Genomic DNA, 144179 nt, shown 5'->3' on the forward strand with positions numbered 1-144179 from the left:
TTTATAGTTATTATAAATTATATTTTGCTTCTAAGCATTTTCTTTGTTTCAGATGTGTTGATATGTATTACAATTAACTTTGGTTTACACTAGTTATTCATCATATTTAATATATAATGTTTCAAGATTGATTGTCAGTTTGTAATAAAATAATTTATTTTCCATTATTTTCTATATGCCACTATTCTTTTAACAAATCTTGAATGGAAATAGATATTATTAAAGATAAGAAAATAAGTGTTAAGAGTAAGCCCTTAAGGAATTTTTAATTGGAATATGGGCCAACCTAGCAGCTGTTAAAAATTGTGATTAAAATAAAACAAAGCAAATTAGCAAGTCTTTAAAATAAAAACTCCTATCTGAAAACATAAAATCACACTTTGGAATATCCTGTCGTTTGTTAAATCTACAATTCAATGACACAATACAATGAATTACCATCAGCTATGGAGGGATTACATTACACTAATCACATTATGTAAAAGAGTGAGAGCAGCTATAGACACTAGTGTGATGTCACAAAGACAATGTATTACCTAAAATATATTGTCTGTAATAACTTTGATCATAAACTTTATTTATTTGAAACCTTTGATAATTGAAGAGCAACAACTGTTATGTATTTAATGGTTTATCAAGAGGGATTTTTAATAACCTTAATTGTTAAAAAAAAGTAGAAGACAAGTTAATAAAGAAAGTTTTTTTATTGATCAACTGAAAACAGGAATTTTAATCTTCAAAATATTGTTCGGAAACCATGTCCCTTGTTGCCATACCACGCCTATTAGCTTGTTCTACACATATTTCTTCTGTTAAATCATCAGCATCTATGGTATTTTCATCTTCTAATGGACAGCCTCTTTTTATTGCTATATTGTGCAGTATGCAGCAAACCAATATAATTTTTGCAACTTTCTCAGGTGCATACTGCATAGCACCACCAGAACGATCAAGACATCAAAACCGCATTTTCAAAAGACTGAAAGTCCTCTCAATTATCCCCCTGGTAGATCGGTGAGCTTCATTGAAACGTACTTGACTTCTGGTCTGTGGGTTGTTATAGGGAGTCAACAGCCATTCTGTACATGAGTAGCCTCCATCTCCTAATAGAAGATATAATAAATATAAATATTAATATAAAAATAATTATAAAGATTGACAACTATACAATACAAATTTAAAATATACAGATTACTCTTTAATTATAGTCGACAAATTGGGCGCAATTTATGTACATGGAAATGAGAGACAAATTAAACGCCAGTTATGCTTACCTAGAAGCCCTCCTTCAGGCATATTTCCATCCTCGAACTTCCGGTATAAGCCAGTCTGCCTTAAGATGTAAGAATCATGACATGAGCCTAGAAAGTTTGAACGGACACTGATAATCCTCATGTTGGGGTCACAGACCATCTGGACATTCAAGGAATGGAAATGCTTTCTATTCCTATAGATCTCCTCACGAGCTTGAAGTGGTCTTACAGCAACATGGGTACAGTCTATGGCACCTAGGACATTGGGCATCCCAGCCATCCTATTGAAATTGGACTTTATAGATTGCCATTCTTCAGGGGTAGATGGCAAACAAACATATTGATGAAAAATAACCATCATAGCCCCTATGACTTTGGATAAGTGGCGTGAAAAAGCAGATTGACTCATTCCAATAATGACACTAGAAACTGCCTGAAAGGAGCCTGTTGCCATAAAATGCAATGCAGCTAATACTTTCAGAAGTCCTGGAATAGCTTGTGAACGAGCCGTCATCGGCTCCAAATGATCTTCAATCTCTCGATACAGGTGTAATATGGATTCACGATCAAGCCTGAATCTCCTTATGATCTCTCGGTCAGAAAGGCCGTGCAAACCAACCCGTGGAAGGAATACACGGGGGACACAAACTCTTCTCCTTCGAACCAATTGATTTGCGACATTTCCAGTATTCTGTCTTCTAGACCGCATTTGCATCACACGGAGAATAAACAAATACAGAAGTGTCTCCATAGCTGCCGAAATGAACAATGTAAGTACAATGCTGATATTACTGCCTTTTATATATGTCTAGACTGGCGTCTAGAGTGACTTTCCTATTGTTTTGTACCTTGCCCGCCACCTAAAAGGTGGTGAGGCAAAAATAACGAGGTGGGAGCGGAAATTGTTGCGAGCAGACAAATAGATTTTTTAGTACATTCATTTTTGGCGAGTTGGTGGTCAAATGTGTCTAATTACAGTGAAAAATGGAGAGGTAGCGAGGTTTGGGGGATAAGTACGCTCGCAATTTTAAAGATGCGAGTTTGAACATAGTTGACGACTTTGTACATATCAGTTTGCGAGTTTTGACATGAGATTTGTTGCGGGTAGCTCACTGACTGCTTAGTACATGGAGCCCAAAAAGGCTGGAGTGCAGATTGTTAAATTTGCTGTAATCTTACTGTCTCTGCAACACAATACATAGTCAATTCTTAGGAGCCAGAGAAGGATTAAAATTAAAAATGGACCAAGGCAAGTGCTAAATTGGGTCCCCAAACATTTTCTTAAGTATTAGCTTTTCCTCCAAACACCTAGTTTCAATCAAATATTAGGAACATTAGCATACAAGGCATCCCTCTTGTGATAAAGTGGAAGGCTACACGCCTGTGTATTTTTGTTATGCACATGCTCTTTGTGCCTTTGGTGTCATTCAACATTTTGGGAGTGGCAAAGTTATGCACAATGTTCCCCACTCTATAGGAAGATGCTTGTATTCAAATGAAATGTTAGCAATAATACATTTTTGCAAATCTATTTATATACTACCAATCCAATCATATTTGAAATGCCCAGATGTGAAGTGAACATTCACGTTATGTCCCTTTAAGATGTAGCTAACTCACATTTAGTTTACAGTTACCTAGTTGCTTCCTCTTTCTGGATTTTTTCCTATATATAGCCACTGCACCCTCTAGTTCAGGTTATATTAAATATTAAAAATGATTTCCAGTTATCCTATTGTGTGTGTTTGCTACTTTGGTATTAAAAAATTAGACATTCCAGATGGCCAGCTCAGCTGATGGACATGTGATCTTTTCAATATCAGGTCTGCAGCTGTCTTTTTTTAAAATGTATAATTAGTCCAATAAAAAAGTTTCATTGCTTAATGTAATACTCCTGTTATTTTTCTAGCTAAATCAATGGACTTACAGAGCTACTCCAATCAACTTATATATATATTCTATAAATGTTATTTACTGTACATTGTACTTTCTTTATTAATATAATTTAAGTGGAAATTGGTAAGCATAATATACTTTTATTCTACAGCTTACTGTAAGTTAATGACACATATTACGTTAAAGAAAATCTATAAATTGCATAGATAGAGCATTTACATTTTATTAAGAAATGTTAAAAATTCAACTAGAGGAACACTTTTATTGTAACATGAAATGATCTAAGTATTGACTACCCTGCCCTTGAATCTATTGAATTATCATGATAGTTGTTTTACATTTATTGAATTAAGATGAAAGTGTTTGATTTCCATAAATGGTTCAATTATGACAAGAAAGGCCTATAAAGCAGTCACACAGCTGCAGGGGAGTGAAATGAAAAAATATTACCAATTATACTGACAGTATTATCTAGGTGCATACTCATGAAACATTAACATGAAATCACTGCAGGCAAAAGCAGTAATAGATTAATTTGGAAATTATGCAATCAAACTAAAGAACAATATTATGGTCACCAAACAAATCTGTTTGACAGAAACATGAAAGCCTGCGGTTATAGTGAATTTGCATCAGAGGAGACACATAATAAATCTTGGCCTAAAAGCATGTTTCTTTTGCTTTTTTCACTTTAAACACAATACTATACCCTTTGAAGGTAGAATATTTTTGTTTTGCTTTTCCACAACTCATAAAAATGTCAGCACATTGCACAATAGCAAAGTATCAGCCTTATTGAGATGATTTGTTTAAGTTTGCAATAAAAAAGTTCTCACCTCTTTATTAAAATTTTAAGGGACCATAAAGAAACATTACTCAGTTTCTCTTATAAATCCAAAGTATATATTAACATTTAAAGCTTAACTACGACTACATAGCATGGCTTTATTAGAAAAATAAATTATTTATTGAATATTCTGGAATTGTAATATAAATATTTAATTTTGTGTAGTTAAAAAGGTTGCAATAAATATACTATCATTATTTATTTTCTCCCCTTTCCCTGTAATTTAACTCTAAAAATTGTTGATTTTCTAAATTCTATAAACTAATATGTGCACAATCTTTCAGTTTAACGGGACAGTTAACACCTTGAAGTTTTTATATAAATTGTTTAGTTATGCATAATGAAACAAATTTGTAAAGTATTTTCATGATTTATTTTTCCCCCTTTCCATTTCATTTAGCTTCTCAGAACTTTAAAGGCACCTTGCTGACTTCTCTGCTACATATTTTTCTCTAATTGGCCTCATCAGCTAACAATTGCAAAACAATTTATTTACACTAACTTTATGACAGTTGTCTGCAGATTAAAAAATAATTGTAGTAAAATGGATGTTAATTTGTTTTTAAAACATTTAAACTTGACTGATTTGTTATTCTATAGCAACAGAACAAAATGTCTTGTAATTACAAGGTGCTTACTGTCTCTTTAAGCTATCTATTCTTCCTGCTTAGGATGATTAGGTAAAACAGGCAATAAAATAGACTGACTAAGCAATGAGTATTGAAAAGGTTACCCACACAGACTTTTTTTAAACATAGATAAATAGAAAACTAGATCAAACAAGGCAGCATTCATTACTTTATAGAAACTAGAGTTTACACTTTATATATTCATTATTTTAACAGCTAATATAATTGTAAAAATACATTATTCTATTATTAATTCAACTAATCTAATTGAAACAATATTTTTTTGTAATTGTAGTGGGGGCACCGTGGTCATCGTGGGAACCTGGGAATTTGCTACAGGCTCTCTACCGCACTATAGTAGTTAAGTAGCATACCTTTTCCTTTTGGGTGTAAAATATTTAACAACAATAATTGATAATTATAATTTCTCAGTGGCTGGCTATATTGCACACAGTGCACGTCTGTTGCCTATACTGTTACTAGTATACTATTAGTATTACATATATCGTAGTACGGTGTACCCTTCGTCTAATTGAAACCATATTTGTTATCACAGTGGCGGGACACTGGGTACCTGGAAGTTTGCTACAGGCTCTCTACAGCACCATAGTTACATAGCATACATTTTCCTTTGAGTGTAAAATATATAACAACAACAATAATTAATAATATAATAATTTCTAGGTGGCCGACTATATTGCACACAATGCACATCTGTTGCCCATGGTGCTTCTAGTATACTATAAGTATACTAAAGTAGTACCATAGTAGTTATGGGGTATATCTTTTCCTTTTGGGTGTAAAATATGTAACAAAATATTTTATAATAATAATTTCTCAGTGTCTGGCTTGTATTGCACACAGTATACGTCTTTTGCCTATACTGTTACTAGTATACTTACTATAAGTATGAGTGCCACATCTCAAAACACAGACAAGTAGATCTCAATAGCAGTAGAAGTGCAGGCAGTGGCAGCAACTACTTTGTGTCGCTCTAAGGTGTGTGACCACTTTGTTAGCATTGGAGATGGCCGCTTTGTTAAGTGCAAATTGTGTGACAAAAAAGTCAGCTGTGTGATAGTGTTGGGTCATCACACAAGCACACTGGTGGAAGCCCAGGGTGTGTGGTGAAGATGAGGGTAGTGATACTGCTAGTGGTGGTATAGTGGCAGGTAGCTCCAGGCAAGGCAGCAGTGGATCTGTAGATCAGAAGGGGTAAAGATCATTCCTCCTTCATGATGACATGTTGGATGAGCAGCATAAAGCTGAAAATGTATTGCAGACTCTTAGGAGAATTGTGGTGCAGTGAGTAGGATAGTGGGCAGGCATATTTAGCTTTGTAGTCACTGATGGATCAGCCAATATGGTGAAGGCTCTCTGCAAGGGTAACTTTATTGGTGTGTTTCGTTTGGCTCACATCCTCCACCTGGTGGTATAGGCTGCTATCCCTGAAGACAACTCTAGGTTAGCAACTTTACTTCAATGGTGCAAAAGGATTGCAGGTCACATCCACCACTGTATTAAAGCCAGTCAGCTCCTTAGTCAGGATCTGGAGAAGGCAGGGCTTCCTCAGCACTATCTAAAGAAAGACATAACTACTAGGTGGAACTTGAATTTGGATATGCTGCAATTTATCATGGAGCAGCAGAGGACTATCCATGGTATCACTTCTGACTAATTGGCATTGGCATCGGGGGTCAATTCGGTAGAGATACATGGACCATTATTGGTCAGTTAGTGGGAGTCCTAAAGCATTTTAGGGATGTTACTGAGAACTTGAGCTAAATCACTGCCAGTCTGGGTCAAGTCGTACCATGTTCATTCATCTTTTGAGCAAAATGAATGCCTTCCTAGAAAACTGTGAAGTGGTTTCTGGTGGCGTACTAGGCAATGAGATAGCAGCACTTGTCAGGAGGCTTTAGGACCATGCGGGACCACCAGGAAAAATGTTCTTAACTGATGCTGGCCACCTAGTGTGATCCCAGAATTAAGGGGAAAATGGCTCTCCAAATTGGTAACCTGCAAACTTGGATGGAAAAAATAATTTGCAGGGTGTGTGGTGAGGGAGAAAATGGGGCATGCTTTGTGAGGGATAAGTGTAGCAGCAGGAGGCAGATGTTATGTTTTCATCAAGTATCAGTAGCTGCAGCTACAGCATAACACACTAACTAACCAAATCGTCTGAAAAGTCTGAACCAAATCTTTCGATGAACCAAACGTTTTGCTGTGCACATGTTTTAGTTTTACACACTTAAAAAATAAAGAAAAATGAGTTTTTTTTATTTAGCTAGTTCATGTGTGTATACGCATGTCACTGGGTTAAAAAAACAAAAACAAACAATTTTTAGAATTTCACCAGTTCTTTGTAGTGTAAAACTACTAAGCATTATTTAATAACTCTTTCTCCTTCTTCTTTTTACTTTCTCTCTCCTTCTTACATTAACAATTAATTGTTGAAAAATTATTCTAAATTCAATACATTTTTATTTAAAATAAATAAAAAAAAAAATATTAAGAAAACCAAAATGATCAAATAAGTGATAAATTTGAAGTTACTGATACATATTTAAGTGGATCGAAGAAAACATCCTGTTCAGCTAAAATACTGTCCTAATATTTTATACTATCCTGTTTTACATAGAAACACACAGAATACACTGTCTCTTGTGCGTCACAGCTTAAACCTTGACTGTATAAATGAGCTAATATTGCTTAGCAACTCACATGAGGCTACTTTTACACTCTAGTGAACTGGTTTTCAAACCTGTCCTCAGGCCTCCCCGACAGGCCAGGTTTTCAGTATTACCTTGGATCGGAACAGGTAAAATAACAAGGTTTACTAACCAGCTGATTATTTCACCTGTGCTCTAGTTCAGATATCCTCAGTAGCTCTCATCCTATTGGCTGTTTTGAACAACCAATAGGATTTCAGAAGCATTCATCCTATTGGCTAATTGGAATTTGAAGAATCAAATCAGCCAATAGGAATGCAAGGCACGCCATTTTGAAATGTCTACCTTGCATTCAACTTCAGTGTACGGCGGTGACCATATGAAGAGGACGCTCCACGTAGGATTGGATTGGCTTCCAGGATAGATAGAAGACGTCCCCAAGATGGATGAAGGTGTCACCGCCTGAATGAAGACATCTCTGTGTAAAAGAGCTGAAATGGGGGTTGTTTGGGTGGTGGGTTTTACTGTTAGGGGGACTTTGTATTTTTTTACAGGTAAAAGAGCTGTTTAACTTAGGGTGATGCCCTACAAAAGGCCCTTTTAAAGGCTATTGGTAGTTTATTGTAGGTTATGGTGTGTTTTTTTTGGGGGGGGTTATAGGGCTATTAGATTAGGTGTAATTGTTTTTATTTTTGATAATTTTGTTTATTATTTTTTGTAAGCTTAGTGTTTTTTATTTTTAATAATTTAGTGTTTATTATTTTTTGTAATTTTAGATTTTTATTTTTTTTAGTATTTGATTTTATTACTGTCGGTGATGTCGGGAGTGGCAGCTTAGGGGTTAATAACTTTATTTAGGCGTCGTTGATGTCGGGGACGGCATATTAGGGGTGTTTAGACTTGGGGTTTATGTTAGGGTGTTAAGTTTAAATGCTACTTTTTTCCCCAGAGACATAATTGGTGTTGCGTTACAGAGATTTTTCATTCCGCACTTCAGGTTTTAGTTTTTTTTGTAACACTCTCTCCCCATTAATGTCTATGGGGGAAAGCATACACGAGCACATCATATCAGCCCTCGGCTTTTGTGCAGTGTGGAGCTTAACGCACCATAACGCACAGCACAAGGAGGCTTTTCAGTAACTTGTAATGGCAGCACTATGGAGAGTGAAATAAAGCAAATTTTTTGGTGTTAGTTTTGCACCCTGTTTAGCACAAAACTCGTAATCTGTGCAATAATTAATTATGTAGTTTAGACATTACATACATACACATACATACATGTTTGTTTGTGTGTCTGTATATTATGTGGTAACCTTATTTGACAGCCAATGTGTTAGTAATTATTGTAGCTCTAGCAATAATAAGTTACTATGGACCTAAATCCTAGGAGTGTTGCTACTGTTAGATGGCTGTTATATTTATTATAGTGAAAAGAAGAAAGAAAGTTCCTGTGTCTGTTGTTTTAAATAACCATTTCCAAAAATTTTTTTTAGTCTCCGAGGATTTCAAAGAGATTTTAGAGCAAGGGAATGATTATGCAAGATGTACATTAGATATTTGCATCTCAAACTTTCTTTAGGATCCTAATGCGGAAGGCAGATACTCTTGGCATTCAACTCTTTTTGGAGCTGGATTTATTCTTCTGAACGGGCAACACACTAAGAGCAGAATGCCATAAGTGGCCGCCTCCTTCCACATTTGGATCCTAACTTGGATCCATTTATCATTCAGTCATTTATAGTTGATGTAGAACAATAATAATATATATAGTGATGGTTGCTAATACCAATTGCAATTCCACAAACGCCATAAGGTTCATTCTAAAGAAAGACCCACAATTGAAAGAACCTTTGGACTTAAAAAAATAATATTGTGTTAAAGTTAGAAACATTTTATGTCAACATGTTTGTATGCTGTTTATTATATAACATAGCTTTAAATAACAACATTATTATTGTTAGCATTATTATTATTATTATGAGTTATTTGTAGAGCGCCAACAGATTCTGCAGCACTATAAACATGGGTCTAGTATACAAGGTAACAATTATGGGAGACAAATGGATAGAGGATTCTGCCAAGAGTTGCACTGTTGACAATCAGCTCTCATGAAGATGCTCTACAAAAAAGCCGGTCTAGTAGGGTTACATGAAAAGGAGGTTTAAGGGGGTAACAAAAGGAGGAGAGGAACTAAGATAGGAAAATGGTAGTGTATATTGTATGCATTCCAGAACCGTAACGTCTTTAAGAAGCACTTGACATTTTGAAAACTAGGGGAGAGTTTTGTGGAGCAAGGCAGAGAGTTTCACAAGATAGGGGCCAATATGATGAAGTCCTGTAGATAGAAATGTGAAGAGGTAACAAAAGAGGAGGAGAGAAAAATGTCATGAGCAGAGCAAATGGAATGTGAGGGAAAATATTTGGAGACGAGATCGGAGATATAGGGGGAGGAGTGTTATTGAGAGTCTTGATTGTCACAGTCAGAGTTTTATGTTTTTTAAGGTGGAAGCAACAGGAACTGACCAAAGACTGGATGTGGGAAGTTAAAGAGAGATCAGATTCAAATGTGACCCCAAGACATCGGGCATGAGGGGTTTGGGTAATGATGTTATTATCACAAGTTATAGAAAGTTGAGGGGGGTTGAGATTTTTGAAGGGGGCAAATAAGGAGCTTAGTTTTGGACAGATTTAGTATGAGTTAGTGAGAGGACATTCAGGCCTGGTGCAGAAAGTTAGATTTGGGTATCATCAGCATTCAAATTATATTGAAACCCATGAAAATTTATTAAGGAACCTAAGGATGATGTATAAATTGATAAAAGAAGAGAAGAGGAACAATGACAGAGCCTTGTGGTACCCCAACAAAAGTGGTAAAGGGTCAGAGGATGTGCCAGAGAAGGCTACACTAAAGGTCCGGTTACAAAGGTAGGAGGATAATCATAAGAGGACTGTGCCACTGATGCTGAAATATTAGATGGTTTGGAGCAAGAGAGGGTGGTCAACAGAGTCAAAGGCTTCAGGCAGATTGAGAAGGATTAACAGAAAAAAGTTGCCTATGATTCTGCTGTAATTAGGTAATTAATAAACTTAGTGATTGCTGTTTCTGTGAAGTCTTGGGGTGAAATCCAGAATGCAATGGTTTAATGAGTTTAATGTGAGGAAATGTGATAAATTTGTATATAGCCTTTCCACAAGTTTTAAGGCAAGGTGGAGTAGGGAAATAGGGCAGTCATTGGATGGGGATGATGGATCAAAAGAAGATTTTTTGAGTATAGATGTGATTAGTGTATGTTTAAGGGATGAGATTAAAAATATGTGTGAGCATTGAAGTAAGTAGGAAAAAAGGGAAGGCAGTGGTTATGAGAGGATGGAATCGAAGGGACAGGTAGTGAGTTGAGAGGAGGATATAAGGGCAGAAGCTTCTGCCTTAGTAGCCATTTGAGACTAAACAACAAGAGAAAGGTAAAGGCAATAGTTACCATTGTTGCAGAAAATAATTTTAATCTAAATTATTTCTAATTTATAGGTTTTAGGCTAAATGATATATTATTGTTTTATTAAAATAATATTCAAATGTATTTCTGTATTTCTTTACAAAATAATAATGAGAAAAAATATATTTATTAGATGAACTTCATTTCATATCAGATGAAGTTCATCTAATAAATATTAATTAATAAATGGTAAGGACTATTTTTTAATCTATAATGCAAATTCATGGTACATAGTAATGGTAACATGTAATACATGTATCTCATAATACATTTGAGAACCTTGCATTTCTCTTTAGAGTTGAGTTTGGTGCACACATGATCCTATATAACTTTACAAAGACTTGCCGGCCATTTGATAATTATGCCTAAACATTTGAAACTTTAATGTATAATCCCAAATATGTCCCAGCCTGTGGAAAATGTGCTTCTATGTCCATTAAAAAACAGTTTTCTGGGCTCACTGTCTTACAGTAAACCCTCATAAAAATCTTAATATCTGACAAACCTGTATCATACCCATAGGTGTGCACACAGCATATGCCAGGTGTGCCCAGGCACACCCTAATGCAGCCAACACTAGAATAAGATGAATGACTCAACTGTGTAATTTTCCCAGTGCACTTTCATCACCTAGGGCAAATTGTAACTTTTAATACTTACAAAGTCCTCTCTATTCAATCTCCCAGAAGGAAGAGGAAGAGTACATATAGGGTAACTGGAATCAGGGCCCCGGGCAGCCCCTGCCAGCCTGCTAGAATAGGGCTCAAGTAAATCACTCCCATTGCTGTAGCTGCCATTGTGCTTTAATTTGAGCATGGCATGATGGTAGTCTCCATGCACAGTTTTCAGCATGATAATAACAGCTTCAGCAGCACAAGGAGGCAATATTTTAGTGCCCCTCACACCTGAACTGCATCAGGCAACCTGTGTGTGGGGCTGGGAGCCACAGCTTCCGGTCCGCATGTAGAGGGTTTGAGTTCTCTGGTTAAAATGTAAACTAATTTTGTGTGCCTTGTTATCACTATTAAAAAATATTGGTATTTTGTGTCATATTTGTTCAGCATGTATGTTTAAGTTCTTCCATTAAAACTTTGTTTTGTTTGGTTTTATTTTCATTATTATGGATTTAAATGAATGTCCTTTATTTATTTATTTTGTCACCTAAAAATAATCTCTGGGTGCACACCCTAATAAAATCTGCTGCACCCTCCTATGATCATACATTTTGTGTCTTGCAGCATCTGTTTCACTTGTCTATAGCTATAAATGCATCAGACAAAATAACTGTACAGTAAAAAGGCCAGAATACCAAATAATAAAAGCATCTAAAACTCATTTTGTTATCAAATATGCATTGTTTTGCAGTCCTAGGACACAACTTTTGAAAAGCTAAAAGTTGTTTATCTTATCTCTTTTGCTATTGATATTTATGGACAGATATAAGATGAGTTGAGCTCCCACACATCTTAAAAAGCCATTGAATATAGGAGAATTGCACAATTAGCAAGTGCATTATAAAAAGACAATGCATTAGCATTTTAAGATCTTAAGATCTGGGTGATAATATCATATAATCCGCCGATTGTTGGTGTTAACTAACAGCAATCAAGATAAAAACTATTGGTATTGTGTACATTCATGGTACCTACTACAGATGATAATTATTTTGCTGTTTTGATGAACCCGGTGATGGAAATGGACAATTGAGGCCTGTGGCGGCGGCCATTACACAGGCAGCGTTCCCCACCCTGGATCCTTAGGGTGTTTTGTCAGAATAGGCTGCTGATAACAACCAAGTAATGTAGACACTTGAATACCCTTACAACACGGAAGCCTCCGAGCACACAGCCATGTGGACCAATACCCAACTGGGCCTGGCAGACCTTAGCTTTGCAAAACTAGAAGCTATGATACAGGGCATAATGGATAAGCTTCCCTCAGAGCAGGATATACACCGCTTAATGAACAGAATTCAACCGCGAACAAGCAAGGACTTACCCCTGCAGCATACCTCTACTCTTTACCTCAAATCAGCATTGTGGCCAGGGGACAGGGACCAAACTGATATGCAGACGGAGAGAGAATATACTTAAAACAAAACAGAACTACATTGCTGCCACCGACAGTGAGCAACGGGGAAGATCACATAAAGAGGCACAACATCTACCAAACTGACTTCCAGGTACCTGATCTTCTTTTGGGCTCTCACACTCTGGAACGGAGGCATCGCTACACCCATCACAAGATGGCGGCTTCGATAACACAAGGGAAGATGGGACAGACATCTGCACCCTTTCATCTAAAAAACACGGCGCTAAAAGGGCTTCTAAGGGCGGGACAGGTTAAACCGATATCAGCACCTTCACAGGAGCCAGGGGGGTACTCCCAGATAACTACAAAAGTTGGTGCGACCGGTCCCGGACCCAGCTTCACTGCCGCAGGCAAGCCAAAAGGTAACTCTATACACTTGATTTCATACCCCAACTTTGAGGATTTGCCTTCCCTCGAGGTGCTGGGGGACTGTACACCTTTAGAGAACTTGACCCCTTTAAGTTTGCTTCATATCTTATACGGGACACTCTCCATGTGGGCTTTATTGATGTTCTTTTTACCCAGGCAAGCTTGGGGAGTACAACCGTTCAGCATCCCTCCTACGATTGACATGCCTCCTTGAAAAGATAATGGGCTCACTGTTCAATTAGAACTTGAATAACATGAACATTTATAGCATTTTCTTATTTCGCAAGTGTTTTAGTTATATTTTTGTGTGCATATATATTTCTGTCTCATTTAACGTGAGGGATTTGTTTATAAAATGGCGGCGGGTCTCCCAGCCGTATAGACCTGAATACTTTTATCATTAGGTCTTGATAAGTTTTACATATATTTCTTCCGTAGAATGTACATAATTTTTGCATGAAGATAACTTTTTTCACATCCACCAAAAGAGGTTTTATGTCTCATTGAGATTAACCATGCTCTACTCTCAGAACATTTATTGATGCAATGCCCTGTAAAACCTGGTGTCTCTGTTGGGGTTTGGAGGGGGGCCCCTGGAGAGTTCACCGCTAAAATACAAATATTTGCAGGATAGGAGATATCAGGGTCACTGATACACCAACCTTAGATTTGGAGCTAGATCATTGATGCTGTCCTGACCTAGCGGTCCACGGCCGGGGCTGCTGGGAGGTCAAAAATTACTTTAAGATATGTCAGACACATCAAAACGCCATATTGCAAGGGCAGAAGGACGTATATAGGTGCAAATACTCTACTGCCACCACTGTATTTCTACATGTTTTATAAATAAGGAAATCATATATGTATACTTGGATAGTACTCATAGGTTGGCTTATATAATTGTGAAGCTACATATCATATATATAGACATCAGGTCCTTTTTTTTTTTTTTGAGCTGGGAGACTTGTTGCTATTATTCTCATTTTTATTTGTTGAAGTGTCGAATGTTTTGGGCGCGCCTAGTTCTGGCATCAGCGTCTAACAATCTATTTGATCAGTATATGTTAATATTGCTCTTTAGATGGACGCAGTTCTCTTTTATTAATTTTCTTTTTTCATCAATTTTTCATTGTTGCTCTATAACAACCCCGGGACTCTAATCAACCTACCATGATTGGTCCAAGAGTGACCTACTGTTTTGAAATAGGGGGAAGAAAACCCGAGGACTTTATTATACAGTACATAATCCTTCTTAGATATGACGTGAATATCTTCTATAATGCCTATTTCATGTAATCTTCTTTAGATATGATGTTTACGTCTTTACTATTGCTTACTTCATGTATGTTATTATTACTGTGTTATTTTATTTTCATGTCCTCAAAAAATAATAATTTTTTTTTTTTTTTTTTAAAAGTAATTGGGTATTCTCAGACTTATATATGTATATACTGTTAACTCGTGCACATGCTGAATATGAGCACGAATAAGTTAATTAGCAGTTAAGCATTATTATTATTTTTTTTATTGCTTAATGTCCCTCCCACATTACCTAGTACATATATTTATGTAGTATCTATCTATCTATCTATCTATCTATCATCTATCTATCTATCAATCCTTCTAGGAATGTCTACCTAATTAAAGTAGGAAATTAATTTACAGGTATGCATTATGCATTAATAAACAGAACTGATATCAATCAATTTTTATACTGTCTAAGAACATCAGGAAATGTCTTGTTATTGTTAGTTTTAATAAGAAAAACAATTATTCCTAAAATGCAAGCAGCATTCCTGTTTAATGAAGTTTTAACTACATCTAGAACCAATTGATTAAATTGGAACATAAGAATATTAAGTATGTACATATATAGTGACAATTATGTGATATCAGTCCCTTTCAACAAAATATTTATATGCAAATGGAAAAGTTTAATATATTAATTTATATTTTAATGCAATTTGACAGTAATAAAACTTACCATAAATGTTTATTTATTGCAGCTGACATTATTTGCTTGTATTAATTAGCCAGAAAAAAGGTTAAACTCACATGTTACGTTCATCTAAACATTTTAGTCATTTTTTCAGTATAATGTCACTTTATATAAAATATTCAAGTTGAATACAGTTTTAATGTTATAGCAGTGAAGGGAAAACCTTGAGCTTAATTTAAGATGATGTTCAAATTCAAATGTAAGTAAATTACAATAGATACTAAATAATATAATCACATTCTTAGATAGAGTAAAATGTGCTACAAACACTGAATGCAATACAAAACAGATGTTTATATTTTTTTTAAATAACATACCTAATGGATAGAACATTTTTAAGGTAACATTCTCAAACATTTCATATTATACTCAACTTTTAAATTAAATTATTTTTTTTTGCCAAACTTAGTTTCCTTGTACTGTCTGTGATTGCTAAAAAAAAAGAAAAGGGTAAGCTTGAACCCCTGGATAAGAAAAAAAAAATTAAATAGAGAAAAGACCAATCTCCTGTTGCTCCGTACTATAAAAAAGTAAACTTTAAATCAACCCTGTATTTTCCAAACTAAGGAAACCTTGTGGGGACAAAGTAAGCAGTACAGCGTTGAATTAAAGCTATTAAACTCAGGAGTGTTTTCAATGTGGAGTGATAGGAGTTTGCTCTTTTCTGTTCAGAGCAAAGGAACTGAACAGCATCAAGAAGCATAACAACCAAGGTGATAACTTATTTGTTAGTACTCTGAAGTAGTCTCTCCTTCTTACTTTGGATTGTCTGTTATTACTCTGTTTCACTTCAGTTTGGTTGTATTTAGTATCATCCAATACAAGATTTTTATTTTTCACTATGGGACAATGTCTGTACTTGTATCTGTTTTTTTAACATTTCATACTCTACTACCTATTAAACCACATAATTAGTTATAGCAATTCAGTGTGTTTATATTTGGTTTAAATTCTTCTTTAAATTTTAGCTAATTATTTTCAACATATTATGGTTTTATTATTGTGTATTAAATATTTTTTGACTAATATATTTTATTTTATTTACATTTTTTATTTTGGCTACTAATTTTACTATTATTGCTGTCTCTATACTTTTGAGGTTTAAACTGGTTAGAGCTGTAAAACATAAATGTGAGGCTCACATTGTTATATCTATATATTAGAAGGGCAAGAAAAAAATATTGTTTCAATCTAAAGAACAGAAATGAGAACTCCAAAACAAGAATATTTATTAAAACATATGGCAAGCGCTTAAAATATTGCACTTATTAAATCACAATAATAAAATGCATGTAACATGCTGTATACAGTGGGGCAAAAAAGTATTTAGTCAGCCACCAATTGTGCAAGTTCTCCCACTTAAGAAGATGAGAGAGGCCTGTAATTTTCATCATAGGTATACCTCAACCATGAGAGACAAAATGTGGAAACAAATCCAGACAATCACATTGTCTGATTTGGAAAGAATTTATTTGCAAATTATGGTGGAAAATAAGTATTTGGTCAATATCTAAAGTTCATCTCAATGCTTTGTTATATATCCTTTGTTGGCAATAACAGAAATCAAATGTTTTCTGTAAGTCTTCAAAACACAAGGTTGTCACACACTGTTGCTGGTATGTTGGCCCATTCCTGCATGCAGATCTCCTCTAGAGCAGTGATGTTTTGGGGCTGTCGCTGGGCAACACGGACTTTCAACTCCCTCCAAAGGTTTTCTATGGCGTTGAGATCTGGAGACTGGCTAGGCCACTCCAGGATCTTGAAATGCTTCTTTCGAAGCCACTCCTTGCCCAGTTGCCCAGGCGGTGTGTTTGGGATCATTGTCATGCTGAAAGACCCAGCCACGTTTCATCTTCAATGCCCTTGCTGATGGAAGGAGGTGTGCACTCAAAATCTCATGATACATGGCCCCATTCATTCTTTCATGTACACGGATCTGTCGTTCTGTTCCCTTTGCAGAGAAACAGCCCCAAAGCATGATGTTGCCACCCCCATGCTTCACAGTAGGTATGGTGTTCTTTGGTTGCAACTCAGCATTCTCTCTCCTCCAAACATGATGAGTTGTGTTTCTACCAAACAGTTCTACTTTGGTTTCATCTGACCATATGACATTTTCCCAGTCCGCTTCTGGATCATCCAAATGCTCTCTAGCATGCTTCAGATGGGCCCGGACATGTACTGGCTTAAGCAGGGGGACACGTCTGGCACGGCAGGATCTGAGTCCCTGGCGGCGTAGTGTGTTACTGATGGTAGCCTTTGTTACCTTGGTCCCAGCTCTCTGCAGGTCATTCACTAGGTCCCCCGTGTGGTTCTGGGATGTTTGCTCACTGTTCTTGTGATCATTTTGACCCCATGGGGTGAGATCTTGCGTGGAGCCCCAGATCGAGGGAGATTATCAGTGGTCTTGTATGTCTTCCATTTTCTAATTATTGCTCCCACAGTTGATTTCTTCACACCAAACTGCTTGCCTGTTGCAGATTCAGTCTTCCCAGCTTGGTGCAGGTCTACAATTTTGTTTCTGGTGTCCTTTGATAGCTCTTTGGTCTTCACCATAGTGGAGTTTGTGACTGTTTGAGGTTGTGGACAGGTGTATTTTATACTGATAACAAGTTCAAACAGGTGCCATTAATACAGGTATTGAGTGGAGGACAGAGGAGCCTCTTAAAGAAGAAGATACAGGTCTGTGAGAGCCAGAAATCTTGCTTGTTTGTAGGTGACCAAATACTTATTTTCCACCATAATATGCAAATAATTTCTTTCCAAATCAGACAATGTAATTGTCTGGATTTGTTTCCACATTTTGTCTCTCATAGTTGAGGTATACCTATGATGAAAATGACAGGCCTCTCTTGTCTTCTTAAGTGGGAGAACTTGCACAATTGGTGGCTGACTAAATACTTTTTTGCCCCACTGTAGTCCTCACATGCAGCAGTGCTGAACAACCCCTCCCTCTGCTAGCGTTATCAGCTTTGTCTACTTACTGTTAACCCTGGACCACCACAGGCTCTTGCTCCAGGCTGTGAGGCATAGGAATCTTTATGACATGCACTGTAGAATATGGAGGCTCGTGAAGGACAATAGACCTCTACACCTTTCGTCCTCTGAAAACACAGACTTTTTCAAGAGGAATTGTCAGATAGCTACTTTTTAGTGGAACCTCCTATAAATATCAATAAAAAAAACTTCTAATGACCGATTCTTCCTCACAAACACACCTTTTATTCTTCACTGTTGTGTGTTGCACGGATGCGGCCATGAATTCTATTTCCAGTAGAATCTTTTATAAGGTGGTTTCTTACTAGTTAAAACTAATTTAAAAACAATGTAGCTGCTTAAAAAAGTAAATTAGAAACACGTTACAAAAAGACATATTTACTGACAATACAAAGTAATATTATACGAGTAAAAACTATAGCTAAAACCAATTAGTTTTTCATTACACCACATTTCTACTACTGATTTGTGATCTTGCTGATTATATACTGGCAATACTAGATGATATCAACTAATTAATTTACATAAATGCTGGATTTAGAAATTAAAATGCCTACACCCAGAAGGCTTAAATGTAGATGTAGACATAGCAGCATTTCCAGTTCAACAAACTGCATAAGGATGTTATCAAATACACAATTAGGGACTAGATTACGCGTGGAACATTACTGTGCTCCCACTCAGACGTTATCTTTGCTTTTTGTGTATGTCATGTTGTGCTTGTATTACAAGTTGAAAGTAAAAAGTTTGCATGCTAGTGAAACCGGGTGATCAAAAAAAGATAGACTTCACAAAGTTGCGATTGTGTTACCATATTGCCCCATAGACTACAATAGAGAACGCAAACTGGAAAAAAAAAAAAACAATACTCACATGCTATCCCAATCTCGTTTATTCAAGTGCGCTAAACCCAACCTTAATTTTTTATATTTCTCAAACCAATGTTCTTCACATACAGAACAACATACTTTTTATGGTAAATACATATTTCTATACATATCTATATATACCTATTACTGTATATCTATTCCTTTAGATATATAGGAACAGATATGAAATTTACATTATCATTGTCAGGCATATATAGAAATATATGTTTAATAAAAATGTAATTATAAAAATTACATTATTTTCTATGTGAAGACAATAGGAATGTAACGCGTATAAGGGTTCGCAATTTAGGACTAAAATGGTCTGATTAGCGCATATGAAGAATTGCTATTTTCAATGCGCGTTACTAAAATATTAAATATAAACTATTAAAAAATATTGATAAAAAATATTAAAAAATATTATACATACATATATATACTGTATATACTGTATATTTATAGTCTATGGATTATTTGTAATACTTTAAAGTATGTAGGATTACAAATCATTTTTATAAATATTTTTGTATTAGTTAATATTTAATATTTCAATAAAACTCATTAAAGATAGCAATTCTTCATCCACGCTTACCCGTTAACAAATACCAACAATTTCACAATATCCCCTTTTCTGAAAATATGCCTGCTTATAGTGCTTCAGATGTTAAGAAGCAATCTTTTGCTCTTGCCGCTAGTCAAATGAAGTCTAGCAGGTAAGCATCTGTGAGATAGCTTGTAGGGAGAAAATAGTATAGTCATCAACCACTGAATTCTTACTTTGTATATCAACAAATAGCTCTTTATGATGAATCTATCAATGTCATTTTTCATAGTGTGATTTGAGCATTTAGATGTATTATTCCAAGATGTTTAGTTTTGTAATCAAATATGCAAACTGGTTATGTAAACTTAATAACAGTATACATTGTATGTAAATTTTATGCAATTTTAGAGTAATCTAAATTCCAAATATTATAGCTATAATATAAATATTATGTAAATGACATGAGGTAAACATGCAATCAATAAACAGAAGCAATATTTATATAAATAAATGAGTATTCATAATTTTATATATATATATATATATATATATATATATATATTGATATGGTTCTCTTACAATGCAGTACCATTGAAGAAACCAACTATGGCTTAATCTTAAAGGAACACTCAATTAAAATTAAACTTTCATTATTCAGATAGAGCATGCCATTTTAAACAACTTTCCAATTTACTTCCATTAACAAAATGTGCACAGTCTTTTTATATTTAAACTTTTTGAGTCACCAGCTTCTACTGAGCATGTGCAAAAATAAGTGTGTATGCATTTGTGAATGGCTGATGGCTGTCACATGGTACGTGTATGCATTTGTGATTGGCTGATGGCTGTCACATGGTACAGGGGGAGTGGAAAAAGACATAACTTTTAAAATTGTCAGAAAAAAATCTACTACTCATTTGAAGTTCAGACTAAGTGCTATTGCATTGTCTTGTTATCTTGCATTTGTTGATTATGCAAATCTACTGTGTTGACTGGTCCTTTAAACCTGGCTACCACATTCTGTGTGGATTTTCTGGTTCTTACTCATAATCAAAGTAAAATGGATTCTCAGATGAATTTTATGGCCTTTGATTATGGTTGAATGGCCAAAACCTGTCAGGCTTTGTAACACCTTTTAATAGGCTGTATATGTTTCCCTCCAATTGTTTAAATATATGATTTGGCTTTTACTCTATAATTATGGCTTTTAGCTGAAATAAGTATGACAATGTTTGATTTTTTGTTTTTACATATTCCATTTTAAAGATATTCAATGAAAAAACAACATTATGTTAGAACTTGCCGGTTTGGTTTTATTTGTGTTTATTTAGTCCACCTAGATCTTTATGTGTTTGTTAATTGGATTCTTTTGTGATGGGTGACCATTTAAGTGGTGGGGAGCGTAACTGTTTGAGACAGACCAAACGTAGCCGAAAAATATATATATATACATCTTTACGCTGACCCACAAAAAAATGAGTAGCTTTTCACATACTAATAAGAACGGAAACATTGTTCGATTATAATGAAATATTTAAAATATATTTGAATATATTTGAATTGTTACTTACTTTATGGGTCTGTCGTTTGGGTTTTTGGTCTATTGATAATTTTCTTAAAAAAATAATATATATATATATATTAATATGGTTTTCTTACAATGCAGTACCACTGAAGAAACCAACTGTGGCTTAATCTTAAACCTGGCTACCACAATTTTACTTTTGTTGGCTTATGCTGGAAATGTTGTGGTTTTGGTATTATGGAGTACATTGACTCAATTTCCCAGAGCTGTGTTAGATTGTAGTAGATTCATCATTACAGATTCTCTTTTATTACCAAGACTTTCATACATATTGTCGCATCTAAAAATATTTATTTCATACACCAGCAGATTGGATATTGAGTTAGTGTGAGTGTTATGTTCTATATTTCTGACTTTATTTCGAGCTCCATTATTTAAAGAGCCATACTAGTGATAATATTAAATCCTCTAACTCATTAGAGCATGTATATTTTTCAATAGAGACACTGAAGTTCCAAAGCACTAATTTAACTATGTGTTTTACCTCTATTTGAGTGTTAAACACATTGAGATGCAGCATTGCTAGACATAAAATGACATGCACTTGAAATAGAACATATCATTTTAGCAGTATAATGGCACTTTGAAGGGACACTAAAGTCAAAATTGAAGTGATAGTAAACAACAAAAATGTTATTGTTTAAAAAAAATAGATAATCCATTTATTTACCATTCCCCAGTTTTGCATAACCAACACTGTTATAGAAATATACTTTTTACCTCTGTAATTATCTTGTATCTAAGCTTCTGCTGACTGCCTCCTTATCTCAGATCTTTTGACAGACTTGCATTTCAGATGATTAGTGCTGACTTTTAAATAACTTTACATGTGTGAGCACAGTGTTATCTATATGAAACACATGAACTATTTCCCTCTAGCAGTGAAAAACTGTCAAATGCATTCAGATGAGAGGCGGCCTTCAAGGGCTTAGAGATTAGCATATGAGCTTACCTAGGTCTAGCTTTCAACTAAGAATAACAATAGAACAAAGAAAACGTGATGCTATAAGTAAATTTGAAGTTGTTTAAAATTACATGCATCTTTTCGCCCTTAAATTTCGCCCTTAAATTAGTAAACGATTTAGGTTGGGAGTTGTCCTTAGGTATACTTGAAAACTGGCTTTCATTAGCCAATACTGGCCTCACATCGATTTCTTACATATATCAGAGACTGATCTCTGTTAAAGGCCCAGAAATGTTGGAAAAACTGCAGGCTAAGTGGACAGCTATACTACCGGAAGAATTAGGAGCGACTCCCATAACAACTTTATCAATTCAAGCAATCGCGCGTGCCACTCTCTCCACTACATGGAGGGAGATGCATGTTAAATTACTACATATGACATACTTTACTCCAGAAAAGGGAACTAAATGTCGAAGTATCACTTTTAATAAATGTCCAAAATGCTCATATCCCTCAGCTAATTTTATCCATATGTTTTGGTATTGCCCTAAAATTAGAAACTGCTGGTTAAAAATACAATACTGGCTTATTAACTCAGTGGGAATTTCTTCATTGACACTTTCTTCTTTAAATATAGTTTCTCCTCTGGAAGACTTAGGCCTCCCTAGGGATAAACTTAAAATAGTTATCTTAGTAATTCTTGCTGTTAGATACCTAATACTGAAGAAATGGAAATCAAGAGCAACTCCGAGTATATTAGGGGTAAAAAATTTCTTGAAGAAACAGTGTATAATAGAACAACTAGACACTAATCTACAGAATGATCAAGAGGTGAGGAGTTTCTTCTCCAAGTGGTCGGACTTTATTAAATCTTTGCCCTCAAGTGAAATTGAACATCTGATTTATCCCTTCAGAAACTCAGAATTGGTTCTCTTGGGAATCTGGTAGCCCTCCCTCCGCAGCCAATAAATAAACTGATAAAGTTTTTGTCTTCCCCTTTTATTTAATCTTGTTTTTTCCCCCTTTTTGCCCCCTTTTCTCCCCCCTTTTTTTGTTTGTTTGTTTATTTATTTATTTGTTTGTTTGTTTTGTCTTGTTTTGCTCCTAGTTTTTATGGTTTAGGTTGAATAACAGATATAAAATGAAAAAAGGGGCATCAGGTAGACAGGTTAAAAGTGTTAAGTTGTTTATTCACTGAATATTAAAACTAGGAACTCACTGTATACTTTAGACCAGGCTTTGTCATTATAAGAGTTGATTTTGTTGTTTAGTTTTTCTTCTTCATATGAATTTATGTTGCAACAAAACTCCTGATGCTTGTCAATAAAAAAAAATTGAAAAAAAAAAATTACATGCATCTGAATCATGAAAGTTGAATTTGGACTTTACTATCCCTTTAAGTTTTCATGATTCAGACAGAAAATGCAATTTTAAACAGCTTTCCAGTTTACTTCTATTAACCAATTGGCTTTGATCATTGTTATCTTTTTTTTAAAGCATACCTAGGTAGATAGACCCAGGAGCAGCAATGTATTACTGAAAACTAGCTGTTGGTTGATTGTTACACATTTGTAGAGCATTGCCACTCCTACAACAAACAATACCAAGAGAACAAATCATATTTGCTAACAGAAGTAAATTAGAAAGTTTTTCAAAAATTGTATGATCTATCTGAAACATGAGGAAAAAAAAAGACATTTTGGATTTAATGTCCCTTTAAAGGGACAGTATACACCAATTTTCATTTAACTGCATGTACTATACACTACTATAAAGAATAATATACACATATACTGATCTAAAAATCCAGTATAAAACAGTTTAAAAACTTACTTAGAAGCTCCCAGTTTAACTCTGTTAAAAAGATTAGCTGAGACACCCACTGTAAGCTGAAAATAGCAGACCCCCCTTCCCCTTCCTCTACATATGAAAAGACTCTTTAGACAAACAGGAGCAAGCTGGAGTAGGTATACATCAGTATTCTCCTAAAACTTTGGGGCTTGGCTAGGAGTAAAAAAATGAGTCACTGGAAAAGAAGACAGAACAGACGCAGCCCGACTCAAGTGAAATACAATTTAATGTGGCGTAAGTGCGCAAGTTACAAATGGCTACTTACAAGATGTAAAAAAAAAAGTAAGCATAAAAAGGGTTAGAACCCAAAGCAGTATAAAATCGGCATCTGTTCCATTTCGAAAAGGCTGAATCCTACGTGTCAGATCTACCTTAGCCATAGTTAGAACCAAGTGTTGAAAGGGGTGCAGGAGATTCCTTCTGAGTATTTGCAGTAAATTGTTGAATGTTAAAAGTCTCGATAAAATAAATGTAATGCCTGCTAAAATGAATTCTAAATGGGATTGGGATAGAAGATCTTTACTGAGTGATTCTTCTGTTGCTTGGATTCCTGAATCATGTGGAATACATGTGTATAAAGATGATATATCACATGTAATCCACATGTAATCATCTTCCCAGTCCATGCCTTCAAAGATATTAATGGTGTGTATAGTGTCTCTAAGGTATGCTTTGGTGGACTGTACCACAGGCTGTAAATAATAATCTATATAGATGGAAAGATTGTTGGTTAGGGAACCTATACCCGAAATGATGGGCCTGCCGGGTGGTGAAATAAGAGTTTTATGCACCTTTGGTAGGTGATAAAAAGTTGGAATAGTAGGATGGTTCTCAGTTAAAAAATGAAACTCATCATTATTGAGAATGTTATTGTTTTTGGACTCCTTTAGAATTATGTTAAGTTCTTTTTTGTACTTGAGGGTAGGGTCAAAATTTAATTTTTTATATGTGTTGTGATTATTCAAGATGTTTAAAGCCTCTTTTAGATAGCCATTTCTATTTTGTATAACAAACCCACCCCCCTTATCAGCTGCCCTAATGATAATGTTTTGATTATTTTGTAAAGTTTCAAGTTTTCTCCTTTCCTCTAAGGAGAGATTGTCATTGTATTTGTGGATCCAGCCTCTATTTCTCTTCTCCCAGAGTTTAGTCAAATCTCCACAAACAAGTTTGTTGAACGTGGTGATAAATTCTCTCTGGGCTGAATAGGGATAGAAGCTGGACTTGCGTTTGAAATTATTATGCCTATTGGATTCCTCATAATCATGAGTACTTAAGTTTAACAAATCTTCCATCCTTTGTTGATCAGATGTGAGTGTAGCTGAACTGTCCAAATGATTATCTAGATCATTGAGTACTCCCAATGTCTGATAATCTGAATGATCTAGTTTGGTGGGGGACGGTGGATTCACCTTAGGTGCACTTTTAATAAAATATCTCTTCAGAGTAAGATTTCTTATGTATTGTTGTATGTATATATATGACTGAAATTTATCCTGGGCTTTTTTAGGTGCAAAATTTAAGCCCTTAGCTAAGAGATTTATTTTGTTGTTGCCTAATATGGTATCCGAAAGGTTAAAAATCTTTTGCTTTGTTATTTTCTATCTCATTCTTTTTATTTTTTGAGTTGCTGTATTTTTCTCCACCCTCTACATCCCCACTTGCCCTTCTTTGTTTGCCCGGTGTGACTCCTAGGTTCCATATGTTTGGTTCCTCTACTTCTATCGAATTTCAAAATCTCCCTGTTGTTAAAAAATGTAGTTGATGATTGGGCTCATTTGATATGTTTCTTTGTGAATCTTTTTCGGGTGTTGTGAAGTTTTAGGTTTTGCCCCTTGTGTGTACCAATTTGGGTGTTGATAAGTGGCTGGTTCATGGTCCACTAATGCATCAAATCTATTACTAGTATGAACAGATGGAGAATTCTGTATATGATTGTTGCTAGATCTATCATTTTTCATAAAAGGTGGAGTAAAACAATTAGGTTTATTGTTTCTCCATGTGTTTTGCCCAGGTGAATGGTAACCTCCATCCACAAGTGGTATTCTATTTGTTTTATGGTGAATTGGATCAAGTTCTTTACCATGTCCTGTGTTATTGTATCCTTAGTTATTATAATCATTGCCCCCTCTGGAGGGCTTATTAGCTCCTCGTTTATATTGTGTTGTTGTGATTTGTTCCATGAGATATGTGGTTCTGATGATTTCTCTTATAACTATCATTATATTGATTACTTAATTGGTAATACATGTGACTATTAAAATTATGATTGTTGTAAGGTGTCTTATTATCATAGGTGTGTGTTGCTCTCGAATCATGAGAGATGGTATTAAATTGAACTTTTTTAGAATCTTTAGTGGTTACTAAGCTATCCTTTACATTATCAATTTGGTAATTGTTGTCACTGCTATTTAGATTGGTAATAGCACCATCTTTAGTTTTATATGTATATACCCTATCATTTATATAATCTTCTTTGTCCCTACATAGTTTTTTGTATTTAGCTTTCATTAGATCAGAGCCAAATATCTTATTTCTATCTTGTATGCTGTCAGTAAGTTTTCTCCAATGTTCGTCTGTCTGAAAATTCTGAATTTTTGGTAATAGACTGTCAAGGGAGCCTTTGATTTTTTCTAATTTATGCTGTCTGTATTTAATGGGGATTTTGATAAGTGTTAGAGAACACTCATGAAAAGCTTTATCCCATTCAGTGCTGTATTCTATTTCCTCTAATTCAAAGGCTGATTTTTTTATATAATCTCAATCCTCTGGGGATTATGTCGTGCAACACATAATTATCTAGGAGTATGAGATCTTGCCACTCCCTAGTATCATTATTGAGTAATTTCTCTAATTCTCTAAAAAGTTAATTTGGATCTGTGCTCTCTGGACTATAAAGTGCAATGTTTGTTTGTGCTAATAAATCAAAGGCTCTTTCTTTCATGTAATTGGCAAGAGTCCATGAGCTAGTGACGTATGGGATATACAATCCTACCAGGAGGGGCAAAGTTTCCCAAACCTCAAAATGCCTATAAATACACCCCTCACCACACTCACAATTCAGTTTTACAAACTTTGCCTCCTATGGAGGTGGTGAAGTAAGTTTGTGCTAAGATTTCTACGTTGATATGACGTATGGGATAGCAATACCAAAAACATAATTATATTAAACCCATTAAATACATAAAAAATGTGAAACAGAAAAATAAACAAAAACAACCAATTAAATTGCAATAAAAACAAAGTCCACCAAATCACAATAAAAAAAGAATCAAGTGTTCAAAAATAAGAACGAGATATGGAAATGAGTATCAGAAGTTATTCCAGAAGGGTGAAAGCTGCCAAAAAATACAACAAAAAATATATTGTGGATAGAACAGACAAATGGTACTGGTATTTGGTGCTGGCAATCCTGAAAACAATGTTGCTTCAAAACAAAAGGGATGAAAAGACGGTTACTCCTTTGAGGTAGGAGTGGGAGTGTAGATGCTGGTTGTGTGAATCACGCAGATCGCCCCTCCGTATGGTCGTTAGATTGTTTGCAGCCCATGATGTTGATGGATATTTTCCAATCACATCAGAAAAGGATACACTGGAAAAGAAGACAGAACAGGCGCAGCCTGACTCAAGTGAAATAAAATTTAATGTGGCGTAAGTGTGTAAGTTACAAATGGCTACTTACAAGACGTAAAAACAAAGTACGCATAAAAAGGGTTAGAACCCAAAGCAGTATAAAATCGGCATCTGTTCCAATTCGAGAAGGCTGAATCCTACGTGTCAGATCTACCTCAGCCGTAGTTAGAACCAAGTGTAGAAAGGGGTGGAGGGGATTCCTTCCGAGTATTTGCAGTAAATTGCCGAATGTTAAAAGTCTCAATAAAATTAATTTAATGCCTGCTAAAATGAATTCTAAATGGGATTGGGATAGAATATCTTTACTGAGTGATTCTTCTGTTGCTTGGATTCCTGACTCATGTGGAATACATGTGTATAAAGATGATACATCACATGTAATCCACATGTAATCATCTTCCCAGTCCATGCCTTCAAAGATATTAATGGTGTGTATAGTGTATCTAAGGTATGCGTTGAGTTGCTGTATTCCCCCCCCCTCTACATCCCCGCTTGCCCCTAATGATGAGTTTCATTTTTTTAACTGAGAACCATCCTACTATTCCAACTTTTTATCACCTACCAAAGGTGCATAAAACTCTTATTTCACCACCCGGCAGGCCCATCATTTCGGGTATAGGTTCCCTAACCAACAATCTTTCCATCTATATAGATTATTATTTACAGCCTGTGGTACAGTTCACCAAGGCATACCTTAGAGACTCTATACACACCATTAATATCTTTGAAGGCATGGACTGGGAAGATGATTACATGTGGATTACATGTGATGTATCATCTTTATACACATGTATTCCACATGAGTTAGGAATCCAAGCAACAGAAGAATCACTCAGTAAAGATCTTCTATCCCAATCCCATTTAGAATTCATTTTAGCAGGCATTAAATTCATTTTATTGAGACTTTTAAAATTCGGCAATTTACTGCAAATACTCAGAAGGAATCTCCTGCACCCCTTTCTACACTTGGTTCTAACTACGGCTGAGGTAGATCTGACACATAGGATTCAGCCTTCTCGACTTGGAACAGATGCCGATTTTATACTGCTTTGGGTTCTAACCCTTTTTATGCGTACTTTGTTTTTACATCTTGTAAGTAGTCATTTGTAACTTGCGCACTTACGCCACATTAAATTTTATTTCACTTGAGTCGGGCTTCACCTGTTCTGTCTTCTGTTCCAGTGTATCCTTTCTCTGATGTGATTGGAGAATATCCATCAATGTCACGGCTGCAAACGATTTAACAACCATACGGAGGGGAGATCTGCGTGACTCACACAACCAGCATCTACACTCGTACTCCCACCTCAAAGGAATAACCAGCTTTTCATCCCTTTTGCTTTCAAGCAACATTGTTTTCAGGATTGTCAGCGCCAAATACTGGTACCATTTGTCTGTTCTAAAAATGAGTGCAATGTTATTTAAAAATAAGCAAAACTATACATTTAAAAAAAAAAAAAAAGCTATATAGGCTATATAAATGGATAATCTACAAAACATTGTAGTGTATAATGTCCTTTTAGGTACAGTAAATCATTTAACAGTCATTTTACAAGTATTTCAAAATAATATACAATATGTATGTGAAAATGTCTTAAAGTGCTAAGAAATTATCGGCTAGATTTAGAGTTTTGTCGGTAACGACCTGCGTAGCTAACTCTGGCTTTTTTTCCCCCGCACCTTTTAAATACCGCTTGTATTTAGAGTTCACAGAAGGGCTGCGTTAGGCTCCAAAAAGGGAGCGTATAGCATATTTACCGCCATTGAAACTCTCAATACCAGCAGTGCTTACGGACGCGGCCAGCTTCAAAAACGTGCTCGTGCACGATTCCCCCATAGGAAACAAAGGGGCAGTTTGAGCTGAAAAAAACCTAACACCTGCAAAAAGCAGCGTTCAGCTCTTAACGCAGCCCCATTGTTTCCTATGGGGAAACAGTTTCTAAGTCTGCACCTAACACCCTAACATGTACCCGGAGTCTAAACACCCCTAACCTTACATTCATTAACCCCTAATCTGCCGCCCCGCTATCGCTGACCCCGGCATATTTTTTTAACCCCTAATCTGCTGCTCCGTACACCGCCGCAAGCTACATTATACCTATGTACCCCTAATCTGCTGCCCCTAACACCGCCGACCCCTATATTATATTTATTAACACCTAATCTGCCCCACACAACATCGCCGACAGCTACCTACAATAATTAACCCCTTATCTGCCGACCGGAACTCACCATTACTATAATAAATGTATTAACCCCTAATCCGCCTCACTAACCCTATAATAAATAGTATTAACCCCTAATCTGCCCTCCCTAACATCGCTGACACCTAACTTCAAGTATTAACCCCTAATCTGCCGACCGGACCTCACCGCTACTCTAATAAATGTATTAACCCCTAAAGCTAAGTCTAACCCTAATACTAACACCCCCTTAGTTAAATAGAATTTAAATCTAAAAAAATAAATTAGCTCTTATTAAATAACTTATTCCTATTTAAAGCTAAATACTTACCTGTAAAATAAACCCTAATATAGCTACAATATAAATTATAATTATATTGTAGCTATTTTAGGAATAATATTTATTTTACAGGCAACTTTATAATTATTTTAACCAGGTACAATAGCTATTAAATGGTTAATAACTATTTAATAGCTACCTAGTTAAAATAATTACAAAATTACCTGTTAAATAAATCCTAACCTAAGTTACAATTAAATCTAACACTACACTATCAATAAATTAATTAAATAAAATACCTACAAATAAATACAAATAAATAAACTAACTAAAGTACAAAAAATAAAAAAAGCTAAGTTACAAAAAAATAAAAAAATTAATTACAAACATAATAAAAATATTACAACAATTTTAAGCTAATTATACCTACTCTAAGCCCCCTAATAAAATAACAAAGCCCCCCAAAATAAGAAAATGCCCTACCCTATTCTAAAATTAAAATAGAAAAGCTCTTTTACCTTACCAGCCCTTAAAAGGGCCTTTTGCGGGGCATGCCCCAAAGAATTCAGCTCTTTTGCCTGTAAAAAAAAACATACAATACCCGCCCCCAAAATTACAACCCACCACCCACATACCCCTAATCTAACCCAAACCCCCCTTAAATAAACCTAACACTAAGCCCCTGAAGATCTTCCTACCTTTCTGCGGCTGGAGTTTTGTTGGTAGAGGCTCTACCGCTCACTTCAGCCAAGACTCTAAATACCGGCGTTAGAAAGATCCCATTGAAAAGATAGGATACGCAATTGGCGTAGGGGGATCTGCGGTATGGAAAAGTCACGGCTGGAAAGTGAGCATTAGACCCTTACCTACAAGACTCTAAATACCAGCGGTAGCCCAAAACCAGCGTTAGGACCCCCTAACGCTGGTTTTGACGGCTAACGCAGAACTCTAAATCTAGGCGTATGAGCGTTATGTCTATTGCGTTCTCTTGTCTCAGAAATCTTTTACAAAGGGTAGCATGTGCAGATAATATGGAAACATTTTTGTTCAATGTCTCTTTTTACTATGCAGACTGTAATAGTATGTAATATATTCTAACATTTCCATATTAAAGAATAATTACAAAAAAGTAATAATAAATTAATGCTAAAAATGTGTACAAATAAGTTCATGTTTGTTATTTTAAGAAAATACGTAAATGTTGCTTTTTCAAATACTTCATGAATTAAGTGGATAAGAGGATTATCATTTGAAAGTTTTCAAGTTATTGTCTTTGCTCATATGTAAGGAAATCATTAATTATGAAAAAACATTCACATCTGGGCCAAAGTATTTAAACTTAAATATAGAGAGGGAGGGGGGATAGGAAATACAAGAGTAATTGCTCAATTCAAGCAAACAATAGAAAACTTTATTTAAGATTCCCCACCCCAGTCTTATTACAACACAAATAATATGCATATGTTTTGGTAAGCAAATATATTTTTATTTTAAGCTTCTTTATAGCAGTAAATAGCATAATAAAATCTCAATGCAACAGAGATTATTTATACATTAGCACATATTTTGAGGATATATAAATAAAATCTCATCTTGGTTGAAAATCAAGCAGATCACTAAAATGAAATATTTTTTACAATTAACCTATGAATAGTTGAATTAAAACAAAGCACAGATGTCTTAACTGTAATTCAGGGCATGATTTAGTAGAGTGAATAATATGCAAGTGTAGAGGTGGAAGGTATAAGTGAGACAAAAACAAACTTACATTGCAGTAGACAAGAGCAGAGATTGTAGTATGATTTAATGTCAGCGACAGGTTAATATAATTCCTCCATAGGGTCAATGAGGCAAATTCAGCTGGTGTATGAAAAAAGATATTTAGGGCTAGATAACAAGTGGAGGGCTAATTTATTGCGCTCCAGAAAATGGGAAAATTTGTCTATTTCCAGGTGCGCAATAAATAATCAGTCATTACAAGTGACTGGTTATTGCTATCGCGAGCTTGCGGTAGCAATTAGTGCTCAGAAAATTAACCAGAGATCAGATATTTGGCCCCAAATGCCCCCAAAATAAAGGGTCTTTTATTTTTTTATGAAAAATAATAATGCGCTAGGTAGTTTTAAGATATAAAAAAACAGCACTGAAAATGTCTTTACATAGCGGTCTCTGGGACCTGTCTGTTCCCTGTAAATATATATTTATATGATTATATACATACAGTATGTATGTGTTAATATGTGTTAAGCTGTGTTTAGGTTCTGTGCCATGTAAGACAGCATAAGAACGAAGCTCCCATTGGAGCCTATGGAAGTGCGGTCTTGTGAGCACAATGCTTCCGTGCAATGCGAATGTGAGGTTGCGTTTGCATTGCACCAAACTCGTAATACCAGCGCACATTAGCATGCGCTTGTATTACACATTTGAGTGCAAATATCACTTTAACATAAGCATTTATTGCGCTCAACTCGTTATCTGGCACTTAGTAAGCAGATCTCACAAAATTGTTTGACAAAAATGAATGCAGCTAGCAGATTGTTTTTGCCAATTTAATGTAGTATTTTTGGTGTAAAGTTTACACTTTGATAATGCTTTTATTTTAAAAGGACATTAAACACTGATGATAATATAAAATGATAAAGCATATCTAAATAAAAAAGTCTGCAATATACTTTATATACTTTATATATTTTGTCCCCTTTTCCTGTAATTCCACTTTGAAATTGTGAGCTTTTTTTTAGAATTGGAAGTGCAGAACATAGTTTTATTCAACACAGCCACTGGCTGCACACTCTAGTAACCTATTTATAAATGTCCCTAATTAGCCACAGCAGAGAAGTTAACCTAAGTTACCACATGGCAGCTCCCATTGTTTTATAGACACTAAGGTCCGGATGACAAGTGGCGCGCTAAATATCACTTTCAAGAAATATTACAAATTAACAGCAATGCAAACGTGAGCTCTGGTTCGCATTGCTGGGAAGCATTGCACTCAGGAGAAAGTGCTTCTTTAGGCTCCAACGAGAGCATTGCACTCACGAGAGAGCACTTTCTTAGGCTCCAACTGGAGCTTGTTCTGATGCCATCAGAGATGACATTAGAACTAAAGCGCAGTGAAGGGGGTAATTTGTAAATATATATATATATATATATATATATATATATATATATATATATATATATATATATATATATATATATATATATATATATATATATATATATACACATATTAGCACATAAATATATATGTATATAAGCATACACATATATATTTACTCGGAACACACAGTTCCCATAGACCACAATGTAAAGGCACCAAGTTTAGACCCCAAAAACTGCCTAGTGCAGTAATTTCTTTATTTAATGCTGCATTTTTGTAAAATAAAAAACTATTTTGAGGGAATTTGGGGCACTTTTAGAAAATTAAACAGAGATCCGATCTCTGGTTAATTTTCTGAGCGCCGATTGCTTCAGCAATCTTGTAATATCAATAACCCGCCACTTGTAATGGCTGGTTAATTATCACGCGCCCGCAAATGGCAAATTTGCCTGTTTGTGGGCGCATGATAATTTAGCGCTCTACTTGTAATCTAGCCCTAAATCTTTACACTTATTTTGCAAATATTAAAAATTAAAGGGGCAGTATACTGTAAAATAAGTATGAGAATTTGCTTTTTAAGTATGAGAATTTGCTTTTTAAGATTTATTTGTGTAAATAAAATGGCTGATTTTGTGTTTTGAAGCCACAACCTAATAAAATGGGTTGAGCTTGTAGGTATAATCAAATCTCAATATTTTATCACATTGTGTACATATACATGCTTCTTTATTTTATCTGTCCGTAAACTAAAGACCAATACTTGGAGAGAACAGTAGAAAATAAACATTTTATTACCTTATCTCTTCTATATCCCACTGGGAGTGTAATTGCTTCTGCTGGCTGTATTTACACAGCTTATCTATAGCTTGGACCTAATTCCAGAAACTTTCAGAATAGGTGGGAATAATGAAGGCTAAATCAACTATTTCAAATGCCAATATAAGGTTAAAGGAAATACTTGAAATCAATAAAATACCCTCCAGCAGGTAAAGTGGATCATTGGGAACAAATTAACCCCTTAATGACCACAGCACTTTTCCATTTTCTGTCCGTTTGGGACCAAGGCTATTTCTACATTTCTGCGGTGTTTGTGTTTAGCTGTAATTTTCCTTACTCATTTACTGTACCCACACATATTATATACCGTTTTTCTCGCCATTAAATGGACTTTCTAAAGATACCATTATTTTCATCATATCTTATAATTTACTATAAAAAAAATTATAAAATATGAGGAAAAAATTGAAAAAAACACACTTTTTCTAACTTTGACCCCCAAAATCTGTTACACATCTACAACCACCAAAAAACACCCATGCTAAATAGTTTCTAAATTTTGTCCTGAGTTTAGAAATACCCAATGTTTACATGTTCTTTGCTTTTTTTGTAAGTTATAGGGCCATAAATACAAGTAGTACTTTGCTATTTCCAAACCATTATTTTTCAAAATTAGCGCTAGTTACATTAGAACACTGATATCTTTCAGGAATCTCTGAATATCCATTGACATGTATATATTTTTTTTTTAGTAGACATCCCAAAGTATTCATCTAGGCCCATTTTGGTATATTTCATGCCACCATTTCACCGCCAAATGCGATTAAGTACAAAAAATTGTTCACTTTTTTACTAATTTTTTCACAAACTTTTGGTTTCTCACTGAAATTATTTACAAACAGCTTGTGCAATTATGGCATAAATGGTTGTAAATTCTTCTCTGGGATCCCCTTTGTTCAGAAATAGCAGACATATATGGCTTTGGCGTTGCTTTTTAGTAATTAGAAGGCTGCTAAATGCCACTGCGCACTACACGTGTATTATGCCCAGCAGTGAAGGGGTTAATTATGGAGCATGTAGGGAGCTTTTAGGTATAATTTTAGCTTTAGTGTAGTGTAGTAGACAACCCCAAGTATTGATCTAGGCCAATTTTGGTATATTTCATGCCACCATTTCACCGCCAAATGCGATCAAATGAAAAAAAACGTTAAATTTTTCACAATTTTAGGTTTCTCACTGAAATCATTTACAAACAGCTTGTACAATTATGGCACAAATGGTTGTAAATGCTTCTCTTATGTAGCTTGTAGGGAGCTTGAAAGGTTAATTTTAGCTTTAGTGTAGAGCTCAGCCTCCCACCTGAAACATGAGACCCCCTGATCCCTCCCAAACAGCTCACTTCCCTCCCCCACCCCACAATTGTCCCCGCCATCTTAAGTACTGGCAGAAACTCTGCCAGTACTAAAATAAAAGCTATATTTGGGCTTTTTTTGTGTGTTTTTTTAGCATATTTACATATGCTGCTGTGTAGGATCCCCCCTTAGCCCCCAACCTCACTGATCCCCCACTAAACAGCTCTCTAACCCTCCCCCTCTGCCTTAATGGGCGCCATCTTGGGTACTGGCAGCTGTCTGCCAGTACCCAGTTTAGTAAAAAATTTGCCTTTATTTAAAAAAAATTCCCTTTTCTGTAGTGTAGCTTCCCCGATCCCCAAGACCAACCCCCCACCCCTTCCAGATCCCTTAGCTGTTACTTTAAAATTTTCAAAACTTTTTTTTTGTTGCTTTTTAGAGCTTAATTTTTCTGCAGTGTAGCGGTTCCCTCCCGCTCCCGCCCCGTGCACGCGCCCGCCCGCCGCCCCCCGTGCACACGCGCGCTCCCTTGGGGGGGATGGCCATGGGGGGTTATTGCAGGATGCCTCCATATCGAGGCATCACTGCAATAACCGGAAAGCAGCTGGAAGCGAGCAGGATCGCTTCCAGCTGCTTTCCAGACCAAGGACGTACGCCACACGTCCTCGGTCATTAACTGTCTTTTTTTTTAGGATGTGTGGCGTACGTCCTTGGTCATTAAGGGGTTAAAGGGGAGAACATTTTTGAGTAAACTGTCCCTTTAAACTTTAAAAAATACATCTGTTATTCTCAGACTAATCTTTTCTTTCAATGCATTATTATATCTAGCATTTACTTAGTGTTTAATGTACCTTTGCATACATTGTTTTGGAAAAAAAAGAAAGAAAAAATTATCACAAATAACTTGACATGACAATTTCAACTAGGATAGGTAGAATTTTCTAAAACTTTTTTAAAAAACAGTTATTTGTACAAAAGTAAAAACGTTTTTCAATGCTGTTCACATTTTTGGTGTTAATAAAGAACCACAAAACAAAACTGATGAGGTAGGAATGCAAATATTCTCATGAAGTGTGTAACTTGGATTTAACAATGAATAGAATTAATACTCGAGTCTATGCTACACAGCCTATTTTTGTTAATTTAAAAATAAAACATGCAAAGAGATATTAACTTACACAGAAATCTTACACACCTTTACACAAAGTCAGCTATAACATGAAACATAAATGAGATGATTTAGACAGTGCGGCTGAAAGTGAAGATAATCTAAAGAACATTTTGTTTGTCCATGGTGATTTTCATCAGTGGATCATCTTTTATTATTAGTACATTTTTATGATACAATTCACAATAAGTAATTACAGAAAATAAGGTTGTTTTGCGCTAATATCAAAGGACATTTTTACAGAAAACAATGCTCTTTTCACACCTAGTTATTATTATTTATTTTTAGAATAACTAAAGGCACTTTGCATTTGTGTCTGTGTGTATTTTAGAGGAAAACTAACTACTTGCATTGGTGTCAATGTTAGGGATGGGCGAATGTGTAAATTTTCGAATTTCGAATGTAGAACGAATGTTATTACCGAATTCTAAATCCGAATGTCGATAAGAACAAATCTTCTTAAAAATTCGAAAATCTAATGTTATTTACAGTTTTCGAATGTCACTTTCGAATTCCAATGTTTATAATTATATCGAATGTCCACATTCAAAATTTCGAATTTAACATTCTATTTAACAAATACTATTCAGAAGTTCAATAGTTCATGTGGTAGGGCGGGAATCTAGTACATTGATACATAATAGATACAAATATATCATTTCAAATGTTTCCATATAGAATATTGCATAATTCGAATATTACATTTAAAGAAAGCATTAGAAATACTATTACAAACATATAAATTCGAATTTTTCGAATTCGAATATTGCATAATTCGAATATTACATTTAAAGAAAAAGCATTAGAAATACTATTACAATCTAAATTCGAATTTTTCGAAAAGAATATTTTCGAATGTAATCGTAAAATTCGAAACCGAACATTCGTAAATCGAATGTTAGAATGTTATGTAAACATTTGAAATTCGATTCGAGCGAACGAATGTGTTAAAATTCGTGCCGTTTTTCGAATGTTGCAAAACATTCGCACATCCCTAGTCAATGTATATCGCTACAAAAAAAGTAAGGACCCTCTGTATTGGTGGCAGTGGGGGAAAAAGATAAAAGGTAATGATTTATGTACTCTTTAGATTTCACGAGGCTGATAAGAAATCCTATAAGAGGACGTGTAAAGCATAGTATCATAATGAAAGCTTCCAAATTTTATTAAGATTCACATAATAAATAAATAATCTGGGATTGTTGCCCAAGTTAATGCTGCTGTCTTTGCCCAAACAAGCTACAATATATGCCTGGGTATGGACCATACATTAGGCATGAAACACATAGGATATTCAGCTTTTTTATAAACTGTTTTTAAAGTTGTCAAAATAAAAATTTAAATTCGATGTACAGTAACACCATTGTCCCCTAATTTGGCTGTTTGTGATTATAGTTGACGCTTTGCTTCCTGTGCCTGGCTAATGGCTTTTTAATGCTGCTCTTTTTGTCTCCATCTGGCCAGTTCTAGCTACTTGGTTCTTCTTCTTTTCTTTCAACTGCTGTATGTTCATCCCATTCCTAGGCTACAACATGCTAGAATTTATAGCGTAGATACTGGCTCCAATCTATTATTGAACAACTTACACAGAACAAGGTGACTGGAGCACCTCGGCCAATACCTTTCCACTATTTCCCTAAGCCCCTAAAGCAAAAGTCTTTGGTGAAGATTTGAAGTGCTCCAGAATTTAAAGGCACATTAAACCCAATTTTTTTTCTTTCATGATCCAGATAGAGAATATAATTTAAAACAACATTCTAATTTACTTCTATAATCTAATTTGTTTAATTCTTTAGATATTCTTTGTTGAAGAAATAGCAATGCACATGGGTGAGTCAATCACACAAGACATCTATGTGCAGTCACCCATCAGCAGCTACTGAGCCTATCTAGATATGCTTTTCAGAAATTTATATCAAGAGAAGAAAGCAAATTAGATAATAGAAGTACATTGGAATGTTGTTTAAAATTATATTTTCTATCTGAATCATGAAAGAAAATATTTGGGTTTAATATCCCTTTAAGGGCCTTCTGCCATTTGTCTTGCTGTCCATGCTTTTATATGTCTTTTTTTTTAATTTTAGTTACCAAAATTGTTTGAATAAGTGTAAATGTCAGATGCTCATGCCTGAATACATTATCATTGAACTATGATAATTAAATCCATCAGAGCTCTAGATTTTCTGTTTTTAAAACCTTATTAAAGGGACAATATACACCAATTTTCATATAACTGCAGGTAATAGACACTACTATAAAGAATAACAAAATTTATGCTTACCTGATAAATTTATTTCTCTTGTGGTGTATCCAGTCCACGGATTCATCCAATACTTGTGGGATATTCTCCTTCCCAACAGGAAGCTGCAAGAGGATCACCCACAGCAGAGCTGTCTATATAGCTCCTCCCCTAACTGCCACCTCCAGTCATTCGATCGAAGACAAGCAAGAGAAAGGAGAAACTATAGGGTGCAGTGGTGACTGTAGTTTAAAAATAAAAAACACCTGCCTTAAAATGACAGGGCGGGCCGTGGACTGGATACAACACAAAAGAAATACATTTATCAGGTAAGCATAAATTTAGTTTTCTCTTGTAAGGTGTATCCAGTCCACGGATTCATCCATTACTTGTGGGATGCCAATACCAAAGCTATAGGACACGAATGAAGGGAGGGACAAGGCAGGCGCTTAAACAGAAGGCACCACTGCCTGTAAGACCTTTCTCCCAAAAATAGCCTCCGAAGAAGCAAAAGTATCAAATTTGTAGAATTTAGAAAAAGTATGAAGCAAAGACCAAGTCGCCGCCTTACAAATCTGTTCAACAGAAGCCTCATTTTTAAAAGCCCATGTGGAAGCCACCGCTCTAGTGGAATGAGCTGTAATTCTTTCAGGAGGCTGCTGGCCAGCAGTCTCATAAGCTAAGCGGATTATACTTCTTAACCAAAAAGAAAGAGAAGTTGCTGAAGCCTTTTGGCCTCTCCTCTGTCCAGAGTAGACAACAAACAATGCAGATGTTTGACGAAAATCCTTAGTAGCTTGTAAATAAAACTTTAAAGCACGAATCACGTCAAGATTGTGTAATAGACATTCCTTCTTTGAAGAAGGATTAGGACACAGTGACAGAACAACAATCTCCTGATTGATATTCTTTTATAATTTGTAATTTTTATTGGTATTTTTGAAATAAAAGAGTAATAGATACAACAACTGTACGAGGCAATCGTACATCAAATACAAGAATATCAGAGAATACATGTAAGCATTATAGAATATATATAACGAAAATATCTAAGTGGTGGGTGTCAGTGTCCAAACAGGACATAGAATAGTATCAAAAAGGGGGGGGGGGGGGGGTTGGAAGGAGGGGGGGGAAGGGGAGGGAGATATTCTGAGATGACTTTGGAGGAGGGGAGCCAGTTCAGATAAGTAAGGGTAAGGTCAGGTCTTCAGCCTATGTTGTTAAGGGTGTACTGACGTCTAGGTGTCAAAGGCGGGGAGCCATAGAGTATCAAAACTGTTTTTCCAATCGGACCATACCAGTTCGAAGAAATCAATTCTACCCGAGGCATAGTAGATACTCTTCTCCATAGAGTACATGTATGCCATAGTGGAGACAATGTCCGACCAGGCTGGGGGAAGGGATTTTTTCCAAGATCTCGCTATATTGAGTTTAACAGCTGAGAGAAGGTAAATACAAAGTGAGCCATGGTGCTTGGATAATTTACAAATGCCCAAGTGAAACAGAGCTGCCTCAGGGGTTCTGGGTAGGTTGATACCTAGGCTGGTTAGTGTAGAGAAACATTTGTTCCAGGTAGGTTTGAGTCTGGGACAGCTCCACCAAATGTGGATCATGTCCCCTATATGTGAGCAATCTCTCCAACAAGTGGGGGAGGCCCCAGGGAAGATTTTTGCGAGTCTGGCTGGGACGTAGTACCAGTGAGTGAGTACCTTGATGTAGGTTTCAAGGACTGTAATGCAGTGGAGGTTTTTTTTTGTAAGTAGGAACGTGCGTTGCCACTCAAGGGAGGGTTTCGTGAAGTCCAACTTCCGTTCCCATTTCAGAATATGCTGGGCTTTGTCAGCTGGGGCAGCACCTTCCATAAGGGAATAGTGCAGGGACAGAGGTTTGCCTAGTCTAAGCCCCTGTTGCCATCTAGCTTCCCAGATGGTAAGCTGTCGGGGCAAGGAGGGTTTGAATCCCCACCTAGAGAAGAAGCTAGTAACTCTGGAGTATTCAAATTTCATATACGAGGGTGTGGATGGAGTGATATTGAGTTGGGTGTAGGGGGAGAAAGTTGTGTGAGGCGAGGTAGACCAAAGGTCCCCCACCTTCGTGACGCCTAGCTTAGCCCAAGCGTTTGGGTGGGAGTCCGGTAAACCGGTCAGAAGACCGGTTACGGAAGTAATTGGGGAGGGATGAGGGGCTACCTTAGGGTTATGTCTCAGGCGGTCCCAGGCGGACACGCATTCCTTAATAATCGGATTAGAAATGTCTATATTCCTTCTGCAATGGGGTGGTGTCCATACAAGGTCCCGTAGAGTAAGGTTATGTGGTATGGAGGCTTGATCAATAGATCTCCACTTACTATCCGAATCTTTGACACCCCATTGGGAGATATGGGTGAGCATGGCGGCATCCGCATACCTAAAAATAGAGGGGGAAGCAACCCCACCGTGGATTCTAGGGTACTGCAGAGCGTTATGAGCTACTCTAGGGGGTTTACCCTGCCAAATGTATTTAGTACAAGCGCTCTGAAACTGTACTAGTAGAGTCCTAGGTACTCTTATTGGCAGGCAATGAAGGGCGTACGTGAGTTTAGGGAGGTAACTCATCTTTAGGGCCGCTATGCGACCCAGCCAGGATACACATTTGAAGTTCCAGCGTGTGGGCAATGACCTAAGTTCGGTCAGTAGGGGTTTGAAATTATCTTCGATAATTTGGGGAATAGAATTGGATAGTTTAACCCCTAGATGAGAGACGTACTTATGGCTAGTGATAAACTTATATTTTCTACATAAGCTGTTGGATACCTCTTCGGGGAACCCAGAGGTGAATAATTCGGATTTCGAGTGGTTTAATTTATAGTACAACATGGTACTAAACGTCTCTAGAAGGGACAAGAGTCTTGGGATCTCTCTTGAGGGTTTGGAGAAAAACAAGGTGGTATCATCTGCAAATAGGGCTACTTTGTGGACCGTACCATGTAAGGTAATTCCCGAGATCTCTTTGTCTGTCCTAATAGCCGCAGCCAGAGGCTCCATGGCTAGTGCAAACAGAATCGGAGATAAGGGGCAGCCCTGTCGGGTGCCATTGGAGATAGAGAAGGGAGTGGGGTCAAACCCCAAACCTCTCACTGAGGCCACCGGGGAAGAATATAGGGCCTTAATTGCCAATATAATTTGCGCAGGGAACTGGAAGTGCTCTAAGACCCGCCAGAGATATTCCCATCTGACGCGGTCAAAGGCCTTCTCAGCATCTAGAGAGAGTACTGCAACTGATTTGTTCATTCTCTTAGCCTCTAGGAGAATGTCAAGGAGCCTCCTGGTGTTATCCGGGCCCTCTCTCCCCGGTATGAACCCGACTTGATCTGGTTCAATAAGTGCTGGGAGTAATTTCGCTAGCCGGTTAGCCAAAATTTTGGCATAAATCTTAACGTCGGTATTGATGAGCGAAATAGGTCGGTAATTAGCGCAGAGGGTAGGGTCCTTGTTGGGTTTGGGAATGGTGGTGATAGAGGCCTCAAGGAATTCCTTATCAAATTTCCCTGTGGTCATGGCCCTATTGAAGAATCTGGTAAGTATGGGGGCAAGTTCGTCTCGGTATGTCTTGTAAAAGATGGCCGTAAAGCCATCTGGCCCAGGAGCTTTAAGAGACTTCAGATTTTTAATAACCAATTTAATCTCTTGGATAGTAATCGGAGTGTCTATGCACTCTTTGTGAGATTCTTCGAGAGTGGGAAGCTTGAGGGAGTGAAGAAAGGAATCTATGGTTTCCGAGGGGGCTTTCTTGAACGTCGCAGTCTCTCCTATATTATAGAGTTCAGAATAGAACTTATGGAATTGTTGGCCTATCTGGGAAGGGAGTCGGACAGATCGTTCGCCCTGTTTGATTTCGTGAATACGGGTGGCACCCGCACGCTGCCTGATTTTATGGGCTAGTAGGGAATCAGCTTTGTTGCCTTTAGAGTATAAAAGGTGTTTCAAACGGAGAAGGTTGGATTGTGTCTTGCGGAATTCTAATTGGCAGATATGCCGCCTAAGGTCCGTCACCTCAGATTTTCCGGCTATCGGGCTCGAGGCCCGCCGCTGGGTTTCGAGAACCCGCAGTCTGCAGTGCGCTTGAGAGAGGGAGAGGCCCGCTTGCCTCTTAAGGTGGGCCTGCTTGCGAATGAAGAGGCCTCGCAGAGTAGCTTTAAATGCACCCCAGATCGTATTCTCATTAACTTCTGGGGTATCATTGCTCTGGAGGGTGAAACAAATCTCCTTCCTGATCTCCTCCCTAAACGGGATATCCGAGAGGAGATGGTGTGGTAATCTCCAGGGGGCTCTGGTCTTGGTAGTGTGACTAGAATCGATGTCTAGTGTGATAAGGTCATGATCTGACCATGGGCACAGGTGGATGTTCACAGTACGGACTAGGTCTAGGTCTGTGGGGTGACAGAAAAAGTAATCTAGCCTAGAATATGTAGCGTGTGGATGAGAGAAGTGGGTAAAATCTTTGTCTAGAGGGTGGAGGGACCTCCAAATATCAAAATAGGTGAACTGGCATATAAGTTCCCGGAATCTACGGCAGGTAGGGTCAGGGCTGGAGGAGAGTCTTTTGGGGGAGCTGGTTTTCCTATCCATCTTCCTATCCCATACCATATTCAGGTCACCGACGAGGAGAACTCTGCCTTGTTTGACCTTCTCCACATGGAGAAGGATCTTCCTGAGGTATCTAGGTTGAAGTGAGTTCGGAAGATAAACCGATACAAGGGTGTATGTGACATGGTCCAGATTACATATAAGGATAAGATATCTGGCCTGGGGGTCTCTGAAAATAAAGAGAGGTTCGTAGGCTACTCTTTTGTGTATTAGGATGGCTACCCCTCTAGCTTTCTTAGTAAAAGAAGCCGCCTCAAAAACTGGGTAGTCTTTGGATGTGTGTGTGGGGGGGGAGTCCGCAAGCAGATGTGTCTCCTGAAGGAAGGCTACGTCCGCTCCATGGTGGCGGAGAGATCGGGATAAAAGGCTTCTCTTGCCCTCAGTATTAAGGCCTCTAACATTGTGGGTGAGGAATCTAAGGGAGGCCATCTAGCGATCTTGAGAGGGGGAAGGGGGGAAATGGGAGTAGGGGTCAAAAATTGGTTGGAGGGGGGTATGGGGTAGGGATTAGCAAGTGGAAGTAGTCCACCTATGTGGGGCCCTAGGATGGGCACCAGAAATTGGGGGGGAGCTAGTCTTGCCTGAGAGGCGGAGGGACTAGTGCAAGTAGCCCCGCTCAATTATAAGAAAAGCACAAAGTAACTAGTTAACCGTATATATCTACTTAAACTCTGACCTAAGTTAGTTACAGTAATAATAAACATGTAAACAAATAACAAAAAATGAACAAGACAATGGTATCGAAATGTAACTCAACGACCTCAGGTGGGTGAGGCCTGTGGCCTTAGAGTGTGGTCAGGGGGGTTCGGTTTTGAACGCTTTGATCTCTGTTCTTTAACAGACCATTCAGGTGCTGTGGCCCTCAGTCTGGAGTGAGGCTCCTGCTGGTTGCTGGGGGCGGGTTGAAGGCCCCAGTTAGCCAATAAAGTGCCTCCCATAGAAGGTGAGGAGACTGTGTGGGTTTGATTATCCTTGGTCACGATCAGTTTAGTGGGGAATCCCCACCTGTATTTGATCCCTGCTTTCCTCAGCTGAGTAGTGATTGGGGAATAGAGTTTTCGGTGTTGTAAAGTATGTGAGGAGAGATCCGGTAGGAGTTGAATGTCTTTGAGATTTTCAGGTAAAGTGGGTTTGTTGTAGGCAGCCTGCATTAATCGGTCTTTGAAGGTAAAGTGGTGGAAGCAGACGACCACATCTCTCGGTTTGTCTGATGATACTGAACGGGGCCGGAGAGCCCTGTGGGCCCGTTCCATAGCATGTGTGTTGCCCTCCAGTGGGCCCAAGTATGCGGTGAATAGAGATATGAGAAACTCCTGTAAGTCGCTTGTGTTTACCGTCTCAGGGATGCCTCTGAACCTGATATTGCTCCTCCTGGATCTGTCCTCTACATCTGCTAGTTTCAATTCCAGTTGGGATATTTGTTCGGCCAGATTTTCTGCGTAGGCCAGGAGGTTCGAGTTGTCAGTAGCCAGATCGTCTTGTTGCCGTTCGAGAGAATCAACCCTATCCCCTATTTCTTGGATTTCCTTTTAAAGTTCGGCCGAACTTCTCTGGATCTCAGCAGTGATAGATTTAGTCTGAGCTGCGAGGAGTTTCTGAAGGGTGCTTTCAGTGATGTAGTGGTTGAGATGTGCAACAGACTGAGAGCTTGACTGGGAACCCTCATCTTGAGATTCTGGGTCGCTGATGTCCTTGCTCACTGAGGGAGGTTTCTTGCGTGGTTGAGAAAAGTGGTCAAGGACAGTCTGCTTTGAGGCCGCTTGGGACTTGGTGTTTTTCCTGGCTGAGTGTGACATAATTGTTGGTGATATGGGGTCAAGGGGTACAGCAGAATGATAGGTAGGAGGCCCACCCTGACCGCACACCCACAGGCGAGTCGTTGAACCCCTGGACTAAACACAAAGATAAAGAAGAATTAAGCTTCAACACCTGATTGTTACATTAATGATAAATGCTACACTTGCAAGAGCGGGGCTAGCACATCCCTCGTACCAAATTACATCTAGTACATAGTATTAAGCCTTTACCTTAGTGATAAAAGAAGTCCAGCTAGTGGACTGTGTGTCAGTGATTGCGGCGGCTCCCAAGAGCCCCCACGCGCCTCGGGTAAGGAGGATACGACCATAGGAAGGGGAAAGGGTAGTGGAAGTGACCAGCCCAGACAGGCTGGGCCGGAAAGGAAGAAGCGCAGGGGGGGACCAAGACAGCCAATCTCGCGTAGTGAGATAAAAAAAAAATACACCTCTATAAAACAGCACGGGGTGAGTGGTATTTAGTATGTGCCACCTAGGTTATTAATATTTTCTATAAAGTGCTTGTAAGAAAAATGTTAAGATTAGGAGGCAGGTTAACATGAGCACTATAGTATCCTAATTCTTAGGCGTGACCTTGAATTAAATTATTTCCACCAGTGTGCTTCAAGAAACACCTTATAGGTCTATTTAGAACCAGTGCCTTGAACCAGTAATACAAAGGGCTGATATAAAGTATGCTCTTTAAAGTCTAAATGTTGGTTATTTAGATCTGGAGTTTGCTATATTGGTGGAACTTTTTAATGAGTTATGCGTGGGTGCAAACTTGGAGAGACTTGTCTGTGTGAGTGCGTGGTAAGGGGAGTGTATAAGATCTGATTAGGCCTGAAGTGGGTTATGATATCTCTTGCCTAGTGCCACAGCCAGGTCAGTATTCTCTACAGTGATGGTGGAAATATGAGTTATGTAAAGTTAAACTGATTCAATAATAAGGTGCAGTTGATTAATCAGTGTTATAGGCTTTTATGCTAGCTGTATGTGGGGTGTGCACCATAGGAGTAAACCTGTACAAAGGAAAAAGCAGGTTAAATAAAAAAACACTACACCCTGTACAAGAAGTACAGGGACACCTGAGCTGGCGCAGCAGCTATGATATTAATTAGGAAAACCAGTTCCAGTAACATCCATATAACTGTTACACTGTATAGTGGTGAGGGATGACCCCAGATGGAATATGCTGGGACTATGGAAGCTTGATAGCTGTGTTTTGTGGTCAAACCACAGTGATACAGTAAAACAGAGTGTGTTGATTCATTAGGGTAGTTAGAGTTTCTTTCATGCACTATGTTAAATGAGGACCTGCTTTCCAGTGAGAGACCAGGAGTGATCTGAAAGGGTCTAAGGCAATGCAAGGGTCCTTGTAAGTGGAAGTCCCAAGGACCAGCAGACTATTCAGGCTCCCTGGGCCTTGCGGAGCTGTAAATAGGTCTGAAAGAGTCAGGTTGGATAGTTCCCGGCACCCCACAGGCTAGATAGTGAGGTGAAGTCTACCCAATATTAATCTTCAGGGCTAGCAGGAGGAGGGTGAGAAGGCTGGGTGACCAACAAATATAATTGCCCTTGTTACAGGTAAGACTTCAGGGATGGTAGCTTGGTCAGAGTGGTTTTCCCGGTCTCTGGGATAGTAACTTAGTGTGAGAGGGCATGTAGACATGTGAGGTGCAAACAGACTTCCTTACCTCACCCTCCGGTGATCTCTGATGGGGTCCGGAACAGGATTCTTCACATGCAGGCCGGCGGCACTGTAAGAACTTAGGCCGCAAAATGGCGACTATTCGCGCCAAAGCACAAGTGGTGTAGTTAGACCTGCAGGGATCGCCTTCAGCAGGGGTCAAATAGTGATCGGGCTCAGCTCCGGGAACACTCGCCTCTCAGGGTCCAAGGTGAGAAGGAGCTCAGTTGCCGACAGTGCGGGGAGACCTCCTTTCGTCAGATGCCTGAGTAGTGTGAAGCTGCTGCACCGGAGCGGAGCCCCGACCCTCCGGGCAGCAGTGGCGATCAAGCTGGACAGCTGGCAGTGAGCGCTCTGAGTAAAGAGGGTTATTGCAGGTAGGGTCTTCGGGAACTTCTTATTGTAGCGTGACTTCGTTATGGCGGTATGTTGGTGCTTATGTGAAGCACGGCTAAAAGTTCACCTAATTGTGGTAAATAGCTCCTGATTTTCAGTTCCTTCTTATCAATGCTGTAGTGTTGGGTGAAATATAAAGGTGCACCACAGAATTTTTATGCATTAAAGATGTCTTAACTATGCTTAAAACTATCAGTTAAGAGAGAGCTTCACAGGGACACGTCTCTCCTGCTTGATGGCTAGCTCCGCCCCCCCGACTGATATTCTTATTAGATACCACCTTAGGAAGAAACCCAAGTTTGGTACGCAAAACTACCTTATCTGCATGGAAAATCAGATAAGGGGAATCACACTGTAAGGCAGATAACTCTGAAACTCTTCGAGCCGAAGAGATAGCTACCAAAAACAGAACTTTCCAAGATAAAAGCTTGATATCTATGGAATGCAGAGGTTCAAACGGAACCCCTTGAAGAACTTTAAGAACTAAATTTAAACTCCATGGAGGAGCAACAGGTTTAAACACAGGCTTGATTCTAACTAAAGCCTGACAAAACGCCTGAATGTCTGGCACATCCGCCAGACGCTTGTGCAAAAGAATAGACAGAGCAGAAATCTGTCCCTTTAAGGAACTAGCTGACAATCCCTTCTCCAATCCTTCTTGGAGAAAAGAAAATATCCTAGGAATCCTGACTTTACTCCATGAGTAACCCTTGGATTCACACCAATGAAGATATTTACACCATATCTTATGATAGATTTTCCTGGTGACAGGCTTTCGAGCCTGAATTAAGTTATCAATGACCGACTTGGAGAAACCACGTTTTGATAAAATCAAGCGTTCAATCTCCAAGCAGTCAGACGCAGAGAAATTAGAATTGGATGGTTGAAAGGACCCTGAAGTAGAAGGTCCTGCCTCAGCGGCAGAGTCCATGGTGGAAGGTATGACATGTCCACCAGATCTGCATACCAAGTCCTGCGTGGCCATGCAGGTGCTATAAAAATCACTGAAGCTCTCTCCTGCTTGATCTTGGCAATCAGACGAGGGAGCAGAGGAAATGGTGGAAACACATAAGCCAGGTTGAAGGACCAAGGCGCTGCTAGAGCATCTATCAGCGCTGCCTTGGGATCCCTGGACCTGGATCTGTAACAAGGAAGCTTGGCGTTCTGACTAGACGCCATGAGATCCAGTTCTGGTTTGCCCCAAAGTTGAATTAACTGTGCAAACACCTCCGGATGGAGTTCCCACTCCCCCGGATAAAAATCCTCCTCCCAGTTCTCTACTCATGGGATATGGATAGATGATAGATGGCAAGAGTGAACCTCTGCCCATAGAATTATTTTTGAAACCTCCAACATTGCTAGGGAACTCCTTGTTCCCCCTTGATGGTTGATGTAGGCTACAGTCATGATATTGTCCGACTGAAATCTGATAAACCTGACCGCAGCAAGCTGAGGCCAAGCCTGAAGAGCATTGAATATCGCTCTTAGTTCCAGAATGTTTATCGGAAGGAGTGCCTCCTCCTGAGTCCACGAGCCCTGAGCCTTCAGGAAGTTCCAGACTGCACCCCAGCCCAAAAGGCTGGCATCTGTCATTACTATTGTCCAATCTGGCCTGCGGAAGGCCATACCCTTGGACAGATGGACCCGAGATAGCCACCAGAGAAGAGAATCCCTGGTCTCTTGATCCAGATTTAGTAGAGGGGACAAATCTGTGTAATCCCCATTCCACTGACTGAGCATGCAGAGTTGCAGCGGTCTGAGATGTAGGCGGGCAAACGGTACTATGTCCATTGCCGCTACCATTAAGCTGATTACTTCCATACACTGAGCCACTGAAGGGCGAGAAGTAGAATAAAGAACACAGCAGGAATTTAGAAGTTTTGACAACCTGGCCTCTGTCAGGTAAATCTTCATTTCTACAGAATCTATCAGAGTTCCTAGGAAGGAAACTCTTGTGAGAGGGGATAGAGAACTCTTTTCTTCATTCACTTTCCACCCATGAGACCTCAGGAATGCCAGAACAATGTCCGTATGGGACCTGGCGATTTGAAAATTCGACGTCTGTATCAGAATGTCGTCTAGGTAAGGGGCTACTGCTATACCCCGCAGCCTTAGGACCGCTAGGATTGACCCTAGAACCTTTGTAAAGATTCTTGGTGCCGTAGCTAACCCAAAGGGAAGAGCCACAAACTGGTAATGCCTGTCTAGGAAGGCGAACCTGAGAAACAGATGATGATCTCTGTGTATCGGAATGTGAAGATAAGCATCCATTAGGTCCACAGTAGTCATATATTGACCCTCCTGGATCATAGGTAGGATGGTTCGAATAGTCTCCATTTTGAAGGATGGGACCCTGAGAAATTTGTTTAGGATCTTGAGATCTAAGATTGGTCTGAAGGTTCCCTCTTTCTTGGGAACTACAAACAGATTTTAATAGAAGCCTTGCCCCTGTTCCTCCTTTGGAACTGGGTGGATCACTCCCATAACTAGGAGGTCTTGAACACAATGTAAGAATGCCTCTCTCTTTATCTGGTTTGCAGATAATTGTGAGAGATGAAATCTCCCTTTTGGGGAAGAAGCTTTGAAGTCCAGAAGATATCCCTGGGACACAATTTCCAATGCCCAGGGATCCTGGACATCTCTTGCCCAAGCCTGGGCAAAGAGAGAAAGTCTGCCCCCTACTAGATCCGTTTCCGGATCGGGGGCTGATCTTTCATGCTGTCTTAGAGGCAGCAGCAGGTTTTTTGGCCTGCTTTCCTTTGTTCCATGCCTGGTTAGGTCTCCAGACCGGCTTGGACTGGGCAAAATTTCCCTCTTGTTTTGTATTAGAGGAAGTTGAAGCTGTGCCACTCTTGAAGTTTCGAAAGGCACGAAAATTAGTCTGTTTGGTCCTTAATTTGTTGGACCTATCCTGAGGAAGGGCGTGACCTTTTCCTCCAGTAATATCAGAAATGATCTCCTTCAGTCCAGGCCCGAATAGGCTCTGCCCCTTGAAGGGAATGTTGAGAAGCTTAGAGTTTGAAGTAACGTCAGCTGACCAGGATTTAAGCCATAGCGCCCTACGAACCTGAATAGCAAAACCTGAGTTCTTAGCCGTTAGCTTGGTTAAATGAACAACGGCGTCAGAAACAAATGAATTGGCTAGCTTAAGAGCTTTAAGCTTGTCAAGGATATCATCCAACGGGGTTTCTACCTATAGAGCCTCTTCTAGAGACTCAAACCAGAAGGCCACAGCAACAGTGACAGGGGCAATGCATGCAAGGGGCTGGAGAATAAAACCTTGTTGAATAAAAATTTTCTTAAGGTAACCCTCTAAATTTTTTGTACGCTTCGCTAGGGTAGAGACTGCTCCCTCCACCTTAGGTACCGTTTGCCACAAGTCCCGTGTAGCGGCATCTATGGGAAACATCTTTTTAAAAACAGGAGGGGGAGAGAAAGGTACACCTGGTCTATCCCATTCCTTAGTAATAATTTCTGAAAACCTCTTAGGTATTGGAAAAACATCAGTGTAAACAGGCACTGCATAGTATTTATCCAATTTACACAATTTCTCTGGGACTACAATGGCGTCACAGTCATCCAGAGTTGCTAAAACCTCCCTGAGCAACACGCGGAGGTGTTCAAGCTTAAATTTAAATCTAGACATATCAGAATCAGGTTGAAGTGTCTTCCCTGAGTCAGAAAAATCACCCACAGATAGAAGCTCTCCTGCCTCGGCTTCTGCACATTGTGAGGGTATATCAGACATAGCTACTAAAGCATCAGAGAGCTCTGTATTTGTTCTAGCCCCAGAGTTGTCTCGCTTTCCTTGTAACCCTGGCAGTTTGGACAATAACTCTGTAAGGGTATGATTCATAACTGCCGCCATGTCTTGTAAAGTATACGCAATGGGCACGATAGATGTACTTGGCGTCCCTTGAGCGGGAGTTATAGGCTCTCACACGTGGGGAGAGTTAGTTGGCATAACTTCCCCCTTGTCAATTTCTTCTGGTGATAAATGTTTTAAAGCCAGAATATGGTCTTTATAACTTATAGTAAGATCAGTGCATTTGGTACACATTCTAAGAGGGGGTTCCACAATGGCTTCTAAACATAATGAACAAGGAGTTTCCTCTATGTCAGACATGTTTAACAGACTAGTAATGAGACCAGCAATCTTGGAAAACACTTTAATTAATGTGAAAAAGCAGAATATAAAAAAACGGTACTGTGCCTTTAAGGGAAAAAAACAAACACAAAAACTGCAAAACAGTGAAAAAAAGCAGTTAACTCAACAAATTTTTTACAGTGTGTATAATAGACTAAAATAGCATTGCACCCACTTGCAAATGGATGATTAAACCCTCAGGCTCAAAAACGAAGCAAAAAAAGGTAAAACCATTATAACAGTCACAAGCAAACTGCCACAGCTCTACCGTGCCTCCTACCTTCCCATAAAACAACTTTTGTAGGCACAAAAACCCTTTACAGAGGTCCAATATGTCAGGGGACTCCTTCAGGGAAGCTGGATGTCTCAGAATGTAAAAACTACTGCGCAATTAGAGCGGGAAAATAGGCCCCTCCCAACATGCACTCAAAGTGAAAGGGCCATAAATAACTACTCCTAGGAGAAATCTAGTCAGCCATGTGGAAAACTAGGCCCCAAATAAAGATTTATCACCCTTAGTTAAAAACGTTCTTTATAAATCATGCAAACGTTTAACATACTAAGCCATAAGAGCAAGTAACATGAATATTACCCTTACTGCAAGCATGATGCCAGTCGTTTGTTAAATCACTGCAATCGGGCTTACCTTAAATATATCAGGCACTGTCAGCATTTTCTAGACCTTATCATCTCTCTAGAAAAAAATATACTGAACATACCTCAGGGCAGTTAATTCTGCAGGCCGTTCCCCCAGCTGACGTTTTCCCATACTCTTCAGTTATATGTGAGAACAGCAGTGGATCTTAGTTACAACCTGCTAAGATCATCAAAAACCTCAGGCAAAACTCTTCTAATTTCTGCCTGAGGTAAAAACAGTACAACGCCGGTACCGTTTAAAAATAACAAACTTTTGATTGAAGATAAACTACACTAATTCACCTCTTGATACTTCCTTTCTTGTTGAGAGCTGCAAGAGAATGACTGGGGGTACACCTTACAAGAGAAAATATGTAGATATACTGATATAAAAATCCAGTATAAAACCATTTAAAAACTTACTTAGAAGCTCCCAGTTTAGCTCTGTTTAAAAGGTAGCTGGAACACCCACTTCAAGTGGGAAATAGCAGATACTCCCCTCTCCCCTTGACTCTGCATATGAAAAGACCCTTTACACAAACAGGAGCGAGCTGGAGTAGGTATACGTCAGTATTCTCCAAAAACATTGGGGCTTGGCTAAGAGTATGAAAATCAGAGCAATGTTATTTAAAAATGTGCAAAACTATACATTTAAAAAAAAACTGTATGGGCTATATAAATGGATCATCTACAAAACATTTATGCAAAGAAAGGGATACACATGTTTTCCTTAAAGTATAACAATGTTTTTTTTTTTTATTTATTTTATAAATAAATCTTCAAGACATTTCTCTATAGTATCTATTTTAATATAACCAAACAATAAAGTTCTATATATTTCATTGTGGTTTAATGGGCAGTTATAATATTTCTCAATTACTTCACAATGGCATATTATACATTGGTTTTGTTCTGTGCTTTTCATTTTCCTTGCAAATAATAAATGTTTTGCTAATTGGATGATGCATACTGCACACCCAAGCACATAACTTTATTTAGTATACATTATTCACAACTGTATATTATGTCACATTTATTAAGTGAGCATGATTACATTGCCCTGGGGAAATATATTTCTTTTATTCAATATCCATCTAGTAAAGCCATCATCTCAAATACTTCACACTTTGTTAATTCTCTTGGTAGCTTTATACTTAACTGTGACATTACATGATTTGTTTCTTTATTTCCCTTAATTCATATACTCAATTTAAACTACTTACACCTAATATAGGTAATCTAAATACATATATAATGTATTTGTGAAAATGAGCATACCCCAGATAGGTCTAAAATATTTGAAGAAACATTCCAGACAAAAAGTGCATTTCACTTTTGAAAAGAAGCATTTTTGCAATATGCGTGTAATAGCAAAATGTTTCTAATAAAAGTTATAGCTGTTTTAGGTGTGTACTTAAAAGCACAGGAAGCACCAACATTTTCTTTAATGATTTAAATAGAACATACAATTTTAAACAACTTTCCAATTTACTTATATTATCAATTTTGCTTCATTATCTTGTTATCCTTTGCTGAAGGAACAGCATTGCACTTCTGACAGCTAGCTGAACACATCTAGTTAGCCGATCACAAGAGACAAATGTGTGCAGGCACCAATCAGCAGCTAGCTCCCACTAGTGTAGGATTGGTGTGTGTTATTTTTTTAACAAGGGATAGCAAGAGAACGAAGCACATTTGAAAATCAAAGTAATTTAAAAGTGTCTTAAAATGACATGCTCTATTTGAATCACGTAGGTTTAATTTTGACTTTCCTATCCCTTGAAGTATACTCTATGCACAAGCATTTTAAATACAGCACTTGCCAACAACACACTTGCTTGTCTAAACAGCCATACATATTACAAATACAATATGTTTAAAATGTATTTATTTGCTGTATAGTTAAAGACTCATATAAGATTTTGTTAACTGTTTATCATAGAAATAATCATTCATTTAAAAGAATAATAATGAATAAAAGAAATTAATCTAAAAGAAAGTTATTATGCCTCTATGTATTTCATTTGGCCAATTGGCAACCTCAAGGCATTATGTCATAAAATTCACAGCTGTAAAAGTGTTCAGAAATAAAACCTGATATCATGTTTGTTAGCCAACACTTAATGAAATATTTATTACAGTAAAAGAGTCAAGTATTTTTAGCTGTATCTGAATAACATATCTCCATGGCAACCTCTTACTTGTCTGCACTGTTGCTGTTTCATACAATGTAGTAGAATTAATAATGAATGAGGCACTTCAAAGGTATTTAGTTATCAATTGTCTTAAAGCCATGATTTTTCTCTTCAATATTTGAATACACATATACATGTGCCAGCTATCACATTAAATAGATGAAAAGAATAAATAAATAGTCTGCAATACTAGATAATCTATCATTAAGAAAGTAGGAGCAGAATAAAATAAATGCAACGAGTTCATGATTTATTATGTTTTTTTTTTTTTTTTTTTTAAATTATAAAAATCTCCAAATCTACTGTATTTGATAGATTAAACTTAACAAATATATACTGTATAAATTACTTTGTGTGGCATTTTGGATGGAAAAAAAAAAGTGTGAAATCTCACTCTCAAAAATGTGTTTTTATGCTACCTCAGATTTGGGAAAGGAAAAATGTTCTTGTATTAATAATCATTATTTTCCAATAAACACCAGGGGTGCATTTTGGCCTAGGCAAAAAAAGCACTTGCCTAGAGTGGCAGATTTAGAGGGGGGACAGCATTTTTGAGCTGTCTCACACTGACTACACCCATACATACAAGCACACTGCACTACACACGCACATTGCACTACACACACAACACACACACACTGTCATGAAAACTTCGTGATTTTAGGTGCAAGGGGTTAACTTCTCTGTGTGCTATTTTTTTTTTATTTGAGAGGTTGTATGTCTCTGTGTATTTTCCTTAACAGGCCTTCCTGTAATAAATAGTTTCTAAGTTCCACTTGACCAAATGTTATTGCATATGTATTGATGCATCAAGTAAGTAAAAAATGTTAGCACAAGAAACATAATAAAAAGCATTGTCCTCTGGGGGCGGAGCCGGCTGCCGAACATGATGGCCGCACAGTGAGTGAGCTCCGTGAGCCGTTACCCGAGGCAAGAAAGAAAGCTACAGTTCAGGTGCCACAACCGGGCTGTTTCTCACCCTTAGTGTAGGGGAACATGACCGCAACTACCCGCTGAACCTCTACAACATAGGAGAGGTTAATCTCCTCAATATAAGGAACCGAAGCTAGCGGACGCCATCTTGGACCTAACTGCTGCAAACAAGCATGGCTACACATCGTTAAGCTAACCATCCAGCCCAAGCATTATAAACTGTAAGTGCTTATTTTATCCTATACGATCTACATTTATAGCAACGCTATGCTTGCCTACCTTTGATGACAGTAATTATATAGTACACGTGGCACAATGCAGATACCTGCTAATGATCTATCTTGGAAGTTGTGCTGTTATGGGCCCCTATAGATCCTTGCAACATTTTCATGTGTAAGACAAACAAACTAAGAGATGGTAAGCTCAGCAAATACAACATTTGAATTGGGATTACTCAGGGTTGGCATGTAAATACCCCTAACTACGCACTATCACAGCTCACCTAGTGTATGGTGAGGGAGACGCTATACCTATATACATGCTGCATAGCAACGCTTCTCATTCATTGGATTTACAAAAAGATCCTGTGGGACTGTAAATAATATTTAATTCCATCAACATGTCACCAAAAAGAGCACCTAAGCAAGTTAAATAAGTTAAAAACATAGCGGCTACAAATCAATCTGTGAGCTCATTTTTTAAAGTGTCTGATCACAGCCAAGATACACCAAAGGAACACACCATGCTTAAAAACACTGATGCTACATCCTCAGACAGTGAAGATAGCGCTGCAGAAGAATCCATACAGTTAAGTAAGGCTTTTCTAGCTTCTATTCCCTCCAAGGCAGACCTGGATAATATAGTTGTAAAAGTACGTTCATGTATAAAGGAGGAGTTAGCAAGTTTAAGAAAAGACATGACAGAAATTGGCAACAGAGTAGAAGTACTAGAAGAGGATAACGAGTTTAACCAGTCTGAAATCTCTAATCTACAAAATACAGCTCAGGCACATGACCTATTTCTTACTCAACTGCAAGACAAGCTGGAAGACTTAGAAAATAGGGAACGCCGCCAGAATCTCCGTATAAGAGGAATCCCTGAGACTATTTTACCTAACACTATTACTGAGTACCTGCAAGGCCTTTTCTCGCACCTCTTAGGCCCATCATCAACAATAGACACCTCCATGGACAGAGCTCACAGAGCGCTGAGACCGAAACCTCCGGACCAAGCACCACCACGTGATGTTGTTTTAAAGCTAAAGGATTACCAAGCTAGAGAAGAAATACTTCGAGCAGCCAGACAACTCAAAGAAATAACCTTCCAGAACAGCCGTCTACAGATATTCATGGATCTTGCGCCACGCACACTACAAAGAAGAAGAGACTTTCTTCCTCTCACGTCTCTCCTCAGAGCAAGAGGAATAATGTATAGATGGGGGTACCCCTGCTCCATACAAGTATCCCATAAAGGAACTAAGCTTATGTGCAAATCTCTCTCGGATGCTGCTGCCTTCTGTTCCGATCTGGGGATAGATCCCCCTCCGTCAACTACGGATCCAGAAGATGATCAACCACTACCTAATAAGTCACTGCCACAGAGACCCCCACGTAACCCATGGGTGCAAGCTAAACCAAGAAAGACAAAGAATTCTACTGTGGTAGCACCCACAGACATTCCATGATCTCGACTGCTCAGCGGAGTGGTGAGATATACTTAAAGTGCCTTACTGCTTATTAAACCTGTATAGTTTGATCTTTCCTTTTCATCCCACAGGTTAATAATGTGCTATCAAATTGAACTTTTCAGACTTTATTATGTAGCTGACAAATGTTTGTTTAAATGCCTATATAATTCTTTCAATTTAATATAGGCCAAATACCTCGTACCTAATTCTGTTACATTTTTTAGAATGGGTAAGGCCTGACTTCCCCGTTTAAGTGACACAGGATGTCACACCATTTGTTTGTAATGCTGTTATTGTTGTTGTTGATGTTGTTGTCTTGTTTACTTGTTGTTTTCATTTTGTTCATATTTACCACATTGAGATGTTTGTTGTTCTGCATTCATGTGACAGGTATAGACCTACCAAACTATTTTGCACTATGCCACCCAATGCTACTTGAAAATATAGGTCTGCAGCCTATTACCATATTCATGTATCCACAGCTATCCATTCTAAGTGTACAAGCATATAGCTAAATGAGTAATACACAATCCATTAGGCTTATGACACAGAATGTCAAGGGGTTTAATATTCCACATAAACGTTCCAAAGCATTTATCGATATCTCTCACAAACGAATAGTCATCTTGTTTTTACAAGAGACTCACTATCTAGATGGCCAGGAACCCTCTTTCTTTTCGATCACATATCCCACACACTATCACAGCAGCCACGCTTCCAAAAAAGTCTCGGGTGTCAGCATCCTACTCCATAGATCTTTACCCTTTCACTTACAACAGATAGAGAGAGATGATGAAGGACGATACCTAGCCCTACTGGGCTTACTGGCAGGTAGACCTATCACTTTAGTCAATATATATATCCCTAACACCCACCAGGCCACTTTTTTCCGCCAAATTACAAACAAAATACTATCTTTCTCTAAGGGACCACTTATCATCGGAGGAGACCTTAACACCCCATTAAATCCATCACTGGATAGCTCTGCTGCCCGCTCACACATGTCTAAACGTTCTCTCAAGTCAATGAGAGACGATCTGCTGCTACTAGGAGTGCATGATATCTGGAGAGTTCAACATCACACTAAAAAAGAATTCACTTTCTACTCCACCCCTAATCACTCACACTCACGAATAGACTATATATTTATAGACCACACTACTATAGCCTATGCTTCAAACGCTGAAATATCCCCTACTGCATGGTCGGATCACTCAGCTGTCACATGCTCTTTGCATTGGTCTGCCTTGCCTCACAAACCTTTTCAATGGCGATTAGATGAAACACTATTAAAAAATGATCTTACACTAAAACATATAGAAACCTTCTTGACAGAATTTTTTAGTACCAACAACACACCCGATGTAAGCCCTTATAATATATGGGAAGCTCATAAATGTACTCTGAGGGGTGAATTAATAAAACTTAAATCTATCCAACAGAAAAAATATAGAACCCTATATCAGGAGGCTACTACACATTATCAGCAGACGGTCCGCCTTCATAAAATGAACCCTAGAGACGTTACCTTACAGACACAACTAGATCAGGCTAAACACAGGCTTACAGAGCTCTTGGACCAAACAGCACAAACACAGGCACTCAGGCTCCAACAAAAATACTATCTAGAGGGAAATAGACCAGGTAGGCTATTGGCTAGGGCGGTCAAGACCAAACAATCCATACACTTTATCACAGCTTTACAAGATCCCCAAGGAGGGAATACTGTGGAGACCCAAAGAATTGCAGAGATTTTTAAAAACTATTATTCTGACCTGTATAATCTGTTACCAGATAGAGATGTCAGTATCCACCAAAACAATTGCCTACAATATTTAAATTCCTTATCTTTCCCAACTATCTCAGAGGAACACTCAGACATGCTGACAGCACCAATTACTGCTGAAGAGGTTGCAGTGGCGATCAAATCCCTTAAATCAGGGAAAAGCCCTGGCCCTGATGGGATCACAGGCACTTACTATAAGAAATTCAATCATATAATCATGCCATACTTACTATCGGTATTCAACCATATTGAAACCACTAAAGGTCTACCACCCTCCATGTTAGAAGCAATAGTTACAGTGCTACCTAAACCCCATAAAGACCCAACAATACCATCAAACTACCGCCCTATTTCGTTACTTAATGTAGACATTAAGATTTATGCCAAGATCCTTGCCACAAGAGTAAATAAGTTACTACCTTCCCTTATCCATGCTGATCAGGTGGGCTTTGTGCCGCAGAGGGAGGCTAAAGAAAATACAGTGAAAATTTTACACCTCATACAATATGTTATTGACCATGACACCCCCTTTCTTTTAGTTTCGACAGACGCTGAAAAAGCTTTCGACAGACTTAACTGGACCTTCTTAAGACTTACGCTACAAAAATTTGGCTTCCCCAATAGCTATATTCAAATGATCTTTGCATTATATAACTCACCTACAGCCAAAATCAGAGTCAATGGGTCGCTATCTTCCTCTTTCAATATTTCAAACGGTACTCGTCAAGGATGTCCACTCTCCCCATTACTATTTGTATTGTCCATGGAAGCTTTGGCCATCACACTACGTAACAATCCTGACATACACGGACTCACAATAAACTCTACTTACCACAAATTAGTGTTATACGCAGATGACCTACTATTGACCCTCACAAGACCAATACCTTCTCTCTCTGCGGTGCAGAGCTCCCTGGTGCAGTTTGGCGCCTGCTCTAACTACCTGGTGAACCAGCGCAAATCTGAAATTCTTTTTTGAGGAGGATCATAGACTGGTGCACCAAATTACAAAATCTGGCTAACTTTGGAACATGAAATTACTCACACATCCCAGTTAAAGGCCTTCTGCTGGCAACCTAAAAATAATATACCACCCATCATTTTTAGGAATCCCATCATCAGGGAGACCTTTAAAGTATGGTCCACAGTCACACGTGTACACCAACATATCACCTCAGTCCCTTCCCCGTTAACAACTGTACTTTACAATATAGACTTTCCAATAGGACTATCCATATCCCCTAAATCAATAGATAATCTGAATAGCGCACTACCTGTATATACCCTCATGGAAGCAGGAGACTTAATACCTCATTCTTACCTAGAAAATCTTAATATAACACATTTTTCCCATTGGTATAGATACTTACAGCTTAAACATTTCATCAGCTCCTATCGGAATAAACCCTTGCTATCCAGGGAACGAACTCTCTTTGAAAAAATGTGCACACAAGATACTCCCCCCAACCATGCAATATCTGCACTATACCAGTTACTTATCACACCTACAAAAATTGCCCAGACCTCAACGGTGGCATCCTGGCATAGGGAACTCCCATACACCCTTACGGAACAAGAATGGTATACTATTTTTCAAAATATCTCCAGGTCTGCCCACTCAGCAATGGTCTTGGAGACTAACTACAAATTTCTTCTCAGATGGTACCTTACTCCTCAAAGATTAAAATATATCTTCCCTGAGGCATCTGATAGATGCTGGAGGAAATGCTTAGGGGAAGGCACACCATTTCATATATGGTGGACATGCCCTCGAATAGGTCAATTTTGGCGGGATATTAATGAAACTATGTGCAATCTCTTAAATAGTGAAATCCCCTTAGACCCTATCATTTATTTATTCCATGTCACTCCCAAGCTCCCTTTCAAACACTATACTGCAATCCTCCGTCTAGCCATCAGCAGTGTGAAACAGATAATACCCAGGTTGTGGAAAACTGATAAAACCCCACTTTACAACTGTGGATAGAACAAATGAACCATAACCTAGCTTTGGAGAGATACTTTTACTATGTTAACGGGAGGTTAGATTTTTATGCTGAACTGCTATTTCTATGGGAGTCACATTTTTTAGTAGGACAGAACTGAAGATGTATGTATCGACATACTATATCATATATTTCCTCCCTTGCACAGAACTTGACATCTGCTCTCCTTGTAAACACTCTGGAACACCCCGCAGTAATAGTAGCTAAGATCTTATGTTAATGCTGGAAACAGATATTAAAGGTCAATTATAGAAACCCTATTTGTTATGAGAATATAAACCCAGTCTTGTTATGTATCTTGTAAATGTTATAAAATGTTGGATAACATGTATTAATTTTGAAATACCACAAATAAAAGATTGAAAAAAAAAAAAAAAAAGCATTGTCCTCTATCCAGAGCTAGATAAGGTCAATCAGAGGACACTAGTACAACTTGAGACATGCTTTCACCACATATATGACACTAGATGATGAAAATATGGCAACCACTACATATTTGGTACTAAATTTTTTTTTCATGATGTCACTGGGAAATTGCTTATATAGGTGTATCCACTGAATATGTAAAACAGAAATTATAAGATGTTATATTATTTTAGCCAAGGATTCAGGGCTTTATGCTATATCGTAAAAAAAAGAGAGGAGTGGATATTTGCCTAGCCCCTCTTGAAAGAGGTTTGGTCATGCAACCTGATATCAGAGAACAGGTATAACATTTTGACTCTAACAATACCTGTTGTTCATTCTACATGGGAGCCTGTGTACCTAATAACAGTGTGAGTTGCTATCTTATCTTGCTAATCTCCCTGACGCAGACATCTAAGGTAGTGCAGTATTTGGTTCTGTTATTTCTCCTTCTTATTTTAAAAACTGTTTGCTTGTGTATAATTCTATTTGTTATCATTTTTCTATTTATAATGCACTGTGCCCCATTTTTTGCATAATAAATCATTCCTTTATTAAGTTTCTGCCTTTGTCTAATATTTGAACCACGTTACTGAAAGAGACTGGTAGTATTTTTAGATTATTTCTTGCTTAATTGTAGTCTGGGATTTAATTTGTTGCTCTGGGTTTTTCTTAAGATTCCACATACAATAAATCTTAAGTGGTGGCAGCTTAGAGATAGTTTAGGGTGGGTGGCATTAAAGGGGAGTTTGGGCATTATTTCTAGGTTTATAACAGACTAGAGAGTGTTATTAACCCTTGCACCCAATGCACTAAGTCACAGGCAAGCCTAGAGTAACAAGACTGTGACAGATTGGTTAAGGTGACAGAAAATAATGGAGGGTCTCCAATGCTGCAAATAATTATTTATTGTATATTCATAACCAAAACAGAATCAGAAAAGAGCCACAACATTTTGGGGCAGATGCCCCTTAATCATGTGAAAAGATTTCAAACAAATACACCTGTTTAAATAGGCAGTTACCTGGGATTAACCCTTACATTCTACCATATACATCTTATTGAATGCTAACAGTGCCACCTAGTGAAACAACAGGTGTATCTATGTAAAAAACGGCTATGAAGCCTCCTAGGATTTTTTTTTTTTCTTAAAGACATATGCATTACAAAAAAATAATGACATAAATATTTTACAACACACCTCATATGTTACAAGGCAACAAGTACATCAGGACCAGCATAACCACACAGACTGGAGAACCTCCGCTATTTTCTGTCATTTACGTTTTGAGAGCCAGGGTGTAGCTCTTGGTGGGTTTTACTCCTTTGGATTGTGTGCTGGATTCCATTTTTCTTTTAACAGATTGGTTAAGATAAAATGGATCTGTTAACCTTTTCAGTGCCAAACAAGTGACTGGTGCAGGGTTGGTTAACACTGGTCATCACAATCACCATATACACACACAAATATACACACATGCGAACTTGAACATGCACATGCCATGAAAAAAAAAGTTGTGTTACACTCTCACCAAAGAACATTATGGCCAAAGAAGGCCTAAAACCTGGGGGGGTAACAGAATTTTGAGTGCCTAGGGCAGCACAAGACCTAAATACGCTACTAAGTTATGCTCATATAAACACGTTCTGATAAAATGTATTTAAAGAAAAAATAATAAAAGTTATAAGGGCTCAAACACAAAAAAAAAGGGCTGCAATGGGCTTTAACATATATATGCATACATAGACGTCTAAATATGTGTAATGGGTATGTATGCACTTACAGGACAATGGAATTTGTATTGTAAATATATGTTTCTATATATATATCTATATAGTGAGTGCCTAAATATGTTGGGGTTTATATATTCCTATAGATAAACTAACAACATGAAAGCACTCACTGGATTTTATCAAAAGCTTCACACTTTATTATGTAATATTTATATTGTATACAATTTGCACAATAATGTGTGAAGTGTTTGATAAAATCCAGTGAGTTTCTGCACTTTGTTTGTTTGCATTGTTTCTGTTGGCACCCTGGTGGTTGAAGATTTGGAAGCAAGGGTGTGCTCCTGTGGGATTGTTTATTCTTATAGATATAAAGGTATTGCTATCTATTTTACATTATCATTATCAGATATATATAGAAATATATATTAAATCAATAAAAAAAATTATTTGGGAAGAACATAGTAATGTAAAAAATGTGTAACGAGCATTGGGGTTTGTGATTTAGGTCTAACACAGTGTGGGGTTAGTGGACATGAAGAATTGCTAAAGTTAATAAGCATTATTCAAGTATAAAATATTTAAAAAAAAACACTAGAATTATTTTTTTGCACTTGTTGATTCTCGCTTCTATTACGAATGAAATATAAAACGTTTTCTCTCTCATGGTCGCAAAGTCGAAATAACAAATAGACTTTGAGAAGTTGTGAATGCAAAATCACATTAAATATGAATATTGCAAGAATATGATCTTTTATGTTTTCATCTACTTGACTGCAAAGGGCTCCTGCACTTGTATATAACTGTAAATACATATATAAACATATAAATACATAAATACATATGTATTGAAGGCTACATTTACACTGCAATAGATATATAACATTTCTGGTGGGGCTATTATTTCCTCCATTCTGTACTCTTTTTTGACTCTTCCTAAGAAGTTAGTTTGGATCTTTTGTTGTGGATTTGTATGAAAGCCTATACGCATTCTACATCTATGCAATACTTTGGAATTAGTATTTAACCAAATTCTTTAATATAACTTCTTGGTAATATATTGTTGAGGTTAGGGACTTTCTTGAATATTATTTCTGCTTTCAAAGTTGTATCGTTCTTTAATCTATTCCAATTTTTATATATTATCTGCTGTACCTCCTTTCTCTGTAGTTTTTGTACAGTGATTTATCTTTATATTTCAAAAATTCACCCCTATCTTTTAAATGCCGTTATAACATTTACTAGCTCTTCTTCATTATATATTTTTTTCCATAAATCTCTTAATGAGGATTTCTGTTTGAGTAATAAAAACTTAATCTTCTATACAATTTCTTTTTAACCTATACATCTGCCCTTTTGGAATATTTTTCAACCATTTATAGCGATGACAACTATTCATATTCATTTAATTGTTCACATCAATGAGCTTGAAATAGTTTTTAGTCTTTAAAAACACAAATGTTTACATATATTGATATGTTGAGTCATAGGCACAGGGAAACATATTGCATTTATCATTATAGGCACAGGGAAAAATATTACATTTATGATAAGAGAAACACCATATCTTAAAATTGCAAAATATCCTATAAAAGTCTATTCAATGTGTAAAACCGGTTTTCAAAAGACTTCCTCTTCAGCCCCACCATTGTTAAAACATTTGATGTTTTCAGCCTCCAAATTTAATCAGACCACACCACTTGGCCAGGAAGAACCCCTGCTGTCTATGAACACAAAAGAGAAACACAGGTGGAGTCCCATTGTCTAGGAACTTTGGTGGATGGAATTAAAAACAAATGGACCCTCACTCATATGTTAATGGGATACCTGCTGGCTTACTCAGACAATCCTTAACACAGTACCACATTTGCTTGGGAAGGACATGTAAAAATGACCAGTATTGCATTATGTGTGTATAAGGATCATATGTTTTTAAAATAACTACTTCAAAAATCTGATAACTATATGATAAGTTAAATATGAAATTAAGTATATGAAATAACCAGTATGATATGAATATATATATATATATATATATATATCTGTGCATATATATATATATATATATATATATATATATATAAAAACAGTCCAGGAACCCAGCACTCGCACAATATGCCAACTCCCAGGGTGCAAATGCCAACAAATAGTACACAATCCCAAATAAAGAAAGCACTCACTGGCGTTTGTAAACAGGCAAAAGATTTACTTGCGGTTAGTACAATTTAGTACATAAGTTAACGTTTTCGGGCCGTAGCCCGTCCTCAGACTTACAACAACTAAGCAACTTACCACCTCTTATAGTGCCACCAACATACCCCTCAGTGAAGATGCTCTGCCGCATCCGGAAAACCGATCAGCCCCAATACGCCACTGCGCATGCGCGCACAGGACTACTGGTCCCCATCTGGGCCAACGTTAGAAAAATGACAAAATTACCAAAAGTTAAAAACAAATACAAAAGAGCTGCATGGAACGTTAGAGCACATCAACATCAGAAGCATATAGGTTATCAAATTAAATATATAACATACCGGAATAAACACTCCCTCAAACCTGCTCCTGTTTATATGGAATCGGGACTATAGATACAGATAATATTTAATTTGATATGCCTTGTAATGTGCTGCAGTTAGTGCGGTTATATGATATATGTACACTGTTAATACATTTATTATTATTTAGGCATTTATGTATATACCGCTATTTGACTGATAACCTATATGCTTCTGATGTTGATGTGCTCCAATGTTCCATGCAGCTCTTTTGTATATGTTTTTAACTTTTGGTAATTTTGTCATTTTTCTAACGCCAGTGAGTGCTTGCTTTATTTGGGATTGTATATATATATATATATATATATATATATATATATATATATATATATATATATATATATATATATATATCTTGTAAATTTATGTATTATATGTAGATATATACATATACTGATTACCTGACCAAATTATACTCCCAGGTATCACCATGCATTGAGTAGTCATGACAGTTTAAAATATACATATAATGAGAAACTATTGTAAAATACTATATAATTCATTATGCCTAATCTGTAACATACACTTATGTATGAGATGCCCACATATGGAGACTCTATTTATGTATATGCCTTATGTATAAATAAGTATCTATCTAAATCATGAGGATTTAATTTTAAACTGGTACAGTTTAGTTAAACAAAAATATTAAATGTATATATGGAGATGTATATATATATATATATATGCATATATATATATATATATATATATGCATGTATATATATATATATATATATATATATATATATATATATATATATATATATATATATATATATATATATATATATATATATATATATATATTATATATTATATCTCTCTATGTTAAAGCCTATGTATACCTCATTTTAAACAAGGTGACCATATGCACAAATGATAAGCCATAAAGAAATGAATACTTATTTAAGTATATTTGGTAAATTGATGAAGATATATATATATATATATATATATATATATATATATATATATATATATATATATATATATATATATATATATATATATATATATATATATATATATATATATATATATATATATATATATATATATATATATATATATATATATACAAACAGAGAGAGAGAGAGAGAGATAAAAAAAAAATCCTAAGAATCATAAAATATAAGAAAGTTACACAAGTAAGTGAGTAAAAGTACAACCAGCTATACTTAACATTGAGTGAATTATTCCCAAAAGCTAATTAGCATCCCTCCAATCACAGCACTACAGATCCTCACACATCTGTGAATGGCTGTTAGAGATTAGGGCAGAGTTATAGTTCAGGATAAATTGGCTCACTGAGCATTTACAAGGACACTCTGGGTTGCATAAAAGTGAGGGCGAAGTGCTGTCAAATTTTCCCCTGAAATAGAACTTTTGAATCCTGGTTGTACCCATCTCATATTTTTGCCTATTTTACTGTGGATTAAGAGATTTTGTGGGACCGAATGCAGAGGAAACACACAACTTGACAAATAACCCAGGGCTTGGCAGAGCAAACATTTGGGGAAGTATAAAAAGTCTATAATTATATTTAAACAGTTGTCGCATTTAAGGTCCTTATTAAGATTTGTATTAGATGATTATAGGCTCAGTTTTTATATGTACTTACCCCCATAGTCTAATTTATAGTGTCTAGGAATCTAATTCACCTAACAATACAAGAAACCTTGTTATAGATAGTGTGCATTTAACCCAGCATATTGTAATGAAAGCCCCGGGCATTATAATTAAATATTTTTAATTTTAGTGGTATTGTATTCTCTAAGGCTGAGACTTGTTAAGGCATCATAAACGTTTTTTTTTTATTGTTTACTGGTTATAGCCATACCTTGGGAATCTGATTAATTGCTAAGTATCCAGGTATAATTTTAATGGTACTATATTGGCTAAGATTGTATTAAATAACTGTTGTTAGCAACACATATTGCATAATTGGTTCATGCTGATTTGATTTTACCTTGTTTTAGACCTCACTGTTGTATTTATACCCATAGGATCAAAGCAAAGTGTAGTAGCATATTTTACTTCATATTGTATCGGATCGTTTGTTTTGTGTATAATTCAATGGTATTTTGTTTGTTAATATCTTGTTTAATGTATAATAAATCTGTATATATATATATTTCTAAACTGAATCCTTTTTACTCCACAATTATAATTTGCTGTGTTTAAAAAGATTTCACCTGATTAGAACAACTAAAAAAAATAATACAAATATATTGGAGGTTACACGTGGAGGTAATGCTGACAATCAGTGATATTTTTCACAGCAATATTATTTTGTGCAGTAAATTTGTATTTTTAATAACAAAATTATATTATGCAAACAGTGATTTCTTAGAAATTAAACAAGCGATTTTATCTTATTAAGAACCATACTAAGATAACTGTCTTCAACAAAAAGTGACTCTAGCGTTTCTGTACATGATGAAAATGTGCCTTTCCCAAGATCCTTTGTTCATGAAATGGTTCAGGCAGGAACTCTTAAATTCGAAGCCATGAGCCACCTCATGAACAGGCTTGATATTGGGGATGATGTCTACACTTATATTAAGGGGTTTAAAGCTAAGGCCAAAGGTTTAGTTAAAGATATGTGGGTTGAAGATGGTGAATTATACCAAGTTTTACTGAAGCTTAGTAAATGCATGGAATTAAGAGGGTGTAAAGAAATAATTTTCAAAACTTTGCCGATCCTAATGTATTTGAGCTGTGAGATGTCTAGCCAAATGGCAGGGCAAAACATGCAATTTGGACAGCTAAGGGGTGAAAAATATTCATTGCGAGAATTTGAAGAAGCCTTTGTTAATGGAAAGTTAGAGATTCTAGAAGATAATTAAAAGATTTCTGCCTTAAATGAATATAATCAGAAATTAGTGACTAAACTTAAAGCTTTAGAAGAAGATTATGAAAAATGCCAAAATGAAAATAAAACTTTAAAAGCTAGATTTTGTGGGGCTGAAAAAGAATATGAACAGGAAATAAATAAATTAAATTAAAGAGACAAATCATCAAGAATAAGGAGCCTTTGAATAATAACACTAGTGCTGAAATTATTAACTCAATTAAGGACTGGGTCAGAAGTGAGTTTCAAAATATAAGGCAGGAGGATAAACAAAAGTCAAAAAATGATGGCCCTAATTCAGACCCAGAGATACGGTTTCCCCTTAGGCAATTACCTAACCCTGAAGGGCAAGATAATTATTACACCTCAGAGGAAGATGTCAGTTACTATAGCGGGTCAGAAGGGGGGGCTAGCTTCTCAGACAGCCCATATCAAAATGCATGGGTGAAATTTCAGCATAGTAAAGATAGGAAAGACAAAGGGCGCTCTAACCCAAACAATAAGATCCCAAAGAAATCCGGTAATGTACTTAATAAAGTGTATGACACCCCTATGATAATCAAGTTCCTAAGTAAAGCAGTACACCCATTTTCCAAAAGGGAGACCACTTCCATAATTGATCATTTAGAGGCTTATGAAAATGCCTTAGCTGTATTAAATATAAATGATGGGCAATCTAATATTGCATTTCTGCCATGGGTATTTGAGGTTTAGCATCATAAATACTTTGCTTCACTAAAAGATATGAATATCAAATCTTGGAGTGAAATAAAACAACGGTGTAAAAGAGAATTCGGCCCATATCATACCGCAACCGCGGCTAAGGCAGTGATATACAATTTGAAATGTGGCGCCAATCAGAGCCCAATTGAATTCCTTTCTACACTGAAAGGAGCTTACAGTATGGCCAAAAATTATCCCAAAATTGAGAGCTCAGAATTTGTTAACTTATTTTATGAAGCCCTTCCCCCTCATATCAAAGTAAATTTGGCTAGAGACTTTGATGAAAACTGTTCATTAGATTGGCTGATTAGGGAAAGTACAAAATTATATGCCATACAGCAAACCAATGACCATGGGGATAAAAGAGAGAAAAAGCCCAATCCTAGGGGCCAAAACTAGGGTGTCACCTAGCCCCCTCAATTTAGAATCCAAAAAGAAGACTTATGTAGAAGTGGCCAGAGAAAATAGGCCTAGCCCCCAAGGTTTTGAATCTGCCCCTTCCCCATCAAGGGCTGAGGCGCAGAGGGAATATACCCAAGATGGGGGGCATGACCAGATAAACAGGTATCCAAAAAAGAGAAGAATACCCACAAGGTAATAGATATCCCTGTAGAGGAAGATACAATAAGTGGTGCAGATATTCTCAGGATAAACAGTCAGTTAAATAGTGCACCCCAAGAAAGTAACGTGAGACTAGCTGAACCGCAGGAGGAACCACGCCAGGATAGAAACAGCGGCCCTGATTCTGAGGGAACCCAATGGTCCAGGAATCACTACTATGGGTTATCAATTAGGCCCAGGGGTAGAGGTAACTTGAACAATCAAGTAGATCAGCTTAGTACCCAGTTAAATCGGTTGTGTGAACAATTCGCTAATATGAGTCAAGCGTTTATGGCTCAGTCACCGAATAATACAGGGAGTGCAGAATTATTAGGCAAGTTGTATTTTTGAGGATTAATTTTATTATTGAACAACAACCATGTTCTCAATGAACCCAAAAAACTCATTAATATCAAAGCTGAATAGTTTTGGAAGTAGTTTTTAGTTTGTTTTTAGTTATAGCTATTTTAGGGGGATATCTGTGTGTGCAGGTGACTATTACTGTGCATAATTATTAGGCAACTTAACAAAAAACAAATATATACCCATTTCAATTATTTATTTTTACCAGTGAAACCAATATAACATCTCAACATTCACAAATATACATTTCTGACATTCAAAAACAAAACAAAAACAAATCAGTGACCAATATAGCCACCTTTCTTTGCAAGGACACTCAAAAGCCTGCCATCCATGGATTCTGTCAGTGTTTTGATCTGTTCACCATCAACATTGCGTGCAGCAGCAACCACAGCCTCCCAGACACTGTTCAGAGAGGTGTACTGTTTTCCCTCCTTGTAAATCTCACATTTGATGATGGACCACAGGTTCTCAATGGGGTTCAGATCAGGTGAACAAGGAGGCCATGTCATTAGATTTTCTTCTTTTATACCCTTTCTTGCCAGCCACGCTGTGGAGTACTTGGACGCGTGTGATGGAGCATTGTCCTGCATGAAAATCATGTTTTTCTTGAAGGATGCAGACTTCTTCCTGTACCACTGCTTGAAGAAGGTGACTTCCAGAAACTGGCAGTAGGACTGGGAGTTGAGCTTGACTCCATCCTCAACCCGAAAAGGCCCCACAAGCTCATCTTTGATGATACCAGCCCAAACCAGTACTCCACCTCCACCTTGCTGGCGTCTGAGTCGGACTGGAGCTCTCTGCCCTTTACCAATCCAGCCACGGGCCCATCCATCTGGCCCATCAAGACTCACTCTCATTTCATCAGTCCATAAAACCTTAGAAAAATCAGTCTTCAGATATTTCTTGGCCCGGTCTTGATGTTTCAGCTTGTGTGTCTTGTTCAGTGGTGGTCGTCTTTCAGCTTTTCTTACCTTGGCCATGTCTCTGAGTATTGCACACCTTGTGCTTTTGGGCACTCCAGTGATGTTGCAGCTCTGAAATATGGCCAAACTGGTGGCAAAAGGCATCTTGGCAGCTGCACGCTTGACTTTTCTCAGTTCATGGGCAGTTATTTTGCGCCTTGGTTTTTCCACACGCTTCTTGCGACCCTGTTGACTATTTTGAATGAAACGCTTGATTGTTCGATGATCACGCTTCAGAAGCTTTGCAATTTTAAGAGTGCTGCATCCCTCTGCAAGATATCTCACTATTTTTGACTTTTCTGAGCCTGTCAAGTCCTTCTTTTGACCCATTTTGCCAAAGGAAAGGAAGTTGCCTAATAATTATGCATACCTGATATAGGGTGTTGATGTCATTAGACCACACCCCTTCTCATTACAGAGATGCACATCACCTAATATGCTTAATTGGTAGTAGGCTTTCGAGCCTATACAGCTTGGAGTAAGACAACATGCATAAAGAGGATGATGTGGTCAAAATACTCATTTGCCTAATAATTCTGCACTCCCTGTACTTTTTTAGGGGCACAGTCAATGGTCAACAGTGGGCCACAGGCACAGTCATAAATATTCAGATATTATCTGAGGGGAGAGAAATACCAAATGAGATAATGAATGTTAAAAATGATACTAAGCAAATTCTCTACCTACAGCCCAGCAACGAAAGGGCTGAATGTCATGACAGGTGTCCCCAGTCTGGAAGTATTAATGACTAGTCTATTTTTCAGTAGTCCCTAAGCATTAATCCCACAGATGAACAGATTAATCCCTACAGGAGGAAGCATCCCCTAACTGCAGTGCAGTATTCAGGAAATCTGTTATCCCTATTACAGAGGAGGTGGTCGATAAGGATTGTGCCACTTCAGGTAATGTAATGAAACCAAGTAAACCGTGATGAAGTCCACCAATGTTTAAACATGATAACTTTATGTGTGAAATGGTAGAAACTGCCAGGAGTTATTATGTATCAACTGAGATCCTTGATTCTGCTACTAACCCTATCATCAGATTAATTGATACTGGATCTCAGGCAACTATTCTATCCCACAGGTATTATACACCGCTAGATGAGCTAACGCCCCACAAACCTAAGCTAAGGGAATTTGATGGTTCACTAATAGGTGTTGGGGGTAATGCCCTCAAAGTTTGGGGTATGGCATGGTTAAAGCTAAAGCTAGGGAGCAGGGTCATAAGACATCCTGTCATTATAGTGGATCTGTCAACTGATCGTTTAATAATTGGTATTGATCTCCTGAAGCGATTCAGCACCATAATTGATTGCATAAATAATGTAATTTGGTCACAAGTAAAAAGACCTATTAATTATGAGCGGTCCAGCATGTCTCACACCAGACATAACTGTCACGTGGTGGAAGAAAAGCCAGATGCTGTGGAGATTAATATCAGGAATAACTCCGTACCTGAAGTAACTATCCTGCAGATAGATGATCAGACTCCTTTAAGTGGCTCGGATGGTAATACTTTAAAAATTCCTCCTGGAAAGATAGCCAATATTTCTTTAGATGGTGATGTATTAACAATATCTATCCACTAGGGGAACCCTAACTCCCCTAAAGGGGGAGAACATTTGCAATTGCTTGCAGAAATTGCGAAAGTTAAAGAGGATCTATTTAACCCTATGCAAGTGCATGACCTTGGGAAAACCAAGTATGCCAAATTGAGCTTAAAAAAGGAAGCTAGCTATGTAAGCGAAGGCTTGTTAGCGCAGATAGCTGAACCTCAGGTGATTAAATATATTTCTCCCCAAGACCACTGTGTCCATGGCCTGGATGACCGGTCTGAAAGCTATAGCACAGCTAAATGTTTATTATCTATCTCTATAGGTAATAAATCAGCAAAACATCTGTTTTTAGTTTGAAATACTCCCCATAATAAAATATACATTGGCAGTGATCTCTTACATAGATATGCCATACAAATAGATTTGATTAACTCTTGCCTCTGGAGCAGGTTAAAGGGGGACCCTGAAGTATTTCAGGATGAAAATGCTGCCCTGAAATCAAACCAGCAATTGCCATGTGCTGTGAATATGCAGGTGTCTAACGATGTTGTAATCCCTGCTGTGACTGATAAATTCCTCTTACCATTACAGGTAAAAAGGGGTTAGAAATTAAAAACTTCTGAAACGCTAATATGCATCTTCCATAGAGTGCAAAATATGGGTATAAAAATGACCCATACTCCCATGGTAAATATTGGAAATATTCCAATGCATGTTATTGTGCATAACATGACCCCACAGGATATCACCTTATCCAAGGGAACTACCATAGGATATGCACTGGAATCCAGTTATTACACTTTTGGATTGCAGAATAATATAATTGGGCTAATACCTGAAGGATACTTAACTGAAGAACAGTTAATAGAACAATCCTTTGCATCTATGCCATAGGGATTGTTTACAATTCAGTCTATTTATCCCTTCAGCTCAGAGGAAGACATCTGTAAAATTGAAGATGCCTCCCTAGTATTTGATCAGCCAATCAAAGAGCAAGAATACCCCAATACTCAGAATCATGGGGGCAAGGTAAATTATAATCGAGGGGATCTCACATCTAGGCTTGTAGAAGCGCTACGGAATTTGGCGGCGCTATACAAATAAATGATAATAATAATAATAATAATAGGACAGCCTGAAATCTTTCCAGGATTTCAGCAAATAGTCAAAGAGCAAATCTCCTTAGCTAATGGCTGTTTCAATGATGGAGAATGCCAACAGCTACGAGAACTCCTGATTGAATTACCAGGACATTTTGCTAGGGATTCTTACGACTGTGGGACTACAGACCTGCACATTGCAAGAATCCAAACTAATCCCAATGCACCACCTGTATTTGTTAAACAATACAGACTCCCTTTAGCCTTCTATGATGCTCTTGCAGAAATCTTAAGGAACTTAGAAGAAAGGGGTATCATCAGACAGGTGCAAAGCTCTTATAATAATCCTATTCTAGGTATCCTTAAACCCAATGGACAATGGTGTTTGTGTGCTGACTTAAGACAGCTGAACAAATGAGTATATATGTCTGGCTGGCCCATACCATACATTGACCAGTGCCTAGCGTATATGCAGGGATCTAAAATATTCACTGCCATCAATTGCGTATAGGGATACTGGACCATAAAGGAACATGAGGAAGACCAGTATAAGCTTGCATTCTCCTTCCAAAAGGTCCAGTATGCATTCAAAAGGCTTCCATTTGGATACATACATTCAGGGAATTAATTTGCTGTATTCATGCATAAGGCTATGCCTGATGCACTGGAAAGGGGGACTTTATCTTATGTTGATGATGTGTTAATCAAAAGCACAGACTTTGAAAGACACATCACAGAGCTTAAACATGTTCTCAGCCAACTTAAAAGGGCAGGCACCAAGCTATCCCTACAAAAAGCCCAATGGTGCCGTAACCATGTGAATTACTTGGGACATGAAGTTACTTCTTTAGGGTTAAATCCTCAGAAGAATAAGGTGGAATCTATAACAAATTCTAAAAACCCAACTAACTTAAAGGAATTAAGATCATTCCTGGGTATGACAAATTATTCTCGCAAATTTATTGATAATTATTCCGAATTATTTAAACCACTGCTACATCTTCAAAAGAAAGATATGAAATGGCACTGGAGTGAGACTCAAAAAACAGCCATAAGAGAGCTGAAGAGAAAACTCACTCAAGCACCTTGCTTAGTTTACCCTGAAGGCGGTAAACCTTTCTACTTAGAAACAGGTTATACAGATATAAGCATGAGTGCTGTCTTATACCAAAAGCATGATAATTTAGAGTATGGGCTCTGCAAAATTTCCACAGCTATATACAGGGCGAGAATATTATCGTAGAAACGGCCCACCAGCCTTTGCTATATCTGCAAAGTGAGAGAATAAGAGATGGGAACCTGTCCAATAGCCGCATAACAGCTTGGACTCGCTGGCCTTTAGACATTTGCTATAAACAAAACAAAAGGAATCCAGTCACACAAGGGCTTGCTGAGCTCCATGACTGTACTGTTAAGGATCATGGGGAAGAGTTATTAGAAGACGATTTCCTGGAGGAACAATTGCTTTCCCCATATAAAATGTATAATGAGGACCTGTGTCAAACATTAACTTGGGTATATGTTTTTTTTTTTGCATTACATCTCATAGGGTGACTAAAAAAATGGTCATAACATACAATAAAACAAGGACATGATCAAGCAATATGTTGCAGCACCTTACCTATGACTCGAATATGCAAACTTATCAAAAATCAGTCACCTCCTTATTACACTGTTGTCATTTTTTAGAATTGCACCACAACACCCAACACAAACACAACCCAATACAAGACCGACCAAAAACAAAACAAAACTTGAAGAAGAAAAAAAAAAGTTCACCCCTCTCCTCTCTCTATCCCTCCTCGACATACTCACTACAAACGCCAATGCTGAATTCCTAAAAGGGTACATTAACTGTTCCTGCAGTATACTTGGAAGACCTTGTATAAGCTTCCCCCACTTATTCAGATAGTTTGTCATTCTTGTCTCTTCATGGGCTTGTATGCTAGACTGTTCAATAATTGCTTGTTTTATTAAAACATTCTTCCATTCTCCAAAATTAAAGGCTAGATTTAGAGTTTGGCGGCCAAAGGGGTGCGTTAGCTACGCGTGCTTTTTTTCTCCCGCACCTTTTAAATACCGCTGGTATTTAGAGTTCACAGAATGGCTGGGTTTTCAGTGCGTTAGGCTCCAAAAAGGGAGCGTAGAGCATAATTTAACGCCACTGCAACTCTAGATACCAGCGGTGCTTACGGACGCGGCCAGCTTAAAAAACGTGCTCGTGCACGATATCCCCATAGAAAACAATGGGGCATTTTGAGCTGAAAAAAACCTAACACCTGCAAAAAAGCAGCGTTCAGCTCTTAAAGCAGCCCCATTGTTTTCTATGGGGAAACACTTCCTACGTCTGCACCTAACACTCTAACATGTACCCCGAGTCTAAACACCCCTAACCTTACACTTATTAACCCCTAATCTGCCGCCCCCGCTATCGCTGACACCTGCATATTATTATTAACCCCTAATCTGCCGTTCCCTACACCACCGCAACATACATTATAGTTATGTACCCCTAATCTGCTGCCCCTAACACCGCCGACTGCTATATTATATTTATTAACCCCTAATCTGCCCCCCACAATGTCTCCGCCAGCTACCTACAATAATTAACCCCTAATCTGCCGATCGGAGCTCACCGCTACTATAATAAATGTATTAACCCCTAAAGCTAAATCTAACCCTAACACTAACACCCTCCTAAGTTCAATATAATTTTTATCTAACAAAATAAATTAACTCTTATTAAATAAATTATTCCTATTTAAATCTAAATACTTACCTGTAAAATAAACCCTAATATAGCTACAATATAAATTATAATTATATTGTAGCTATTTGAGGATTAATATTTATTTTACAGGCAACTTTGTATTTATTTTAACCAGGTACAATAGCTATTAAATAGTTAATAAGTATTTAATAACTACCTAGTTAAAATAATTACAAAATTACCTGTAAAATAAATCCTAACCTAAGTTACAATTAAACCTTACACTACACTATCAATAAATAAATTAAATAAATTACCTACAATTATCTACAATTAAACCTAACACTACACTATCAATAAATTAATTAAATAAACTACCTACAATTAAACCTAACACTACACTATCAATAAATAAATTAAATACAATTCCTACAAATAAATACAATTAAATAAACTAACTAAAGTACAAAAAATAAAAAAGAACTAAGTTACAAAAAATAAAAAAATATTTACAAACATTAGAAAAAAATTACAACAATTTTAAATTAATTACACCTACTCTAAGCCCCCTAATAAAATAACAAAGACCCCCAAAATAAAAAAATGCCCTACCCTATTCTAAATTACAAAAGTTCAAAGCTCTTTTACCTTACCAGCCCTTAAAACGGCCCTTTGCGGGGCATGCCCCAAAGAATTCAGCTCTTTTGCCTGTAAAAAAAAACCATACAATACCCCCCCCCCAACATTACAACCCACCACCCACATACCCCTAATCTAACCCAAACCCCCCTTAAATAAACCTTACACTAAGACCCTGAAGATCTTCCTACCTTGACTTCACCATGCCAGGTATCACCGATCGTTCCAGGCTCCGAAATCTTCATCCAAGCCCAAGCGGGGGCTAGACATCCATCTTCCGGCTGAAGTCTTCTATCAAGCGACGGCTGAAGAAGTCCAGAAGAGGCTTCAAAGTCTTCATCCTATCCGGGAAGAAGAGTAGATCCGGACCGGCAACCATCTTCTTCCAAGCGGCATCTTCTATCTTCATCCGATGAGGACCGGCTCCATCTTGAAGACCTCCACCGCGGACCCATCTTCTTCTTCCAACGACTTCCCGACGAATGACGGTTCCTTTAAGGGACGTCATCCAAGATGGCGTCCCTCGAATTCCGATTGGCTGATAGGATTCTATCAGCCAATCGGAATTAAGGTAGGAAAATTCTGATTGGCTGATGGAATCAGCCAATCAGAATCAAGTTCAATCCGATTGGCTGATTCAATCAGCCAATCAGATTGAGCTTGCATTCTATTGGCTGTTCCGATCAGTGGTTAATACTTGATTAGTGGTTAATACTTGAAGTTAGCTGTCAGCGATGTTAGGGAGGACAGATTAGGGGTTAATACTATTTATTATTGGGTTATTGAGGCGGGAGTGAGGCGGATTAGGGGTTAATACATTTATTATACTAGCGGTGAGCTCCGGTCGGCAGATTAGGGGTTAATTATTGTAGGTAGCTGGCGGCGATGTTGTGGGGGGAAGATTAGGGGTTAATAAATATAATATAGGGGTCGGCGGTGTTAGGGGCAGCAGATTAGGGGTACATAGGGATAACGTAGTTGGCGGCGGTGTACGGAGCGGCAGATTAGGGGTTAAAAAATTTAAATATAGTGGCGGCTATGTGGGGGGACCTCGGTTTAGGGGTACATAGGTAGTTTATGGGTGTTAGTGTACTTTAGAGCACAGTAGTTAAGAGCCGGCGTTAGCCCAGAAAGCTCTTAACTACTGACTTTTTTCTGCGGCTGGAGTTTTGCGCTCACTTCAGCCACGCTCACTTCAGCCACGACTCTAAATACCAGCGTTAGAAAGATCCCATTGAAAAGATAGGATACGCAATTGACGTAAGGGGATCTGCGGTATGGAAAAGTCGCGGCTGGAAAGTGAGCGTTAAACCCTTAAATGACTGACTCCAAATACCAGAGGGCGGTAAAAACCAGCGTTAGGAGCCTCTAACGCTAGTTTTGACGGCTACCGCCCAACTCTAAATCTAGGCCTAAGTTTTTTACTATTCTTCCAATTTTTTAAAATTTTACTCCTGGCCACTAGTATTGTTGACCAATTTCCAATCCCTCCCCCGCCTGTTTTTAGAAAGGAATATTACTTGTTCTGGCTCTATTTTACCATGTCTCTTTACAGTTCTATATAGCCAGTACTCAATTTTTGCCCCACATTGTTTGATTATAGGACATTCCCAGATAATATGTAATAAATAAGCTGCATATTTACTACACTCTGGGCATTTATTAAATTGTCTGTTACCCCATTCTGCGCCTTTCTTAGGGGAGTAGTAAGCTTTATACAGGAGTTTCAGATGTGCCTCTCTCCAGGTTTCAGAGACCTACATGTGAGTCTTTTATCCTTTCCATGGTCGTTTCTAATTCTGAAAAGAGGGATCTCCATTTAATACTTAAACTTTCCAAATTATTTTGGCCATTATGTACCATAACTAATTTATACCATGGCAAAATGGAATATATTCCCTGTGACCATTTTAGCCAAGGTTCCAACCTCTCGCAACCCCAGTCCCAGCCATGTACCCTAACGAGTTCATTCACGTAGTGCCTTACTTGAAGATAAGCATAGAAATCTTTATTGAGTAAGAAAAAAAATCATTTTTTCAAAGTTTTGAATGTCTTAACAGATTCCCTTTCAATATCTAGGATTTGACTTACAGATCTCAACCTCTTTCTATCCCATGTATGAAAAAGAAAATAATTAATACCCTCTGGGAATGCTAAATTATTCTGTATTGTCAAATATTTAGACATACCACTGTCTACCCCTAAGGTTTTGCAAAATTTCTGCCAAGCAATTATTGGGCTAGCCATTGTTCTTGTATTTTTAATGTTTACCGTTGTATGTATAATATTCACCATATTATAGGGGGAAAATAAGTTTGTTTTCTATTTCTGGGGCCATGAAGTACGTAACATCTGATATCCATTCCACCACTATTCTGCTGAAGATTACCCAATTATAATATTCCAAATTTGGAAATCCAAGTCCCCCATTTTCTCTTTGTAAACACAATTTCTGCAGAGATATTCTAGGTTTTTTATTATTCCATATGAATTGTCTAATAATCATTGATAGTGCTCTTATGTCTTTCTTTAATACAAGAACAGGAATATTTTACATTAAATATAGGATCTTTGGAAAGATTATCATTTTAAAAAGGTTAACTCTACACATCATTGATATCGGTAGTTTGGTCAATGCTTTAAGATCTTCTCTGATTTTCTTAAATAGTGGTACATAATTTAAACTATACCAAGCATCATCTTGGGTTGTGATCATGATTCCCAAATATCTTATACCTTCTTGAGCAATTTTGAAATAGTTTCCTATTCTTAAGGCTTTACAATCCCCAATTAACATCAACTCAGATTTGGCTACATTAATCTTGTAGCCCGAGAAGGTACTAAATACAGAGATTACCTTGGGTAATGTTGATGGTTGTTCTTACCATGCCACTATTGAAAATGAGTGCAGATTAGTCGCTGGCATTGGTATAACTTGGGCAAATGGATTCCCAAATATTTCTGTAGGGTTCAACATTGGACCAAGATCCAGTCAAGTAGCAGAACTAACTGCTGTTCTAAAAACCATTGAAATGGCTATTGAACAAGGTATTCATGAATTTGTGATTATTACTGACTCAAATTATGTGCGGGACAGTTTTATTGAATACCTGCCAGCTTGGAAAAGAAATGGCATACAGAAAACTAAAAACAAACCAGTCAAACATGTCAAGTTGTTCTGTGAAATTGATAAGCTAGTGGTGTCAAATGGTTTAACCATACACTGGAAAAAGACCAAGGGCCATTCCAGGATTCTAGGTCCTGATAATGAAGGCAATGATCTTGCAGATTCATTAGCCATACAAGGAGCCAATAACTGGAGAGCAGCTTATTATTGACCACTTAATTGGTGCAATTCAGATAGAGGTCATTACCATAAATCAGGCTAAACAACAGGATGAGCCTAACCTTGTACAATGAAGTCAGGATTCTCTTAGTGATGATCTGATCACTAGTCAAAGAGAAGACCCCATTATAGGTATTTTCTATAAACATATAGAAGACAATGAAAACATCCCCATCTCAAAAGACAATTGTATTGGTAAGGAAGATCTTAGAATCTTAATGAAATCCAAATCACACTTCATGTTACAGGGTGGTCTGTTAATAAGAACCTCCAAAACTGGCATCCAGTTCAGACCCAGTTCAGGGGTCTCATGCTTCAACATGTCCATGATTGTGCGATTATGCCTTTTGGCTGCATATGTTGAAGGATGTTCAAACCTACTGTCAAGGTTGTTTAATCTGTCCACAGTTCCAACCCACTGCACCAATGCATAGAGCGCTATTTCAGAAAAGGGGGTTGGTAATGCCATGGTCAGATATACAAATTGATTTTATTGGTCCAGTAATTAGGTCATCAAGAGGCAACAGATACATGTTGACAGTAACATGCCTATTTACTAAATGGGTAGAGGGCATCAGTGCACCTAACAATAGTGCTGAAACATGCGCAGCATTGCTCATCAACCACATGTTTTCAAGATTTGGTTTACCTCAGCAAATCGAATCTGATCAGGGGGATCCACTTCACTAGCAAAGTGATGATCAAAATGTGGAAAATACTAGGGTTTAAAAGAAAGCTCCACATTGCATATAGAGCTGCCTCTAGTGGTGTTGTAGATCGTTACAACCAGTCCATTGTGAAAATCTTCAAAAAGCTTGTGAGTGAAACAGGTAAGGACTGGGATGTAAAATTACCTTTAGTCCTAATGGCATTGAGAGCAATCCCAAGTAGTGCTACTAAGATGTCACCTCTTGAACTGATGACTGGTAGAAGACTGGTTCTACCTCAGCATTTACTTTATCGCACCTCAGACCAGAATTTAATAAATGCTGCCACTACACATCAGTGTGTAGAGAACCTGAGGAAGCATCTGCAATATGCTTTTGCATTTGTTCAGAGAAATATAGAGATGGCCGCAACTGCTGTTAAAACTTATTATGATCTTAAAACTTTCAAAAAGGAAAATTAAATTAATGATAAAGTTTATCTTTATAACTTTGGAAGAGATCAGGTTAAGGAGAAGAAATTTCTTCCATCATGGAAGGGTCCTTTTGTCCTTACGGACAAAATATCTCCAGGGGCCTATAAAATTAGGATCCCCAAAAATGAAAGTTTTACAGATAAATGGGTCCATATTAATCAGTTGCGAGCGAGCGTGCCATACTAGGTCCCAATTACAAATTATAGAAGAAGGATTAAATGATATGCCTGTACCACAGTAGTAAAGTGTAGATGACCCGGTAGAAATAAAGTAGCTCAGTGGGTCAAGAAGTTGAATTCCTGATGATATGTTTGAAGGGTGAATTCCAGATTCTCATCTCAGTTGTCTCTTCCTTGTAAATACACAATCTAATCCAGACCTCCATCAGAGGAGGAACAGACATTGTGAGCCCAGATTGAACGACTACCTCATGAGCAAAGGGGAGGACTACCCTTCAATCCAGAGAGCTACGGGAAGACAGCCAGATGACAGCAGGATCCCATTAGATGACAACAGGAACCCACCAGATGGCAGCAGGAACCCAGCAGATGGCAGCAGAAACCAGCCAGATGACAGCAGGATCCCATTAGATGACAACAGGAACCCACCAGATGACAACAGTGATCCCACCAGAGATGACCAGAAGAACACCAGATGACAGCGGAGGTCCTGCCAATGAATGAACTCCAGGAGGAAGGGGATACCACCCCTTAAAGAGTCCACAGGACTGAAGATTGACAAATGCCACAATATTTTTAGGCATGCTTCCAAAGCAGGATCCCATTAGATGACAACACTAACCCACCAGATGGCAGCAGGAACCCAGCAGATGGCAGCAGAAACCAGCCAGATGACAGCAGGAACCAACCAGATGACAACAGTGATCCCACCAGAGATGACCAGAAGAACACCAGATGACAGCGGAGGCCTGTCAATGACTGAACTCCAGGAGGAAGGGGATACCACCCCTTAAAGAGTCCACAGGACTGAAGATTGACAAATGAAGGAATGAAGATTGACAAATGCCACAATATTTTTAGGCATGCTTCCAAAGGACACAATAATTAAGGGAGGGCTTTGTAGTTGCATGAAAATCTACCAAACTCAAAGGGGGTTACTATAGGATTACACTTCCTGCACCAAATGCACAATGAAGTGCCGCCATCAAGCCTAGAAATCTGTTGAGATAAAGACTCAATACAAGAGTTTTTGAAATTGTTGTTCTATCCAGATTCAATAACAGATTGACCACACACGATCCTTCATCACGTACTTCTACATATTGCTGCCAGCTCCACTATGAAATTTCCAAACCTGTCTAGTATTTTCAGCCAGAGATTCCTCTCCCCTGATGCTGCAGGGTGGACATGAAATGGAGAGGGGTTGCTGACTGAAGATACCAGACGACGAGTATGCCAAGCCTGCATGTTTGTTTTCTAGGATCTAAAGCAAGAACATAAGATCATCTGTTGCAGCAACAAATATATTTTCCCTGCACATACTATAAAAGGATTCAAGCCAATCCCTCCATATGCATCCTACATATAGAGAAATTGGAAAGGGGGAAATGTTGAGTCATAGGCACAGGGAAATATATTACATTTGTTATCATTATAGGCACAGGGAAAAATATTACATTTATGATAAGAGAAACACCATATCTTAAAATTGCAAAATATCCTATAAAAGTCTATTCAATGTGTAAAACCGGTTTTCAAAAGACTTCCTCTTCAGCCCCATCATTGTTAAAACATTTGATGTTTTCAGTCTCCAAATGTAATCAGGCCACACCACTTGGCCAGGAAGAACCCCTGCTGTCTGTGAACACAAAAGAGAAACACAGGTGGAGTCCCATTGTCTAGGCACTTTGGTGGATGGAATTAAAATCAAATGGACCCTCACTCATATGTTAATGGGATACCTGCTGGCTGACTCAAACACTCCTTAACACAAAGTACTACATTTGCTTGGGAAGGACATGTAAAAATGATCAGTGTTGCATTATGTGTGTATAAAGGATCATATGTTTTTAAAATAACTACTTCGAAAATCTGATAACTACTGTATATGTATAGATAAGTTAAATATGGAATTAAGTATATGAAATAACCAGTATGATATGAATATATATATGTCTGTGTGTATGTATATATATATATATATATATATATATATATATATATATATATATATATATATATATATATATATATATATATATATATATATATATATATATATATATATATATATATATATATATATATATATATATGTGTGTGTGTGTGACTTGTACATTTATGTATTGTATGTAGATATATATATACTGATTACCTGACCAAATTATACTCCCAGTTATCACCATGCATTGAGGAGTCATGACAATTTAAAATATACATATAATGAGAAACTATTGTAAAATACTATATCATTCATTATGCCTCATCTGTAACATACACTTATGTATGAGATGCCCACATAGGGAGACTATTTATGTATATGCCTTATGTATAAATAAATATCTATCTAAATCATGAGGATTTAATTTTAAACTGGTACAGTCTAGTTAAACGAAAATATTAAATGAATGGAGATTGATATATATATATATATATATATATATATATATATATATATATATATATATAAACAAAAACCTATACTAGAGCGCCACAAAGCACAGCTTACCTAATGTGTCTCTCTATTCTCTGAAGTCTGACGATCCTCGGCGTGTTCCGTTGTGACCTCTGACCGGCACAATGGAGAGTGGGTGGGTGCAGGAAGGTTTAGAACTGCCGCTGCTCCTTAATCCGAGTGTCTGCAAACACTCATATAACACATGAAAGGACAAAATGGAAAGGTATAGCGCAAACAGTCCAAAAGACACCTGCTCTGTTAAAATACAAAAAGTTTAATAAATCCAAGTAAAAGTTACATTGTAGCACCAAAAAGCAATAGAGTTAAAAATGAACTCAGTGTGTACAGAGACACCAGTTTGCAAACATGTTTCGTGCCTCAGCATATGCAGTGATCAAGTCTAGTTCATAGATTAGATAATGAATATGTATATATATATATATATATATATATATATATATATATATAAAAGAAATAAATACAAATATAAGCAACTTACACAAGTTCATTTTCATGACACAACTCGCCATTGCCATCTTGTGGCCAGTAACTAAAAGTACAACCAGCTATACTTAACATTGAGTGAATTATTCCCAAAAGCTAATTAGCATCCCTCCAAATACAGCACTACAGATCCTCACACATCTTTGAATGGCTGTTAGAGATTAGGGTAGAGTTATAGTTCAGGATAAATTGGGTCTCTGAGCATTCACAGGGGCACTCTGGGTTGCATAAAAGTGAGGGCGAAGTGCTGTCCAATTTCCCCTGAAATAGAACTTTTGAATCCTGGTTGTGCCCATCTCATATTTTTTATATCCTTGGAAACTTTTTGCCTATTTTTCCTGTGGATTAAGAGATTTTGTGGGACCGAATGCAGAGGAAACACAGAGCTTGACTATTTATAACCCAGGGTTTGGAGGAGCAAACATTTGGGGTAGTATAAAAAGTCTATAATTATATTTAAACAGTTGTCGCATTTAAGGTCCTTATTAAGATTTGTATTAGATGATTATAGGCCCGATTTTTATATGTACTTACCCCCATAGTCTAATTTATATTTTCTAGGAATTTAATTCACCTAACAATACAAGAAACCTTGTTAAAGATAGTATGCATTTAATCCAGCATATTGTAAGGAAAGCCCCGGGCATTATAATTAAATATTTTTAATTTTAGTGGTATTGTATTCTCTAAGGCTGAGACTTGTTGAGGCATCATAAAAGTTTTTTTTTTTAATTGTTTACTGGTTATAGCCATACCTTCGGAATCTGATTAATTGCTATACATTGCTAAGTATCCGGGCATAAGTTTAATGGTAATATATTGGCTAAGATTGTATTAAATAACTGTTGTTAGTAACACATATTGCATAAATGGTTCATGCTGATTTAATTTTACCTTGTTATAGACCTCACTGTTGTATTTATACCCATAGGATCAAAGCAAAGTGTAGTAGCTTAAATTTCTTTCATATTGTATCAGAGCAGGGGCATATTATGGCCTAGGCCAACAAGGCCGGTGCCTAGGACAGCAGATTTTGGAGGGGCAGCACATCTGCCCCCTCTCTCTAAAAGCCAGCACACAGTACAGTGAACAATAAAGTGCAGGCTTTTACAGAGAAGACAAGTCACATGCGCTGATTAAGGTCGCTCTTCACAGGCAGTGCTCCTTAATTTAGAGCTGCCCGCATTTTTGGAGTGGAAACGTTCTTGGTGAAAAACTGCCCAGGGATATGCTTACAAGGTGATGCTGGAGGATAAGAACTTGTGCTGATATGCTGCCTCCCCTTGTCCGCTGTGGTGGGTCTGTGAGCGCAGTGCTTATTGCAGGTCTTAGTAACTAACAGACTGAATGCGTCTGTGCTCTGCTTAGATCAGCTTATGATGTCTAATCATAAACTCTCAGTGCTAATGTATGTTAGCTACTAATAGCTAGCTTTCTCTGCATTCATGAACCCACGGAGTAAATAGGAAACAGACACTTAAAAAGTTTCATTACTTGAATGAAGGAAATTACTGTATGTTGTTGCATGTGAAGGGCAGTGATTGTTCTAAAGTGTACTCTTCTTTCCCTCCCTTCCTCTCTCCCTTCTTTCCCTTTATCCCTCCCTTCACCAACTTACTTCCTCCCTTCTTTCTCTCAACTTCCTCCCTTGCTCCTTTCTTTCCCTCCCTCCTTTTCTCTTCTCTCTCTCTCTCTCTCTCTCTCTCTCTCCTTCCCTCCTTTCCTTTCCCTCCCTTTTCTCCCCTCCCCTTCTTTTCTCACGCTTCTATAAGGGAGAAAATGGTATGAGATGCAAGCATTTCAACTCACCTGTATGCAAGTGTTTTGCTAGTCCATTTTCTTTTTAATTGTTATGAAAAAAGAAAACATTTTACACACTGACCCAAAAAAATATTAAGGGAAAAAAGGCCCAAAACCTTTGGGCGGGGGCAGCAGAATTTTGAGTGCCTATGGCAGCACAAAACCTAAATACGCCACTGTATCAGAGAGTTTGTTTTGTGCATAATTAAATGGTATATCGCTTGTTAATATCTTGTTAAATGTATAATAAATCTATATATATTTCCAAACTGAATCCTCTTTACTCCACAATTATAATTTGCAGTGTTTAAAAAGATATCCCCTGATAAGAACTACTAAAAAAATAATACAAATATATTGGAGGTTACTGCAGAGATAGTCATAATCAATATTGTATTCTAAAATATATAACACATTGGAGATACCGCTGAGATAGTTTTAATTGTATCTGTAACCTTATATAAAATATATAACAGATAAGTCCAAAAAACTGATATAACTTTGACTATATTCCCACGTTAGATTGATCTTTTAGTCATTTGTATTCAAATAACTCAAATAGAATGTAAATTTCCCCCTTCCCATATAAATATATCATCAATAAATATGTGAAGGGTGACCAGGTTGTCTTCCAGTCATGCCCAACATATACAAAACGTTCTTCCCATGCTGCTCTATATAGATTGGTATAACTGGGTGGTCTAGGCTTCTTACCGTTTTAACTTTGAAAAAACCTATTAAAAAACCATGAGTTTAAAGGGACATGACACCCAACATTTTTCTTTCAGGATTCACATAGAGAATATAATTTTAAACAACTTTCCAATTTACTTATATTATTTAATTTGCTTCCTTCTCTTGTTATCCTTTGCTGAAAGGTTTATCTAGGAAAGCTCAGGAGCAGCAAAGAACCTAGGTTCTAGCTGCTGATTGGTGGCTGCATATATATACCGATTGTCATTGACTCACCCATGTGTTCATTCAGCGACCAGTAGTGCATTGCTGCTCATTCAACAAAACATACCAAGAGAAAGAAGAAAAATTAAGTAAATTAGAAAGTTGCTTAAAATTGCATCGGAATAATGAATGAAAAAAATTGGGTTTCATATCCCTTTAATACTAAACTGAATGTTCATTTCTATATACCTTTTATTGTTTTATATCTTAATATGATTTCTAAGTAAGCTTGAAAATATGAATTTTACACATTTTCAACTGTATTGGGGAAGTGTTTTCAGAATGTTAATAGCAATTAAAGGGACATTAAACCCCATTTTTTTCTTTCATGATTTGGAAAGAGTATGCAATTTTAAACAGCTTTCTAATTTACTTCTATTATCTAATTTGCTTCATTCTCTTGATATTCTTTGCAGAAAATCATATCTAGATAGGCTCAGTAGCTGCTGATTGGTGGCTGCACATAGATGCCTCATGTTATTGGTTCACTCATGTGTATTGCTATTTCTTCAACAAAAGATATCTAAAAAAAATGAAGCAAATTGGATAATATAAGTCAATTGTAACATTGTTTAAAATTGTATTCTCTACCTGAATCATGAAAGAATTTTTTTGGGTTTAGTGTTCATTTAAGTGAAAATTGATTTTGGAGAGGGTTTCCTATATAATAAAAGTGATTAGAATGTTTCTTTTTTTTAAAGTTAGCTTAGCTTAGTGTTTTTTATTATGAACCATGTACAGGATACATGGTTCGATTCACAATTACAACTTTTAAATTAATTAGTTGTTATAATAGAAAAATGGAATGTGATTTAAAATGAATAATTTTACTGAAAAAACTACACTTAGATTACAAGTTTTGCGTTAGAGGCTATGCGGTGCTAACGATCAGTTTTCTCTCACCACTCACTTACATGCAGTGCTGGAGTTTTCATAAACCCGTCGTTAAAAGACAAGAAGTGAGCGTTGAGCAAAATTTTGCTCATTACCGCACTCCAATAGCAGCGCTGCTTAAGTCAGGGGTGAGCTGGTCGTACGTACTCGTGCATGATTTCCCCATAGGATTCAACGGGGAGAGCCGGCTGAAAAAAAGTCTAACACCTGCAAAAAAGCAGAGTAAAACTCCTTAACGCAGCCCCATTGATTCCTATGGGAAATAAAATGTATGTCTACACCAAGGCCCCTAACATGAACCCGAGTCTAAACACCCCTAATCTTACACTTATTAACCCCTAATCTGCCGCCCCCAACATCGCCGACACCTATATTATACTTATTAAACCCTAATCTGCCGCTCCAGACACCGCCGCCACCCACATTATACTTATGAACCCCTAATCTGCTGCCCCCAACATGGCCGCCACCTACATTATATTTATTAACGCCTAATCTGCCATTCCCAACATCGTCGCCACCTACCTACACCGACCAGACATCACCGCCACAATAATAAATGTAATAACCCCTAAACCGCCGCATTCCCGCCTCGCAAACATTATAGTAAATTTTATTAACCCCTAATCTGCCGCCCCAACGTCGTCGCCACTATATTAAATGTATTAACCCCTTAACCTGTCTAACCCTAAACCCTAAACACCCACTTACTTAAATATAATTTAAATAAGTCTAAATAAAATTATTATCATTAACAAAATTATTCCTATTTAAAATTAAATATGTACCTGTAAAATAAACCCTAAGATAGCTACAATATAACTAATAGTTACAGTGTAGCTTTTTTAGGATTTATTTTTATTTTACAGCTAAGTTTGTATTTATTTTAACTAGGCAGAATAGTTATTAAAAAGTTATTAACTATTTAATAACTACCTAGCTAAAATAAATACAAATATACCTGTAAAATAAAACATAACCTATGTTACACTAACACCTAACCTTACACTACAATTAAATAAATTAACTAAATTAAATACAATTACCTAAATTAAATTAAATTAACTAAAGTACAAAAAAACAACACTACATTACAGAAAATAATAAACAAATTGCAGAAATTTAAACTAATTACACCTAATCTAATAGCCCTATTAAAATAAAAAAGCCCCCCCAAAATAAAAAAAAAACCCTAGCCTAAACTAAACTACCAATAGCCCTTAAAAGGGCCTTTTGCAGGGCTTTTACCTGATCATCACGTAGTGCATGCTTTTGTATAGTATCATTTTATTTTTCTCACTTTTCACTGGTTTGCTGTTATAAAATAAAAGTGTTTCTTTGTGAGTACTAAAAGTATTCAATGTGCTTTTGCTGTAAATTTTTGTGTGTAAATGCATTGTAGTGTTGGTAACTGTGTTTATGTTTTTTTCCATTTCCTGTTTGCTAATAATTTCTGTTGTGTTTGCCACTTTGACCCTCCTATGCTGTTTTTATCAATAGAGCAAATAGTTAAGTATAGAAATATTACTTTGGCCACAAATATGGAAAAACTGGAATACCAAAGTGCAGCTTAAAGCATGTGTTTATAAGAAACCATCTGTACACATTTCCTAACAATTTGATTCCAACCAACATGAGAATGAAATAAAGGATTAACCTTTGGTCAGACTGGGTGATATTTAAAATGTTAACTCTGAAGTGCTGAAATTCTGGTTGATGTATCCATTAATATGCTGTGAGAAACATTTTATAGAATAACTAAAAGTAATGCAATGCCTAAGTAGCAAAATTTAATTTTTGAAACGTTTGAAAATAAAAAAATGTAAAAGTTACTTTTTGCTTACTTACATCAAAATTAATGTTTAAATAATTAAACTATATGAACTTTAAAATTAGTTACTTTATGTTATAAGCATATTGAAAGCAGTGAATGTTTATTTTTTTCTTATAAAAATGTATATTAACATGAATTAAGAAATGAGCATAATATAAACTCTACATGTGCCAAAATTGAGCATTTACTGTTAAATACAAATATATGGCTATATAATATTCTTTTAGGGCTAGATTACAAGTTTAGCATAAAATATCGCTTTCACAAGGGTGATATTTGCCGTCCACTTAGTAATAACAGTGCACGCAAATGTGCGCTGTTATTACAAGTTAGGTGCAATAGCACATAAGCATTGTGCTCACAAGAGCGTGCTTTCATAGGCTCCAATGGGAGCCTAGTTCTCATGCTGTGAGACACGGCATGAGAACCTAGAGCAGCCAAGGGGGTAAGTTGTGCAGCGATAGGCAGGTGTCTTTTGAGTTACTCACCTTGTACCTGGAAACCTTGCTGAATAAATACCACATTACAAAGTCTTCAGCCTCCTGTTTCTGCTTCCTCCTCCCTGGGATATTGTGCATAACTTAAAGGACCAGTCAACACAGCACAAAACACAAAATCAAAACCAAAATAAATATACAGTCACATAGAGGATTAAGTTTATAATGTATATGAGCATTCAAAATAAAAACTTAGATAGTAAAATTATTAGAAAACTTACTTTTCTGCTGTCTGTTTTACCAATTGTTTTGAGGCTTGACCACCTCCCACGCCTAGAGGAGGATGGGCTCACTGTGAGTGACAAATTTTATCTTCCAATCCAAGATTAGCCTATTTGCATTTTTCCCCCCATTGTGTGCATGTGAGTGTGCACGTGAGTGTGCACGTGATCCCCAGAGTGTGCACGTGACTCCCCTTGCATGTGCACGTGACCGGGACCCCCCCTCGGGTGTGCACCATTGTCTTTATAAATTACAAGCAGGCACAGCATGAAAGGGAGCACCTCTCTGCATTTAGAGCAGGTGCTGTTCCCTTTCATGTCAGTTGGATTGGTGCCACAATATAGTGCTTCTGTCTAATTTATATTAGTGCACCCACATAACAAACTAACCCTGCTACAGGCTAACCCTGTTACATACATTTGTACTTTCTTTTGTATATTACAATCCTTTGTTAGCCAGCATGTCATTTTGCACTCTTAGAAAGATGAAGTTAGAAAGCACCCTACTTGCTTTTATAATTTTCATACTTTTTTTATTTCAAGGCTAACCATGTTGCATATCTGTATGTAAAACATAATTAGAACTCAATTTCATGCAGATATTTTCTGTTTGTTATTTCAACCTTTGCATGTAAGGTAGCACCCTACTGCCTCTTCAAAGCTAAACCTTTCTAAGCCAAAGCCTTACATGCAAAGGGGGTAAATAATAAACGCTAAATCTCTGCATGTAATTGCGGTCTTCGAATTGTATGCATACAGATATGCAACAAGGTTAGCATAAAAGAAAAGATAGAAAAAATAAAATGCTACGTAATTTATTTATCTATCCTTTATTACTTTTATTGGCTAACCCTGCTACATATATTTGTACTTTTCTTTTGTATATTACAATTCTTTGTCATTTTGCACCCTTAGAAAGATGAAGTTAGAAAGCACCCTACTTGCTTTAATAATTTTCATACTTTTTTGGTTTCAAGGCTAACCATTTTGCATATCTGTATGATGTAAAACATAATTAGAACTCAATTTCATGCAGATATTTTCCGTTTGTTATTTCCACCTTTGCATGTAAGGTAACACCCTACTGCCTCTTCAAAGCTAAACCTTTCTAAGCCAAAGCCTTACATGCAAAGGGGGTAAATAATAAACGCTAAATCTCTGCATGTAATTGCGGTCTTCGAATTTTATGCATACAGATATGCAACAAGGTTAGCATAAAAGAAAAGATAGAAAAAATCACAAGGCCTTTATGTGCAGCAACCAATCAGCAGCTTCTGAGCATATCTAGATATGCTATTTAGCAAGTGATATCAAGAGAATGAAGCAAATTTGATAATAGAAGTAAATTAGAAAGTTGTTTAAAATAACATGCTCTTTCTAAATCATGAAAGAAAAAAATTGGGTATCATGTCCCTTTGAGTTCCACCTATAGAAATCTAAAATATATACAAAAAGCTATATATCCCACTAAAATGTGACCCATTTAATACTAGCAATCATATCTATGAATTTTGTTTATAGACAGAAATGTATCCAAATCATATTTAAAGGGTACTTCAATAGATAGATAATTATAAAGTACATTTATACATATACAGTATATATATATATATATATATATATATATATATATATACACACACACACACACACATACACACACTAAAGCAAACCAAAATATGCAATTTATATATTAAATATTAAAGAAGAAAACTGCTCATTTTTTAATTCACATAAACCTTACTTTTTAGGCTAACCCTGCTACATATATTTATTTACTTTTTCATTGTAATATAGTCTTTTACTTATCCTCTGCAGGCAATTTGGTTCTTGGAATAAAGCAATTTTTATATCTCATACCTTTATAAGCACTCTACTGTGTTTATTCAGGCTAACCCTGTTGCATACATGTGTGTATAGATATATATATATATATATATATATATATATATATATATATATATATATATTTATATATATATATGTGTGTGTATGCATATATAAATAAATATACAAATAAAAATTCAGTAAAGACAATATATTCATATAAGTTTAGTATGAATAGATATGTGTTTAAAGTTTAATTTATTTTTAATTAATATTATAAACAATAGAATCCCATTTTATAAGTACTTACAAAAGTATTAAGATGTAAAAAAGATAAAACAACATTGATGATAATTGATTATTATAATCATTATTACACCCAAGTCAAGAATGACTATGAATGCTATAAAATTAATATGATATATAATATTATACTATGAATTTCATATAATATTTAGTTACTTCTGCAATTTTAAAATTAGAACTTAGCTTAGAACTTAACATTGGCACAGATCGATTTTCAATTAAACAAAAATTCTATTACAGTGCATAATATAAAAAATATTGCTTTATGTATATGAAATATGCTGATTGCAAAACAGACAGAATTACAACATCCTTATGCCAATTACAACATGTTACATAGTAAACTGTTTTCTTTCTTTTTTAGTTATTGGTATTAATGAATTATTATGGAGGTTCTCTCCTATTTCTCATTCACAAAAGGGTATAGTTAGTACAATCAAATTCTAGTCAACAAACTATGATGTACTTAATGCATATGTATTTTAATTTATTACTATACTCCCTACAAATACTCTAAGGCCTAGATTTGGAGTTCGGCGGTAGCCGTCAAAACCAGCGTTAGAGGCTCCTAACGCTGGTTTTGGCCGCCCGCTGGTATTTGGAGTCAGTGATTAAAGGGTCTAACGCTCACTTTTCAGCCGCGACTTTTCCATACCGCAGATCCCCCTACGCCATTTGCGTAGCCTATATTTTCAATGGGATCTTTCTAACGCCGGTATTTAGAGTCGTTTCTGCAGTGAGCGTTAGAGCTCTAACGACAAGATTCCAGCCGCCTGAAAATAGCAGGAGTTAAGAGCTTTCTGGCTAACGCCGGTTTATAAAGCTCTTAACTACTGTACCCTAAAGTACACTAACACCCATAAACTACCTATGTACCCCTAAACCGAGCTCCCCCCACATCGCCGACACTCGATTAAAAATTTTAACCCCTAATCTGCCGACCGCCACCTACGTTATACTTATGTACCCCTAATCTGCTGCCCCTAACCCCGCCGACCCCTATATTACATTTATTAACCCCTAATCTGCCCCCCACAACATCGCCGCCAGCTACTTAAAATAATTAACCCCTAATCTTCCGACCGCAAAGCGCCGCCACCTACGTTATCCCTATGTACCCCTAATCTGCTGCCCCTAACATCGCCGACCCCTATATTATATTTATTAACCCCTAATCTGCCCCCCACAACGTCGCCGACACCTACCTTCAATTATTAACCCCTAATCTTCCGATCGGAGCTCACCGCTATTCTAATAAATGTATTAACCCCTAAAGCTAAGTCTAACCCTAACACTAACACCCCCCTAAGTTAAATATAATTTACATCTAACGAAATAAATTAACTCTTATTAAATAAATTATTCCTATTTAAAGATAAATACTTACCTGTAAAATAAATCCTAATATAGCTACAATATAAATTATAATTATATTATAGCTATATTAGGATTAATAATAATTTTACAGGCAACTTTGCATTTATTTTAACTAGGTACAATAGCTATTAAATAGTTAAGAACTATTTAATAGCTACCTAGTTAAAATAATTACAAATTTACCTGTAAAATAAATCCTAACCTAAGTTATAATTAAACCTAACACTACCTGTCAGGCTACAAATATAAAGTTAACGATGGAACACAATTCACAGATCTTAATTTATTAATAATTGTTTTGTTTCACTATTGTAAAGGAATATCACTATGGCTTAGTGATATTCTCACCTAATAGTGATAGTTTAGTGGTTTATTTTGCCACACCCCAGATTATGCAGTTAGGGTTAAGCAAACTTGAATAGGATTTGTAGAAATTGTTCTCAATATTAAGTTAGCTTTAGTTCTTAAGTTGCAGGTGTAGTAATGGTTCTATTAACTCTCAGAGTCTTATGCAGTGTAACACATAAATATTTAACTAGTAACCAGGTTCTGTTAACAGTTATACATATGCTCATGCAGTATTGCTATTTTATTTGCAGAGATTACTTGTACCTTGTCTTGTGTTGCACTTGTAGTGTGGCAGAGCTGTAATGAATGCACAGCCTGTTCTGTGGAAGTTCCAGTTTCACTGTGGAAGCTGTGTTGTTTATTAATCTGCAGTCAGGATGTTTCAATAAGGGTTAAAGCCAGATTTTCAGTGACAAGTTCTGTGGTAACTCTCCTTTAAATACAAACTACACAGTGAAAGTTCTCCAAGTAACAAAGCATTAGAACACATAGAATAATACTTGCAGTTTGGTTCAGGCAGTTCATTCAATTGATTGCATGTCAGCTCCTAAGTTAATGAACACTGCAGTTGTTTGGATGAATTCCAGTTAAAGTTGAACAAAGTATCAAAAAGTTCCTGTGAGGGAAAAAAGTTCAGAAAACAAGTTATTCAAAGTAGTTAGGCTCAGGTAAATAGGGTAGCCTTGTACTCCAAATTACTAAGCAAAGAGAATTGATTTGGGGTGGTTTTTAAAGGCAAGCTGCAAGTTTGTTGCTTGAAGGATTCCGCTGGGTCCTAGAAGGAGCTAGGTTCCTGACACTACCCTATCAATAAAATAATTAAATAAACCACCTACAATTACCTACAATTAACCTAACACTACACTATCAATAAATTAATTAATTAAACACAATTCCTACCAATAAATACAATTAAATAAACTAGCTAAAGTACAAAAAATAAAAAAGAACTAAGTTACAGAAAATAAAAAAATATTTACAAACATAAGAAATATATTACAACAATTTTAAACTAATTACACCTACTCTAAGCCCCCTAATAAAATAACAAAGCCCCCCAAAATAAAAAATTCCCTACCCTATTCTAAATTAAAAAATTTACAAGCTCTTTTACCTTACCAGCCCTGAACAGGGCCCTTTGCGGGGCATGCCCCAAGAAGTTCAGCTCTTTTGCCTGTAAAAAAAAACATACAATACCCCCCCCCAACATTACAACCCACCACCCACATACCCCTAATCTAACCCAAACCCCCCTTAAATAAACCTAACACTAAGCCCCTGAAGATCTTCCTACCTTGTCTTCACCATCCAGGTATCACCGATCCGTCCTGGCTCCAAGATCTTCATCCAACCCAAGCGGGGGCTAGACATCCACTGAAGAAGTCCAGAAGAGGGTCCAAAGTCTTCCTCCTATCCGGCAAGAAGAGGACATCCGGACCGGCAAACATCTTCATCCAAGCGGCATCTTCGATCTTCTTCCATCCGGTGCGGAGCGGGTCCATGTTGAAGCAGGCGACGCGGATCCATCCTCTTCTTCCGATGTCTCCCGACGAATGACGGTTCCTTTAAGGGACGTCATCCAAGATGGCGTCCCTCGAATTCCGATTGGCTGATAGGATTCTATCAGCCAATCGGAATTAAGGTCGGAATTTTCTGATTGGCTGATGGAATCAGCCAATCAGAATCTAGTTCAATCCGATTGGCCGATCCAATCAGCCAATCAGATTGAGCTCGCATTCTATTGGCTGATCGGAACAGCCAATAGAATGCGAGCTCAATCTGATTGGCTGATTGGATCAGCCAATCGGATTGAACTTGATTCTGATTGGCTGATTCCATCAGCCAATCAGAAAATTCCTACCTTAATTCCGATTGGCTGATAGAATCCTATCAGCCAATCGGAATTCGAGGGACGCCATCTTGGATGACGTCCCTTAAAGGAACCGTCATTCGTCGGGAGACATCGGAAGAAGAGGATGGATCCGCGTCGCCTGCTTCAACATGGACCCACTCCGCACCGGATGGAAGAAGATCGAAGATGCCGCTTGGATGAAGATGTTTGCCGGTCCGGATGTCCTCTTCTTGCCGGATAGGAGGAAGACTTTGGACCCTCTTCTGGACTTCTTCAGTGGATGTCTAGCCCCCGCTTGGGTTGGATGAAGATCTTGGAGCCAGGACGGATCGGTGATACCTGGATGGTGAAGACAAGGTAGGAAGATCTTCAGGGGCTTAGTGTTAGGTTTATTTAAGGGGGGTTTGGGTTAGATTAGGGGTATGTGGGTGGTGGGTTGTAATGTTGGGGGGGGGGGGGTATTGTATGTTTTTTTTTACAGGCAAAAGAGCTGAACTTCTTGGGGCATGCCCCGCAAAGGGCCCTGTTCAGGGCTGGTAAGGTAAAAGAGCTTGTAAATTTTTTAATTTAGAATAGGGTAGGGAATTTTTTATTTTGGGGGGCTTTGTTATTTTATTAGGGGGCTTAGAGTAGGTGTAATTAGTTTAAAATTGTTGTAATATATTTCTTATGTTTGTAAATATTTTTTTATTTTCTGTAACTTAGTTCTTTTTTATTTTTTGTACTTTAGCTAGTTTATTTAATTGTATTTATTGGTAGGAATTGTGTTTAATTAATTTATTGATAGTGTAGTGTTAGGTTAATTGTAGGTAATTGTAGGTGGTTTATTTAATTATTTTATTGATAGGGTAGTGTTAGGTTTAATTATAACTTAGGTTAGGATTTATTTTACAGGTAAATTTGTAATTATTTTAACTAGGTAGCTATTAAATAGTTCTTAACTATTTAATAGCTATTGTACCTAGTTAAAATAAATACAAAGTTGCCTGTAAAATAAATATTAATCCTAATATAGCTATAATATAATTATAATTTATATTGTAGCTATATTAGGATTTATTTTACAGGTAAGTATTTATCTTTAAATAGGAATAATTTATTTAATAAGAGTTAATTTATTTCGTTAGATGTAAATTATATTTAACTTAGGGGGGTGTTAGTGTTAGGGTTAGACTTAGCTTTAGGGGTTAATACATTTATTAGAATAGCGGTGAGCTCCGGTCGGCAGATTAGGGGTTAATAATTGAAGTTAGGTGTCGGCGATGTTAGGGAGGGCAGATTAGGGGTTAATACTATTTATGATAGGGTTAGTGAGGCGGATTAGGGGTTAATAACTTTATTATAGTAGCGCTCAGGTCCGCTCGGCAGATTAGGGGTTAATAAGTGTAGGTAGGTGTCGGCGACGTTGTGGGGGGCAGATTAGGGGTTAATAAATATAATATAGGGGTCGGCGATGTTAGGGCAGCAGATTAGGGGTACATAGGGATAACGTAGGTTGCGGCGGTTTACGGAGCGGCAGATTAGGGGTTAAAAGTGTAATGCAGGGGTCAGCGATAGCGGGGGCGGCAGAATAGGGGTTAATAAGTGTAAGGTTAGGGGTGCTTAGACTCGGGGTACATGTTAGAGTGTTAGGTGCAGACGTAGGAAGTGTTTCCCCATAGGAAACAATGGGGCTGCGTTAGGAGCTGAACGCTGCTTTTTTGCAGGTGTTAGGTTTTTTTTCAGCTCAAACAGCCCCATTGTTTCCTATGGGAGAATCGTGCACGAGCACGTTTTTTAGGCTGGCCGCGTCCGTAAGCAACTCTGGTATCGAGAGTTGCATTTGCGGTAAAAATGCCCTACGCTCCTTTTTTGGAGCCTAACGCAGCATTTGTTTTAACTCTCGATACCAGAGTTAAATTTATGGTGCGGCCAGAAAAAAGCCCGCGGAGCGTTAACAGCCCTTTTACCGCCGAACTCCAAATCTAGGCCTATGTGTTTTTAACACAGAGCAGCCCAGAGCATAAACTATACCTGCGATAGAATAACATGCAGGCAGACTCTGTGTCTTCTGTACACGCAGGCGCCCTTCTGCTTCTGTGGACAGTGCACAACCTTTTATGTGCACTGCTCCACCTTAGAAGCGCGATGCCGATGTGCCGGTGACGTCACGCGTGACGTCACCACTTCCGGTTTCGCATGCGCAGATAATGAAAAATGCATATACGTATATGCATTTTTCATTCGGTATTCTCACCCACGTGACCCTGGAGGACAGGGAAAACACACAAATGCATAAAATGATAGTTTATGGCAAATACTTGAAGAAACTTAGAAAGGTACAGTTAGATATACTAATTTCTTGATGATACATCTATTGATTATAGTGTACCGTATTGTTGACTGGTCCTTTAAATATATATGTATATACACATATTAACTAGTGATGTCGCAAATAGTTTGCCGGCGAATAGTTCCTGACGAACATAGCCTGTTCGCGTTCGCCGCGGACGGCGAACATATGCGATGTTTGGTCCGCCCCCTATTCGTCGTCATTGAGTAAACTTTGACCCTTTACCTCACAGTCAGAAGACACATTACAGCCAATCAGCGGCAGACACTTCCTCCCAGACCCTCTCACCTCCTGGACAGCATCCATTTTAGATTCATTCGGAAGCTGCATTCTTAGTGAGAGGAGGGACAGTGTAGCTGCTGCTGATTTAATAGGGAAATCGATAGCTAGGCTAGTGTATTCAGTGTCCACTACAGTCCTGAAGGACTCATCTGATCTCTGCTGTAAGGACAGCACCCCAAAAAGACCTTTTTAGGGCTAGAACATCAGTCTGCTTTTTTTTTTTTTTCCTGTGTAATCTAATTGCAGTTGCCTGCCTACCAGCGTGTGTGTCAGGCTCACAGCGTATACTGTGCCCACTTGCCCAGTGCCACCACTCATATCTGGTGTAACAGTAGTGTACATTTAAAAAAAAACAACACTTTTATGACTGTGAAATAATAGCAGACAGCTGCCAGTACCTAAGATGGCCGCCAATAAGGCAGATGGGGAGGGTTAGAGAGCTGTTTTGATCAGGGAGGTTGGGGGCTATGGGGGATGCTAAACCACAGCATATGTAAATATGCTAAAAAAATTTTTACAAAATTAAAAACCTTTTATTTTAGTACTAGCAGACTTTCTGCCAGTACTTAAGATGGCGGGGACAATTGTGGGGTGGGGGAGGGAAGGGAGCTGTTTGGGAGGGATCAGGGGGTCTGATGTGTCAGGTGGGAGGCTGATCTCTACACTAAAGCTAAAATTAACCCTGCAAGCTCCCTACAAACTACCTAATTAACCTCATTCACTGCTAGCCATAATACACATGTGATGCGCAGCAGCATTTAGCGGCCTTCTAATTACCAGAAAGCAATGCCAAAGTCATATATGTCTGCTATTTCTGAACAAAGGGGATCCCAGAGAAGCATTTACAACCATTTGTGCCATAATTGCACAAGCTGTTTGTAAATAATTTCATTGAGAAACCTAAAATTGCAAAAAAATGTAAGTTTTTTTTTAAATTTGATCGCATTTGGCGGTGAAATGGTGGCATGAAATATACCAAAATGGGCCTAGATCAATACTTTGGGTTGTCTACTACACTACACTTAAGCTAAAATTAACTCTACAAGCTGCCTACATGCTCCCTAATTAACCCCTTCACTGCTGGGCATAAAACACGTGTTGTGCGCAGTGGCATTTAGCAGCCTTCTAATTACCAAAAAGCAACGCTAAAGCCATATAAGTCTGCTATTTCTGAACAAAGGGGATCCCAGAGAAGCATTTACAACCATTTATGCCATAATTGCATAAGTTTTTTGTAAATAATTTCTGTGAGAAACCTAAAGTTTGTGAAAAAGTGAACAATTTTTTTTTATTTGATCGCATTTGGCGGTGAAATGGTGGCATGAAATATACCAAAATGGGCCTAGATCAATACTTTGGGTTGTCTACTACACTACATTTAAGCTAAAATTAACTTTACAAGCTACCTACATGCTCCCTAATTAACCCCTTCACTGCTGGGAATAAAACACGTGTTGTGCGCAGTGGCATTTAGCAGCCTTCTAATTACCAAAAAGCAACGCCAAAGCCATATAAGTCTGCTATTTCTGAACAAAGGGGATCCCAGAGATGCATTTACAACCATTTATGCCATAATTGCATACGTTGTTTGTAAATAATTTCTGTGAGAAACCTAAAGTTTGTGAAAAAGTGAACAATTTTTTTTTATTTGATCCCATTTGGCGGTGAAATGGTGGCATTAAATATACCAAAATGGGCCTAGATCAATACTTTGGGTTGTCTACTACACTACACTTAAGCTAAAATTAACTCTACAAGCTCCCTACATGCTCCCTAATTAACCCCTTCACTGCTGGGCATAAAACACGTGTGGTGCGCAGTGGCATTTAGCAGCCTTCTAATTACCAAAAAGCAACGCCAAAGCCATATAAGTCTGCTATAATGGCATGTCTGGCACACAATGTTGGGGCAAGGGTCCATCTGACCACTGATACCTGGTCTGCAAAGCATGGTCAGGGCAGGTATATCACCTACACTGCGCACTGTGAAGCGGGCGTAACCCTTACTCTACCTGATCGATACAACATCATACCTGATGTTTTAAAGCATGTTATTCCAAACAATTTAGGAATGTTAGGTGATTTATGCCCTTTATGGATTAAAACCAGACTCTGCATCAACTATGTAATTTTCCATGGGAGTTTTGCCATGGATCCCCCTCCGGCATGCCACAGTCCAGGTGTTAGTCCCCTTGAAACAACTTTTCCATCACTATTGTGGCCAGACAGAGTCCCTGTGGGTTTTAAAATTTGCCTGCCTATTGAAGTCTATGGCGGTTCGCCCGGTTTGCCCCTTCGCAAACTTTTGTGGAAGTTCGCGTTCGATGTTCGCGAACCCAAATTTTTATGTTCGCGACATCACTAATATTAACACATAAATATATATTTATTTACATATAAAAGAGAAAGAACTTGCACTCGCTGGATTTTAGAAAATAGTGCTAATTCAAGGTGATGAATTGCTGTATCATGCACCTTCAATCCTGAAGTTGGAGCAGCACTGAGGAATTAATCACAGAATTTTTCTGCAAAACTTCATATAGTAGATTGAATCTAACATCAGGGTATTTCTATTGTCAGGATCATTTGAACCCTTGTCTTCGATGAAATCTCACACCAAGTTGAGATTAAGTGAAATACAGACATTAGCTCCTTATCTTGATAAAGCCTTCCAAAAGGTGAAACACGTTGATCCAAGGGCACTGTCTGTCTACCAGCAGGCTTAAACATTAAGAGCCTATACTCTGCACAGAGTTAAACAGTCTTGAAACCCCTAAGGATGAATTTTTCGAAAATCTGAGTTCCTGAAGCCGCGATTGGCTGGAGTGTAGCATGTGACCAGGACAACACACGCAATAGCAGAACAACACATGGAGACAGAGGTGTGCTAAATAAGACCAACGGAGAAGGCAGGTAAGATACGGAGAGATATATATGAAGATTACAGCAATTGTCTTAACACTACAAGACCGAGACAGTCACATATTGGAAAGGTATTATAAGACCTCCCAGTAATGAATTCACATTTCCCTTATACCCGCAAAGTGGGAGTTCTGATGGCCTAAATTGCCAGAACTGTTGTAAGGGATAAACTGACCGTTTTCTAAGTCGTACCTTTCAAATCTCATAGGAGGCCGAAACGATCGTCTGGGGTTTTCATGTTCCTTGTTCAAAGGAGAATTGCCTGGTATTTCGGGGCTGGACTGACCTTACTTGGCAGGATCAGACTGATATACTTCAGGAAAGTTTTCTTCTGTGAAAAGCACACTGGTCTAAAAGAGGCTGCTTCCGGGTGGTAAATCGCCATAGAACAAGCCACTGAGCTGTTGTTTGTTCCTGGTAGAGCGCTTCTCTCTTTGTATGCAAATTATTATGACCCTGGGGAAGTCTCCCTATGGGTGATGGGGGAAACCAGAAGTGGACTCCTTGCCCTGTGTGCTTAGAGGAATGTGGCTGCACCTCACTGACGAGGCCCATAGGAGGCCGAAACAATCATCTGGGGTTGTCATGTTCCTTGTTCAGAGGAGAATTGCCTGGTATTTCGGGGCTGGACTGACCTTACTTGGCAGGATCAGACTGATATACTTCAGGAAAGTTTTCTTCTGTGAAAAGCACACTGGTCTAAAAGAGGCTGCTTCCGGGTGGTAAATCACCATAGAACAAGCCACTGAGCTGTTGTTCGTTCCTGGTAGAGCGCTTCTCTCTTTGTATGCAAATTATTATGACCCTGGGGAAGTCTCCCTATGGGTGATGGGGGAAACCAGACGTGGACTCCTTGCCCAGTGTGCTTAGAGGAATGTGTCTGCACCTCACTGACGAGGCCCATAGGAGGCCGAAACGATCGTCTGGGGTTGTCATGTTCCTTGTTCAGAGGAGAATTGCCTGGTATTTCGGGGCTGGACTGACCTTACTTGGCAGGATCAGACTGATATACTTCAGGAAAGTTTTCTTCTGTGAAAAGCACACTGGTCTAAAAGAGGCTGCTTCCGGGTGGTAAATCGAAATAGAACAAGCCACTGAGCTGTTGTTCGTTCCTGGTAGAGCGCTTCTCTCTTTGTATGCAAATTATTATGACCCTGGGGAAGTCTCCCTATGGGTGATGGGGGAAACCAGACGTGGACTCCTTGCCCAATGTGCTTAGAGGAATGTGGCTGCACCTCACTGACGAGGCCCATAGGAGGCCGAAACGATCGTCTGGGGTTGTCATGTTCCTTGTTCAGAGGAGAATTGCCATGTATTTCGGGGCTGGACTAACCTTACTTGGCAGGATCAGACTGATATACTTCAGGAAAGTTTTCTTCTGTGAAAAGCACACTGTTCTAAAAGAGGCTGCCTCCGGGTGGTAAATCGCCATAGAACAAGCCACTGAGCTGTTGTTCGTTCCTGGTAGAGCGCTTCTCTCTTTGTATGCTAGTTATTAAATAGTTAATAACTATTTAATAACTATTGTACTTAGTTAAAATAAATACAAAGTTGTCTGTAAAATAAAAATAAAACCTAAGCTAGCTACAATGTAACTATTAGTTATATTGTAGCTAGCTTAGGGTTTATTTTATTGGTAAGTATTTAGTTTTAAATAGGAATTATTTAGTTAATTGTAGTAATTTTATTTAGATTTATTTAAATTATATTTAAGTTAGGGGGGTTAGGGTTAGACTTAGGTTTAGGGGTTAATAACTTTATTATAGTGGTGGCGGCGTTATGGGTGGCAGATTAGGGGTTAATAAATGTAGTTAGGTTGTGGCGACATTAGGTGCGGCAGATTAGGGGTTAATAAGTGTAAGATTAGGGGTGTTTAGACTCGGGGTTCATGTTAGGGAGTTAGGTGTAGGCATAACTTGATGTTGGGGGCAGCAGATTAGGGGTTCATAAGTATAATATAAGTGGCGGCGGTGTCCGGAGCGGCAGATTAGGGGTTAATAATTATAATGTAGGTGTTGGCGATGTCGGGGGCGACAGATTAGGGGTTAATAAGTGTAAGATTAGGGGTGTTTAGACTCGGGGTTCATGTTAGGGTGTTAGGTGTAGACATAACTTTTATTTCCCCATAGGAATCAATGGGGCTGCGTTAGGAGCTTTACGCTGCTTTTTTGCAGGTGTTAGGGTTTTTTTTCATCCAGCTCTCCCCCATTGATTCCTATGGGGAAATCGTGCATGAGCACGTTCAGCCAGCTCACCGCTAACGTAAGCAGCGCTGGTATTAAGGTGAGATGTGGAGCAAAATTTTGCTCTTCGCTCATTTTTTTTTGCGGTTAACGCCGGGTTTGTAAAAACCCGTAATACCATCGCTGTCTGTAAGTGAGCGGTGAGCATAAACTGCTCGTTAATACCGCACAGCTTAAATGCAAAACTCGTAATCTAGGCGATTGACTTTTATTGTGGTTTGTGGTGTTCTTTAAATTTTAGCGCTGACCATATCCCTCTTTCCTTTCATGTCTTGATAAAGTTCAATACTTTTATTAAATACCATGCAACACAGTCGACATTTAAGCTCCTATAGGAGCCTTTTCCAGACATCATTGTGTTCCCCAAGACTGCCTACAAACAATGTCACAATTGCTACCTATATACCGAATAACCACACACCCTTAATTTGTGATGAAATACACCTGTCAATAATCACATTTGCAAACCAGAACAGTATAAAACTAAAATAAAGGGGGGCGTGTCTAGGCAGTGGCCATGTTAGGTCGCAATATCTGTGGCTCTAAGTTTGTTTCGAGCTCATCCTGCAACTTTGACTAAATCCATTTGTAGCTCTTATCAGATCGTGAACTGTAGATCTGAAAGATACTAAAATGTTGCAGAGTTTATGAAGACTGGACCCAGATCTGGACAGCTGGAACCTCGGGTGGTGGCCTCACCATGAGGATTCAGCACCCCCCACACACATGGGGTATAGCAGTCGAGTTAAGACTGCCTTTTCATTCCTAAGAGAGAATAATCCACAATAAAAAGGTGCTACATCAAGGGACTATTCTGAAATAATACTTGCATTTAATTCATGGAGTGCAAATAGAGGCTTTGGCAAGATGGGAGGCACAAATGTACAGACTCCTACAAGATCCCCACCAAGACCTAGAGAGAGATCTGTGTGCTATACTCTTTGGAGGGAGGCTTTAAAATGCAACACTCCAGGCACTCACTGGTTGCGCTCTGACAGAAAAGGATAACAGCCCGGATCTCAGCTCAACCAGGGGGGGGGGGGGGGGGGCGCTTGCAGGGGGAAGGCCCTCTCGTTCACAGCACAGAATTCAGAAAATCTGGACCCACAAAGAACCCTGCCGACTCCTATATCCACACGGATAGTTCCTAGGAAACCTGGAGACATGATCTTAGCTACAAAGCCCTCCAGCCAGCTAACGGATCTTGGACTGGATCGGAAAGAAACTGAGGCAGCTAAAATAAGCAGGGAGGAGGTACGTGCCTTTACATGGAACACCAGCAAGGCAGTGGGACTCACACCAAAGCGGCTAAGCCGTGACTTACTCGCTAATTCCAACGGCTCTATAACAGGGAGGTCTCAAAGTCTTTATTGCTGCATCATTAGCCACAGATCCCCTGCTCTTACCGATTTTGGATACACAGCTCACAGTGAATCTAAACTAACTCTTAGTTCTCAAAATCAATTAGCACCCCAGCAACCAAGAACTGAAACCCCTTTAGAGAGCAGTCTCTTTACTTAATGCTTAATGCACAGATAAGCCTGCAGTAAACTGAAAGATGGGCTGTGGGGTAACTACGATGGGTGATCCGGGACTACTGCTCTTCAATACAGGTATATTTCTTGCTTTTTGGTAGTTTCACTTATGAGCCCTGACCTTTGATAGCAAACCCACTATAAACTGATAAAAAAAAAGACTGCTCATTCCCCAGCATGTCTTTTGCAATTTAGAGGGACAGATCACTACTCTACTGCCTATGAGAGGTCTCAAAGTCCAAGATTTATCTGGTGCCTAGAGACTCCTCACTTCACTAATGGAGTGTTACCTTCTTAGAGTCATTGAGTCTACGACTCCTCCAAAGACTGGAATTGGTTTGTGTTCCTCATTAACAGAACTCAAAACACTTACATGCCTTAAGTTTATTAACTATAATTGTTTTTGAACATGTTCTATTTACTGTTGAATTCATTTTAATAAGTAATGTGTTTAATTCACTGTTCAATATTTCCCTTTGAGACATTTATAACCAGCAAGCTCCCTAATGCATCAGAGGGGATAGATCCCAGTCTATACAGGCCACTAGTTTACTGATATAATCTAACCACGCTATTAACCATAGGCTTAATGCTTACAAGTGCTATGATACTACATGTTGGCAGGGTATATTATAAGAGGTATGTTTCCAATAAACTTACACTACAAATGTACGCCATCAATCAAAAAGAAAAGTTTTTGCTTCTTGTTGTTGTGTTGCTATGCAAAATGTTTCCTTGTGTCTGGATGAAGACTTCTGCCCGTCTGGAGGACCACTTCTGCCCATCTGGAGGACCACTTCTGCCGGCTTCGGCTCGGTTGGGTGAAGACTTCTCATGGTAAGGTGATCTTCAAGGGGTTAGTGTTAGGTTTTTTTAAGGGGGGATTGGGTGGGTTTTAGAGTAGGGTTGGTTGTGTGGGTGGTGGGTTTTAATGTTGGGGGGGTTTGTAATTTTTTTTTACAGGTAAAAGAGCTGATTACTTTGGGGCAATGCCCCACAAAAGGCCCTTTTAAAGGCTATTTGTAATTTAGTGTAGGGTAGGGCTTTTTTATTTTGGGGGGGCTTTTTTATTTTGTTAGGGGGATTAGATTAAGTGTAATTAGTTTACAAATATTGTAATTTGTTTATCATTTTCTGTAATTTAGTGGGGTTTTTTTTTGTACTTTAGATAATTTTATTTAATTGTATTTAATTGTATTTAGTTTAGGGAATTAATTTAATTATAGTGTAGTGTTAGGTGTAATTGTAACTTAGGTTAGGTTTTATTTTAAAGATATATTTGTATTTATTTTAACTAGGAAGTTATTAAATAGTTAATAACTATTTAATAACTATTGTACCTAGTTAAAATAAATACAAACTTGCCTGTAAAATAAAAATAAACCCTAAGCTAGATACAATGTAACTATTAGTTATCTATTCAGGCATTATGCTTCAAAGTTGGGCATAAAGTCATTCCTATGACCTTATTTAAATATATATATATATATATATATATATATATATATATATATATATATATATATATATCCAATTAAACTAGTTTTAACGAGGACATTTTTAATGGTATTAATTGCATTTTATTTTTTATATAACTAAAGGACACTAATTAAAAAGAAAATCTCATGATTCAGATTGATACATATTCATATATAAGGTATATATATATATATATATATATATATATATATATATATATATATATAGAGAGAGAGAGAGAGAGAGAGAGAGAGAGAGAGAGAGAGAGAGAGAGAGAGAGAGAGAGGGAGGTACTTGTATATATACATGCATATACATACATAAATATCTCTTTATGCATTCCTAGAAGTGGGTCATTTTCCAGTATTTTACAACAATGATCAATTTAGTTTGTTAGTGATTCACATGATCAGATATTTTGTAATTTTCTCTAATCTCTTAATTTGTGTCATGTAACGTATATCTTAATCTGTCAGAGTGTTTAATGCATTTCTTAATTTATGGTTAGATCTGGAAGTGTAATTAGGTATAGACTAAAGATTTTGTGACCATATTATATAACCTAATTATTTCTGAACAATGGTACATTCATTATGCATTGATACATTTGCTCTTTTACTATTACATGTGCTATAGCTGCAATAGTAACTTTTTTGCAAGGCATTTAATAAAAGCATTGAACTTTATCATGGCCTGTGAGTGACATATATATATATAAAAATAATTACTGTGGAAGGGAGCACTCACATAATATGTATTAAATTTTATGTCCGTGCAAACAGTCCCAAATGAATATATATCACTTAAAAAGATAGAGTCCTATATTCAATAATATGGACCAAAGAAGGACAAGGCTTCTTTGTGCAGCCTTGTCCTTCTTTGGTCCATATTATTGAATATAGGACTCTATCTGTTTAAGTTATATATATATATATATATATATATATATATATATATATATATATATATATATATATATAGTCTATATCCAATAAAGGACTGCACTCACTGGATTTAGTTTCAGAAACCTTCAAATCTTTATTGTGGTAAAGATTTGAAGGTTTCTGAAACTAAATCCAGTGAGTGCAGTCCTTTATTGGATATAGACTGTATACTTGTTTGACTTTGCACCCTGGTTGATGACTACACAGCATTGGGAGTGCAGACACACACGGAGGATATATATATATATATATATATATATATATATATATATATAATAACAACAAAGTGACCGCACCACCTAATAGGTATCAAATGCTCAGGCACAGGATAGAGTCTGGTCCATGACTCAATAAACATATAATATTAAATAATCCCAGCCAATGAGTCTTAGTAATTTTTACAGCAAAATATTTTAATAATTTCACACCATGTCATAATCAATCTGACATGGTTTAGAGAACTGTTAAAGAGAAGCAAAGATGCACTCATACAGATCCACACAATCCCCATCCACCAAAAAACACATCTGCACCATACAATTCAAAAAAATGCAAATAAAAATAAAAAGTAATCACAAAAATACACTCCCAGGGCGTCCCCAGGGAGTGGAGGACAGCAGCACCTGTCTCGTAACCTGTGGAAAAATCTTATAGTAATTTAATTTCAAAAGGGCATAAGAATAGTTCCCTTCACAAGGTGAATAAATTGTATCCAATGTGATAAGAGAGTTAATGCCACATAGTCATTACATAAGAATACGGATATTTTATAGTATGTTGATGTATAGTCCTTTCAATCTAATCATTTGATGTCTTATAATAGTCCCAGGATACTTGTAAATACTTGAAATTACTAATGGTGTTTGTAGTCCATGTTATATTTTATCACACAGAAAATTTCAGGTCTTATATGAACGGTCCCACTTCTGATCTGTAAACAGATATTTGTAAGCGAGGTAAACTCCAGCTGCAAATCCAACCTCACACCCTTTTAAATAATTTCACTCACAGTAAATACGTCAGTATAGCATATTATCACAGAAGTTCAATATGTAACCCAAACCAGGAGGTTCATTGTAGACAACAGTTTCTCTTACAATATGCGCTAATGAAGCATGTAAAATCACAGGTGCTTGGTGTGTAACCCAACCCGGGGGTTCACTGTAGATGTCAATTAAAGTACCTTATGTGTAACTGGTAAAGCTCCTCACCGTCAACCAGATCAATAGCAATAGATGAAATTACCTGTTCGAATCAGTTCTGATATATACCGTATTACCGTGAGACTTGTCAGCAGCGTGTCTGTTCGGTGTGGCAATGGATAGCAATCAGGTTACTCCTATCTCGCTACCTTCGTCTCGAACGCCGTTAGCTATCAGCATATAGGATGGCTCAGATCACACAGGTAAGGTCAGGTGCAAGCGTCCAAGGAACTAGTCTTTCTTTGTATTTTCGCTATGTACCAGCCTGTCCTTTAAACTCTGTGCTCTACGAGCTGTTAATAAGGGATAATCCCCAATATGTTCTTTTAGATCTGGGGCAACTGTTAAAATGTGCCAATATTTTTCATAATTTATCTAATCTGCTTCCATTGTGAGTTATACCTTGTTATTAATCGAACCTTTCCTACACCTTGGTATCTGTCCTGTTTATTGTAGAGGAGGTCACATCTTGAACTCTGTCTGGATCTGATCCATGTCTTTTTAATAATTTTGAATAACCCCTCTCCAGAAATCTGGATGACATTTCTTTTGCCTGTTCTTCATAATCTTTTTCACTAGAGCAGTTCCTTTTTAAATGTAAGAACTGCCCTACTGGAATTCCTGACTCCAAACTTTCAGGATGATGGCTGCTAGCATGTAGCAGGCTATTTGTGGCTGTTTTTTGTTCTATATACCTTGGTATTTAAGCTGTTACCTTTTTCCAGATTTTTAAATCTAAAATGCTTCATTGTGGCTGATCTCTTTATTCAGAAAAATGTTATAGCCATTATCTGTATTCAGTGTGTCATTAAATGAATTTAGTAGTTCTTCACTGCCTTTCCAAAGTAACAAAATATCATCAACAAAACGGATCCAAACGGACAAGTGTGCTTCTAATAGGGTCTCAAAATTTGAGAAAATCTCTCGAGCTTCTGATAATCCAAGATGCAGACATGCATATTTCGGAGCGCACATGGCCCTCATGGTCGTCCCTTGTAGCTGTCTATAATACCTACCATTAAACATAAAAATGTTGCTGGTAAGTATTGTTTGTAATAATGAAATGACACATTCTGTATGTTCCTGATACTCATGTCATCTTTGTTCTAGAAATAATCTATCTGCCCTTATACCAACTGTGTGTGGGATGGAGGAATATAATGATTCCATATTGAGAGTAACTAGCAAAGTGTCATCACTGATTTCTAACCCATCTAGTTTTCTCAATACATCAGACGTATCCTGGACATAGGAGGGCAAAGAACTTAAAAAGGGTCTCAAAAAATAGTCCATACATTGACTCATTCCCTCCATTGGCCCTCCTATGCCTGAGATTATACATCTCCCTGGCTGGGGTTTATTCATATTTTTATGGAGTTTGGGTATGCAATAAAAAGTTGGAACTATAGGATTCTTTTCATGCATAAACTCATGTTCTTTCTTGTTGATCAAACCTTGTCTTAGTGCATTATTCAGCAGAAATTGTAATTCATTATATGTTTTAAAAAAATCACTTTTGTTACTTAATTCATATTGATCTTTATTTAACAGCTGCCTATGTACTTCTGCAACATAATCAGCCTCATTCAAAAAGACCAGATTCCCTCCTTTGTCCGAGGAATTAAAAATCAAGTTCCCTTGATTTAAAAGTTCAAAAAGAGTCTTTCGCTCATCCCTACTTAAATTGTCATTTACCACTCCAAAACTCTGAATCTGCCATATTTCTTTTTCAACGCATTTTACAAAGGGTTGTATACCTAAAGCTGATGAAAATGGGGGCATAAATTTTGAGGGAGGTTTTAAGCCGGACACTTTGCTAGTTACTCTCAATTTGGAATCATTATATTCCTCCATCCCACACACAGTTGCTATAAGAGCAGCTAGATTCTTTTTAGAACAAAGAGGACATGAGTATCAGGCACATACAGAATTTGTCATTTAATTATTACAAGCAACATTTTTATGTAGCCTGCTACATGCTAGCAGTCATCATCCTGAAAGTTTAAAGTCAGGAATTCCAGTAGAGCAGTTCTTATGTTTAAAAAGGAACTGCTCTAGTAAAAAAGATTTTGAAGAACAGGCAAAAGAAATGTCAACCAGATTTCTGGAGAGGGGTTATTCAAAACAGCAAATTAAAAAGGCATGAATAAGATCCAGACAGAGTTTTAGATGTGACCTCCTCTACAATAAATGGGACAGAAACCAAGGTGTAGGGAAGGTTAGATTAATAACAAGGTATAACTCACACTGGAAGCAGATTAGAGAAATTAGGAAAAAGTATTAGCACATTTTAATGGTTGACCCAGATCTAAAAAAACATTTTGGGGATTATCCCTTATTAACAGCTCGTAGAGCACAGAGTTTAACCCCTTAACGACCAAGGACGTACGCCATACGTCCTAAAAAAAAAATACAGTTAATGACTGAGGACGTATGGCGTCAGTCCTTGGTCTGGAAAGCAGCTGGAAGCGATCCTGATCGCTTCCAGCTGCTTTCCGGTTATTGCAGTGATGCCTCGAGGCATCCTGCAATAACCCCCCTTGGCCATCTGATGCAGAGAGAGCCACTCTGTGGCCCTCTCTGCACCGGACATCGATGGCCGGTATCGTTGGTGGGTGGGAGATTACGTGGGAGGCGGGTGGGCGGCAATCGATGGGCCATATGACGTCGAGGGGGCAGGATCGTGGACGGGATCGCTGGGCCCCGTGCACGGGGTGGATGCGGGTGGGAATGGCTACACTACAGAAAATGTATAATAATAAACTTTGGATACAGCTGAAACTGGGTACTGGCAGACAGCTGCCTGTACCCAAGATGGCTCCCAGTAAGGTAGAGGGGGAGGGTTAGAGAGCTGTTTGGGGGGGATCAGGGAGGTTGGGGGCTAAGAGGGGAATCCTACACATCAGTATATGTAAATATGCTAAAAAATATATATATATTTTTTAAAATACCTTTTATTTTAGTACTGGCAGACTTTCTGCCAGTACTTAAAATGGCGGGGACAATTGTGGGGTGGGGGAGGGAAGAGCACTGTTTGGGAGGGATCAGGGGGTCTGATGTGTCAGGTGGGAGGCTTATCTCTACACTAAAGCTAAAATTAACCCTGCAAGCTCACTACAAGCTACCTAATTAACCCATTCACTGCTAGACATAATACACGTGTGATGCGCAGCAGCATTTCGTGGCCTTCTAATTACCAAAAAGCAACACCAAAGCCATATATGTCTGCTATTTCTGAGTAAAGGGTATCCCAGAGGAGCATTTACAACCATTTGTGCCATAATTGCACAAGCTGTTTGTAAATAATTTCAGTGAGAAAACTAAAGTTTGTGAAAAAGTGAATGATTTTTTTTTATTTGATCGCATTTGGCGGGGAAATGGTGGCATGGAATATACCAAAATGGGCCTAGATCAATACTTTGGGTTGTCTACTACACTACACTAAAGCTAAACTTAACCCTACAAGCTCCCTACAAGCTCCCTAATTAACCCCTTCACTGCTGGGCATAATACACGTGTTGTGCGCAGTAGCATTTTGTGGCCTACTAATTACCAAAAATCAATGCCAAAGCCATATATGTCTGTTATTTATGAACAAAGGGGATCCCAGAGAAGCTTTTACAACCATTTTTGCCATAATTGCACAGGCTGTTTGTAAATAATTTCAGTGAGAAACCTAAAATTGTGAAAAAGTGAATGATTTTTTTTTATTTAATCACATTTGGCGGTGAAATGGTGGCATGAAATATACCAAGATGGGCCTAGATCAATTCTTGGGGTTGTCTACTACACTAAAATAAAGCTAAAATTAACCCTAGAAGCTCCCTACATGCTCCCTAATTAACCCCACCACTGCTGGCATAATACACGTGTGGTGCGCAGTGGCATTTAGCGGCCTTCTAATTACCAAAAAAAAAATGCCAAAGCCATATATGTCTGCTATTTATGAACAAAGGGGATCCCAGAGAAGCATTTACAACCATTTGTGCCACAATTGCATAAGTTGTTTGCAAATAATTTCAGTGAGAAACCTAAAGTTTGTGAAAAAAATTGTAAAAAAGTGAACAATTTTTTTTTAATTTGATTGGTGGTGAAATGGTGGCATGAAATATACCAAAATGGGCCTAGATCAATACTTTGGGATGTCTTCTAAAAAAATATATACATGTCAATGGATATTCAGGGATTCCTGAAAGATATCAGTGTCCCAATGTAACTAGCCCTAATTTTGAAAAAAAGTGGTTTGGAAATAGCAAAGTGCTACTTGTACTTATTGCCCTATAACTTGCAAAAAAAGCAAAGAACATGTAAACATTGGGTATTTCTAAACTCAGGACAAAATTTAGAAACTATTTAGCATGGGTGTTTTTTGGTGGTTGTAGATGTGTAACAGATTTTGGGGGTCAAAGTTAGAAAAAGTGTATTTTTTATAATTTTTTTATAGTAATTTATAAGATATGATGAAAATAATGATATCTTGAGAAAGTCCATTTAATGGTGAGAAAAACGGTATATAATATGTGTGGGTACAGTAAATGATTAAGAGGAAAATTACAGCTAAACAGAAACACTGCAAAAATGTAAAAATAGCCTTGGTCCCAAACGGACAGAAAATGGAAAAGTGCTGTGGTCATTAAAGGGTTAAAGGACAGGCTGGTACATAGCGAAAATACAAAGAAAGACACTCCAAAAACCTGGTTGGAAAAAAGGAGTAGGTGACTTGGCTGTAGTCCTTGTGGCCACTGTGTATTGTTGGCTCATCCAGAAAACAAACAAATTTAGTACAAATCCAGATGAGTAATACAATATAAGACAATGGATAACTTGCAATACAACAGGTGTCATTTATCTTACAAGTGTACACTGTTTGTGTCCAAAATATTATATAGTAAAAATTAAGAGAGAACTACAAGATTGAGTTAGGGAACATAGGGATGATATTAAGGGTAAGGTACAAGATAGCCCTGTAGCAAGGCATTTTGAGAGTGATCATAATTCTGATTTCACAATCCTTAAAGTTACAGGGATTGAACACATTAAGCAACATCGCCGTGGAGATGAAGTAGATGGATGTACAAATTAATACCCTAGCACCTAATGGTTTAAATGAAAAAAATGACTTTTCCTGTTTTATTTAGAATTTATAGTTTTCCTATGAATGTCTTTCTAACTGAGAGAGCGTTGAGTGTAATACTGTTGATATCTGCCAATGTTTAAAATATGTTGATTAAACCTGTTTCCTAAAGAATTGTTAATTATTCCTTTATTGTATATATTTTTAATTTTTATGGGTTGCCATGATGGTTCACTAGAAATACCCATAATGTTTACGTAGTAAATGATTTGAGAGATGGTTAAGAAATTGTGTAAAAGATACAATGTGAAGCCTTTATCCCTTTGTAATAGATCCAGTGCCCTTTAAACAAAATGAAAGGGAATATGAGCAAAACAAGGAGGAGCTGACGAGAGAATAAATAGCCAGCACTCCATGAAGGAGTTATCTGATGAAGCTCTGTAAGCGAGCCCTTTTCTGGGAGGGGTGAAACGCGTCACAACTGGCACTCATCTAACCGGGATCCTTAAACTGTGAGCTGTATGTATCCTGTTTGTCTCCCCACCCACTAAAAACAGACTCTGAGAACCGTGGCTGGATGCACCTAAGAGGCACGTCTATGAGTTGGATTTGAGGACAGAATGCCAGGCAATGTGCTGCAACGGAAAAGAGTCACAGGTGTCTATATAAGTCGAGCGGTGAGATCTTTTGGGGTTTAATTGAGTACAATGGATACTTACCATCCTACACCTAATGGTGCTCTGCCACTTGAATTTGATTAAATACCCGGTTTCTGAAGAGGTATAAATAAAACAATTTTGATTAAGGATTCATTCTTTGATACCCATTTATATAATGGATATCTTTTCACTTTTTTATTTTTAAATACTATACATACATACATACTCATACACACACGCTCTTACAGATATACACATACTCATACCTATGCACACACACTTTCACTCTTGCTTCATGCACAGTACAGTAAAATAATAATATAGATAATAACATATTCATAATATATTCTCATACTCACTTTCACATATAAACACAGACTCACACTTACACGCCACTGACAAAAAGACACTCCAAGACCCGCAAAGACACTGACAGACACAAAAAGTGTAGATTCTGCTGCAGAAAACAAAGGTTTTATTTACTTACGGCTAGATTTAGAGTTTTGTTGGTAGCGACCCGCGTAGCTAACGCTGGCTTTTTTTCCCCCGCACCTTTTAAATACCGCTGGCATTTAGAGTTCACAGAAGGGCTGCGTTAGGCTCCAAAAAGGGAGCGTAGAGCATATTTACTGCCACTGCAACTCTCAACACCAGCGGTGCTTACGGACGCGGCCAGCTTCAAATCAGCCAATCAGATTTTCCCTACCTTAATTCCGATTGGCTGATAGAATCCTATCAGCCAATCGGAATTCGAGGGACACCATCTTGGATGACGTCATTTAAAGGAACCTTCATTCGGACTTAGGACGTCGGAAGAAGAGGATGGATCCGCGCCGGAAGTCTTGAAGATGGAGCCGCTCGTCATCGGATGAAGATAGAAGATGCCGCTTGGATGAAGATGGTTGCCGGTCCGGATCTCCTCTTCTGCCCGGATAGGATGAAGACTTTGGAGCCTCTTCTGGACTTCTTCTTGCCGCTTGATAGAAGACTTCAGCCGGATGATGGATCTCCAGCCCACGCTTGGGCTTGGATGAAGATTTTGGAGCCTGGACAGATCGGTGATACCCGGTGTGGTGAAGATAAGGTAGGAAGATCTTCAGGGGCTTAGTGTTAGGTTTATTTAAGGGGGGTTTGGGTTAGATTACGGATATGTGGGTGGTGGGTTGTAATGTTGGGGGGGTATTGTGTTTATTTTTACAGGCAAAAGAGCTGAATTCTTTGGGGCATGCCCCACAAAAGGCCCTTTTAAGGGCTGGTAAGGTAAAATAGCTTTTCAATTTTAATTTTAGAATAGGGTAGGGCATTTTTTTATTTTGGGGGGCTTTGTTATTTTATTAGGGGGCTTAGAGTAGGTGTAATGAGCTTAAAATTGTTGTAATATTTTTATTATGTTTGTAATTAATTTTTTTATTTTTTGTAACTTAGCTTTTTTTATTTTGTTGTACTTTAGCTAGTATATTTAATTGTATTTATTTGTAGGTATTTCATGTAATTAATTTATTGATATTGTAGTGTTAGATTTAATTGTAGGTATTTTATTTAATTAATTTATTGATAGTGTAGTGTTAGGTTTAATTGTAACTTAGGTTAGGATTTATTTTACAGGTAATTTTGTAATTATTTTAACTAGGTAGCTATTAAATAGTTATTAACTATTTAATAGCTATTGTACCTGGTTAAAAAAAATACAAAGTTGCCTGTAAAATAAATATAAATCCTAAAATAGCTACAATATAATTATTCGTTATATTGTAGCTATATTAGGGTTTATTTTACAGGTAAGTATTTAGCTTTAAATAGGAATAATTTATTTAATAAGAGTTAATTTATTTTGTTAGATTTAAATTATATTTAACTTAGGGGGTGTTAGTGTTAGGGTTAGACTTAGCTTTAGGGGTTAATACATTTATTATAGTAGCGGTGAGGTCAGGTCGGCAGATTAGGGGTTAATACTTGAAGTTAGGTGTCGGCGATGTTAGGGAGGGCAGATTAGGGGTTAATACTATTTATTATAGGGTTATTGAGGCGGGAGTGAGGCGGATTAGGGGTTAATAACTTTATTATAGTAGCGGCAGATTAGGGGTTTATAATTGTAGGTAAGGTAGCAGCGACGTTGGGGGCGGCAGATTAGGGGTTAATAAATATAATATAGGGGTCGGCGGTGTTAGGGGCAGCAGATTAGGGGTACATAGGGATAACGTAGGTGGCGGCGGTGTGCGGTCGGCAGATTAGGGGTTAAAACAATTTATTAGAGTGGCGGCGATGTGGGGGGACCTCGGTTTAGGGGTGCATAGGTAGTTTATGGGTGTTAGTGTACTTTAGAGCACAGTAGTTAAGAGCTTTATGAACCGGCGTTAGCCCAGAAAGCTCTTAACTCCTGACTTTTTTCTGCGGCTGGAGTTTTGTCGTTAGATTTCTAACGCTCACTTCAGCCAAGACTCTAAATACCGGCGTTAGAAAGATCCCATTGAAAAGATAGGATACGCAAATAGCGTAGGGGGATCTGCGGTATGGAAAAGTCACGGCTGCAAAGTGAGCGTTAGACCCTTACCTACAAGACTCTAAATACCAGTTGTAGCCCAAAACCAGCGTTAGGAGCCTCTAACACTGATTTTGATGGCTAACGCCAAACTCTAAATCTAGCCGTTATTTTTTAATCTGGTGATATACTACAGCTCTCTAGAGTAAGTATATTCCACTTACTTCAACCTTGAAGCCAAAGAGCTTGCCCCCATCAATCATATGTTTTAAAAAAAATATTGATGATAATTAAAATGAATTTAAAAAACTAGAAAATTAAGCCCCTGAGATTTTCATACATTTTGATTTGCAAATATTCTCATAACAAGATAACTGAAATTATTTTTATATATATATATATATATATATATATATATATATATAATGTTCTCTTAGCATACATTGAGGCCATAAAAGTTTAGACTGCAATCCTCCTATGATATTTAACACAGAGACTTAGAATTTTAAGATTAGTGAAAAAATAACACTGTTAGGGAAGGAAATGAATCCTACAAATTACAACTAAATAGCCAAGTTCTTAAAAAGAAATAATTCCATCTTAATTTCATCTTCTGTGTAAATACAGTCTTACTTGCCTGACACTTGCCTGCCTGTCCTGGTGCTAATAGACTTACCAGGGACATAAAGGAAGGCACAATGAGTAAAAAGCTTAAAAAATCTGGAGCACAATTTTTTTTATGCCACCCACTGCACTAGCGATCTTAATAGGGTGGGCTATGACAGGAGGCATTCTAAGGTAAATAGGTTAGAGCTATGGAACACAGCATTTTTGTTGCCATCAGCTTTACAAATGCTTGCACATCAGTTAGCACTGCACTGGTGGGCTTAATAGTGCCTGGTTGATTATAACATTGCAGTATCTGGGACCTTTACAGTCTTAGTAGAGGGAACAGTGACTGCATCCCTGTTTGCCATCAGACTATATATAAAATAAATACCTGCTGTCCGCCACCCAAAACATAATGTCCCATGGCGTTGGGCGATACAATGCACACAAGCCGTAGACATGCTGAATGAGAATATGATATCCCACCTGGTGTGACAGCACTCACCGGTAAATGTCAAGTTTGTGATGGCTTGAGTTTATTTAAGGAATAAAACATACAATTAACCTTTATATATCCTACTATACCTTATAAAACCTGCTATGAAAGTGTGCCATGGGCTAAAGTATCAATAGGACAAGCTTATATTCTGGTAACTTTATATAATGGTTTTGTGCATTACAGCTGAAGGAATTAGTGTAAGAAGTCATTACTTTTTCATCAAAGCAAAAATGGTTAAGCACAATGTAGATTATGGGCCCCATGATTGAAGCGGCGTGCGGACAAGCTTCTCAACTTGAGAAGTTGTTTGCATGCCTTTGCTGCTTATGGCCAGCGGATCTGTTCTTTCACTGGCCCATATGCATCATTACACACTCCATTGCGTGTATAATGCCTGCCCCCTTCTCTGTCAATCACCCCAACTTGCTTATTTGGGGGGATTTTTTTGCTATCTCAGAGGGAAGCAGGCTCACATGTGTAAGGGCTCAGGAGCAGTTTACACTGCTTCATACATGGAGCCCTAAGTCAATTTGTCAGCCTGACGCCCACACTTAGCTCAGAGCTTGGCACAGCTGACATACATAGAAAAATAAAAACTTACAGTCAAGTGGGGATAAAAGGGAGATGTGGAATCTCCTGCTGTCATTTGGCTCCCCTGACACATTCTACGGCTGTACCTTTTTACACCTCAGAGAAATGCTTTTATCCAGCCAAACCCAAGCACATAACTATAGAACACAAAAAAGGATGGTGCACTGAAGAAGTGTACCAAAACCTAGAAAAGTATGCACATATAGCACTCTAGGCCCTGACAGATGGGCAGTGAAATTCCCTACTAGTAAAATATAACTTTTATTAATCTTAACTAAAATTGAGTAACATACAAACATCATTAAAAACGACACTAAACACACTAGTACTGTATGATAATCAATAAGTGATGTAGGGGGGTAATAATATGAGTTAATCAGGCCTGTAGGTACTGACAGTGAACTAAACCCCCTCTATACACAAAATAAAGTTGCTCAAAAAGATCAGATATCTGGTGTCACTTGAGTATATATGACATCTGCTAAAATGTGTGTAATATGAATCACTGTGTACTGCTGGTGTTTACTTTTGAATTATTGTAATAACTCAATGTATTGAGATGTCCAGAAAAGCCGGTCTCCCAGCTGCAATCAAGCTTATAATGACTCCAGTTCATAGCATAATAGTATATTAATAGTTTAGCTCAGGAACCAATAGCACAGCACACGACTACAGGCATAACCATCTCATTGTGGGAATGGAGTTGTAGATACAATAGCTCTGAGTATAAATAAAGCTAATAAGTTCTAACAGGTACTAATATTTTAATTAAGGGTAATAATATTATTTCAATACTTATAAATATATTTAGACGATTATTGTCCTCGCTTATATATGCGATTTTACATATAGGTCGTCTATAAATATGTATTCATTTATAGATTCAATCTCCATCTACAGTTGCAAAGTTAATAAGCAGATTACTATATGCTCTAATGGCTCCTCAGTTTTATCGTTCATGAGGTGTCTGTAGGGAAGTAACTGTCCCTTTAAATATTTACCATGAAGCTGCTATCTCCTTAGCTCTAATAGATTACTAGGAGAGGAAGTCCATACTTCTGATTTTTATAATTGTAGGTTGAGTAACAGTTCCTTCCAGCTATCTTTCTTATTGTTAATGTTGCAACAAAGTAACAGTCAAATAGTTTATACTTTTAGCATGTATTAGAACCCAGGTTACAGCAATAAATTACTCAGATATATGAAGCTGCTTAGTGTGCGTTCTTTGCTCCCCCAGATCGTTCACTATATACAGAAATATTTACTGTAGCATGACAGTTTAATTATCGTAATGTTCTTATATTATGTATTTAGCCGGCTATGCTACGGATCCTGTTATGGATCATATACCCCATACACGTGTTGACTCAATCTCCATCTACGGATGCAAAGTTAATAAGCAGATTACTATATGCTCTAATGGCTCCTCAGTTTTATTGTTTGCGAGGTGTCCGTAGGGAAGTAACTGTCCCTATACATATTTAGCATGTATTAGAACCCAAGTGACAGCAATTAATTGCTCAAATATATGACGCTGCTTAATGTGCGTTCTTTGCTCCCCCAAATCGTTCCCTATATACAGAAATATTTACCGTAGCATGACAATTTAATTATCATAATGTTCTTATTATATGTATTTAGCCAGCTATGCTACAGATCCTGTAATGGATCATATACCCCATACAAGTAGAGGAGTAACTAGATTTAAATGCAATGGAATACTGGTGTGTTTTAGGTAAATAAATTCACTTATATGGCAAAAAGAGTGTACTCCATAGTGTAGCCCTGTGCCACTAAAGTCTTGGCACAACCCAGATTGTACAACCTAGTTAACTAAAGCGGCTACAATTATGAGCAACGTAAACTAGTGTCAGGCTATTAAAACAGTATCATGAGAGTCTCCACGCTCACAGCTCTCGCCGGATGCATTTCGCCCCTCCGGGCTATGACAAAGCCAGAGTGGTGCCATTACTCTAGTGTAGCATCATATCCCAGCACATAACTTGCATGCAAGAGAAGGAGAGGCACGCGGCTTTCACTTTAGGAGTATCTAAAGGTGGTGACCTTGCAAGAATATGCAAATGACTGAAGTGCTGGCTAGATGAGGTGAACTTCTTTATAGCATGCCTACTGTTCCCGCCCTGCGATCTGCAATAGCATGTATCGAGACGGCAGATGCTGTGTGCATCTTTTAAAGTATAGTGCATTATCCTAAAAAAAGGTGGCAACATCCTTAGCACCACCACAGGGGCCCCTAAGCTCTGGCCTCTAGGTGGCCACCTTGCAATAAGACTGGCCCTGTTTACAACAGTACCTTGGGAACTGATCCACATCAGAGCCACCACTGTGGGCCCGCCATATTGATAGCACAGCCTGCTCTATTAATAGAGCTCCACTTGCAGAAGTTTGGATCAAAAACTCCCTGGCTGTTCATAGCAACGGGTGTTTGGATCTGCTATTATTTGTATGCTACACGCATACTAAATAACATAGGTATGAGTTTGAGCATGTTGCCAAAATAGAGCCACTTTGAGACATCTGGGGGTACTCCATTATAGCTCTTTGCAGTGGAATCTAGTTCATGTTTAGTAAAACACTTAAAATACTTAATATTTAAGATAACATTTAATTATCTTTGAAGTTAAAACATATTGTGGATGCCTCTAACAGTTTAATGTTCATCAAGAAATTTTATTTTCTTAAAATAACCCCAAAGTCATGTTGGTTTTGGAAAGAAAAGCAAGTTGTTAAAGTGAAGGTAAACTTTGGTGAATGAAAGCCCGTTTTTTAAAATGACTAACCCTGCTTCCTCCAATCACAGCTTTCCCCCCAGGGTAGTCATTGCCTGAGGCCATGCTGTGATTGAAGGAAGCCGGATTAGTCATTGCTGACGTGTGAATAGAGGATCTCTATGTGGGGGAAGCTGCTGTAGCAGTGAAAAGAAAAAAAATTAATTTTTTTAACAAAACGGCTACTTTGTAAACTTTGATGAATGAAAGTGCCCCTGTTTTTAATAGTAGTTTTAAAAAACGGACTTAAAACTGCAGTTGAAACTTTTATAACTTTTTCTGTTATAATTCTATAGATAGGCAAATGATGCTTCTGCTAACCAGCGGCTAGATTTAGAGTTTTGTTGGTAAAGACCCGCGTAGCTAACGCTGCTTTTTTTCCCAATGCACCCTTCCAACAACGCTGGTATTTAGATTTGTCTGAGGGGCTGCGTTAGGCTCAAAAAAGGGTGCATTGAGCCTAACTTAGCTCTACTTCAACTCTCAATACCAGCGTTGCTTACGGTAGCAGTAAGCTGGGAAAACGTGCTCGTGCACAACATCCCCATAGGAAACAATGGGGCTGAGCTGGCTGAAAAAAAACCTAACACCTGCAAAAAAGCAGCGTTCAGCTCCTAACGCAGCCCCATTGTTTCCTATGGGGAAACACTCTCTAAGTCTGCACCTAACACCCTAACATGAACCCCGAGTCTAAACACCCCTAACCTTACACTTATTAACCCCTAATCTGCCGCCCCCGCTATCGCTGACCCCTGCATATTATTATTTACCCCTAATCTTCTGCTCCGGACACCGCCGCAACCTACATTATCCCTATGAACCTCTAATCTGCTGCCCCTAACACCGCCAACACCTATATTATATTTATTACCCCCTAATCTGCCCCCCCTAAAATCGCCGCCACCTTACCTACATTTATTAACCCCTAATCTGCCGACCGGACCTCGCCGCCACTATAATAAATGTATTAACCCCTAAACCGCCACACTCCCGCTTCGCAAACACTATAATAAATGGTATTCACCCCTAATCTGCCCTCCCTAACATCGCCGCCACCTACCTACAATTATTAACCCCTAATCTCCCGCCCGCACCATCGTCGCTACTATAATAAAGTTATTAACCCCTAAACATAACTCTAACCCTAACCCTAACACCCCCCCTAACATAAATATAATTTATATTAAACAAAATAATATTAATACAATTAACTAAATTATTCCTATTTAAAACTAAATACTTACCTATAAAATAAACCCTAATATAGCTACAATATAATTAATAATTACATTGTAGCTATTTTAGGATTTATTTTTATTTTACAGGCAACTTTGTATTTATTTTAACTAGGTACAAAAGCTATTAAATAGTTAATAACTATTTAATAGCTACCTAGTTAAAATAAATACAAAATTACATGTAAAATAAATCCTAACCTAAGATACAATTAAACCTAACTACACTATCATTAAATTAATTAAATGAATTACCTACAATTACCTACAATTAAATACAATTAAATAAACTATTCTATAATACAAAAACAAACAAACACTAAATTACAAAAAATAAAAAAGAATTGCAAGCAATTTAAACTAATTACACCTAATCTAAGCCCCATAATAAAATAAAAAATCCCCCCAAAATAAAAAATCCCCTACCCTATTCTAAAATACAAAAGTAATCTGCTCTTTTACCAGCCCTTAAAAGGGCTTTTTGCGGGGCCTTGCCCCAAAGTAATCAGCTCTTTTGCCTGAAAATAAAAATACAATACCCCCCCAACATTACAACAAACCACCCACACACCCCTACTCTAACCCACCCAAACCCCCCTTAAAAAAACCTATCACTAACCCCCTGAAGATCTCCCTACCGTGAGTCGTCTTCACCCAGCCGAGCAGAATTCTTCATCCAAGCGGAGCAATAAGATGTCCTCCATCCGGTAGAAGTCTTGATCCAAGCGGCAAAGAAGAGGTCTTCCATCCGGGCGATGTCTTCTTCCAAGCGGCTTCTTCTATCTTCTTTCTTCCGGATCCATCTTCATCCCGCCGACGCGGAACATCCTTCTTCCCCGACGGACTAACGACGAATTAAGGTTCCTTTAAGGGACGTCATCCAAGATGGCGTCCCTTCAATTCTTTTTTTTTTTTTAAATATTTTTATTAGATTTTTCATATGAAATAAAGAGATACAACATTAGTACGACCAAAGCGTACTATTTCAGTAACATGACAAAAAGAATGGATACATAAGGAAACACAGTATATGCATTAATGGATCAACTAAACATATGTAACCTCTATATCCAAAGTAAGGGTATAACAGAATTGTTCACTTAAGTCAGAAGTAACTGAAAAAAGAGAAAAAAAAAGAAAAGAGAAAAGGGGAGGGTGGAGGGGGGGGGGGGTCATCCATGAGAGAGGGGAGGGGGAGGGGGGAGGATAGGGTCTAAGGCCAAGGGAATAAACCTATAATGGATACAAAATAAAACTAGATAGGTGTGGGATGTTGTACCGACATTACTGAGTGAGGGTATAATAGGCTAAGTCTCAAAGCTAGGGAGCCAAGTCGTGTCAAATCTATCTTTCCATTCTGCCCAAATCAGTTAAAAAAAGTTGACTTTACCCTTGGAGTAATAGATAGGTTTTTCCATGGTGTAGATATAGGCCATGGTTTGGGTGATGTCAGACCAAGATGGGGGGCTAGTTCTTTTCCAAGCTTTAGCTATATTGAGTTTGATAGCTGAAAAGAAATAGATGCTTAATGAAGCATAGTGTCTAGGGAGTTTGCAGATACCTATGTGGAGTAAGGCGACTTCCGGTGTATTGGGAAGGGAGATACCCATAGACATAAGAGTTGAGAAACATTTATTCCAAATGGGCCTCAATTTGGAGCAAGTCCACCAAATGTGTGCCATGTCTCCTACTCTACCGCAATCTCTCCAGCAGATAGGAGATGCCCCAGGGAAAATTGTAGCTAATCTAGCAGGCACAAAGTACCATTGTGTGAGCAATTTAATGTAGTTCTCATGCATAGTAACACAGTGGAGAGTTTTATTTGTGAGAAGTAATGTACGGTGCCACTCTTTGGTGGGGGCAATGAACTCAAGTTTCTGTTCCCATTTAGTGATATGTGTAGCTTTGTCTGTAGGGGATGCGCCCTCCATGATGGAATAATGGAAATATAGTGGCTTACCTAGCCTCAATCCCTGTTGTCAACTGGCTTCCCAGATGGTTGGTGGTCTAGAGAGAGATGGTTTAAAGCCCCAGCTAGTCAGAAAGCTGAGGACTCTTATATATTCGAATCGCATATAACGCGGGGGAGGTGCTGAACCGCCAATTTGGGCAAAGGGTACAAACGAATCGTGAGAAGATAAGGACCAGAGGTCAGCTACTCTCGAGACACCTAGTCTCAGCCACGTCGAGGGGTGGGAGTCAGGAAGACCAGATAAAAGGCCAGTTAATGTAGTGATAGGGGATGGGTGGGGGGCCACCTGGGAATAATGTCTCAGGAGTTCCCAAGAGGCTAGGCATTCTCGGATTACCTGATTCTCTATACCTAAGGTTCTTCGGCAGTGTGGAGGGGTCCAAATCAGGTCCCTCAGGGTAAGGTCGAAGGGTAGGGAGGCCTGTTCAATTGACCTCCATTTGCTATCGGAGTCTTTTACACCCCATTGGGTAATGTGCGTGAGCATGGCGGCCTCATAGTATCTGAATATGGACGGGGAGGCCACTCCCCCATGCATTCTAGGGTATTGCAGAAGTCTATGGGCTACTCGTCTAGGCTTATTTTGCCATATATATTTGGTACAGGTGCCCTGAAACTGAGTGAGTAGGGCTCTAGGTACTCTAATAGGGAGGCAACGCATGATATATGTTAGTTTTGGAAGATAGCTCATTTTAAGGGCTGTTACCCTACCCAGCCAAGAAATGGAACGAAAATTCCATTGACTGGTCAGAGTGTGTAATTCGGTTAAAAGGGGCTTATAATTATTTAAGATGAGGTTGGGGATGGAGTTAGAGAGTTTAACTCCTAAGTGGGAGACATACGTATTGTTGATAACAAAGTTGTATTTGTCTCGTAGTGAATTAGTGACAGATTCCGGGAAACCCTGTGTGTAGAGTTCGGTTTTGGATTGATTTAGCCTATAAAAGGATAGGCTACTGAATGCATCTAGTGTAGATAGGAGCTTAGGAATCTCACTGAGGGGGTTTGCGGAGAATATGGTGGTGTCATCTGCGAACAGAGCCACTTTGTGGACTGTTCCATGCAGGATAACTCCAGATATCTCTTTGTCAGCTCTAATGGCAGCAGCGAGCGGTTCAATGGCCAGCGCAAACAGGATGGGTGATAGAGGGCAACCCTGTCGGGTGCCATTTGAGATAGGGAAAGGAGAGGAATGAAATCCTAGACCCCTAACTGAGGCCGTAGGGGCCGAGTACAAAGCTTGTACTGCTTGGATGATGGAGGCCGGGAAGCGAAAGGTCTTTAGAACTTCCCACAGGAAGTCCCATCTGACCCGGTCAAATGCTTTCTCAGCATCGAGAGAGAGCACTGCAATTGGTTTGTTGAGTCTTTTGGCTTCTAGAAGAATATTAAGGAGCCTTCTCGTATTGTCAGGACCTTCTCTTCCAGGGATGAAGCCAACCTGGTCAGGGTTAATGAGTGAGGGGAGGAGTCTTGCGAGCCTATTTGCGAAAATGTTTGCATATATTTTAACGTCGTTATTAATCAAAGATATGGTCCTATAGCTAGTGCAGAGTGTTGGGTCTTTGTTGGGCTTGAGAATTGTGGTGATGGAGGCCTCTAGGAACTCTTTTTGGAATTTTCCTTCGTCTCTAGCTAGGTTATAGAATCTGGTCAGGATGGGGACAATCTCCTGGAGGTATGTTTTATAGAATATTGCGGTAAAACCGTCTGGTCCAGGGGCCTTGAGGGACTTCAGATTTTTAATAACGAATTTAATCTCTTGGGGCGTGACCGGGCCATCTAAGCTATCAGCAGAAGCTTCATCTAGTGTAGGTAATCTTAAGGAGCGCAGGAAAGGGCCTATAGCCTCTGATGGGGGGTCCCTTCAATTCTGATTGGCTGATAGAATTCTATCAGCCAATCGGAATTAAGGTAGAAAAAATCTGATTGGCTGATGCAATCAGCCAATAGAATGCGAGTTCAATACAATTGGCTGATTGGATCAGCCAATCGGATTGAACTTCAATCTGATTGGCTGATTGCATCAGCCAATCAGATTTTTTCTACCTTAATTCCAATTGGCTGATAGAATTCTATCAGCCAATCGGAATTGAAGGGACGCCATCTTGGATGACGTCCCTTAAAGGAACCTTCATTCATCGTTAGTCCGTCGGGGAAGAAGGATGTTCCGCGTCGGCGGGATGAAGATGGATCCGGAAGAAAGAAGATAGAAGATGCCGCTTGGAAGAAGACATCGCCCGGATGGAAGACCTCTTCTTTGCCGCTTGGATCAAGACTTCGCCCGGATGGAGGACCTCTTCTTTGCCGCTTGGATCAAGACTTCTACCGGATGGAGGACATCTTCTTGCTCCGCTTGGATGAAGAATTCGGCTCGGCTGGGTGAAGACGACTCAAGGTAGGGAGATCTTTAGGGGGTTAGTGATAGGTTTTTTCAAGGGGGTTTGGGTGCATTAGAGTAGGGGTGTGTGGGTGGTGGGTTGTAATGTTGGGGGGGTATTGTATTTTTATTTTCAGGCAAAAGAGCTGATTACTTTGGGGCAAGGCCCCCCAAAAAGCACTTTTAAGGGCTGGTTAAAGAGCTGATTACTTTTGTATTTTAGAATAGGGTAGGGGATTTTTTATTTTCGGGGGATTTTTTATTTTATTAGGGGGCTTAGATTAGGTGTAATTAGTTTAAACTGCTTGTAATTCTTTTTTATTTTTTGTGATTTAGTGTTTGCTTTTTTGTATTATAGAATAGTTTATTTAATTGTATTTAATTGTATGTAATTTATTTAATTAATTTAATGATAGTGTAGTGTTAAGTTTAATTGTAACTTAGGTTAGGATTTATTTTACATGTAATTTTGTATTTATTTTAACTAGGAAGCTATTTAATAGTTATTAACTATTTAATAGCTTTTGTACCTAGTTAAAATAAATACAAAGTTGCCTGTAAAATAAAAATAAATCCTAAAATAGCTACAATGTAATTATTAATTATATTTTAGCTATATTAGGGTTTATTTTATAGGTATAGTATATAAGTATTTAGTTTTAAATAGGATTATTTTATTTAATTTTAGGAATATTATTTTGTTTAATTTAAATTATATTTATGTTAGGGGGGTGTTAGGGTTAGGGTTAGAGTTATGTTTAGGGGTTGATAACTTTATTATAGTAGCGGCGACTGTGCGGGCGGGAGATTAGGGGTTAATAATTGTAGGTAGGTGACGGCGATGTTAGGGAGGGCAGATTAGGGGTTAATACTATTTATTATAGTGTTTGCGAGGCGGGAGTGTGGCGGTTTAGGGGTTAATACATTTATTATAGTGGCGGCGAGGTCCGGTTGGCAGATTAGGGGTTAATAAGTGTAGGTAAGGTGGTGGCGACGTTGAGGGGAGCAGATTAGGGGTTAATAAATATAATATAGGGGTCGGCGATGTTAGGCGCAGCAGATTAGGGGTTCATAAGTATAATGTAGGTGGCGGTGATGTCCGGTCAGCAGATTAGGGGTTAAGAAATGTATTAGATTGGCGTCGATGTGGTGGGGCCTCGGTTTAGGGCTACATAGGTAGTTTATGGGTGTTAGTGTACTTTAGAGCATAGTAGTTATGAGCTTTATATTCTGACGTTAGCCCATAAAGCTCTTAACTACTGACTTTTTTTTGCGCCTGGAGTCTTGTCGGTAGAGGGTCTACCGCTCACTTCTTCCAAGACTCCAAATACCAGCGTTAGGCAGATCCCATTGAAAAGATAGGATACGCAAGTGGCGTAAGGGGATCTGCGGTAGCCTGGAATCGCAGTAGGGAAGTGAGCATTAGACCCTTTCCTGGCTGACTCTAAATACCAGCGGGCGGCCAAAAGCAGCGTTAGGACCCCTTAACGCTGCTTTTGACGGCTAACGCAAAACTCTAAATCTAGGTGCAGGAAAACTAAGTGGTTGGTCATGAAAATTGCAACAGAGATAAAGATTAAAAAAACAATTAATCTTAATTTTCCTCCAACGCCAATTTACCCATGTGGGAGTGTTACTGCATAATCAGCAAATATTATTCCTTGATTTAATTTTACTATTTCGTTTTTGAAAAATATTAGTATAACAAAGTATATTGATATTAATCTGGATGCACATCATTATCACACAATTCTTTCAGTTGTGTATTAATATACATTAAAGAAACAGTCTACTCCAAAATGTATATTAGATTATCCCTTTATTATCCATTCCCCAATTTTGCATAGCCAGCACTGTTGTATTAATATACTTTTTACCTCTGTTATTACCTTGTATCTAAGGGATCAATTTATTAATGTGCGAGCGGACATGATACAATGTAGTGTATCTTGTCCGCTGCACATCAAATAGTTCTTGTGAACTGCTGGTACAATGCCTCCCCCTGCAGATTTGCGGCCAATCGGCTGCTAGCAGGGGGTGTCAATCAACCCGATCGTATGTGATCGGGTTGATTTCTGTCTGCCGCTTCAGAGCAGGCGGACAGGTTATGGAGCAGCGATCTTTAGACCGCTGCTTCATAACTTCTGTTTCAGGCGAACCTGAAACACGGGGCATCAAGCTCTATACGGAGCTTGATAAATTGACCGCTAAGCCTCTTCTGACAGCCCCTTAATCACATTTATTTATCTATTAACTTGCATTTTAGACAATTAGTGCTGTGTCCTGCACAGCTCCATGGGAGAGAGCACAATGTTATCTATATGGCTCAGCTGAATTAGCCGTCTCTTGTTGTGAAAAGCTAATAACAAGCATGTGACAAGAGGCTGTCTGTGGCTTAGAAACAGACAGAAATGTAAAGGTTTAAATGTTATAAAGTATAGTAATATAACAATGTTTGTAGTGCAAAGCTGGGGAATGGGTAATAAAGGCGTTATCGATCTTTTAAACAATAACAATTCTGGTGTAGATTTTAAGCAAGATTTTCAAGTTACTTATGCAGAAAAGAATTAGTGATAGTATTCAAATAAAATGAAAAAATATATAAGAAACCAAAAAGCCCTATTATATAAAGGGAATCAAGCTTCTCCCTATAGGACATTAATGTGTGGTTCTTTAAAGCTTTATGTTTAAATGTAACTTGTTTTAGTAATAAAAAAAATTAATCTATTATATTTTTGTTGCAGAATCTAAAAAAAAAAGTGTATGTGTTATAACTTATTTATTGGGTTTACCTTAATGTGTTAGTAGTCTTCTACCTATATAGACATTGTATAGTTACATACAGATAGACTGAAGAGGAAATTATTTTAAATTTAAAGGGGCAGTCTTGTCAAAATTAAACTTGCATGATTCAGATAGGGCATGCAATTTAAACACCTTTACTTTTATAATTAAATTTGCTTTATTCTCTTGGTATTATTTGTTGAAAGCTCACTAGGCAGGCTTGTATGCTAATTTCATAGCCCTTGAAGATAGCCTCTTATCTCAGTGCATTTTGACAGTGTTTCACAGCAAGACAACTCAGTTCATGTGTGCAGCGAGATTGCACTATTTCTGCATGCTCCACAAGTAGGGTGGTGCAGAAATAGCAGGGCAGAATATTACAGATGCAGAGAGTAACACTCAGTGTCACTCTCTGCATCAGTTTGCAGTGTTGCAATATGTTGGAGGTGTGGGAGGGTCAGATGTGAGGCAGGTGGGCTACCCATTGCTGGAGAGGATGGGAGATGGAGGGAGGGGGCAGGAGCAGGTGGACTGCTACACTGTAGAAAAAACATTTCCAGAGGGAAGGAGGGAGAAAGAAATAGAGGGAGGGAGCCACTACCTACAGAAAATATGACATTGCTTGGAGGAGGGAGGTAGGGAGGATGAGGGGGGCCGCTGCACTACAGAATTCAAAATATATATATTATTTATATTGGCCATGTTGCAACAAGGTAATGTCGCAATGCCTCTCCCAATATTGGGGTTTGAATCTGCCCCTTCGGAATCCTACAATGCAGAAAATTAAAAAAAATAATTGCATACAACTTTATATTTGGCACACTGTCTGTCAGTACCTAAGATGGTTGTGACCATTGAGGGGTGAGGGAGAGAAAAGAGCTGTTTAGGAGGAATCAGGTATGAACCAGAGGGCGGGAGGTATCAGGTGGGAGGGTAATCTATTCACTATAGCTAAACTTAACGTAACAAGCCCCCTAGTAACCCCTTCACTGCCAGGAATTTCAGAAGTGTGGTGTACAGCTGCAAAAAGCAGCCTTCTAATTATCAAAGCCATGCATGTCTGCTTTTTCTAAACAAAGGGGATCCCAGAGAAGATTTTACAACCATTTGTGTTATGACTGCATATATGATATGTAAATAATGTCAGTGATAACCCCAAATTTTGTAAAAAAGTTAACAATAACAATAATTTTTTATAATTGAATCTATATTTTGTAATTTGACATACAGTATATGTGAATGGCTAAGGTATATATATATATATATATATATATATATATATATATATATATATATATATATATCTTTTTTACCACTAGAGGGAGCTGGAAACCCATTACATGGATGGTTGTGAAAAGGTTAATGTACACCTGTATAGGTAATTAGCTCCACCCACTTTGGGTATAAAAGATGTGGTTTGGAGCTATTGTTTAAACAACATGATTAAGGTCATGTGGACCGAAACGTTGTGCTGATATGTTTATATGATGATGTCCCAATAAACATATTGTGAATATGACAAAGTGGTGCTGCTACTTCTTTGGACATTTTAACATAACTACAGCCCCAGGAAATTGTGATTTTATTTTGATGCTACTACAAAATGCCTTTTGTTCTTCCAATTGAAAATAATAGCCGAACAAATACCTACAAACTGTTTCAAATTTTTGTACCCTGATTTTGAATAATTTGTACAGGGCTGAGATGACTGTAATAATTTCTATGAATCATTATGTAAGATATAAAAAATATTTAAGTAAATTAAAAAAATTGAGATTCCATAAAATGAGAAATGTGTTAGTACCGTTCATGAAGGCAGACTGAAAACATTATTTTGGACTTTTAACCATATATATATATATATACAGTGGAAATAAAAAATCTACACACCCATGTTAAAATGGCAGGTTTCTGTGATGTAAAAAAATGAGACAAAGATCATTTCAGAACTTTTTCCACCTTTAATGTGACCTATAAACTATGCAACTCAATTGAAAAACAAATTGTAATCTTTTAGGTGACGGGAAGTAAAAATAAAAAAATATGGTTGCATAAGTGTGCACACCCTTAAACTAATACTTTGTTGAAGCAACTTTTGATTTTATTACAGCACTCAGTCTTTTGGGGTATGATTCTATCAGCATGGCACATCTTGACTTGGCAAGATTTGCCCACTCTTCTTTGCAAAAACACTCCAAATCTGTCAGATTGTGAGGGCATCTTCTGTGCACAGCCCTCTTCAGATCACCCCACAGATTTTCGATTGGATTCAGGTCTGGGCTCTGGCTGGGCCATTCCAAAACTTTTATCTTCTTTTGGTGAAGCCATTCCTTTGTTGATTTGGATGTATGCTTTGGGTCGTTGTCTTGCTGAAAGATGAAGTTCCTCTTCATGTTCAGCTTTCTAGCAGAAGCCTGAAGGTTTTGTGCCAATATTGACTGGTATTTGGAACTGTTCATAATTCCCTCTACCTTGAATAAGGCCCCAGTTCCAGCTGGAGAAAAACAGCCCCAAAGCATGATGCTGCCACCACCATACTTCACTGTGGGTATGGTGTTCTTTTGGTGATAGGTAGTGTTATTTTTGCGCCAAATATATCTTATGGAATTATTGAGAAAAGTTCAACCTTGGTTTCATCAGACCATAATACCTTTTCTCAAATGCTTTTGGGAGACCTCAGATGTGTTTTTGCTAAATTTAGCTGGGCTTGGATGTTTTTCTTCGTAAGAAAAGGCTTACGTCTTGCCGTCTACCCCAAAGCCGAAACATATGAAGAATACGGGAGATTGTTGTCACATGTACCACACAGCCAGTACTTGCCAGATATTCCTGCAGCTCCTTTAATGTTGCTGTAGGCCTCTTGGCAGTCTCCCAGACCAGTTTTCTTCTTGTCTTTTCATCAATTTTGGAGGGACATCCAGTTCTTGGTAATTTCATTGTTGTGCCATATGTTCTCCACTTGATGATGATGATGTCTTCACTGTGTTCCATGGTATATCTAATGCCTTGGAAATTCTATTGTACCCTTCTCCTGACTGATACCTTTTAACAATGAGATCCCTCTGATGCTTTTGAAGCTTTCTTCGGACCATGGCTTTTGTGTAGGACGCGACTAAGAAAATGTCAGGAAAGACCTACTAGAACAGCTGAACTTTATTCAGGGTTAATCAGAGGCACTTTAAATTATGTCAGGTGTGTGATGACTCTTATTTAACATGGTTTTGAATGTGATTGCTTAGTTCTGAACACAGCTACATCCCCAGTAAGAGGGTGTGCACACTTATGCAACCACATTATTTTAGTTTTTTTTTTGTTTACTTCCCTCCACCTTAAAGATTTAAGTTTGTTTTTCAATTGAGTTGTGTAGTTTATATGTCACATTAAAGGTGGAAAAAGTTCTCAAATTATTTATCTTTGTCTAATTTTTTTACATCACAGAAACTTGACATTTTAATAGGGATGTGTAGACTTTTTTTATCCACTGTATGTATATATATATATATATATATATATATATATATATATATATATATATATATATATATATATATATGTATATATATATATATATATATGTATGTATATATATATATATATATATATATATATATACATTTATTTTCAAATAAATTTAATAAATTTGGTAACAATCTATTGATAATTTGCTCACAAAAAATGTTTTTTTTGCTTTCCAATTGAATTAAAAGCAGAGTTTCCTGAGTGATCACTGTGCTATATCATTTGGTTTGCTAAAAACCCTCTTCCATGAATGAGTTTTCAACAGAAAAGCTCCCAAGAAGGTCTTTTAATGTGTTAAGTATCTATTTTTGAAAAATAAACTGGGAGGTCTCCCGAAACTGACACATAAAATTGCTCATTCACACCTCTCAATGTCATAGGAATTGTCAGGGTTTTTTCCCTGCTTTGTTTGCCATGTGCTGCTGGCAGCCATTTTACTCACCTCTCTTGCTGACTCTGGTGCATAGTGTGTGATGCTGCTCATTTCCTGCACACCTTTTTATGGCCAGACTGGTGTACATCATCTGTGTGAGACAAGTTGCAGTCTCAGAATTGTGATGTCATCACTTATTATTTAAAGGGCCTCTGTTCAGTATGCTTTGCCCTTGCGTTGTCTCAGACCAGTTTGTGAGTTCCAGTTCCTATGTATTACCTGGCTGTCTGACGTCCCTCCTGGTTCCTGATCCCTGGCTTGTTCCTGACTCTACTGTTCTCCTTGTTCCTGATTACGGCTCGTCTGACTATTCGCTTTGGCTACTGACTCGGCTCATCTGAATACCAGCTCTGGTTTTGACTCCTGGCTTGTTATTTTATTTGTGGACTTTTTATTATTTTTTGTTATTAGTAAAGGTGTGATTATTTTTGCACTTCTCGTCTCAGTCTGATTCCTGGCACCCTGACATTACGCAAGGTCTATGAATCCTGATGGTGCTAATAATCCACTTTTACCTACTATCATTTCCAGGATGGATGAACAGGATAACCGCTTGGATCAATTTGCACTAGCCCTGCAAACCCTGCTGACTCGCACTGCACATTTGGACCAAAGTGTCCCGCAAGTTATGGCTGCTCCTGTTTCCGCTGTTGCACCTAGTCCTACCAGGAGCATGACCTGTTCTGCACCTCTACCTCAGTGATATGGAGGTGTTCCTATTTAGTGCAGAGGGTTTTTGAACCAGGTGGGCATTTAATTTGTGGTGTTACCTCAGGTATTTCCCTCTGACAGAGCTAAGGTGGGATTTCTGATCTCGTTACTCTCTGACACAGCTCTTGCCTGGGCTAATCCCTTGTGGGAGACTAATACACCTGTGATTTCAAATTACCCTGAATTTGTGGCCTCCTTTCGAAGGGTATTTGATGTTCTGGCTCGCTCCTCCTCTGCTGCTAAACAACTCATGTACTTCAGCAAGGTACAAGATCTGTTGCTCAGTATGCCATTGAGTTCCGTATGCTTGCCGCAGAGGTAGGTTGGAACAATGAAGCCCTTGTTGCCGCCTTCTTTCATGGGCTCTCTAATGCGATTAAAGACGAAGTTGCTGCCAGAAATTTACCTCCTCTGGCCAGGTTTACCCTCTGTCTGTTGCGGAGAATTGTGTTATGGAGGAGTATGTTGCTGATGCTCTGTCGTGGGGGATCATCCACAAATCCTGCTCTTCTGCAGGGGCTGGCTTCTTCTTTGTGAAGAAAAAGGGTGGCGAGTTAAGACCATGCATTGATTATAGGGGTCTTAATGGTTTTACCATTAAGAATGCTTACCCTATTCTACTCATTATGGAACTCTTTGGCCGCCTCAAGGGAGTGTACAATCTCGTTTGGATCAAGGAGGGCCACAAATGTAAAACAGCATTTAACACCAGGAGTGGGCATTATGTGTATCTTGTAATTTCCTTTGGCCTATTTGATGCTCCTGCTGTTTTCCAGGAATGTATTAATGATGTCCTACGAGATATGTTGCAACAGTGTGTTGTGGTGTATTTAGACGACATCCTCATACACTCACCCACACTTGAGGCTCATCATTCTGATATTACACAGGTTCTTCAGAGACTACATGAGAACGGCCTGTTTTGTAAACTCGAGAAATGTGAGTTCCATCAGACTCAAGTAACCTTCCTAGGTTATGTTATCTCTGTTGCAGGGTTCTCCATGGATCCTGACAAGTTGTCTGCCTCACCCAGTTGGTCTTCAGTCTATTCAATGTTTTATGTGGTTCATAAATTACTATAGAAAGTTTATTAAAAACTTTTCTTCCTTGGTCAAACCTATCACAGACATGACCCATAAAGAGAATGATCCACTCCATTGATCCACTACGCCTGATGGTTCCTTGCATCCGTGCGGTTTCTTCTCTAAGAAATTGTCTCCAGCAGAGTGAAATCATGAAATTGGCAACAGGGAATTACTGGCCATAATTTTGGCACTCAAGGAATGGAGGCATCTTCTCGAGGGTACTAGCGTACCAGTGCTCATTCTTACTGACCACAAGAATTTAACTTATCTATCTGAAGCAAAACATTTGTCACCCCGACAGGCCAGATGGGTGCTATTTTTGCCTTGGTTTAATTATGTGGTCTCCTACCTGCCTGGTAGTAAGAATGTTAGGGCTGATGCCCTCTCTCGACAATTTTCGCCTCTGTCTAAGAAGGAGTCTGTACCTACTCCAGTTATACCTCCTAACCATATTTTGGCTACCATATGTACTAATTTGACTTCTACCTTGGGGGAGGAGATCCTGGCTGCACAAACCAATGCACCTCCTGAGAAACCTAGTGGTAAGTGTTTTGTTCCTGAGAATCTTTGAACTAAACTTTTGCACACTTACCACTATCCTAAAGCCGCTGGTCACCCAGGCAAGAACCAAATGATTTGGTCTGTCACTCAGCAATTCTGGTGGCCAGGTCTTCGTTCTGATGTTGCTGCGTATGTTGCCTCCTGCTCAGTTTGTGCACAGAATAAGGCTCCTCGACGTCTTCCTGTGGGTCTTCTTCAGCCTCTTGCTAATGGTGAGCGTCCTCGGACACACCTTTCCATGGACTTTATTGTCGAGCTCCCTGTTTCCAATGGCAATACTGTTATCCTTATGGTGGTTGACCGTTTTTCTAAAATGTCACATTGCATTCCCTTGAAGAAGCTGCCTACCGCTCAGGAGCTTGTTTTAATTTTTCCCCGGAAGGTCTTCCATTTACATGGGTTACCCAAGGAGAGAGTGTCGGACCGGGGTAGCCACTTTGTCTCCAGATTTTGGTGTTCCTTTTGTGCTCAAATGGGGATCCAGCTTTCCTTCTCCTCGGCATATCACCCTCAATCCAATGGGACTGCAGAACAGCCTAATCAAGCTCTGGAATAGTTCCTCCATTGCTATGTCTCAGATGACCACAATAATTGGTCTGAACTGTTACCTTGGGCAGAGTTTGCTCGTAATAGTGCTATTAATGCTTCCTCCAAGTTATCCCTGTTCATGGCGAATTATGGTTTTCAACCATCCTTGTTGCCTGATTCATTCATCTCTCAGGGTATTCCAGCTTTGTAAGAGCATCTCTGGCAACAACGTTCCACGTGGGTGCAGATTCAGGATTGCCTTCATCGTTCTATGCAGCGCCAAAAGTTCCACGCTGATTGTAGGCGTCTGCCCGCCCCTTGTTACCAGGTTGGTGAGAGGGTTTGGCTGTCCTCCTGCAACTTGAACCTTCTGGTGCCTTTCAATAAACTGGCTCCCTGTTATGTTGGTCCTTTTCGAATACTCTGACAGGTCAATCCTGTGGCCTACGCTCTTGACCTTCCTCCTGCAATGCGCATATCCAATGTTTTTCATGTCTCCCTCTTGAAACCATTGGTTTGTAATCAGTTTACCACTGTGTTGCCTCTTCCCCGTCCTATCTTTGTTAACAACCATGAAGAATATGAGGTCAGCAGCATTATTGACTCTCGTATGTCCAGGGGCCGTGTACAGTATTTGGTTCACTGGAGGGGTTACGGTCTGGAGGAGCAATCATGGGTTCCCTCCTCTGATGTTCATGCTCCCTCCCTCTTCCATGCCTTCCATGCCCGTTTCCCCAATAAGCCTTTTGTCCTCCCATGAAGTGGGGGGTCGTTGAGGGGAGGGTACTGTCAGGGTTTTTTCCCTGCTTTGTTTGCCATGTGCTGCTGGCAGCCATTTTACTCACCTCTCTTGCTGACTCTGGTGCATAGAGTGTGATGCTGCTCATTTCCTGCACACCCTTTTATGGCCAGACTGGTGTACATCATCCGTGTGAGACAGGTTGAAGTCTCAGAACTGTGATGTCATCACTTATTATTTAAAGGGCCTCTGTTCAGTATGCTTTGCCCTTGAGTTGTCTCAGGACTGTTTGTGAGTTCCAGTTCCTGTGTATTACCTGGCTGTCTGACGTCCCTCCTGGTTCCTGATCCCTGGCTTGTTCCTGACTATGCTGTTCTCCTTGTTCCTGATTCCGGCTCATCTGACTACTCGCTTTGGCTCCTAACTCGGCTCGTCTGACTATTTGCTTTGGCTCCTGACTCGGCTCGTCTGACTACCAGCTCTGGTTTTGACTCCTGGCTTGTTATTTGACTTGTGGGCTTTTTATTATTTTTTGTTATTAATTAAGGTGTGATTATTTTTGCACTTCTCGTCTCATTCTGATTCCTTGCACCCTGACAGGAATGCTCTATTTATATAAATCCTTTGTTCACTTTGCAAGGAAAATACTTATTCGCATGTGTGATATTATGTCATCACAATACATCTTTAACACTCAGTATCCATATGAATGCCATACGTATCTTGGCATGATGGACATACTTCTTTAGATTAGATTAGATTAGATTAGATTCATTTTATTGTCATTATACAAAGTATAAAAACAAAGACAATGAAATGTAATTGAGTATCTAACCCGTCCATAATAAAATGTACTATAAGATGATAAATCCAATAAGTGAACAAGAACAAAAATGTGCATTTAGTGATATATGTGCAAACATATCATCATACCCATAAATGCATGGTTCTTTCCAAAAGAGAGAAAAATATATACAGTGCAGTAAAAAAAAAAAAAAAATTACAACCTAGAAGAGGCTCGCCAGAAACACAGGCTCATCAGAAACACAAGTTATGGAGCAGCGGTCTAAAGACCGCTGCTACATAACCTGTCTGCCTGCTCTGAGGAGGCGTAAAGCGATCGCCAGAAATCAACCCAATTGAATACGATCGGGTTGATTGACATCCCCGATTGGCCGCGAATCTGCAGGGGGTGGCATTGCACCAGCAGTTCACAAGAACTGCTGGTGCAATGCTGAATGCAGAGAGCGTAATGCTGTCTGCATTCAGCGATGTCTGTTGGACGTGATCCGCTGATGGGATCATGTTGGACAGACATTTGATAAATAGGCCCCAATGTGTTTATACATACATTATGAGTATGACTCACAATTAATATATATAAAGTGCATGGATTGCAAAGAAAAACTAAGTGTATATATACATTAATGAAAATGTGATATGCAGTGTATATTAATGTAGATAGTGAACAATAAAGTTCATCAAAGTGCACTGTGCAATGTATATATAATGAATATAAAAAAATGGACAGTAGAGTCCTTAATACCAATGATAAGTTGATAATAAGTTGACAACAGAGTAAGGATATAAAAAATAAAAAACAAGCAGCAGTTATGGTCAGAATCTTTCAATGTAAGATTAAAAAAAGTTAATGACAAAATTAAAAAATTCAAAGGCAGTCATAGGTGAAGAGGGAATATAATAATTGACTCATTACACAAACTTGTGGAACACCGGTGTTAAGGGTCAAGGTAGCAGATATATATTGTCTATCCTCACTGACTGAGGTCTATTTGTCAGAAAATCTAGAATCCAATCATAGAGCATGGTGTTAATACCCAGGTCATGAAGTTTAGCAATCAATTTTTCAGGAATAACAGTATTGAATGCTGAGCTAAAATCAATGAACAGCATTCTTACATATGTATTACTTTGATCCAGATAGGTCAAGGCAAAATGTAATGCTGTAGAGATGGCATCTTCCATTGACCTTTTCTGAGCATATTGATAAGGATCTAATGTAGGTGGTAAGCAAGCTTTAAATGGGCCATGACCAGCCTCTCAAACATTTCATGATGGATGAGGTAAGTGCAATGGGGTGGAAGTCATTTAGACTCACTGTAGCAGATTGTTTTGGCACAGGGATGATAGTTGTTACCTTAAAACATGCAGGGATGACTGTTTGGGCCAGAGACAGATTGAAAATATCAGTAAGTACTGCAGCCAGTGCTCCAGCACATGTCCGCAGCACATGCCCAGGGATGCCAGCAGATTTACGTGCATCTAGCCTAGAAAGTGCATGGTACACCTCAGTAACAGAAAAACATAAAGGCTGGAAGGGACATGGCTTTGCTATTTATTAGTGACGTCATCGGGCCAAGGTTGTAGCCGTTTACTTTTTAACCAAGCAGCAGCTGTCTGGTTCGTTTGCACTTGATGTGTCTTTTGTATTTTTTAACTCGTCTATCACTAATAAAGCTCCTTTTATCACTATCGCAATTGTGCCGGACTGGGTCTGTTCTTATCTTGGAGTTTAACGTTCATTGAGGAACCCATAGGGCACACTCGATGGTGAAACCAGCAGGTAATTCGGTCCCCACTGAATAGGAGATGTGGATTGCTGCAAGCTGAAGAGAAGGAGACACTCGAGATACAATTACGTCAGCACAGAGAGGAGTCGGCGTGAATGGAATAAAGACCCGCAGTGAGTGAATTAATATTAATTAATATATATACTGCTATTTTTACTAGCAAGGGCCACTGTGATGATTTGAGTCTAAATATGGAGAGTTGTACTGGACTATGAATTACAGTTGTTGTAGAAGAGACGCTGATACACTGTATGAACTGTGTACCATGTTCCAGTAATTTCAGAATTCTGCCGCTTATGTGTATCAGCATCTGGTGTGTGTGTGGAGCTTTGTAATTAATTATTTGTTGTCTCAGTCAAAGCGGGCATAGAAATGGTTTAATTCATCCAGAAAAGAGGCATCATTAATTAAAGGAGTTACTTTTATGGATTTGTAGTCTGCAATAGCCTAAATGCCCCGCCACATGCATCTATTGGTCAGAGTTATTATAAAAATGGTCTTCAATACATAATTGTAGGTCATATTTAGCTCTTTTTATTCCTTTTTTTAAACTAGTTAAACTTTAAGCCTCAGCCTCACCAGTATTAAAAGCAACATCTCGTGCCTTCAATAAGAGGTGAACCTCTCTGTTCATCCAAGGTTTTTGATTAGGGAAGGTTCTTATTTTCTTAATGGTGGTTACATTATTAACACAGGAACTAATATAGTCCAGAACAGAAGAAGCATACAATTCAATATCAGTATAGGAATCCCGCTTACCTCTTGTGGCAAACAAGCTCCAGTCAGAGTGTTGAAAATGATATTGAAGTTTAGAAGTTGCATCTTCGCGCCACACTTTGACTGTTCTCACAGATGGTTTTTCACGCTTAATGAGGGGAGAGTACCTGGGGTACAAAAACAATGCAGAATGATCAGATCTACTCAAGTGAGGAAGAACTGTAGCTGTATAGGCATCAGTAATATTTGTATAGACATGATCTAATATTTTATCTTCTCTTGTGGCACAGGTTACATTTTGATGGAATTTAGGAAGGACAGTTTTTAAGTTAGAATGATTAAAATTTCCTGCTACAATAAAAGCTCCATCCGGTTGTGCAGTTTGCTGCTTGCTAATAGCTCTTTGTAGTTCTTTCATTGCTATTAGACATGTGCGGTTCGTTTCGGATTTATTCGGAAATTCGGAAAATTCTGTAAATTCGGAGATTCGGATCGATTCGGATTTCCGAATTAAAATACTTCCGAATCTACCGAATGAATCCGAAATAGCTGCCGTATCTCCGAATAAATCTGAATTAGCTCAGTAAAATTCGGCATTCCCCATAGGAAACAATGGGGCAGTTTCGGCTGAAAAAAAACCTAACACAGCAGCCCCATTGTTTCCTATGGGGAAACACTAAGTCTGCACCTAACATGTACCCCGAGTCTCTAAACACCCCTAATCTAACACTTATTAACCCCTAATCTGCCGCCCCCGCTATCGCTGACACCTGCATTATTTTATTAACCCCTAATCTGCCGACCGAATATCGCCGCAACCTACATTATAGCTATTAACCCCTAATCTGCTGTCCCTAACATCGTCGACCCCTACATTATAGTTATTAACCCCTAATCTGCTCCCCCCAACGTCGCCGCAATCTAACTACAAGTATTAACCCCTAATCTGCAGACCCGATATCGCCGCCACCTACATTATAGCTATTAACCCCTAATCTGCTGTCCCTAACATCGCCGACCCCTACATTATAGTTATTAACCCCTAATCTGCCCCCCCAACGTCGCCGCAATCTAACTACAAGTATTAACCCCTAATCTGCCAACCCGATATCGCCGCCACCTACATTATAGCTATTAACCCCTAATCTGCTGTACCTAACATCGCCGACCCCTACATTATAGTTATTAACCCCTAATCTGCCCCCCCCCCAACGTCGCCGCAATCTAACTACAAGTATTAACCCCTAATCTGCCGACCGCAAATCGCCGCCACTATAATAAATGTATTAACCCCTAAACCGCCGCACTCCCACCTCGCAAACACTATAATACATTTTATTAACCCCTAATCTGCCCTCCCTAACATCGCCGCCACCTACCTACAATTATTAACCCCTAATCTCCCGCCCCCAACGTTGCCGCTACTATAATAAGATTATTAACCCCTAAACCTAAGTCTAACCCTAACACTAACACCCCTAACTTAAATATAATTTAAATAAAACGAAATAAATTTACTATAGTTAAATAAATGAATCCTATTTAAAACTAAATACTTACCTGTAAAATAAACCCTAATATAGCTGCAATATAACTAATAGTTACATTGTAGCTATTTTAGCATTTATATTTATTTTACAGGCAACTTTGTATTTATTTTAACTAGTTAGAATAGTTATTAAATAGTTATTGACTAATTAATAGCTACCTAGTTAAAATAATTACAAAATTACCTGTAAAATAAATCCTAACCTAAGTTACAATTAAACCTAACACTACACAATCATTAAATAAATTAACTACAAGTACCTACAATTATCTACTATTAAATAAACTAAAGTACAAAAAAAACAAAACACTAAATTACAAAAAAAAACAAACACTAAATTACAAAAAATAAAAAAATATTACAAGAATTTTAAACTAATTATACCTAATCTAAGCCCCCTAATTAAATAACAAAGCCCCCCAAAATAAAAAAATGCCCTACCCTATACTAAATTACAAAAGTTAACAGCTCTATTACCTTACCAACCCTTAAAAGGGCCTTTCGCGGGGCATGCCCCAAAGAAAACAGCTCTTTTGCCTGTAAAAAAAAACACAATACCCCCCCCACATTACAACCCACCACCCACATACCCTTACTCTAACCCAAACCTCCCTTAAATAAACCTAACACTACCCCCCTGAAGATCTCCCTACCTTGAGTCGTGTTCACCCAGCCGGGCCGAAGTCTTCATCCGATGGGGCAGAAGAGTACATCCAGACCGGCAGAAGTCTTCATCCAAGCGGGGCAAGAAGAGGTCTTCCATCCATCATACAAGTACCAAAATACAAACAAACACTAAATTACCAAAAATAATAAAATATTACAATAATTTTAAACTAATTACACCTAATCTAAGCCCCCTACTAGCTATTAATATAGCTACAATATAACTAATAGTTACATTGTAGCTATTTTAGGATTTATATTTATTTTACAGGCAACTTTGTATTTATTTTAACTAGGTACAATAGTTATTAAATAGTTAATAACTATTTAACTACCTAGCTAAAATAAATACAAATTTACCTGTAAAATAAATCATAACCTAAGTTACAATTACACCTAACACTACACTATCATTAAATTAATTAAATAAATGAATCCTATATAAAACGAAATACTTACCTGTAAAATAAATCCTAATATAGCTGCAATATAACTAATAGTTACATTGTAGCTATTTTAGCATTTATATTTATTTTACAGGCAACTTTGTATTTATTTTAACTAGGTACAATAGCTATTAAATAGATATTGACTATTTAATAGCTACCTAGTTAAAATAATTACAAAATTACCTGTAAAATAAATCCTAACCTAAGTTACAATTAAACCTAACACTACACTATCATTAAATAAAT

The 144179-nt window shown here is 37.9% G+C and overlaps 1 long non-coding RNA gene across 1 annotated transcript; it reads right to left on the minus strand.

Annotated features, from left to right (window-relative positions):
- Nucleotides 1-689: 689 nt before the first annotated feature.
- Nucleotides 690-84199, minus strand: LOC128638343 (uncharacterized). Its single transcript, XR_008399086.1, has 2 exons — nucleotides 84011-84199; nucleotides 690-1103 (listed from the first exon to the last, which is right to left on the minus strand). It is a non-coding gene; the product is annotated as an uncharacterized LOC128638343 (long non-coding RNA).
- Between the last annotated feature and the right edge of the window lie 59980 nt (nucleotides 84200-144179).

This window comes from Bombina bombina, chromosome 1 (assembly GCF_027579735.1).
Source record: "Bombina bombina isolate aBomBom1 chromosome 1, aBomBom1.pri, whole genome shotgun sequence".
Classification (NCBI taxonomy): Eukaryota; Metazoa; Chordata; class Amphibia; order Anura; family Bombinatoridae; genus Bombina; species Bombina bombina.